Source organism: Sinohyriopsis cumingii, chromosome 2 (assembly GCF_028554795.1).
Source record: "Sinohyriopsis cumingii isolate HCF-2022 chromosome 2, ASM2855479v2, whole genome shotgun sequence".
NCBI lineage: Eukaryota > Metazoa > Mollusca > Bivalvia > Unionida > Unionidae > Sinohyriopsis > Sinohyriopsis cumingii.
Window position 1 is genome coordinate 34,759,122 of NC_142962.1, and position 144,179 is coordinate 34,903,300.

At 36.3% G+C, this 144,179-nt stretch overlaps 1 protein-coding gene across 2 annotated transcripts; it reads right to left on the bottom strand.

Annotated features, from left to right (window-relative positions):
* Nucleotides 1-2,157: 2,157 nt before the first annotated feature.
* On the bottom strand, nt 2,158-108,506 carry LOC149804607 (spastin-like). Of its 2 annotated transcripts, XM_089942368.1 has the most exons (16): nt 108,073-108,506; nt 88,144-88,227; nt 79,200-79,283; nt 74,302-74,502; nt 61,649-61,830; nt 49,164-49,299; nt 40,688-40,752; nt 35,327-35,401; nt 34,270-34,341; nt 33,728-33,803; nt 29,774-29,865; nt 28,132-28,211; nt 20,766-20,888; nt 18,812-18,882; nt 12,380-12,420; nt 2,158-11,615 (listed from the first exon to the last, which is right to left on the bottom strand). In XM_089942368.1, exons 1-16 carry the CDS (start codon nt 108,464-108,466, stop codon nt 11,493-11,495), a joined length of 1,899 nt encoding a protein of 632 aa, XP_089798494.1. In that variant the 5' UTR covers nt 108,467-108,506; the 3' UTR covers nt 2,158-11,492. The 2 variants fall into 2 exon arrangements, with proteins under 2 accessions (XP_089798494.1, XP_089798501.1); XM_089942375.1 differs by lacking the exon at nt 74,302-74,502.
* Between the last annotated feature and the right edge of the window lie 35,673 nt (nt 108,507-144,179).

Below are 144,179 nucleotides of genomic sequence, written 5' to 3' on the forward strand. Positions count from 1 at the left end.
ATACAACCAAGCAGCTGCTACATTTTGGAACCATTTACCCCCATAACACAGCTCCTATAAATCCACTATAGTTATGAATGTGTAGGTATGATGAATGTTTGAGTGAACTACGAGTATCACTTCTCAGAGACATGAAAGCAGTGGTCAAAAAGGACATACAACCCAAACCAGTTAATTTGATTGGTCAATAAAAATAAGATCTTTAAAAAAATTGTCCAAGGTTAAATACTGCCATCTTATGTTAGGCTGAAGTCTGATTTTGGTCTGTAAATCCACTGAAATAAGGGAACAGATCCACAGAAAATAAAGATGTTCATAATTATTCACATTGCAATATAACCAGTGATTTTTGTTTTTTACCCTGGTTATCTTTCACAAAATGATAATGGTGTATTGTTGTTACTGATTAATCAAAAAATCACTCTGGATTGAATAAAATCACCACTCTGGATTGAATCAAATCACCACTCTGGATTAATCAAATCACCACTCTGGATTGAATCAAATCATCACTCTGGATTGAATCAAATCACCACTAATCTTGAACATTCTCAAGACCTCCACTTTTGTGTTGGAAAGAGGGAGTAGTTCAAAACTACTCATCACTGCTGTACATCATTTTTAACTATTATGGACTGAGAGAAGAGAAGCTGATTTACATGGCTGACTTGTCTGTATTGTGTTACAGGGAAAAGCGGATTTACATGGCTGACTTGTCTGTATTGTGTTACAGGGAAAAGCGGATTTACATGGCTGACTTGTCTGTATTGTGTTACAGGGAATAGCTGATTTACATGGCTGACTTGTATGTATTGTGTTACAGGGAAAAGCTGATTTACACAGCTGACTTGTCTGTATTGTGTTACAGGGAAAAGCTGATTTACATGGCTGACTTGTCTGTATTGTGTTACAGGGAAAAGCGGATTTACATGGCTGACTTGTCTGTATTGTGTTACAGGGAAAAGCGGATTTACATGGCTGACTTGTCTGTATTGTGTTACAGGGAAAAGCGGATTTACATGGCTGACTTGTCTGTAATATGTTTCAGGGAAAACTCAGAGAAGATAAAAGTTACCAATACCCAGCAGCATTTTTGTTTGTTAAAGCTACATTAAAAATCCAAATCACATACACACCACACACCTTTCTCTATAAATACATACTGGCTCAAGCTTTGTGTCCAAATCTGGGACTTTCATTGTTTTTCAGTGGACCGATTCAGAATCTGATTTACAGTTGCATGGTTTATTTGTCTGCATTTTGTAGATATTTTAAAAAATTAAAAATTATCATCGATGACAAAAGCGATTGGTATGAAGAAGCAGTGGTTTGTCACCTTGTCTTTAAAATGAGCAATTAGGCAAAAATTTCAAACCATCTTTCAGATGTGTTTTTCAGTGCAAATGCCTTCTAAGGGTCAGTACTTGAGGATTCAGTACAATATATTTACTTAGGATGCATTAGATGCTTTAGATTTCACTTTAACACAGCACAGAGTACTAAAAAGATGGTAAAGGGAAACAATTCAATCCAAATCATGTGTTGATCTAGTCCTGAAGTGTCTGTGCAAAAGTCATCAAATTATCTACTGCCATAATTAACTTTATATATATTTATTCAAAATTTCATTTTCTTTAATGAAAATTTACAGTTTTAAGATCAATAAAGATTGTCAAGACTCAATTTATGATCAGTCATCCTAAATAAGCCAGAACAGAGCAAGTGTTGGAACTCATCTGACCCCCTCCCCCCCATGGTGTAACAGATTCTATTCATTTATTGTATTTAGTATGTTTATGCAGCTGGTGTATGCCCTATGCCAGTGGTTTGGAACACATGGGTCACAACCCAAAACTGGGTCACCATGCTGTTCTGAGTGGGTCACTGAGATCAACTTTATTAATTTGAAATTTCCTACCCCAGTGGTTTCTTAGCACTTGACAGGTCACAAGGCTAACACCAGAATCCTAGTCTGGGTTACCACCCAATAAGACTAAGTACTGTGGTCTGTACTAATATGATTAAAAATAGCCCAAGTGTAAATCTATGGCCTATCATCCTTGTGGAAATCATCAAAGATCACATGCGTGGATTGGGCATTAGTAACAGGTGTTCAAGATGACATACATGTTTTACTGTAAATTTCATAAGAAACAAAACGTTTACATGAGCTTTAATACAAACTTTCATTACAGCATTCTAATACTTCAAATGACAACCATATCTATTTAAAATAACACAATTATATCAACAACTTTTGGGAATGCTGGCATGTAAATTGGATCATATCACTGACTACTTAATATAAGAATCACAACATTTTCACATATTTTTGTTTTTACTGATGTGAGATATCTGAATGTGTCAAAATGTAACAACAGTACATAACTAGATCATCATTCTTATGCATACATGTTTTATGCTGTTGATAAATTGCAAAATTCAGTGATAATATATTACAATTTTCAGTATAGGTACATGTATTTAAAAGAAAAATCCTACCACATAAGGAAAATGTATTACTAGTTTGTATAGAACATTAATCTGTTCTGTGGTATTCTGATTTTATCACAAGGCATGACTAGAAAAAGTAGGAAGGAAAATGTTTCAAGTGTAAATGAAACGTGCTTTTCCCAACCAAGTTTATTGTTTTCTACTGTATGTACTTGTTTATAAGTCAAGTCCAACTGCAAACTATATAGACTCAGATATGCCATCGCATAATGTCCACACAGATCTGGGTCTGTGCAGTTTGTTAGGAGTAATCTATAGAACTATTCCTGATCTGCAGGTGCCTTAGACTATGGCAGATCAAGGTCTTTGTTGATTCTCTAATACTTGACTTATAAGTGAAAATACATGGTATTTTACATACAAAGGGGTCAATCTTACCCTATGAAGATGACCAAGACCAAGAACATTGACATTTTCTACTGTCTATTTGATATACAAAATAGCCAACAAAAGATGCCCTGACTCACCCTCACAAGGCCATAGCCATTCAATTGTTTGGTTTGGTAAAGTTTGATGCGGTTTGGTAAAGCTTGCTTTGGCTTGCTAAAGTTTGGTGACTTAGGGCACAGCAGCACAAGTAGGTTATTTCGTGCTGATGATGCAAGTGGAGTAAAGTCCCATGCACAAGGATATGTGATAGTAGCCGACCACTTGTCCTCAGAATCAACAGGGAGCTGCCCCTATCCTTATGTGGTCAGCCAATGAAATTTGAAACAGGAAACTTGCCTTATCATGCAAAAGGGAAAATCCCATTTTCAGCTCCAGTGCCCTTGATCTTGGACCAAGCAATACCAAAATTGTTAAACTTCTAAGAAGCCATGTGCGGTTTGAGAAATCTGACCAAAGTAAACTAAAAATATACTGCACAAACACCTCATTCAGAAACATAACACCTTGTGTATAGACTGATAGATGGTCAAATGGGCGTTGCAATCACAATATCTTTATGCACCTACAGTCTGGGAGACAAAAATGAAACAGTAACAATTAATGATCAAGGTGTATTTCTCTCTTCAATTTGCATAGTAACACCAATAAATTATGACAGTACAATTGAAAACAAATGTTTATTTAAATATTACAACTCCATTATATTACATAAAAGAAATTCCAATGTTAAAATGCTGCAGTTAATAGTGACAAATTTACAGAGGACTGCAAGCAAGAAAATTAATAGGTTTTAAAATTCAAGAACCAGACTGTAACATGCAACATGTTCATTTCAGATCCATGATGATCCCATGCAATGAACATGCTGTTGAATACTCAGCATAAAATGTCAATGACACTACTATCACAAGACCATGAAATATACTTTGCTTTGGCAAACCCTGTGCCTAAAATTGAAGGGGTTTTTACTTCTGCAAAAAAGACAGTATACATGCTAAAATCAATGACACCACATCATAGCTGTTTTTTTCTCTGTCTTAAAACTGTCTTACAATAATATTTCAAATGTTAAATGCAACAAGTGGCAATTCCCCGAAAATATGGCTACTATGTACAACTGAAATGCAGTAATTCTGTACCGACATGAATTATTACAAACTATTATTTTCATCTTAAAAACCACAATACATATACAAGTATGAAAAAGAACAAATGGATAAGCTCTTTTTTCCTTTCATTCTTTTGGTTTAAGCAAAAAGGAGATCAGATCAAATGATATGTACAAATAAAAACATCATAGTCAAAAGAACATAATTTTTCTCTCTCCATATTTATGAAAAAAATCATAATACAAATTATATAAAATGAAACTCTAGGCACTTGTATTGGGATTGGTTGAAATTTAAAGACATGATTGGTTTATCAGAACCGATCATGCATTGGTTTCAACCAGAAATATTAGGTACATTTTTTTATATAGACATTATGATTTTTGCATGTATGGTAAGCTGTAAAGTCAAATGGTTTGCCTTCATTTTTGTTGTCTGCCACTGTATGCAGTTACCATCTGTACTCATTTATATGACAAGTCAAACTGCAAAAAACAAAGTTACTAATCTTCCATAGCATAAAAAGACTGCAGATAAGGGTCTATTTCGTTTGTTCTACTGATTAATCCTATCCAACTGCACAGACCCAGATCTTCTGGTGCATAAAGCACTGGCACATCTGGGCCTGTGCAGCTTGCAGCTGGACTTGACTTATAGGTGAGTATATACGGTAAACTGTGGACCCCTGACTAAAAACAATAAAATAAATAGAAGTATGTTTTCCAATATTCATTCCACTGAATGATTCATAAAACAATTTTATTCCAATTGGGCATCTGATATTAGCCAACATTATATTCAGCTACTGTAAGATATTATATTTAAAAACAAGCAACAGGATGCCTGAAATTGCTGTCCGTCCCAACAGGATGCCTGAAATTGCTGTCCGTCCCAACAGGATGCCTGAAATTGCTGTCCGTCCCAACAGAATGTGCCTGGTCAGTCTACTGAGCTGCCCATCCATTCCACACAGATCGTATATCAATGTTTCTGAGTATACAGTGTTTAATCCCTTATAAGGCAATAAAATCTTGCCTAATGGATAACCAGGTCTTAAACTTGCTTACTTGTCTATCAAGATTAGCAAAAACAGTCCTCCAAAACAATCTGCTTGCATTAATCCACCATCAAAAAAGGAAGAGTATTTTTAATTATGTATAATTGTGTATGATGTATCAGTTATATAATGTTGCTCAGCCAAATAGGATCCAACTACTTGACTCCTGCTGTAAACTTTCTACATATGCAATGCCAGTACACCTACATTAATAGTACCTGACTTTCCAACAGTACAAGCAGAACCACTGTAAGCTATGTGGAGCAACAAGATACTCTATTTGTAGTAATGATGTCTCTACTTATTCTACATACTGCTGCTGCCAGTGAAGAACTGTAGGGGGTTCAGCTCAGCTTAAAGTCTCAATGCAACAAGGCTGTCATACAATACATTAATTTTCAAGTGAGATAGTCTCCGGAAGATCCCAATAATGTCTCATTCATCTATGCTGTCATGATGTAATTTAATTTTCTACTGTCACTAGTCTCCAGGAAATCTCCCCAAAGTCTCAATGCAAACAAGGTTGTCATACAGTAATTTGATTCTCTAGTGTCACTAGTTTCCAGGAGATCCAAATTATATTATTCAAACTTTACAAGACGTACATATGACTTTTACTTGCATCTGCCATAGTGTATATGGAATATTTGGTGCGCAGAAACAAATTAAAAGTAGTGGTGTTTTTCTGACATAATTTGGACAGAAAAAGTCTCTCAATGATTCAAGTCAGAACTATATTAGAAATAAATACTGAGAAAAAGGTGCTTTATTATCTTGTTGAGAGCCCCTAACAAGGGCATAAGGATTATTAAGAAAACAATGAAGAGTTTCAATATCTTTATTTTTATACATGCAATTATTTTATCAATTTGAGTGCAAAATGAGTATTATATGACAATATTTATGTATATAAATGGAGTTATTACCATACATACTCGTGTATAAGCTGAACAATTTAGAAAAATATAAAGGCCTGGAAGAAGGGGGTTGGATTATCCACAGGCCAATGTTTAAACATGACAATTTTTAAGTCTTTTGTTGACTAATGTATTGGCTTTACATTATGGACACGCAACAATAATTTTGTCCATGTCCTGACAAACAGGCATGTAAAAAAAAATAATTTAAACTGTTATAAAGTACTATGATTGATTTTTTAAATTATTTTGCATGTGCATATTTTCAGACTCTCCAACATGAAATTAAATAAAGGTAAATACAGACTTCATAATTTGTGGGCTGGTTGAGTTTACCAGGAGTCCATGCTGAACTATAATGTACAGTACTTACACAGTGCAAAGCCTAAATAGCATCACTTAAATCCTTATTTATTCCCAAAAATATTAGATGAAGATTTTCCTTTATTCATCGTTTCAACCAAACTGCATTCTTCCAGATAACATTTCAGCTAGTCCTTAACAAGCTTTTTTATTTACGTTGAATCACACGCTCATGAGTTACTCATTTTCAATGATATAAGTGATCCTACAAATGGAGGTAATATTTAAAAAAATTTACACAGGTTTAATTGTATAAGGCATATAACCAGCATAATTTACATGTTCACGAAGACTGGTAATAATAAAGGCTAAAATTTTCAAATAGATCAACTAAGATCAAAATCAATAAATTTTAGTTTTGTATTTTGGCTGAACAAACATAACTTTCCACACAATGTAAAGCTTGATGTTTTGGCGTCTCCTATGTTGATCTTCGGCGAATTTGTCTTTCGTTTTGCAACAGCAGTACAGGCCAGTTAATCATTAAAACCCTGAAACTGGCTTGTGTTAAGAGGGAATTCTAACAGGCAACTAAACAGTACATTGATGTGTAATTGCCTTTTATTCCATAATATTAAGCACTATTACTGTATTTTGTAAACCGAGGTGTAAGGTATACCTATGGCATTTTTAAAGCCTTGTTTTCGCTAAATATTAATTGATCTTCCTGGTCCAATATGCGTGAAAATTGCAAAAAGTTGCACTGTTTCTCCCTGTGACACACCCAATTTTCCCCCAGGACGTGCCCTATTTTCACATTCTGGTCAAACTGCACAATAGCTAAAGATTAGTCTTAAATAAACAAGCAAGAAAGCCAACACGACTAATTAAAAGTCAATCCTTATCGATGCAGCTATTTTGTGAAAACGACTGGCCATCCGTCGTAATTCAAAGAAACCATGTTCCACACTAAAGTGTGTTATACAAGCACCAGCAATTGATTGGCAAATAAAGGATTCCCAATTTTGCTGAACTAAAGTACCTAAATAGGCAGTCTCATGGTATTTTCCCCTTGTATAACCGACCTTATTCCCTTATTGTCAACTCATAAAACATATTGTTTACTATAAAACATGTATTCTGAATTAGTTTTTCGAGGACACATTTGCTGCATGCAGGGATCGTCCTGGGCTTCGCCAATGTCGCAAATTGCGATTTTTTTTCCTTATTGGCGACAAAAATATCCCATCTGGCGATTTTTTTGGCGACAGACTTTTTGGTTATTTAATTTGTACATACAATCATAGATTTGGACTGGATAAATTAAAAGGGAGAACGAAAGGAAGCCACAAACTTGACCAAGCAATGCATTGGAATCAATCTGTTACACAAACAATCCTTTGTTCGTATTGACAACCCCATCTTTACAGTGCATTGTTACATCATAATCTGCTTATGCTGACATCTGGGCTGAGTACTGTATGCTGTGATACAGTCAATCATGCTACCGAACTATACCTACAACTGACCGACTTCTGAAGACGCGAATAGAACAGATACAATTAATTGAATGTCTAAATCTTCTGTTGTTGTTGTTTTTTTGGTTTTTTTTACATATACCAGTACAATAGTTTTGCTGAACCTTCATAGAAAACTGATAACCTTTGAAGTACCGACTACTGTGTATAAATACAAAGGAAATGGAAAAATCTCAATCACAATTATGTCTGTCGCCAGTGCAGCATTTTACTCATTGATCTTTTCCTTTTGCCATCAATCCGTGTTACGGCTGCTGACACTTAAACTCCGAAACGAGAAATAGCACAAAAAAAAAACAACAACCAGTTTTGCATAATTAATAATAATTATTTATTTCTCAAAATACAAGAGTGAAAGAATCTCTAAATTGGGTGTGAATTTATGCTTATATATACGGTCCAATATTGCCAGGTGTTGACTCGTGTAAGTTTCATTCGTGGGAATGGAGATCCTATTTTGTTTGTCGAGAAAATTTATACAGCATTCAGTGATCATTCTTGGGATTTAGGAAGCAATTCACTACAAGCTTTGTGAAGCTAGCCATAAGGGGGGGGGGACTGCTGATAGACTATTGGTGTCACCTGTCAGTGCTGTGGACTGTGAACGTGGATTCAGTAAGATGAACCTCACAAAAACTGACATCAGAAATAAACTCTGCATCTCATCTCTCAAGAATTTCATGAGAATCAGCATGTACAGATGTGAAAAATTAGACTTTGAAACTGCATTCAACAAGTGGGCAGCCCTAAAATTGCGACGGATCTTCATGTAACACTTTGTAAGATTTTGTTAATGCTTGTTGTAATTAAAGAATTAACTAACCCATCTTTTGTAATTTTCATTGCCTGTTACATTAATAGACTGAATTAACACTTGGAAAAATGTACACTACTTGTTCTGGCGACACTTTTTGAAAATTGGCGACAAAATATTGAGGTTGGCGATTTTTTTGGCGACAGCTTTTTAAAAGCCAGGACCATCCCTGTGCATGGTATGTATTTTCATTCCTTCTTTTAATTTAATGATGGTAATTAACAGCGGTATATACTTTATAAAATGCCAGGTGTTCACTCATGTAAATTTCTTTCATGGGAATGGTGCTATAGCATATGGAGTTACAGTATTTGGAGTGACCATTCATGGGATTGAAATTAACTGTGGACGATTTTATTGCTGTAGCTTATTTTTTTGTTCTGGTTTATTTTTTTATTTTTGTATTGTTGTAGAGCAAAGAAATGTGTCCAAATTAAATGCTCCTAACTGTAAATTATCAATTAGAAAGGAATGTGTGTCAAAATGTAATGCTCCTAACTATAAATTATCAATAAGCAAAAGAATGTGTCAAAATGTAATGCTCCTGACTGTAAATTATCAATTAATAAAGGAATGTGTGTCAAAATGTAATGCTCCTGACTGTAAATTATCAATTAGCAAAGGAATGTGTGTCAAAATGTAATGCTCCTAACTATAAATTATCAATAAGCAAAGGAATGTGTCAAAATGTAATGCTCCTGACCAATATTTCATTAAATAGGGATTTAAGTCTGTTATTAATCTAATCATGCATCAGGACTTTTCAAGCATTGCCACTAATATATAATATTACCCATGTTAATCCATACATTAGTTTGTCAGTTAAGTTTGGATCTTCTGTCACTGCGACAGGAAAGTTCTGTTCTTTGACCTCTTTTCTAATTCCAATTAATATGAAATGCAGTAAATTTTATTGCCTTAATGACCTGAATTCCTATCTTTTAAAAATAAAGGTATATCACGTGAATCAATATATAAACATTACTTATCTCACTTTTTATAAAGTCTGTGAACTTGATTTGTGACCTTTTAAACCCCTTTTTGTTTAAGTCAACCCATCTCCTGCTAAATATGTGTGCCAAATCTGTTAACAACATATGTATGCAAGAATAAAGTATAGTCTCTTTATAAAGCTTGTACCAATCTACCCCAAAAAGCTGATCAGTTCATTGTGTGACATTAAACTTGGACCCTTGATCTGTTAACTGCAAAGATGTTCCATCTACACTAGTAAATCTAGTTCAGAATCTAATGGTTATGCTCCAGTTTTCATAAAATTTCACTTCCTCACACATCATTTGCATGAGGTTCAATCTTGGCAGTGAAAACTGCATAACACTAATACCTTTTTCATTTATTATGAACCAAAATAAAATTCTGTCTAGCTCTTGATTTTATCTTATTTTTAGCAAAAGTGAGTAAAAAATAACCAAAATTTGGTAGTTTTGACTGTATGACTGTAGTGCACATTTCTACATTAATACCATGAGACAGTGGAGATGTCAATTCCTGGGAATTTTTTTTGTAAATATATGAATGCAAACACAGATCCTTAAGTTGTTTTTCTCTAAATCCTGATTTTTTTCCTTCCGCATCCATATTTTCATTTCACTTAAGGCTGCTGGTCTGTAATCCTGATCTCAGACCGCCTTGGCTTTCAATATTATGGAATCTTCTTTTCCCTTCATGCATCTGTGGGTGAAGTCTGGTGATGATCCACACATGTATACCAGAAATATTGCCCTTAAGAGAATTTTAATAAACATGTTTGGCATCAGAAATAAAACTGGACAGGCAGATGCTGTGACAGTTATGTCCTGTCTCTTGCAATGAACTCATACTCAAGATTCTATTATAACGGAGCATTTATTTCTAGGCAAGACTAAAAAAAAACCGGGTGTTTTTTTTAAAAAACACTGAGCAAATGGCAATTTCTGAATGACTATGTACAAATAACACAAATAACTTTATGATGAAAGTAAAACCCTGGGGAAAATGTATGCTATTGTGTTTGCAACAATATTTCCATCTTCTGACAAAAGAATACGCTATCAAAGAATGGTAACAAAATTGTTGGCTTGTATCTATTTCTCTATGATATTTGGCAAAGCTCTGAAAGTAGACTACAGAAACCTAACTGCAATGGAATTTACATCTGTTATACATGTAACCAGAGCATATACATAAACAAATATACAGGTGAACTGAGATCAAACTTTTATCTTTATATAAGTACTACGGCAAACAAAAGATGGCAAGATTCTAATTCTGAGTAAAACAGCTTGTTTCAATTTCTACTGAATCATAAAACATATTTAAATATAAACTTTCACCTAATACTCCTGCAGTATCAATGAAGTTCTCCATAATGACATCACAACCATGCATTTTGTTTGTTTATATTGTAGTTGCTCCCAATCAACATTTACATTTGGACACAATGGTTGTGTCTGTTATTGCAGATTTATCTCTGGTGACCAAAAGATATAAATTTCCTTCATTCATTTATATTCATCATCCATTAATTAACACTAAATATATATCAAATTATATTTTGTAGCATAAAATTACCAATATTTTGGCTAGAGTTTCATAATAAAAAAGGCAAAATATTTCAATAAAGTACAAGTATGGCAAAAGACATTTGAATTATTACTAATTAGCTGTAAATATTAGTACAAACATAAAATCTGAAGAAGATTCAGAACATCAAATATATCAAAAATAATAATTTCACATTAATAACTTTGAATATAGAGAACTTTGCACACTGCCATGATTAAATACAATAAAATATTCAATCCAATGATCCATATTTATCTGTAAGCATTGCCCTTTTTTGTTGTAATTTCAAACAGTCATATCTCCATAGTGAGAATTCCAGGCCAAGTACTTAGCTAGGGTTTCCTGAGGCACGCTTGGTCGAATCTTGCGCAGTGAATTCAGGAAATCGGTCAATGTTATTTCCCTTACCTACACAAAATAAAGAAAAAATATTTATGTCGATCAAATAATAAAAGAAGTTGACTATTCAAATAATACACAAACACTTCAAGTTTTAATTATACTGAAGGCGAAGATAAAAAATACACTTCTGACAAATTTACATTAAATACATTTTAGAATCCTTTCATTTGCAAGTCAATTTAAATTTCATATCCTCTTCTTAATCCTCAAAGAAGCCAAGATCATATTTTATCTCTCTTTGTTAACATAATCAAATTGGTTACCATATGTATATAGTCCTTTATAGGACAAGTCTATAACAACATACATCCTGGTCTGCCATAGCATAATGCACCTGCAGATCAGGGTCTATATTATTTGTTATATTGATTACTAATAAAAAAATGCACAGACCCAGATCTGTCTGCACATTATGCAATAGTAGATCTGGGTCTGTGCAGTTTGCAGTTGGACTCATCTTGTAAGCGAGTATATATGGTAAGTTGAGACCAAGTGCAAACAACACAGACCAAGTTCTACCTTCATATAATATACCAGCAGATCAAGGTTTATATTAACTGTTGTCATGGTAATTTAAACAAACTGCATAGACCAAGATCTGCCATCACATTAGGTAACTGCAGATTATGGCCTGTGGAACTGACAAATGGATTCAACTTATACAACATTTATATGATACTTTTCTTTATGTAAGTTCATTCAACAAAATATGTTTTGAAGATTGAATCATATTTCTATCACAAAGATATAACCCAGTTTTCAAACTATACCTTGTCGGCTTCCATATGTTTCACCTGCGATATTGACAAATCTGTAGAGAAAAAAACACAAAGAGACATCAAGCTTGCTCTGAAAAAATTCAAACCCTCTGAAAACAAGCACTAGAAATATGAGAAAATTACTAATAATATAATAAGATATAAAACTAATCAAACAATGTTGACATGACTGAATTACATATTTTTGCTAAACAGAATGTTAACTAGTGCAATGTTTGTTTTTATAATGGTGATGGCTGCATAAAACAATTCAGTTAAAGATATCTGCCCAGTGACTCTTTCACAATTCACAAGTATAATTTTTTTTAAAGAAGGCGACTTTTTATCACTACTCCTTCAGAGTAGTAGTCATACTTTAGTGAATTGCCTAAATACACATTTTTATTTATCTTTTACAAAAAGCAATATTTTCAAGTAAATTGTTTCTCTGAGAATACCTAATTTTGCAAGCATTAAGGGACATAAGCCTGCAACCTTCCAAATCCAGCTCTACTAAAACAAGAAAAGTCGTCTTTTCAGTATTTGCAAATTCTGTTTGAAGGATCACAGACTGTTCCTTGACATATGACAAAAATTCATCCCCACATAAGTTAAAGTTTGTGAAGGGACAAGATCTGCCTTCTCCTAAATAGGGATTAGACCCTAGTCAAGTCATCATCTCCCAACAGAGACAGTGATCCCTCAGAATGAGCTTGTCTGAGGACATTGTGGATGGAGTCATTGAAATACTGGAGGACGGAAACCCAGAAGGACTTTAAATAAGATGCTATTACACCCATCACCCTGGAAAAGGTTCTGGAAGTGGTGCCAGGACAAACGGAAAAAAAACAACCCATAATAAAGACCATTTGTCTCAGGCTTGAGCACAGAAATTTCCCACGAGATGAAAACATGGGAATGTGAAGATAAGCATCATGAAAATCTATAGCAACCCACACCCACTGAGTTGTTTGGCCTGATGGCATTTCTGACTGTAATGGTTGTCTCAATCTTAAACTGCTCTTTTAGAAGAAATTTCTTCATAGGTTGACAATGATTTAAAACTTTCTCCTTCTGTATTAAACTAAGAAAATCTGTGAATAAAATCAAGGACTTCTGTTCTTCATCTTCCCCTTAAAAGGGTGTCCAGTTCTTCCCACAGATACCAACTGGGATTTGTGGAACAAAATGTGGTAGGTCCCTGAAGCAAAACCCATAACTCTCCTTTACTTAGGGAAAACAAAATCCATGCTTCATCCAAGAGGTCTGGCCAAGCCTATACAGAAATGCTAAGCCTGTACCTACCTGGATAAGAAGGAGGAGGAGGACTTTGCAGGAGAGACTGTGACTACACAAGGATGACTGCCTCCCTCCTTACGGTAATAGAGAGGGGGGCCTGTAGATTTTATCCACTGGTCATTGAGGGCACCTCATCATGAGGATGACAGGTGGAAAGAGCTTTTAAACTGGAACTAATTGTGAGTCTGATTGTTTCCCCACCTAAAATGCTTTAAAAGAAGAGCCATGGACCTTTCAGGATGGGGACTTTCTTCCTCATATAGCAGGGCCCAGTACTGCAGCTAGGGACTGGTCTTGCTGATACCTCAAATTTACAGAGGCCACTAATGGGAACAGCTCTCCAAAGTAGCATATCTGCATCAAAAGGGGTGGCCCACAAAAGGCTTTTGCCGTGATCCAGAAAATCTTTTGATGTCTCCAAGGCTGCATTACTACTGGCTGAGACCTGGGCCAAAGAACAGAAGAGTGAGATGACCACCCATTCCATTGCCTGGTGTCAAAGGTGTGGGACACAGCTAAATGGGAAGTTAGTGGTAAACCTCGTTTACCACTTTATCCAGATCCAAAACTCTTCCTCCTTTATCACAAGGAAGACAACTCAACAGATGAAAGGACAAGTATGATGAGTTCTTCAGGAACTCTTCTGTACCTACAAAAATGACAGTTTATCATCCTAACTTCATTCTTGGGGCAAGAATATTTTGTCTATCTCCCTCCTTGGAGAAATGAGCTTCCAGACTGAGGGTTTCTCAACCCATCTCCACTCACAGAAGACATGATAAGCCTGATGGTCCTCTCTGCCTGGAGAAAGGAAATGGTGATTTGTTCTCTATGCTGCTGGCAGTGAGTGGTGATCATCTACTTTTCTCAATAATGAGGCCAAAAGATGCAAGGAAGATATAGAGCATGCACAAACTCACAATCCATGGAGACGTAGTAAAACATCATGGTGGCATGGTTGGAAAAGAAATCCTTGCCAACATTCCAGCAGGTGGTGGGAATTCCTTAACTCTATAGGGGTTGAACTGGAACAATGAAACTGAAAGGGTATCAACCCAACCCCTTCCACCAGACTTGACCTGAAAACTCAAGCTCCATTCCCCCATTGGGATTGTTTGGCAACAGAAAGGGAAGTCACTGCATGGATCCCTTCCTCTATACCAGTGGTCAAAACTTTGTACCTCGTCTGATGCCTGGCATAAGTCAGTTGGTGCTTGACAACCAGTGTTCCGTGTTTAGTAACTGGAATTCTGTGCTCCATGACCAGTGACCCAAGACTGAAAATAGATGATTATCACCACACTACAGACCTGGTGAAGGGTGCCAAATGTTCACTGCCAGGCATCAAAGGCTTGGCAAATATCACTTGGGACTCCACCAGGTGTCTGGTCCCTAATATCCAATGCCCTGTACAATGTGACCGGCTGCATGACAACATCCTGACTTTGGACACCCCCACTGAAGCACGTGTAATGAGGGGTCCTCCAGAGAAGAAGAGGACAAGGTGGGACCTTTTCTTCCTGACCCTATAAGCCCAGCGACTTTCCGCCACGTTTCAAACCTTATTGGGCCACATGCAACAACAAATATGCAATTGTCCAAGTATACACATGCCACACATGCAAGAAAATTGGTGTTTGAATGTGCTACATTGCCTTTTTAAGGCAACATTTGCCAACACCCTGAGGCATTATTGAAGACTTGTAGGAATACATAAAAATACAACAATGAATCAGAACAAATAAAGGTAGCATATAGGCATGAAACACAAGAAGCACCTCTTTGCCAGTGATCTACTAAAACCCTCAAAATCAAAGAAAATGGACACAGATACAAGAAAATACTGGATTAAAAAAAACCAATTTTCATCACAGAATATGACATGACAGTAGAAATGCCAAAAGATGACTTAACAGACAACATGTCAAGGGCCCAAGAGACAAGTATAGCAAAAAAAAAAAAAGATGGTACTCCAACTGTTTGAAGTGGATAAAGGTATCAGAATGGGATCATATTGTTTTTTTAATTCTAGACCTCCAATTACAAGTTGGAAGAGGAAATAATGGCCTTGGACTGGGGACTAACATAAGGAAAAGATAAAGCAATGCAATAATAACAGGTAGCATATTACTGCTATTGAAGTTGCATTCCAACCTGCTTACGAGAATTCTGTGTAATGTACATTTAACCTGCTCTGCCTAGGTTTAATTTTAAAAAATTGCCAAGTCATTAGAGCAAAAAATGTTGGTCATTGTGGTTTACCTTTTCCTGTGGTGAGCTGTCCCATACAAAATTATTAAACCCATCCAGTTTCATCGTTGTACATACAAGTCAGAGAAATGAACCAAAAGCCAAGACATTGCTGAGTGTGAAAAATAGGCCACTGTAACCTACTTTTACATGCTGGTACCCTTCAAGATGCATATATGCACAAGTCTCATGATTGTACATTTAACAGTGTTAGAGAAAATAAGCTAAATGCACAAACAAAATCTTGATGTCTACCCCAACCACAACATTCATGACAAAGCATCAGGAAATGTGTTCACTATGTCTCATCTATGCTTTGCTGTCGATATAAAAATGGGTCAATATGATAAAGTGCATGAGTTTATAATAGGTGGAACATTCATGATTGCTATGGAGGACTCGCCAAAGGAAGGAAAAGGTAAGGTAACTAGAAGCCCCAGTGGGCCTGAGATTGTTTGCCTGGCTGACATCTGCCTATTAGTCAAAAAAGCAATGCCACTTGGTCATTAAATCTTTGTGAATTGGATGCTTTCTGTATAAATTTGTTCTAATGCTGTTGACTGCATGTTATGAAAATGTTTGTTTTAAGGTTTCTTTGGTTCTTGTCTCTTTATTCATATTTTTGGCGGGTTTTTTTAGAGAAAGTTGTGCAAATGTTTAGCAATGGTCACCATATCTAATGGCAGAGTGGCACCATTTGTATAAATTCTAAAGACCTTCAAGATAGGGCATTTTCTGATAACTTTTTAAAAGTTATTAAAGGTTTTAAGTTTGTCTTTTTTTTAGTAACAGAATCCATGGCTAACTGCAGACTGGAATCATTTGTACAAATAGGAAGGGGCTCTATGCCAGGTTGCTTTCTGTAAAATGAGGTAAAATTATGTTCAATGATTTCTGAAAATGTTTTCTTTATAATTGTTAATTGTTAATAATGGTAGCCATAGCTGATTGGCAACATTTTCATAATACTAGAAACCCTCCATGTCAGATTGCTGTCAAATTTGGTAAAACTCAGTTTAGTGGTTTCTAAGAAGTCATTTCCAAGTTTTTGTTTCTATTTCAGGGCTGCATTCAAGATTGGGTAAATGTGGGCCCCCCACTGAATCTCCAAAAAAGGAGGCAAATGTTAAGATAAGGAAAACCTCCCAGGGTGGTGTAAAAAAAACAACCAGTTCAGATAGCAAGTATAATGAGTGTACTAAATGCATATCATGTATTCTGTATATTGCAGTATAACATTTTTAATGCATGTGTTCTGTATATTACAGCATAACATTAAATGCACATCATGTGTTTTGTATTTTACAGTATATCATTAAATGCATATCATGTGTTCTGTATATTACAACATAACACTGAATGCATATCATGTGTTCTGTATTTTACAATATAACACTTAATGCAGAAGTGTTCTATATATTACAGTACAACACAATGTATATGTGTTCTGTATATTATAGTATAACACTTAATGCATAAGTGTTCTGTATATTACACTATAACACTTAATGCATAAGTGTTCTGTATATTATAGTATAACACTCAATGCATAAGTGTTTTGTATATTAAAGTATAATACTTAATGCATAAGTGTTCTGTATATTATAGTATAACACTTAATGCATAAGTGTTCTGTATATTATAGTAAACATTAATGCATAAGTGTTCTGTATATTACAGTGTAACACTTAATGTACAAGTGTTCTGTATAGTACAGTGTAACACTTAATGCATAAGTGTTCTGTATATTACAGTATACACTTAATGCATAAGTGTTTTGTACATTACAGTATACACATAATCCTGAAGTGTTCTGTATATTATAGTATAACACAATGCATAAGTGTTCAGTATATTACAGTATAACACTTAATGTGTAAGTGTTCTGTATATTATAGTATAACACTTAATGTGTAAGTGTTCTGTATATTATAGTATAACACTTAATGCATAAGTGTTCTGTATACTATAGCAAAACACTTAATGCACAAGTGTTCTGTATATTACAGTATACACTTAATGCATAAGTGTTTTGTATATTACAGTATACACATAATGCAGAAGTGTTCTATATATTATAGTATAACACTTAATGCATAAGTGTTTTGTATATTATAGTATACACATAATGCAGAAGTGTTCTGTATATTATAGTATAACACAATGCATAAGTGTTCTGTATATTATAGTATAACACTTAATGTATAAGTGTTCTGTATATTATAGTATAACACTTAATGTATAAGTGTTCTGTATATTATAATGCAACACTTAATGCATAAGTGTTCTGTATATTATAGTATAACACTTAATGCATAAGTGTTCTGTATATTATATTGCAACACTTAATGCATAAGTGTTTTGTATATTATAGTATACACATAATGCAGAAGTGTTCTGTATATTATAGTATAACACAATGCATAAGTGTTCTGTATATTATAGTATAACACTTAATGTATAAGTGTTCTGTATATTACAGTATAACACTTAATGTATAAGTGTTCTGTATATTATAATGCAACACTTAATGCATAAGTGTTCTTATATTATAGTATAACACTTAATGCATAAGTGTTCTGTATATTATATTGCAACACTTAATGCATAAGTGTTCTGTACATTATAGCATAACACTTAATGCATAAGTGTTCTGTATATTATAGTGCAAAACTTAATGCATAAGTGTTCTGTATATTAAATTGCAACACTTAAAGCATAAGTGTTCTGTATTATATAGCATAACACTTAATGCAGAAGTGTTCTGTATATGGAGTAAAACAATTGTACTCCCTGAAAGATACATGGCAATCATATTAATCAAGCTACATTTTCCCTCATGCAATAAGTTGTATCGAAGAGAAAAGAAAAATGCAAATAAAGCATGGCCTTTACCTCTGATTGGTCCCAGGGCAGCATCTTTTGCCAGTGCATTCAGATCACTTCCCGAGTAACCATCTGTCAACCTGGGCATAAAGGAGGAATTAAAACCTGATCCTTAAACATATACAGCCATAATTATTCTGATTTCAGAAAGTTTTCCCATTTCTTTTCAAAGTATATGGATAAAAGTCTGTAGTACATTTTAGAAGATTTCAGGTAAGAAGGAAGTGATTTATAAGAATCTGAATTGTTTGAGGTTAAAAAGTACTATACTGGAAGCTCCATTTGATTTTTCTTGCCTCCTCCATTTCAGAGACCTGGGCAGCCATTCATTTTAATCAGTAGGGTGGGGGCACATTTTCTGTAATTTTTCATTATTAATATAACTTCCACACATATTGAAATGGTTCAAATGCTCAAATGCCAGAAACTTTTAAAAAAATTGAAATCGCTGAAATGCTCATAATGCAGGAAGTCTAACACATTTTGTAAATGTTAAAATGCTCATATTCCAGAAAAAGTCTAACTGTTTACCAGGGTATTTGTCATCTACCAAGTTTTCAGGGATTGGGTGATGCTCAACAAGAAGAGGCCAAACATCTGCTGTTAATCACACATTTTATTTGTCATCTAAATATTTATCTTAGAAAGTCTGTTTTAAAACAAATTGAACTTCAATTATATTTTATATTTAATTGGTCATGACTTCACTGACCAATCAAGAGTTTTAATTACTCATCACATTACAATCAACCACATTAAAGCAAACATCTGAGCTGTCAAGAGAGCTTAGTGCACTAGTAAGTTGCCAGATGTACATATCCAACTGAAGCAAAAAAGGTTGACCGATGATGATAATGCTACTGACCATTGCTTTTGTGATTATCCCTCAAGCTTATGTTACACAAAGGGAGACTACCTCAATGGGAAGATTATCATGAGAATATCTATTTCAAGAGCGGCAGAATAAGTCGGCTTTACTTGATGAGTGGTAGCAATCCCTTTACATTCAATATAGCTATTGCTGCAGGATTTTCAATTATCAAGCTAACCCATTTGATACTACACATGAATATGAATTGGACTGACCGGTCCAGTGACCCAAGTGGTTAGAGCATTTCCCTTGGACATGGGAGGTCATGGGTTTGAACCCCAGCCAAGTCATATAAAATACTTATAAAAATGGTACTAGCAGCTGCCTTGCTTGGCGCTCAGGATTAAGAGGTTAGCTTTAGGACTAATTGGCCTAATGATAGGATAATGTGACTGGGTGAAACATGATGTTACACGTCTGTGGCATGATGCCCCAGTGAACGACATCACTATAAACTGCTAAACTGCAGACATCATAGCAATATGGCTGAAAAATTGTTAAACCTACATTAAAAATCCAAACCACACACACACACATGAATTGGACTCAACAAATATACTACCAATGACCATGTAGGCACACAAGATTTAGAGTTCAAAACACACTAGATTCGGTACTTTCAAGTTTTGATGAATTCCATTTGGGACTCCACTTTCTGAGAGTTCTTTGTGTATCTCTGATTGGGACTAAACAAAATGGCAGAAATGAAAATGGATATGTATTTATAAAGTGCAAAGTGTTTGAATGTATTTATGATATTAAACTTCATGTTAGATATCCCTATGAAGGATTTTCAAAACAGAGAGATGTGAGTGATCTGTAAAGATGAGTGCCTTAGACCACTCATTCACTTGCCCCCCCACCACCACCACCATGAGGGAGATGGTAAGACAATGTAAACATTTAGTCAGAAAAGGGTACGTATTTTAGGACTAAATTAAAGTAGAGAACACAAATTAAAGAACAAAATCAGGTGCTCTGGAATCCTACATCTAACTTGATTTGACCACAAGGCAACCGGTTTTGTAACATGGAGAACTATAAATGAAATGTGCACCATTTGATAAGACTGGGAAGTGCAAGATGACTTACTGAGCCAGGTGATTCAATTCCCTATCTGTTAGAGGGTTCTCATGCTTCGCTAGGAGATGTTTCAGAAGTTGGTTGCGTGTAGCCAACTCGGGCATTGTCACATACACTCGCTTGGCAAAGCGCCTGTAATAAAATAAAATGTTGTCTGCATCATATTTATGGCTCAGCCGTTTTTCTTTGTAGAAATTCTACGGCTGTTTAACTTGGAAAATCAATGATATTCCCTTGAAACCATTTCAAGTCTGTTGTAAGATAAACACGAGTCCCTTCATGGGACTGAAGCTCTACTGGCCAAAGAGAATTTCCATGAATCAAAGATATGATCATTTCATCTATTTAAATGCCTGGGGATGAAACCACCTTGTGGTCATTGTTGGTGTAAGAACTGTTATGTATATTTATTTTGCATAAATTACACAGCTAATTTTTGTCTCTGATTGTAGATTTTATATTAAGCTTATTATTATTTACAGGTTAACATATTTATTTGGATCTGAGTTCATGCACTGATTTTCCCCTTGGGAATTTGTGGCTTATCTGCTGTTTTACATGTTCTTTACTGACTTTCTAGTAAGAGATCTGACCTTAATTTAACTGAGAATGTCCTGGAAATGAATTTAATAGGAAAATAAACCACATGCTGGTTCTGTTTTTATGCCTTAGATTTTTATATAAAGGTAGTGATAAACAGAATTTATCATTCCTACTTTAACATCTGACTAGTAGAATCAGTCTTTGTGTTCAGGAGTTACTTATTTAAAGCATTCAATGGAATTAGAAAGTGCTCAATAATACTTTTCGACTAAATCACTATTTTGAAACTATGGTGAATTCATTTTGGATTATATCAATGTGATACATCAAAATGGTTAGCACATCAACACTACTGATATATTAGCATATTCAAGACTGAAATTAATTCAGAACACCGCTGGAATTCATTTGTAATGCTCTTGGACTTGTTATCAAACTTTTATCACTATAGGGATTTAATTCACAGTACTGTACATTCTTTTTAAATTTTCATTTTGCATTACAGGGAAATAAACCATTTGTTATATTTTACTACACTTGTTAGTTTTCACTGTTTACTGTTACTTAATTTATTTAAGACCATAAAGTCATAACATCAGTACCTTTTCATGCAGGACCAACCAGACATCATAAAAACTTCTTTGGTGAAAACGTCATGTCAATATAATCCTCCATTCAGCAGCAAAAATAAGATTTTTAACATTTCTATCATTCTGGCCATATTTTGATGTATGGTTGATACCACCTCCATTTAGGACTAACCAGATATCATCAGATGTCGTTTGGTGAAAACACCATGTCAATATGACAATTCATTCAGGATGAGAAGCAATAACAAGTTTCATGATGGCCACTAGATTGGTATTATTTTCATCTAAGACCAACACCATACAAAGTCTGCTGGTGAAAACCCCATGTCAGTATGACTTTCTATTTAGAAGCAACAATAACAAGATATTCAGTAGCTGCCATGGTGGCAAATATTGGCAATTAGATCAGTACCATTTTCATTAGGACCAACTGGACATCATAATTAAGTTTTTTTGGTGAAACCTCCATGTTGATATGTCCATCTACTCATGAGGAATAGCAACAGCAGTATTTTCAAACTGGCCACTATGGCAACTAAATTTAAAGTTAAAATGGCACCACTTTCATCAAGAATCAACTAAATATCATATGAAGTCTTTCGGTGAAAACACCATGTAGATATGACATATATAAATGGACACCAAACAAATGCTATCACATATACTAATGGTCACCAGATGAAGGCTATCACATATACTAATGGACACTAGATAAAGGCTATCACATATACTAATGGACACTAAAGGCCATCACATATACTAATGGTCACCAGATGAAGGCTATCACATATACTAATGGACACCAGACAAAGGCTATTACATAAACTAATGGACACCAAAGGCTATCACATATACTAATGGTCACCAGATGAAGGCTATCACATATACTAATGGACACCAGATGAAGGCTATCACATATAATAATGGTCACCAGATGAAGGCTATCACATATACTAATGGACACCAGATGAAGGCTATCACATATACTAATGGACACCAGATGAAGGCTATCACATAAGCTTGTGGTTTAAGACAAGCTGAGCAAACAAAATATCACCAGGCAACAGTACTGGATTTGAACAGATTTAGATTTTTTCTGATCTATCTACTTTGGGGAATTCATTACACAGAGCAGCAATGGAGAAAGCAAATGATTTTTTTAAAAGTATTTTAGTAGTTTAGGAATGGTGTATTGCAACAATCATTTGTAACTGATTTCAATTTAGGTCCTTGGTACTTCTGACTTAAAATGAAACATGCCATTCAAATATTGTGGACAAAGTTCACTCTTTACTTTGAACATTAATACTGAGTTTTGGTAGGCTAATCTTCATTCAAATTACAGCCATGTCAATTTGAGAATAGAATTCTTGTTGGTATATCAAATCATAAATTTAAGATAATTCTTGCTGCCCTTTTTTAAATTTTGTGAATTGTTTCAATATTACTATGATCCGTATTTCCCCAAATTGTGCAGTAGTAGTCCAAAAAGAGGAGGACAATGCACAGTAAAATAATTTCTGATAGCTCAGTGGGAGATAGAATTGTATCCTCTGTAAAAGATAAATTCTTGAGTTTACTACAGAACGAACATGTTTCACTTGCTTACACCAGTCTAAATTCTTACCAACATGAACTCTGAATGTTTTTCTGTGTCAACATCCTGAATTTCATTATTGGAGATATAGAGCTCAAGATCTGGATTTCTGTTCATTGATACTCTTTGCTAAGCTCCAATCAACATTGCCTTGGTTTTTAAATGTTATTCATTTACAATTAACATTTAACTTGATATTAATCTTCACCCACTTCTAAAATATGTTCAAACAAGCCAAGTAAGAAGTCAACATTATTTCCATTACTTACAAAAATATAATTTTAGGTTGTTATTTTTCACTGTGATTATGGGAACCATACATTTTCTTTCAGGAATACTTCATTCTTTCAAGTGAACCATTCTGTTATTACATATCGCAAAATATTCAGTTACTTTTGCCGATCCAAATTCAGAAAGATCTGGCATTCATACTCTGCAACATGGGTATTTGAGACTGCTGTCTCACATGCAGATCTCAGTAAAAGTGTACTTTGCAATATCGGTACTGCAGACTGCTGTCTTGCATGCAAATCTCAGTAAAAGTGTACTTTGCAACACTGGTAATGCAGACTGCTGTCTCACATGCTAATCTCAGGAAAAGTGTACTTTTCAACATTGGTACCTCAGACTGCTGTCTCACATGCTAATCTCAGTAAAAGTGTGCTTTGCAACATTGGTAATGCAGACCGCTGTCTCACATGCTAATTCCAGAAAAAGTGTACTTTTCTACATTGGTATTGCAGATTGCTGTCTCACATGCAGATCTCTGCATAATATTATCTATCCTCCATGCACTTAAGCTGTCGATCAATATTATCACATAATCCTAATTTTGACAATCTTGGCCTGATAGAAAAGTGATGCTTCATTAAATTTATCTACTTTTGTGGTAAACCGCTCCAGTTGTCTAGTGCTTAGAGAATCTGCCTCAGATGTGGGAGTTCATGGGTTTGATCCCCGGCCAAGTCATACCAAAGACTTACAAAAATGGTACAAACAGTTGCCTCGCTTGGCGCTCAGCATTAACAGGTTAGTGTTAGGACACTTTTGTGGTCATCAATTTTCTTGGTCTTGCACAAAATCAGATTTTTGTTATTTGTTAAATTTTGTGATTTGATGAAGAAATCATTCTTTCCATAGAAGAAACATTGTTTACTGGGTCTTTAAATTTCTTGGTCTGATTCTGAAATCCTTGGAAATTGGTACCCCATGAAAAATAGAAGTCTTAAGTACATCTCCCAATCCAATAAACAAGGCAAGGCAGTAAGCACACAATCTTTCTAGGTCTTTGAAATTTTCTCAAATATTGAATTGCCAGCAGTCTAACAACTTCTTGCATTCCTATGACATTTATAATAAAAAAAGACTCATTTATTAGCAGTGCATATTTCACACATATCTTAATGTATAATGCAAAAGAAAACATTAATGTATGTAAGCACCTTTCCTAATCTTAAATTATACATTAACTGCAATTCTAAAATGTAGTTTTTAAAAAGTAGTTTTACTCAACAGAGTTAATTTCTAACTGTGGAGTAATCTGTACCTTAGCTGTCATCACAAAACTACCAGAATTAATTTAATATCAACTTTTACAATGACAGACTGGCATAATTTGGATTTAAAAAAAGGCACACTTCAGGCTGAACCACAACCAGCACAGGGATTAGTTAAACTTTATTCCCTTACCTGATGCTGTGATGTTGTAGAACATGACATTCAATCTAGTTTACACTGGATCACACATCTTTGTTCGCACGATCTAAAAGTGTTGATGTATTTTAATACTGATTTTGTTTTATGTAATTCTCAGGACATTTCTATAATGATCTTCCAAGGATTACTGATTGACAAGGAGAAGAAAAACAATTGCCGTTGAAAGGGTATGTGCAATCAAATTCTCCAAAAGAGATACCTCTAGCTGGAACAGTCAATACCAAATTCCTAAACAACCTGTATAACTTGTACTCAAAAGATGTGCAGCTTTCCAAAAATAATTTCAGATTTTCATCTTTTATAATGATACTGTATTTTCATTAATTTTCATGTGATACTAACTTTTGTAAATTTCATGGTTGCAATAAACCATAAAGGACTATACTGAATAAGGGGCATTTACTGCCCCCTCTCCAAATGTCTTTATATTACGTATACTTTATATATGAGGTGGTTAACATTTATTTCTGACATCAGTTTTGTGTTCACGTGTCTGTTGCCATGATTACAGGGTGTCAAATCACTATCAAAAAAGACATGGAAAGTAGTCATCGTTTCCATTTACTTCTCATAGATACTGCTTTACCATGAGCTATTCACTCAATTTCAAGTTTGCAATATCATTTTTATTGTTTTAGGATTTATAAAGCTCTAAATATAAAGTTTAGTTTCTAAAACTATTCCAAAAATGGTCCATGGTAGACAAAAATAGAACATCGAACTTATGCGTCAACTGAAAACTGTTTCTAAAATACTCTGACAAAAAAGTAATTAATCATAAAATACAACAAAAAAATTTCCTCAATAAAATATTGTTTAATAATAATGAATGACTTTTAATATTACTGAATTATTTAACTGATTGTTTGTTATTATTGAATATGACTGTAAAGGAAGCGTTAACAAGAAGATGTACATTAGTTTTTTCGCCGAATACATGGGTTTGTTACCTTCACTGGAAATGACAAGTGTTCTTTATGTATTTATGTACTTTTATCCTTTTATTTTCTTGGCTATATAACACATGCACTACTGTATTTCTATCTTTAGAAGAAAAAGAAAAAACATTGTCTTCCACACATCCTGAGGTAGCCTATGGTCAAACTATAATCTATTTATAAACTATTTATTCATCCGTAAAGATATAATATGGACATAATTAAGAAAGAAAAAAAAACTATTGTTTCAGCACTTTTAATGAACTTCTGAAAAATGTGAAATACATTTTAGATGAATAACATACTGATACAAATGTTACCTTGCATGACATAAAAATAAAATGATTTGCAAATTTTGTTGGTTTTGAAAACTGAGCAGTTACTAATTTTATTTCAAATCTGTAAATTGACTGCTGTTAATATTACGGATATTAATTCTTAAAAAGAAAAAGATAATAGAAAGAGAAAAAAAAAGATGCATCTTCGGGGATTCGAACGTAGTGCGCCAAGATGACACAACAAATGCGACACTTTCGTTTAAGAGCTTGTATATTATGCAAATGACACATTCTGTCCAAGCAGATTTATATAACTGCAGATGACACTTTGTTGTTTGCCCAGTTATTGCTTTAGTTTAATTAATATTGTTACTATATGAAGAAAGACCCAGTTAACAAAGTTTAATGACAAAATGCGCAGGTTGTAAATGTTATTCCCATAAAAAAAACTGACAGATTCATTTAAAGATTACATGTACAGAATTGCAGTGTAATAGTGAATTAAACGTAGCAAACGGTATCGTGATGGAAATAAAGAAAACAAAACTATTATTAATATATAAAATAAATAAAATATATGTCCTTACCCTATTATTTACATCATCCTTTTGCATAAAAAAATTGGCAATGAAAAAATATATTTAATGTTTACTCCACGTAGTCTTTGTTTACATATAGTTCAAAATGCCCCTTCAGCGCCTCTTTGAAAAATCTTGTTCCCAATGCAATTTAAAAAGAATGCAGAAAGATAGAAATTGTTGGAAAACGTTTTTAAAATATCGGAATCCATATTATTCAGGGAAATTCTGTAATATAATAATGAAGGAAATAATATAACACACTCTAGGAATGCGGATCTAATTGCTCACACAGTGATACATTGGCAGTTATGGTGAAACTGGGAAAACAACGACAATGATACATAGCAAAATTCGACAATTTTAAAATTTTTAGTGATTAGTGCAAACATGAACACAAAAGTTAATATGAGAACCTAAACAATTTAATAAAAAATAATCGATCAGTGTAAATACCTTGTCTGATCAAGCCTGCGCTTATACCTTATTTCTAGTTTAAAGTTGCTCAAATGTAGCATTTTCTCTTCAATTTCCCATACCTGACCGTGTTCAAAGGTCGTGTTTAGGTATGAAAAAGAAATTTATATGCATATTTCATACAGAATAGTGTGATTTATACATCAAATAATACAATGAGACACAGAGTTGTGATATTTACAAGAATTTGTTTCCCCCATAATAATGGGGACAGAAAATGGGACTTATTCAATATAGTCCTTTAAAAGACCCAATAAACAATTATTGTTCCTTCGAAGCAATAGAACCTTTAAAAATCCATGACTTCAAGGACAGATGAAAATAATATTTTTTAAAAAGATGATAATTTACACACATGAAAATAAATGAATTCGCAATAACATACATCTGGATATCTGGCTGCTTTAAAATTGTCTTGTACTGGGAAACAGACAATCGGAATTTCAAAGGGCTGATTTAAAGATGTCTTGCACTTGTAAATGGGGAATTTGAATTTCTAATGGCTGCTTTAAAACTGTTTTGTGCTTGGAAATGGCAACTGGAATTTCAAAATGGTTTGTTTTAAATTGTCTAGCACAGGAAAATAGGCAATTGGAATTTCAAAGGACAGCTTTCAGTAGGCCTAATGAAAACTCGGTATAAATTCATCATTACATACCTTAAGACAGCATCATCAAGTTCCTGTGGTCTGTTGGTAGCTCCCATAATGAGAATTCTGTCTTCAGCACAACTAGCTACCTGTAGATATGTCATACAAGAAAACTGAGGACTGAACTTGAATGCTTGTCATATAAAATTTACAATGGTGGATTGAATGATCATGTCATATAAAATTACACAACTGAGGATTTAACCTGAATGATATGTTATATGAAACTACAACTATAACTGAGGATTTAACTTGAATACTCATGTCATATGAAACTTTACAACTGAGGATATAACTTGAATGCTCATGTCATATGAAACTATACAACTGAGGATTTAACTTGAAAGCTCATGTCATATGAAACTATACAAATGAGGATTTCACTTGAATATTCATGTCAAATGAAATTATACAACTGAGGATTTAACTTGAATACTCATGTCATATGAAACTATACAACTGAGGATTCAACTTGAATACTCATGTCAAATGAAACAGCAATGCTCATGTTATATGAAATTATACAACTATTAACTGAGGATTTAATCTGAATGGTCATAACTGCAAGATTCTCTTTAACACAAAAAGAACATTGGTTTAACAAAATGTCCATCTGTATGAAATAATAATTTTAAGTCCAGATATTAGTACAATCTATGTACTTCTGCCAGTTTCTAATGATGTTTTATTCTAACAGAATTTCATTGTCCCTAAATACTCCTTATAAACATTTTCCTCTGAATAATACATCTTTACCAAGGCTTGTTAAGAAGATCACAAAAATTCTTTTGTTTCATCTAAAAGTATGTGATCATGTTTCATGAAGTTGAAAACAGCAACTGTGAATGGATGATACAAGACAGACAGATGGTCATACATTAACCTCATTTGGCCTTGTGGCCAGGTCACCTAAAAACATATAACTATTCACCTGTGACCTTCAGCTTCAGGATCAACAGTGTAATATGTGAAATACCTCTTACTGATAATCTATAAGTATATCAAGTTTCATTCATTTTACCTCAAAACAGCTCTAAAGTTATACAGCAGAAATAAAGATTAAACAGTAAACTAACAATCTTGTCCTGTGACCTTGACCTTGAAGATAGGACTCCCAACTGACATAAAACATTCCTTCATGTGATTATATATACCAAGTTTCATTAATTTACTTCAAATGACCTGAATTTGTTGATATAGGAAATTGTGATGGTAACCAGCAACCTGGAGTCTGAAGATAGAATCTCCCATATGGTATACAAAATGACATTTAAAACTATACCATACTTCTTCCATTTATCTCAAAACAGCCGTGAAAGTTTTGAAGCACAATTAATGAAAGACGGATGAATGGAAGGATGGGCAACAACATGAATACTAGATACACTCCTTTTCACAAAAAGATGAGAGGACTATGAGGGTTCCAGGAAACAGTTCTGAACATTATGATGATGTAGCTATTTGTTTAAGCAGGTGTTGCAGAAAATCCTGGAACATCATGTTTTTGATGAATTAAAATATTACACCAAAGTTTCAGCAGAATCCAGCAAACAATGCACAAGATATAGAACTTTCAAACCCTTGAAAAACCATCAAAACAATAATTACCTATGACTCACCATTCACAAGTGAGATAATAAGTAATTCTTACCCCGTCAAACTGTACAAGAAATTCAGTCTTCAGTCGTCTGCTTGCATCATTCTCTCCCTCTTTTCTCTCACACAATATCGAATCAACCTCATCTGTAAAAGTGGAAAATATTCAATTACTCCTTGGTGTATAACAGTGTATAAAAAATAAGCAATGCATCTAAACAGGAGATTCTTATGCTGTCAGTTATTACTAGTAAACCCAACCTTTCTAGAATGACTCTATCATGAAAGTAAATAATCAAAACTATAATTAATGTTCTCATATACATAAGGGGAATGTATGTGGCCACCAGTACATGGAAACAGCAGTCACACAAATCTGAGGTTTGTTTTGGAGAATTGGGGGGTAAAAATTCATTTTTATTGTGTAATACTTAATTATATCTTTCCCTGGTGATAATACCCAGGCAAAGGAGATAATTCCCTGCTCCTATCAGTAACTGGAGGTCTGGAATTTAAAACAAAATGATTCCAATCTGATACCATAGTCAACTTAATCACCCTTCTATGACTCATATCAAGAATGAAAGGGAGGAGGGCAATGGGCAATCACAGCTTATACTGCTTAATTAAAATTAGAACCACACCCTACACTGGATTTTAATAGCAGTAAAACAAATACAGTTTGTGTTATTACTGTGTTTCTGAATTTGTCAGCCCAGCAGGAGGCTGATGGCCTAAGATAAGCTGTCACAGTGAAATACTATTGCTGTCAGTTGTTGTTGTTATAGAGTTTAACGCCATTTTTCAGCACAAGATAGGCTATACATGGCAGCCAGTATTAATGGTGGAGGAAGAACCCGGGAAAACCCTGGAAAGAACCACTGACCCATGAGAAGCTAAAGGCAAGCTTTCTCACATATCCACATTGGCCAAGCCCTAGACTTGAATCCATGCAGACAGAGGTGAGATGGCAGTGATCTGTGACGGAAAGTGCTTTAGACCACTTGGCCACTCTATTGCTGTCAGTTTAGCATACTAGTTCAGACTGCAGTAAGGCATGACAACTTGATGGGCTGATAAAATTGGGTCATGAACATAAACATCATCTCTGGTGAGACACTCATCAAAGGTAAAATGTAATGGGAAAAAAAAAAACAATGTGAGACTGCCATAAGGCAGCCATCATAACACCATCAAAAGCTAAATGATTTAAAATGGAAGATGCTGCTGCAGGGTTGTTGATTTTCATGAAAGAAAAATCTATCTCAGTGAAAGATTGATAAGCTCTCTTAATAGTCTGCTCAATCCATCTCAAAGTGGTCGATGCTAAAATATCAGAGGTACCTCAGAGATAGAAAAGAGTTATGCCCCTTTTTTTCTCTTTTGGTTTTTGCTGAATGTGAAGCTCTAACTGGGCTTAGGCGGCTATCATGATCAGGCCCAGCACAAATACAACTGTTGAAACAATACCTACCAAAGGTAGCTATTCAGAAACTCTGACAAAACCACAGTTAGCATTTACCTGTAAACAACCAATCCAAACTGACATCGCATGAATTTTACTCCTCCACACCAACCCTGACGGAAGATTATTTTAAGGGCAAGGTTCTCCTAGGACATTTTATTCAAAGGTTCATAAAGAGGTTTAAATAACAACCAAGGAAAAAATGAGAGGTTTCATTTTGGCATTATAGAGTGAAAGACTAGTCTGTGGAGCTCAAAGTACCTTGAGCGACACAACATCGCTTCCCTTTTGTCAGGAGAGAAGGACTTACTACTGGGTGCTGGCAACTTCCTGCCACTAGAAGGTGAGAAAAGAGTCCTCTATCATGGGAGCTGACTACTTCCTTCCATGTGACAGTGATCCACTATTTCATGCATGGGTGATTTCCATATCCTAGAAAGAGTCATGGACACTTCCCTTACCAAAGCTGGTGACTTGAACTAAATTAGGAAGTGTTGCAGACCCCTCCTGGTAATGGATGGGAACTTCAGTGATAAAGAGGAAGAAGCTGGTTCCTTCTTCCTGGATCTGAAGGGAAGCTGACTTTCTACCCAGTACCATACTCTAGTCAGACTAAATATAATAAATGGGACAGTTGTACATGTGTACACATGCATGCAATATATATCTAGTAGGTATACGGTTTGACCAAAGCAGAATATTTATAACTGTATTTACCCACACCTTGAAGCATATTAAATGCTGAAAGGGAATACAAGAAATCAACAATAAACCAAAACAAGAACTGGGTAGATAATACGTTCCCTAAAGCCGGTTCCTAACAGTCAGATGGATGAAAAAGCACTGCAATGCTTGCAAGGCACTCAGTCCATCAGATTCAATGGAAAGAGACAAAGGTACATCAAAATTATGTGAGAATTTGGGAGAAAATAAGAAATGAAAAAACACAAAAAGGACTGACAGTACAAATACCAAAAGATGACTGGGACAATGAAACTGTGCAGAAGAGATGTTTGAAGTCCAAGGAAAGAGTTGGACTATAATATGATTATTGGAAACATTATGCTGCATTTTAGACCTCCAATTAGTAAATGGAGGAGGGAATAACAGATGCTGCCAGGATTTTATCTCAAGGGTTGATCTCCCACCTTGTCACCAAAACAAGGGAGGAGTAGAAAAAAAAGAAGAGGAAAAACATATCTTTCTTCTGCTCCACTCTGTTAGAGCTCTACTGAAATCAAAATCTTTAAAAGAGTGGCCTTTAGTTTAAAAAGCATTAATATGTTGATTGTTCCTGAACTCACTCTGTTCCATATATAAGTATGAATACTTTTCTGTACTGAGAACCCCCTTTTACAGTCTGCTGAATGAAGGGGCATATTAATAGCTAACTTTGTCAGTTTGAACAAGTTGGGAGCAAGTTTTTTATGGTTATGTAAAATCTTCAAAGCTCATAGGTATTGTCTTACCATAAGCTCCACATAAGTTTAACTTTCTTAAATCAGTACTTTACTGATTACTATCACAGATTTCTTGTCTGTTTCATAATGCTGTATTAGGGTGTCATTACCATGCCAACGTATCCTTTTTAAGAATGCCAGAATGCTTCCTATGAAACTTGGTAAAGTTCTATAGATAATTTATTAAGAAAAATACCTTTTAAAGTTTATCTCTGTTCCAGTAATAGCAGTTATATTTCATGGAAGATCAGCATCAGCTGAATAAATCTGAAAGAGTTTCATGCCAGGATATTTTCTGTCAAATTTGATCAAAGCAGTTTTGAGTAAAAGCCATTTGAAGATTTTTTATTTTTAGTAATGGTGGTCATCTCTTAAGGTGGATTGACATCAAAGGAACAAATCTGAGGTGGCTCTGGTGGATGAGTTGTTGAAAGCGCTCGCCTTGATTGATCACTGTTATCTCACCTCTACCCAGCTGTTTTGTGTCTCTGACTCAGCCAATGTAGATATGCGAGAATGCTTGCCAGTAGCTTCGCATGTGTCATGGTTGTTATTGGAGCTTTCCCAGGTTCTTCCTCCAACAGTTATACTGGCCACCCTGTATAGCCTATCATGTGCTGATAAACAGCATTAAACCCACAACAACAAATTTGAAACAGCTACATGGCAGAATTGTTTCTTTTGAAATTCTGGTAAAAATCTGTGAAGTCTTCAGAGAAAAATGTTACATGCCAGACAATGGACTGGTGATAGACAAAGGACATTACCATAAGCACACCTGAATTTATGGTCAGGTGATCTAAAATCCTGCACATGCTGTAAAACCATCTCCTATGAAACAGTATCCTTCAGTTCATTAATTCTTTGTGGTCTATGACCAGTAATCAATTTTGTGCAAATGGATCTTAATACTTGTTTCCTGTTGTTGAAATATAGTTAAATGTGAATAAATTGTTACTTGTTCATCTGCTTGTTCATGGAGATAAACGTTTAAATCAATTAGTTTTAACACTTAAACAGCCCTAAGACACACAATTTTATTATCAAAAAAGAGTTAGTTCATAAAGTTAAGAGAACAGCTCACCCATAAATACTATAGCAGGCTGTAATTCCCTTGCAACAGCAAACATAGCACGAACCAACTTTTCTCCTTCACCGACCTATTTAGAAATGAAAAGAAAATGTACTTATGTGCAAACAAAATACAAGTTGTTTACATTCATTGAAAATGTACTATTGTGTTTTCTGCAAACTTAAAAAACAATGTGTAGACTAAAAAATGTAACAAAAAGTCATGAATGAATATGAATATATGGCAGATATCCAAATTATAATTTCAAAACTAAAAATTAATTATTAATTGATCACAACAATAAATTGGTTAATATTTTTTCAAAGGTGCTCTTTGTTATTAATATAGAGTGCAACTCATTTAAATCATTCAGTGACAGAATAAAATTCAGTCAACTGCATGCTCCACATGTCTGTTACATACATCTTTACTAATGAGGCAAATCAAAGTGAAGAAAAATGTTATTTTCATTTCACTCTTTTTATAGTCTGTGGAATTGTAAACTAATTAATAAAAGAATTAACTTATGAATAACATGTGTGAACAAAACTTACCCATTTCGAAGTTAAACTTGATGCACTGATGCTGAAAAATGTAGCTTTGGATTCATTGGCAACTGCCTTTGCCTACAATTAAGAAAATTTCTTAAATGTATCATTACCTTATTCCTTAGACTAGAATTAAATAAATTATATCACTGTGATCAAAGGAGCCCTACTTCATTGTTTTCAGCTACGAACATTTCCATGCTTAAACTTAAAAAACTTAATTTTTGACCACCAGAGCCAAGGCAACATGGGTGGCTATGGGCAGATCACATTCTCACTTTTACAATGATGGCCATCCAATCAATCTTACTGCTCCTGCCACAAATTAGGTCTCACTCCTTTAACATTTGGCACCATTTTTATTTAGCACCAATTACACACAATAACAGTCATTTAGAGACAACTAAATGTTCATAAGATCACCAATTTAGTATAAGAAGCAAAAGATTTGCAAGATGGCCACTGTGGCAACCATATTAGATATAAACTGCTTAAAAATGCTTCTGCATATTCAAGTTTACATGACCAATAGATTCACTACCAAGCTTTGACCACTTGCTACCAGTTAATCATGATTTTGAAATTCCAAGGAACAGGTGACCAATCTAACACTGCATTACAAGTGAATAACCACATAATAATACCTCTGGTGCTAACCTTGTCTATCAAGCTCTGTGGATCACTCAGAGTCTAAGCTTGTCTGACTGAAGCTTGTATCTGAAGCTTTGTCGATCACCAACAGTCTCAGCCTTCATGGTTTACTGACTGTCTCAGCTTTTCTATGAAACTATGTGGTTTAGATGATAGTCTAACACCTAGGCACTTCTGCCTATGTAACTGCAAAAATTCAAGCTGCGGTAACTTCAACACCTTTCATGAAATTTTTATGAAATTTGTTCTGTAAATTTCAAAATTATCTTTTAACATAGTGGTAAAAAGAGAAAATCGTTGATTATAAAGGAATTGATATGCTAATGAAAAGATGTGGTTATGTCCATTTTGGGAATCTACCAATTAAAGTTCTTAGGTTAAACCCCAAAGACCAAAGTTGCTTATCTCTTACCAGCATTGTCTTGCCATTCCCTGGAGGACCAAACAGAAGCAAACCTCTGGCAGGTGCCCTCAGCCCTGTGAACAACTGCAATTAAACAATATGCTGGAATTATTATTTACCATGTTTACAAGTTACTCAATCTGAAATAAGTCGAGTCTGTTTTCTACTTAAGCCGTGAGAAGTTTTCCACTTACTCTGAATCACCTGGTGCCTAGTCAACTTAGGAAAAAGCATCCTAATGACATCTTGTATACAATTCTAAGTCTAAATTAATCTCATCTCCTTCAAACCTACTATGATGAAATCAAGTCTCAGGACACTATAAATGCTAAAACTGCCACAATGTAGACATCATAGCAATATGACTGAAAATGTTTTAAAGCCTCGTTAAAAAGCGAAATCTCTCTCTCTCTCTCTCTCTCTCACTCACTCACACACACACACACACACACACATGCTAAGACTTATTTATTTTCAGAAATAACTTTTGTATGTTTTATAAAAGTTGGTATGCAAAATAAAATTTTACTCATCAAATATATGTTTTAAGACACATGAGAACATTTAGTTTCTTCTCCAACATGCCAATCAGAGTATTCTATTGATTGTAACATGAGTTCCTGACTTACTGGTTGTCATGGGACTACACCAATTACTAAATAGATGGGATTGTTGTAAGTTAGGCTGACATAAACTATTTGATCAACAGATATTTCATACTGAACTGTTTACTTCTTCATTGTATTACAAATATGTCTAATTTCACTGGATAATTACATGTGGGTAGAGCAAAGAAATCATAAACTGGTTTGGATTACGGTCACATAACAAAGGGGATTCTACTGCCTGAATATGTCCTCTTCTCTCAAGCCACTTCCAATAAAATATTTAACTGATTTGAACTGCCATCATAACACAAAAGATGTATTACTGCCGGTCAAATCTAACAGTTATAATTATAGTGAAGGGACAAAACAACAAGTGTAAGGATGCAAATTTCTGTCGATCTATGAAGAACACATTAATTTGGGCCAGAGAACAATTAATTAGATTTATGGGGACAGGTGCTTGTTAAATCGCTATACTGCAATGATTTCTTATACCTGTGTTGGGAGAGGAAGTGATTCTTAATTAAGCCTTCATTTACTTAGGTGGCGCTATACAGTTTCGCATTTTGCATAGGGTTAGGATTTTAAAGAAAAAGAATTTCCCCAGCTCTCCTCACTGGTTATACTGGCTATTTAAAAAAGACCTTGTATATCTTAGGTATAATGCAAAGAACCTTCAATTCCCTTTATTTTGGTGTATGATTGATGGGTGTACTATGGGTTATAGAGTATACAGCTTGGCCTTACTTCAAATGTGTACCTTTCAAAAAAGTGCTAGCTCTACTTGGTCATTTTCACTTCCTGAACTTCAGAGGTCAATTGTATAAAAAAGAGCTGATAACTTTTTTTACATTTTATATATTTGGTAATTCATTCATTGCACTTTCAGAAGCTGGTATTGTCTAGTCTGGCAAAATTCATTTTCCCTATTTTAATAGCTGCTGTGTATAGTGCACTTTAGACTAATTCAGACTGATTTTTTAATACAAGGGAGCAGTCATTTTAGTTAGCAGTGTACTTAAATCATGTAAAATTTCCAAAAGTACAATATCCAAAAGAAATATCATCCACATTACATTAATGTAGCATAGAGATATGCCAACATTCTCTCCACTGTGAATGTCTTAAATGCGAACTACTTCACCTTACATATGTCACTCTCTCAAAAGTACATATTATCTGGTGAGCGCCACCTTAACCGTTAGACTAGAAAAGGGAAGGTTAACTTTGATTTTATATCGGAACTGTCAGAAGATGAGTTTTTCCAGATCTGTCGTTTGGAAATCTAGAAGTCAGGCTGACTGCAATTTTGGCACCTATTTATAAAAGGCGTTAAATATATTTAATCCTGATTGGTTACACTAAACAATGAGCATGATTCCCACACAAAATTTCTTGGGGTTAAATTGCCTTCATCGAAATAATCTAGTCAGTCTGCATTTTTCCATTAAAGAGTGAAAATATATTAGACTCTGAGATTGAATTTGGAAGAAATTCTCTCATAAAACATTGGTCAAAGCGACCGGATGTCTGGAAAGTCAACGGACACAGTTCTGGTGGTAGAAGCAAACAAAGCTTGAAAACAAAAGGTATCTGCATCAATTTCAAGTTGTTCGTTGTTACCAATATAATGATTTGCTTGAATTTATTTGTTTATATTTGCATGAATTTATTTGTTTAAATCCGTAGATCAATTCTCTTGACATGAGTGTAACTGTATTTGAGTTCATCTATCTGAATTCGTACAATGATCTTCTTTATATAAGTTTGACGAATTTTTTGAATTTGTCATCTTGATTGTTATAGGAATCTAAGAATTTCATGCATTACTTTAGTTGATATGAGTTACGAGAATCCGTTTGAATTCACCGATCTTAGATGATTTCATGTATGATAAAGACCTGAATGTGTGTATTCACTGAAAATAATGTAGTTAAGCCATGTAATGAATTTCATTCATTTGTGTAACTGAGACAAGAACGAACTGTTATGTCTCATGTAATGTTAATGGGAATCAGTGATGAAATAGCCATTAATCTTATGAAACTAAGGTTCTTTATGGTCTGCCACGTTTAGCTTGACCAGAAAGTCTTTGCAATCTTTTTGAATTCCAATGGAACGATATCTGACATAATGCGAGGAGAGTAATGATCTATTCCCAGTAGGACAACTGGCAGAAGATTTAAGTTGCTTCTCTGTTTATTTTGAATGGGGAAGTGTGTGCGTGTGTGTGTGTGATTTGGATTTTTAACGTAGCTTTAAAAAAAATTCAGTCATATTGCTACGATGTCTGCAGTGTGACAGTTTATAGTGATGTCTAGCACTGAGGCATCATGCTGCAGACATGTAGCATGATGTCCCACCCAGTCACATTATCCTGACACCAGGCCGACCAGTCCTAACACTAATCTCTTAATGCTGAGCGCCAAGTGAGGCAATTGTTAGTACCATTTTTGTAAGTCTTTGGTATGACTCGGCCGGGGATCGAACCCATGACCTTCCGCTTCCGAGGCAGACGCTCTAACCACTAGGCCACCGGAACGGTCTGAATGGGGAAGTAGCTCCACGGTCATATCTACTGAAGTATCCACTGAGGTATCCACATACCTACGGATCCAAGTATCTACGTACTTACGTATCCACATACCCACATAAAGTTAGGAGGGCTGAAAGAAGCGACACAGTAGCGAGGTTGGAAAAGGGAAAAAAGCGAAAGGACCCAGAGGAACCACCACAGCGAAGTTGGAGTGGATTGGAATAAGCAGGTTATGAAGTTGTACAAGGCAATGACTTCAATCGTTCACTCGATTATATGATGAACCAATTCTATCATTTAAACAGATCGGCTATTTAGATAAATATATTTGTGTTTGAAATTCGGTGAACGATTTATTCCAAAAAGAAGTGTATCTTCCTAATGTAATGTATTATCCCAGTTGTTTATGTTACTGATTAAATTTTTGTTTTTCCATGTACGGGGGCTCATGTCATTCTGTTCTATATATCTGCTCTATTTATTCCATCTATAATTTCACACTTTATTTTAATATTTACTCGATCTGGGCAACAATACCAAGGGCAATCACCCAATAGATAATGATAACCAAATAAAGTGGACACCTTGTAAGAAGGTACAACCTCACAACACCACCATCAGTGGCACCACTACAACCAGCTTTCCAAAACTAACACTGGAATGAAAAGTGTCTTTAAATTACAGTTTGTGTCAAGCCAAAACCCCAAACCAAAATGAATCGAAATGAACTAATGTTATCTTTATTCCACATTTTAGCTTGTATTAATTCCTCAATGAATATATGACAGTTGTGTGATGAATGTTTTATACAGATTATGTCAGCAAAAATTAAAATAACAGGCATCTCTTGACATGAGACAATCCTTGTTAATAAAGTAGCAATGGACATGTGGCTTAAATGCTATCTGGAAGACTGAGCTGAGGTAAAAAAATACTGGTAAGTTAAAATCTGCTCATAATAGTTTTAAGGACTTAAGTAATGCCAAGGATTATATGTATGCCTTAAGTACATTAAATTTATTTGAAGTCACATGTTGCCATGCAGCCAATGGACTCACAATGGACTTGATAGTTTTAAATTAACGTTTTGTAAATTTTCATAATGGTAAAACCATAATGTATACTTTAAAAAGACATAAAAGCATTCATTGTTGTGTATAATGATTTACTAACTTGATAATGGAACAAGAGCTGGTCAGTGCTGGTGTGACATGTGACAATATTGCTATTTATGTCACTAAATTTGTATGTCTGCAGGTGTTGGTAGACCAAAGAATGGATTTCATCTTTGATATGCATAAAAATCTTTCAACACAAAACAGATTTATTATTTTCTGGTCCCAAAACATTTTTATTATGGTATATATTGCAGTTTCCTAGTCAGAATGTAAGGGCAAGTCCCCTACCCTTAAGGCATGACCCAGATGTACATTAGATACATGTCTGATTTTGTTTCCTTGTGTCCTTCAAACCTATTTATATAGGGTAGGGATCTCAACAGTTTAAAAGTTAATACCAATGATCAACATTCGAATTCCACAGGGCAAGACCTGATAATCCAAAAACTTGTTTATGTTATCGCCCTGATCAGCTTTAAGATCACATCAGCTTGATAGTACCAACATGTCATCATTATGATCTACATGCACAATATCTAAATCTTCTTTTGATATTTCAAATAAAAAAGAACTCTTCCTTCACCCTAGTCAACATCACCAGGAGCAATATTAAGACACCATTGTAAACACTGACAGACCACCCTGTTCATATCTCAAAGTTTCCAGAATGCATCTCCAAAAGTATAGGAGAATATATACATTACTAACAAATGGTTTGTTTTAGTATTTTTGGCACACCAAGACACAAGTAGGTTATTAAATACAAATGGAGTAAAGCACCTTGCCCAACGATGCAGCATAGTAACTGACCAGGGTTGATCCAATGGTAGGATTTGAACCCGCAAACTGTTTGGTCACAAGTCTGGCACTCAAACCACTGAACCACTGTGGCTCTTTCTTTAGCTAATTGCATTCTGTCATACTATTGGTCTTGTTACAGGTTTTTGGTCAGCCATACTGGTTACAGTCTGTAGCATAACAATGACTCAGATAACACCAGACATATGCTAATACAACTGCAACACAAAATACTGACCTTAGATCTAAAATATGGTAAACTGGAAAACCCATATTTATAAAATAAAGAAATATCAACACTGCCTTGTACCTCTGGTCGAAGAGCAGGGAGAATGACAATTTCCTGAAGAGCTTGTTTGGCAGCATCCTGTCCAGCTGAAAAAATACAAGCCCACTGAAACGTTAACATGCTAAACATTTGCAGTGATGACAACACTGAGAAGTTGTAATGGTGATGGGGGTACAAAACAATGTTCCTTGATCGTCTTATGTTATATACTGTCAAACTACCAACTGGCTAGAAATGAAGATGGATCAGATCTAAATTTATGCAACTTTATTAAGGTCTGGCAAAAGAAAAAGCATTAAAAATGTAACTAGAAAGCAAATTTTCAGTAACTTGTGTTTCTCCAAGAATACTTACCCAATCACATTATGTTAGGAATATTAGCCTGATACCTCACAAATCCAGCCCGACTAAAAGACGAAAATTGTCTTTTCCTGTCTATCTCATATAGATAAAGGACAGTAACTCTAACCCTTTACCTTTCCTTGCCACCTCCAGGTGTAGCTAGTTTTTAACTTGGCAATATACTAACAAGGATGTTCACATTGCAGGGTGGTTTGGAGGGTTTTCAAGTACAATGTGACCCTGTTATAAGCAACCAGGTCAGTTAGCTGAAGAAAATGATGCATGTAACCCTCTCCAAAAAAATGCAGCAGGGTCAGTAATAAATGTGGGCAGTAAAATACGTGCTTCATCAGCACAGTTACCATCTTAAATCAATGCATATTAAATTAGAATTACACCTGTAGTGAACACAGAGAAGGCATATATGATAGTTTACTTTATTTAGAGAACCACAAATTGGTACATATATGTGAATACTGTTTATATATACATGTCTAATGTATAGAGTATCAACACCATGTACTCACCCACAAATCTCATCATAGACATTGAATCCACAATACAAGTGATTCCATCGAAAATATGCACACACAGATTTAAAATATTCAATAATTTTGTCACAGGTCATATTGTTCTGAATTCAGTGGAAAAAATAGCACAATCAAGTAACAAATGATGAAGCACATTTACTTTTCAGTTATGTCCCTAGTTGGTAAAAGTTAGTTTGTGTTTTAAGCCGCCATTGGTAGCATTTGTCAGCATAAATTTTTTCAGTGCAAAAAGGAAACTTTCAAGGCACAGTTAACGTGTTCCAGTCACATTGGAAAATGCAAAAATCCATCAGATTCCATTACTTTTAAATTTGGTACTGACTTCCTTTGAAGAAAGTTCTTTGTTTTTATTGAGGATTGTAGTCAGTTTTCTTTGATGAAGGATATATGCGTTATTGAAGTCACCGCTAGAAGACAGCTTTTGAGAACCAAACAAATGCCCATTTCTTATTGTGGCGGCCACATCAAATAATTGTACTGCATGACTGAGACTGATTTTTCTTTCCATTTGCGGAGTACATTTTCATAACAATTGGTGCTTCAAAGGCAATCTGTTTCCTTTGAAATTTCAGGAAACAATTTTATCTGGGTACATTTTTAAAAAGGAATTGACTGTCATTTGGACTATTCTAGTTACTGTTCCTCTCCTGCCTACTGAACAAACCAATAAGTAAGTGGGTTTTTTGTTTTTGTTTTTACATTTGTGGTAGCAGCATGATGCTGCCTTCCACGCATGCATCAGAAATTTAACAAAGGGTCAACAGACAACAGAGACACAGGTGTTCTGGTCTGATGATGGATTATTATAGAAAATGTGAGTGTTCTGAAGGATTTAATTCTTAGTGAAAAGAAGAGGAATTTTACTTACCATCCATATACAAATGCCAGTCTTTGTAAATATATTAATTACTAGTGAGCGGCCACAAATCGCATGAAAGATAGATTACGATATTAATGCCTCATCCGGTTGATCTCCGTTACCAGAAATATCAACAACAAAAAGCAGATGTCTCACAATATACAGTACTCATGCTAGATGTCAAGATAAGCAAATTATGATATAACAATGCGCTGTTCTGATGGCTTGTCAATATGGACAAAGAATCTGTTTATGTAACAATAGATAAATTTCAGTGCATTTTATATCCAGTTTGCAGCTTCCTTTCATGGGGCCTAAGAATTCCTCCACTCCAAACCAATGGTTGTATATACAAGTTTAAACAGCCGACAATGTCGACAATTAAGAAAAATCGCCAGATGGTATATTTTGCCACCAATAAGGAAAAAACTCCAAGTTGGTGACATTGGCAAAGCACTACGCAATCCCAGAATAAACATTTTATAAGTTATTTTTCGTTCTTTTAAGAAGAAAAAACTATATTTTTGTGTACGAGAAAAAGGAGCCATGCCATGATCATCTTGTATTATTCATACGCAATCTCTTCCCCAAAATGATAATAAACTTTTTACGTTTATTTCGTACTTTCAACAAAGATTTTTTTCATATACGAGAAAAATACAAGTATATGACATTTCGGGAGCCAGACCACGACCGTGTTATATCCGATTTTGTGCTATAATGGAGCGTGCTATAGCGGGGTCACACTGTAATATGGTTGGATAAGTATTCTCAGGGAAACATAATTTATTGAAAAATTTGCTTTCTCATTCAAATATGTTCCCCAATCATATTATGTTAGGAAAATAGGTAATAGGAGAAGCAAATACTGTGCACACAGCTTATATCATTCTAGGGAATTATGGCTGATTCCTCATGAGAATGATAACCCATCCTCCTAATTACATAAGCAACACACGTGTCTGCGGCATGATGCCCCAGTGCTAGACATCACTATAAACTGCCACACTGCAGACATCGTAGCGATATGACTGAAAAATTGTTAAAAGCTACATTAAAAATCCTAATCACACATAATCACACACACATAAGCAACACAATCTAGGGTCACTTGACATGTGACCCTTACACAGTTAGGAAGATAAATATTATAATTTTCTTCCCTACAAAATTCCACTGGCAAATCTAGCAAAGTTGATTGGCTGTGTTCATTGTTTTAATTGGGTCTGGTGGCCATTTGTGCTGCTGCCACAGAACCTACCAGATTCAAGGTTTGCCTCTGTAAAACTAAATCTCTGAGGTAAAAACGCCACAAGGTAACGTTACATTGGAACGTAAGGCTTGCAGAGATGGTTCAAATCTCATGAGCAGAAATCTTCATTTGGTGACTCTGCTCTTGTAAGACCTCAGAGTATGTTGAGCATATAATCCATTTCAACCATGAAGCAAGGGTTTGAGGGTGATATCCTGTTTCCCAGCTTTTATCAGGAGGAAGAGGCATTTGCGTGTGCCACAATTTGTCTGTGTATTTCAGGTAGTGCTTGATTGTGAGAACAGGATCTTGCATGGCAGCTGCTCTCGATCTGTCTATCAAAGAAAGTGAAGAAACAAGTCTTTGATTACTGACAGACGGTAACCTATTTTTTTGCTACAAAGCCTTTTTGCATCAAGAGAACCAATGAACCATCCAATCTGAACTGAAGATAGTTTGGGTCAACAGAAAAAGCATACAGCTCGCTTACCCTACATGCAGAAACTAAAGCTATCAGGAAACATGCCTTGTATGATAGTTCCTTTAGCGAAGTGTTGTCTAGAGACTTGAATTTATTCAAATTGAGCCATGTTAAACCCTGGACAGATTCCATTTTGGAAACAGAGTGTGGGCTTTTGGTCGAGTGGGATCAAAACTGGAGCAGTAGCCTTTGACAGCAGTTTGAGGCTCACAGTTTCTCTGTGAAAAGTCTGAGAAAAATGTCAGCCAGATGAGGGATTAAGGCACTCAGAGGGACAATGTTATTGATAGGGCACCTGTCCCTGAAAAAAAATTTGTTGGACTCATAATCCTTCAGAGTAGATGGCCTTCTTGCTCTAGATTTTCTCCACAATCAAAGGTTTAAATTATTTGTCTCACAAGGCTGCTCTGATAAGAGCCAAGCTTGTAGGAGAAGAGGGTCTGGGCTGGGTGGGAACACTCATGACTGTAACTGCTCATTAAGATTCAGGTTGGCTGGAATCCTAGGCAGATCTATCGATACATCAAGCAGATCGGTGAACCAGGACTTGTCCCATCTGAGAGGGCTTATCAGAATCATCTTGCAATTCTGACCCCATAACTTCTGTATTGTTTTTGGTATCCGGACCGTGGGAGGATAGACAAATGCCCACAACCTCTCACACCTGACTGACAGTTTATCCATGCCCCAACCTTGGACTAGCAAGACCAAATGGGTAACTTGTGATTCCACCTTGTCACAAAACTGTCAATTGTCAGATACCCCGAAAGTGTGCAGATCCAAGCAAAGACCGCATGGTGTAAAGACCATCCCACATCAAGGACTTGATCTCTCCTGGCTAAACTGTCAGCCAAGACAATGAGTCGGCCAGGAATGTGCCTGATTTGTACATTGGTATGGTGCCCTCCCCCCCCCACACACACACACACATTTGAGATGAGTCACCACCACGGAGCTATTGGACATTATGAGGTCTATTTTGCTTGAGAGTCGATCTTTCCAGAAGTGAATGAAAACCTTCATTTCTAGAAGACTGATGTGTAGAGGCCATTCCCTGGCTTCCTTACTGCCACTGATGGTAGTTAAGTCCAGCAACAGGTAGGCACCCCAATGATATGTACTTCATTGGTACATAACGTTATTTCCACTGGGTGCTTCTCCAGCAGGATCCACCCTGTCAAGCAAGCTGGGTTGCACCACTGGTGCAGAAATGATCATATCTCAGGCATAAATATGACTGTTGGTTGAGGGGATTTGAAAATGGGCATCATTGTGCTAACAACAGTTGTATGGGACACTTAAAAAGATGGTTGAGCAGGATCAAGTTGATTGCCACATTGAATAGTCCAAGGAGTTACAAGAAGAGTTCTTGCTGTAATCTATGTCCTGTTGGAAACTGGATGAGTTTGATGATCCTGATTATGTGAGGAATTCATACCAGATTCAGGTTAGTGATAAACTCATACCCAGATGGAAAATAAGATGGGATGGATAGAGGTCAGATTTTTCACAGCTCACTAGAAAACCTTGATGATTAAAAAGTGCAAGAAGATCATTTCTGCCTTGGTGGAGAATGGAACCTACCATATGTTTCTGGAGGCTGTCGCCAAGGTATGCTGCTGTTGTTGTGGATGAAGTTGACCAGAACTGGCTGACATTGCAATCCATAACCTTAGTAAACATCCAAGGGTTGATGTTGAGATCAGACGGTAGTTGATAAAATATGTCGCAGTAAGCAAAACAAAGAAATTAACATGATGCAGGATGGACAGGGACATGATAATGTGTCAGTCAGATTAAGACTGACAGCAGACATCCTTCTGGATGGAGAGGCAGATTGATCTTGAATTACGGTGGTGCAATGAATTGGTTGAGGCAAGTCAAGATGATATTCAGTCTCAACTTACTGTTTGCAGTCTGAAAAAGAAACAGCTAAAATCCTGCTGATTGTGGCCTTTGCATAATTTCCACTACCTGCTTTTCGATGACTGACTGACTCTCTCATTGTGGACAGGCTTGCTTTTCCTGATCTGATGATGCACAGGAGAAAAAGGGAGGGGGCTGGGTAAATGAGACTCAAAGCCCATACGAAATTACTTCAATCATCCAATCGTTTTCTGAGGGAATAGGGAGATCCAGTGAGTCCAAAATTGCAAGAGTTGGCCACCCATAGATAATCTGTCTGCTGGCGGTGGGATGGAACAGATCAATGTTTATGGTTAGGAGGCTTGAAGGTGAAGAAATCTGGTATATTATTTAGACTGTTGTCTCTTGGCATTGGGTTGGGATCGATATTGGTGAACATCTGGCTGAAAAGATCCCTTGTCCTGTGGCCCCTTAACGTCCACTCAAACCGGTGGGAGCTGAGCGTTTCCAAATGTCAATGTGGGTTGATTGGTGAGTTGGAGGGGCAGTTTCTAAGCTGCCTGCCTCCAAACTTCTTCAATTCTTCCTCCAAAAGGCAATGGTGACCAAATGGTGTCATCCATAAAGCAAGGGTATGATGAGAGCTGAGCAATGTGGACCAAACATGTGTCATATTGTAACTAGTCTGTGCAGTTAATGACCCTAGAAATCCTGACCATCACCTCCCAAACATGGCTATTGTCAGATTTTTCCATATTTTGGAAGATTGCTAACAAGGCCAAATCTATCATATTTTGCGGATGTTGAGCTTTAGACCATAGAGATGAGAATGTCGCTGAGACTTGGCTTTCTGAGAAAAAAGCCCTGGAATTTCCTGGGTCACCAATTCTACATCAAAGTCAGCCACGAATCTCCTTAATTACAGCCGAATGGGGAAGGAGTTGAAAGGATGGTGTCTCTTCCTCCTCCTCAAAATCTACTAATGTTTTAATTTTTAGTCTTAAGCAGAGGTGGGGGGGGGAGTGCATTCTGAAGCTACCAACACCCTATAAATTTCCTTGACTGCATTCTTAAAACTAAATCAGTCTGTTCCATAGTCGGACCTGAATATGAATGATTTGAAGAAGCTTCATCACACTGAGTCGAGTCCCAATCTGGGTCCACTTGCAGCCCTGGATGAGTCATACCAGGTGGCATCAATGACTCAAGTCCAGCCTCTTTGAAACTGTTAAAGCCCTACCTCATGGATAAGCAGTGAACATTCAGAAGTCTGGCAATGCTGGAACTGACAACTGGTTTTCCTGGTGTATGGTCGGCCTGGATGCTGGCAGTAGAGAAGATGGTCTGGCTATCACCAGCCTGACTGGAAAGACAGATTTCTCACTGAAACCTCCAGTATAGTAAAGAGTTCTCACAGACAGTGTAGCTGGACAGATGGATCTGTCACCAACATCCCTGGCTGGACCGTTTCATTGAAAAGGTCCTCATGCTGGGATGGCTGAATGGCCGGTGACAGCTGGAAAAACAGTAATGGTGCATTACCCCCTTATATCCTGACTTACAGGCCAGAACATGTGTGGGGGTACTTATGCAAATGGGTTGCCTAAAATGGTGGTGGTGGTGGTGGGGGGCACTCCCCCAATGAGTCTGAATTGCAAGCCATAAACAAATGGCATGCTCGGACATGCGTAGTGTGGTCTTAAATAGAGGATGTCCATAAAGGTGACAAAGTCTCTCAAATTTAGCAGAAATTGTAAAAATAATGTATATAAACTGCTGGAGAATGATTGCCCCACACAATAAATCCAAAAAGAAAGTTAGACAATCCAATTTCAACACTTAAATGGCTTGAATTGTTGGAGGTTACATGTTAAATAATAGCAGTACAACTTTGCTAAAAACTAGTGACACCTGGTGGTGGCATGGGGAGGAAATGGGCAAGAGTAATTGCCCTTTGTCTATGAGATAGGAAAAGATGATTTTTGTCTTTTATTAGGAATGGATTCACGAGGCAGCAGGCTAATGTTCCTAATGTAATGAGATTGGGAATGTATTTGAAAGAGAAACGTGTTCACTGAATAAAAGTGTACAGACACCCATCTTTTGCAATAGAAGTCTGTTGTATCAAGAAAGATGCATGGATTTAGGTGCATGACCCTGCATCCAACAGTACTGAGGAAACTAATTTAAGCAAAGAATTTTAAAAAACAGTCACCAAAGTGTGAAATAAAGATGAAATGGAGTACTTCTGTTTAACTTGTCAAGAGCTTCCCTGCAGAGTTGTACAAGTTGGAAGCTAGATGTGCATGAGATTATGACCTAATAGCAAATCTTAACTGATTTTTTGTTGTTGTAGGGTTTAACACCATTTTTCAGCACATGATAGGCTATACATGGCGACCAGTATTAATGGTGGAGGAAGAACCCAGGAAAACCCCAGAAAGAATCACCGACCCACGAAAAACTACTGGCAAGCTTTCTCACATACCCACATTGGCTGAATCTGAGATTCGAAACCACAAACTTAACTGATGTATCATTGATAGACAGAAGGATGGATGAACATACGGGGAATATATGCCCCTTTCACACATGCTGCATGGCTTATAATGTTTGTATTTGTAGAAAGATCATAAGAGATTCCACTGTTTCTATGTGAGATAATTACCACAACAAGTTAATCATCACCAGAAACTTTCTGAAAAAAAATCTTTATGAAAATGGATTCCATTCCTTTATTTGATTTCAAATATGACACTTTCATACTGGTCTGATTCATCCATATGTAGAAATGATGATGCATAAATTTCATTATGATATAAAAAAGCAATCCGATAGTAATGATTTTATATCCATACTGATTCCTTTGAAGGAATACATAATTTAATTTACTTTGAAATCTTTTTTGATTTAAAAAGACAGCAAATCATGTTTAAAATTCAACCAAAAATAGTGAAAATATGCCAGAGGCAACAAAGTACACATTTATGTCAAAATACACATAGTTACACATTCTAAGTACGATGAAGTTTTGATATAATGCACTACCATTTAAAGCAGCTTATTGATTTCTCATTTCAAATTTTAATGCAAACAATTCCATGTTTAGTTCATAACTGTCACAAACAAGATGACTTTATAAATACCTATGTCCTTAAAAGTGACCGGTGCACTTGCATCCACAATTTCATTTAATATTGTCTCTGCTAACTTTTTGTCCACTCCTTTTAGCTTTAGACTGGTCAGATCTCGCATTTTTCTCCTGGTAGGAGAATTCCTACCCTGTGTATAGAGCAAAGAAGTCATTTTCTTATGTCCTCCATTAAACGGAATCCCTTAAAATTAATGGGGATTGTGTAAAAATAATTTAACTATGTTATACTCAGCTAATGTTATTATATTGCTATACCATTTACTGGTGCTAACCCCTAGCCCAAGGAGATTATTTCCTCTCAAATTAGTAATTAGTAAATGGAGGTTTAAAATATAAAACATGATACCAGTCTGTTACCTTATTCAACTTCAAACAAGACTGAAGGACATTAGAGCTGGGAGGGAGGTGAGAAATGGGCAATATTAAAATTAGTTTTAATGCCCCCCCCCCCCCAACTTCAATTTAATGGCAGTAATAAATTGCCTGTTTTTACTGCATTGCTAATTTAGCAAGCCTGCTGGGAGACTGATGGCTTAAGCAAAGCTGTCTCAATGAACATACCACTCCCATAAGAAGGTTCATCTAGTGCAGACTGGTGGATGGCTTGACAACTTGTTGGGCTGATACCCAGGGCCCTAAGCATCAATGCCCTCACTCTGGTGCAACATTGATGGAAGATAAAACAATGAAAAATTGGAGTGAGATATAGAAGGCAACTTTTATGACATCATCCAAGGAATGATTCAAAAAGAAACCAAGAAGCAGCAATAGCTATGACCTGATGGGCTGTCATTTTCATGAAACACAGATCTCTCAAACACTGATATGCTTTTTAATAGTCCAACAATCCACCAGAGATGGTGGCTGCCAAAACATCAGAGGTACTCTTTCTTTTCTCTTTGGTTTCGACACAGTACACAGCTTAATACAAGAAAATACAACTACATCTGGAACAGTAAAAGATTCTGATTTTAGAGAACAAAAAGAAAAGAAAAAATCAAATGTATTAGTGGGTTCATACAAGAAGAAAGAAGATGCTCAAGTGATAAGTATCGTGACTGCATTGAATATTTATTTAATTAAAATGAATATGTACAAAAAATGTTGTGATTTTCTGGAGCATTAACCAAATCAATTTTAAACTGCTTGCTTAATATTTTTCAGCACAATAAAATATACATCATGCTATCCTAGAAAACAAACTGTAGCTTAGTCTCAATGTAGTATTTTCACAGCAAATATACATGTACATGCCCCATATTTTCCTAATAACTGTGGAGCAAGCCATGTACATGTTTACCTTGACAATAAGAAAGGTAAACACATCTATTAATATTTTTGGCTATATGCTTTTAATGGTTTTAAAGAGGTATCTCCAGTAGAAATGCTTTATCTATTCCAAACTGGAAGTGAAAGGGGTTGTGCTTTGAGAGGTTGTAAATCCCAATTATTTTACTATTTATTGTGAACCTTTGGTAATAAATCTGGAGTTGTCACAAATATTGTAAGTGTGTTCATTTTGATTACTGCAGCAAAGCTGGCTCATTTGACTTTTAATCTATTAAATTTCTGAAGATTTTAGTTCGTTTATGATAATTATGACAAAGCTGGATTATGGAACCAAACCAAAACTAATAAGAAATAAGAAAAGTATAATAATAGAAGATTGACAACCCAATTACCTGCATAAATTTATTTGCAAATAAGAATGGATTGCTAAGCAGCAATTTACTTATTTTTTTGAATGGAAAGCGGTATCAACATTTTATTTCTAAATGTTGTCAGCAGACAAATTCCAAAATGATAATAATTTCAACACATTTATAAAATGTATCTCTCCAGTGATCAAAATCATTTTCTGAGTTAACAAAAAAAGATATGGGTTACATGTACAGAAAATTATGATGCATAGTTTTTGCCTCTCATTTTTCAGACCTGCCAAACCCAACAAGACCTTCTCAGTAAGGCAGTTGATTTTTTTCCATAGGGCCAGTTTTCAGTAAGGTGTAACAAAATAACATGTAACACTTGAAGACTGATGCAGCAATGGTAAAAACTGCGTTCAACTCAAAGTTTGTCAAGTCAACTTGAACCTTAATTACTTCCAGAAGAGTTTCACAAACTGCAGTTCCAAACCCTATAAAGCTCAACAGCTTCATGATATCTCTCAACCTGACATCAACGCATCAAATCATCGCATGATGTCCATTAAACGTAATTGTTGTCCTTCCTGCTTTACCCTAGTAATCTGAATATTCCATTTTTATTTATCTGTAGTATTGTTATTGTTGTTGTAGGGTTTAACGCCATTTTTCAGCACACGATAGTCTATACATGGCAGCTAGTATTAATGGTGGAGGAAGAACTTGGGAATTCCCCAGAAAGAACAACCGACCCTCGAGAAGCTACTGGCAAGCTTTCTCACGTACCCACATTGGCCAAATCCGAGACTCGAACCCAAGTAGACAGGTGAGATGGCAGTGATCCGTAACGGAGAGCGCTTTAGACCACTCTGCCACTCGGGGCCCCTTATCTGTAGTATTAAAACCTTTTAAGAGATTTACTGTCCGTCTCATCCTGACCTGTTGCTTACTGGATGCCATTTGTAAAATATGAAACAAATGATTGATTATTCAGAAGTTTTACATTAGAAAATATGTGCAGTTTAAAGTGTCTGAGGTACTCTAGTAAACTTAGGTTCATTTATTAATTCCATTGAACTTAATATGAAACCCATGTCCAAATCAAACAAGGACAAGCCAGTACCTTTACTTTACAGCAAACAATCCTCTTTCCATTATTTGTGCATTTATTCCTTATGTCCATATTTTAAGCGTCATTTCCTGAAGACTTACGACAAAATCATAAGGGTTGGCAGGTCTTATTTTTGCATATAATAAAAGTCATTTTATTACAAAGAAATGGAAGATGCATTGTTTAGTGTAGAAGAAATTTCGTTAAACATGTCATAGGTATGTGTTTATGCAAGTGATAGTTTTCTATTCCATGCAATGCATTAAAAGATTAATGGGGAATAACATTTTTAGATCATTTGTTTCATATCCATTATAAACCAATTTTCCATGAAAAAATCACAAATCAAACTCATCACGTTTCTCAGTTTATATTACAAGTCCAAATTCAGATCATAATGTTTCTTCAGAGACATCTGTGCTAAAGCTAAAATTACATTGAAACTTGAGAGCTTTTGAACTGTAAGCATATGTACCACCTGACTACTGTTAACCTCTATAGCGGATGACTTCAAAAGAAGAATCTCATTCCTTGGTATGTGCTTGATGATAGATTCACACAAAAAGTGAGGAAGAAAACCTTTTCAAGAAAATCATTTCAATGATGACATGAATGATACTGATAGAGCGCATTTAAAAAACTCATGCTCTCAAATATTCTGTGTCATTTTCAACATCAACAGATAAAGGTATAGAAAATGTTTATTAGCATATCTCAAATACCTTTTTGTATTTACTATTGTCAATATACTATGCCATTCACACTCAATAAACATGAAAAATAATTATGACATGCATGTCATTATAATATACCTTGTACTTCATTGTGCATGTACACTATAAACAGTACGGCATTCTTAAAATTTCTTTTATTTTCAAAAAATTATTATTGTGATGTCATTTATTCATTTTGATAATTTAATGAAGCAGTTTACTTGAGGCAAACCTGTTTCAATATGCAAAGGACAAATGCAATAAATGATAACTATCTCACATGATTGTTATATGCATTTGTAATAAGATATGGCTTTTGGGTTTTTTATCTGTAAACTGCTTTCAACATGTTTAATGGAGGCCTTGGAAATAGTATGGAAAATAAAAGAAACTATGAGACATTAATAACCAGTACAACATTTTTATGAAATATCATTTATTGAGAAAGATCACTGAAGTCTGCTGCTTGAAGCAGCACAGTTGATAAATTTCCACATGTTTATAGGCTAATAAGCACATTTACATGTAGATGATAAACAGATCTTAACATTGTTGTTAGGCAATTTTTCTGATGCAGTTTTTCTATCATGTGTAGGGGTGGAAGGATATCCAACAAAATTAAAACCTGATATTTGTTCTACATTATGTACCTTTTGTCTGAATATATTCTAAGACAGACCAGTGATAAATAACAGGAAATGTTACTACTGTACAGTTTGTTTAGGTAAAGGTTTGAAACTGACACCTGACATGGCTGGGTTTCAGGCATCTGAGTTTCCCATCTGTTTTAGTGTGATGATTTGTGGGGTGTTAACTAGTGGAGCAAATGCCAAAAAAAATAGCATGAAGGGCCATAAAACCCAATATGGCTGCAATAAAATTGAAGATGGAGTTCCATTAGATGAAGTAGATATCCACATAGGCTTGGTGCATATCCACTAGAGGAAATGGACATCAACCAGACATAGTGGACACCTTAATCACTTAACCCATGTCCACCTCCATATCAAGTGGGCAATCAGAAATATAGAAATGTAAAGCCCTAACTGGCAAAAGAGTCTCTTCTGATCATCCCCAGTGCAGATACAACTGGAAACAGGAGCTACAAAAGGTAGCTTGTTCTTGGCCAGAAAACCAAGCTGGCAGTGGGAAACAAATTACTGTTACCCATGAAGAGTAAACAACCCTTTTCCACTGACAAAGGAAGAATTACACTCCTTTTCCTCACTGATGCTAAAAAGCAAAGGAAAACTGTGGTAAGAGTAAAGTTCTCAAAGGAAGTTTCACTCAGAGGTTCATAAGAAAGTTTAGATAATGACCAAAAACCACAAAAAATCCACCTTGGCATTCAAGATTGACAGACTGAATTTAGAATTTAAAAAGTACCTGATCAGTACTTATTGATTTAGGTATAACCCAATAGTGGAGCTCAGAAAGAACTTACCGAAAATTGGAGAGGTCTGCTCTATAGCCCCTAATGGTGAATAATGAACAATGAGCAAGTTTTTTTCCTGCAGTTATAGGTGGGGGTGGGACAGACAGTTCAATGCATTCCTACTGCTCCAATTAAAGACAATTCTCCACTTGGCTTCATAAACCTTTTAAGTCAATTGCCTTCTAGCCTGAGTGATGCATTTGGCAACCTTACCCAAAAACTGATCATGGCTGACTGATAATTTTATAAAAGTCAGCCATGCAGAGGACCCGCTGTGCTACAATGGAAGATACTGCCTTAGCAGTAATTCCCTGCGATCATCAACTAAAAGATCAAGGAGATCGCTGATTGCTGGGGCCATATGGAAGATATCAAGATGAGCCATGAGTTGGAAGTCCTGACTCTATGAAGAACCCAAGGGATTATTTTGAAAGGTGGGACGTTGTAGCAAATAGTTGATTCCACCTGACTTAAGCCATTCACCACCCATACCTTATGGTCTGGTACTGAAGAGACAAAAAGGGAGCTTGTTGTTCAGTCTCTTTCTGAAAATGCCCACCATTAGCCTTCCCCAAACATGAGAAAGAGTATGTTTCAATGGTTGGTATAAAGACCATTCTGCGATGACTACTCACCCATCTAAAATATTTTGCTTGCCTCAAATGTGGTAGGCACTAGGGGTGATCTCCAAAGAAGTTGTGTAATGCAGGAGGTTACAGACTTCCAAGCAGAGAGAATGGGCATGAGTATCTTTCCTGATGTCTGTGGTAAGCTATGAATGATATGTTGTTTACAGCAACCATGATGATGCAATATCTTATGCAGTTGACACTCCCTTTAAATGCACACAAAAACAGCACATATTTTTTTATTATTTATGTGGAGGGACGAAGTAGGTCTACTCCTTCAGACACTTGGTGACTCTCCAGCCTAAATCTGAGGCATCAGTGTGAAAAAGGAATGAGGTTATCATGTATGAAATGGAACTCCAGTGAGACACCGGTCTTAATTAATCCACCAAGTCATATGGTGATGAAATCTGGATCCTGACGAGTTCACAACAGACAAGATATCCCATTGAGGTCTCTGGTTTGCTAAAAGCAAGGACTAGAGAGGTCAGATATGAAGCCTCTAATGGGTAATTAAGACTGCTGCCATGTTCAGAGCCTGCAGAAAACTGAGGCTGAGGCAAGATAATGAAGTCCTTTTTCAGTCTTGTTATGAGAACTAGTAACTGTTTGATTGTCTGGAGAAACAAGGATTGCTCCTTGACTTGTGTGAAAATTTCATCCCTACATACACAGAATTTTGAGAACTGATCAGTTCTGACTTCTTCTTGATTGGAGATTACACCTAGGAGTTATTGTCTCTCAAATGAACTAGAGATCCTTCTGAAGGGCACATCTCAGAAAGCTGTGTATCAACAAGCCACTTAAGTACTGAAAAACTGGAACCCCTGATGATGTTATTATACACATCACCACAAAGAATGCTCTAGGAGCAGAAACTAGGCCTAAAGGAAGAACCTGAAATTGGTAGATCTCTGTGTCCCAGACAAACTGAAGGAATTTCCTGTGGGCTGGGTAGATAAAGAAGTGAAGAAAGTCATGCTGGACATCAAGACTCCCCAGCTGTTTGACCTGAAGGCTTGTTGTTGTTGTTGTTGTTGTAGGGTTTAACGCCATTTTTCAGCACATGATAGGCTATACATGGTGGCCAGTATTATTGGTGGAGGAAGAACCCGGGAAATCCCTGGAAAGAACCACCGACCCTCAAGAAGCTACTGGCAAGCTTTCTCACATACCCACATTGGCCGAATCCGAGACTCGAACCCACATAGACAGAGGTGAGATGGCAGTGATCCGTAACGGAGAGCGCTTTAGACCACTTGGCCACACGGGGCCCCTGACCTGAAGGCATTCCAGACTGAAGTGGCTGCCTATATCATTAAAGACATGCAGAAAAAGAACTTATTCAATGGAAAAAGATAGATGACAAGCCAAGACAAGCCAAAACTTTACTTCCTTTTTAGGAAACTAAGAAGATCTGGGAAGAAAATCCCAGACTTTGCATGTTTATTGCAGTTTTCTACAGCAATCTTCCTTGGAAAGATTTGCAACCTTTCTTGGAAAGATGTATATCTCTTCTTATAGAAATACCAGTAGAGATTCATAAAACCAAATCTGGGTCCTTAAAAGAGGTGAAGGATACCTGAAGCAAAACCAGTTATACTCCCTTATTGTGGATAGGACCCATGTGTTATCTGTGTGGTCCAACCAGTCTGAAAAAAAGGTTCAAGCTGGTGACTACTATAATATTGTGAAGAGGGCTTGACCATTCCTTCCCTTGTTAACTCATTCAGCCCCATCACTGTTATCAGTATCTCTACTGCTATGTGCCAGAGGCACTAAGCTGTGTCTAGCTGCTTGTGCCCCATTGTTTTTACCTGTTTGTAAAATTTTGAAAACATCATGTACATGCATTCACTCTTACCTTAATTTCTCTTCTTATATCCAATTAAAATCCACGAAATTTTCACCAATTATTCCAAATGAATTTGTCTACAATGATGTACTTTTTCTTCTTCCTATTTGTCCAAGTCTTTCACAACTTATTTATACACTATTTACAAAAGTATGGGGGGGGGGACCGAGTGGCCGAGTGATCTAAAGCACTCACCATTATGGCTCACTGCCATCTCACCTCTGTCTGCATGGGTTCAAGTTTTGGGTTTGGCCAATGTGGATATGTGAGAAAGCTTGCCAGTAGCTTCTCGTGGGTCGGTGGTTCTTTCTAGGGTTTTCCCGGTTTCTTCCTCCACCATTAATACTGGCTGCCATTATGGCCTATCTTGTGCTGAAATTGGCGTTAAACCCTACAACAACAAAACTATCTGCAATGTTTATCCTCAAGAACTCTATCATCGCTGTCAGCATCCTCATCTTCAGACGATTCAATCTCAGAAACTTCTATGTCCAAATCTAAATCTTGCAAAATATCCAACTGCCGAACAAATCTTTCCTCAGCTTGCTCAATATTTTTTAGATCAAACCTGAGAAACTCCTCATTTTGCTCTCATAAAAAATCACCCTTACATCGACCATCATTTACGATTTTTCATGAAAAAAACGTGTAGTGAAACTGCTCTCAAACAGTAAACCATGGCTTCTGAACAATTCAAATTTCCACAAATGAAAGTAAAATCATTTCTGATTGGTTTAATAGTTTAGTTCTTGGGGGGGGGGAGGGAAACACATTTGTAACCAATCAGAGATGTTGTATCTAACACACATTCATCCTGACTACAGGTGGGATCGACCACTCAGGCGGGATCGGCCACTGAATGCAGAAACCGGATCACGCCTACAGATGGGATTGGGGCTGAATGAGTTAAGGAAGGGGAAGGGGTTCGTAGACTTCACTCTGACACTCTGGCCAACTCATCTTGAGAAAAATGGGTGGAAAGGAGTTTTAAGCTATAATCTGAAGGTGATGTTGCTTATCCTGTTTAAAATGCTTAGTGAGGGGAGTCATGAACAATCAAGAATGGAATTTTTTCTTTGCTGGTTAAGCTGGGCTTGGTACTGTGGCCAGGTTTTGCTGATCTTTTAACTCTTGTGAAGCTGCTGTAGATATCAGCTCTCTGAATAATGTCTCTGCAACAAGAGGGGCTGCACTTCAGCAAGCCCCTTGAATGACTCCATGGTGGCACTCCCACAGATGTGAAGGATCTCTGCAGAGTGTTAAGTACATCAAAAGCATGTCATGATATCTTGGCAATAGCCTCTAACAATCTCTGCATTACAGCCAGAAATGATGATTCATCCTTCAACAGCGTGATGGAGGCAGTCAAAAATAGACTGGCATGAAAAGCTGTGGTTACTAATGTTAGAATTTTAGTTCTATATCCTCGAGACCTTAAGAGAGAGATAATCTCAGGTCCCTGTTAAAATCCCCACCAGAAAATTACCTAAGCCCAAAGTGGAGAGCTTAAGGGACCAAGCTGGTGAATAATCCCTTAATAACAAGGACGGAGATGAAGATGATCACTGGCAGGGGTCAGCAACTTATGACACAAGTGCCACAAGTGTGGCTCAAGAGGTTTGTGTGGCATGCAAAGGGCAGCCAAAAATCTCAATTTTAACAGTGTTACTCTCTTTCTGGTGGTACATGCAAATTCATTTTGTAATTAATCCAGAAAAAAGTGGCACGCTATGTAAAATAGGTTGCCTACCCTGATCTATGGTGTGCTCAGTCTGCTGAGCCATGAAGTCACAGTGCCTGGTGATTTGCACTTTGCCTTTGTGACTGTCACTAGGGACATTACAGGGCCTATTGCCTTGTAACAGACCTTTGATGACCACTGACCACCTTTCCAAGTTATCAGTGACCCAGTGACGAATCCTCAAAGAGTATCACCAGGCTATGACTGGTCTGATGAATGTAGACCTTGCTGAAGAGTCTCTGTTCAGGAAATTCAGCTCAGGCAAATGAGATCTCTTTGATTTAAATCCACGTCTACTTGAACAATGCAATGGCTGCACTTCCCATGAGTTGGGAAGGCAGGACTCACTACTGGGTGCAGGTGATTTCCTACACCAATGAGTGCCAAGGACCTATCTCTCACAGAAGGTGATAGCTTCCTAACAAGTGTCAGTGATCCCCTCCTAACATAAGCATGCAACTTCCATACCAATGACACCTTACTTATGGAGCTGGTGACTTCCCTAAATCAGGAAGTGCTACAGACTCCTTCAGGGATCTGACAGAGTCTTCCAGCGATAAAGAAACAGGACCATTTATTCAACTGTCATGGCAACTTTATGCTAACTTATACCTTGCCAGGCCATAGACTACAAGTCTGACAACCATCTGTACATATACACAGCACATATTAAACAGATAGGGTGTGTGCCCATGAGGCCTTTTTATGACATTTACCCACACCTTGTGCATTATTAAATGCTGAAAGGAAATACAATACACTGCAACAACAGCTAAGTAGAATATACTAAGCCTAACACTGGTTACTAACAGAGGAGCACTGCATTAACAGCAAGGTACCATAATTCTCAAATTTAACAAAATGGGACACAGATACATGAAAATAAATCAAAGACTGAGGAGAAAATAAGAAATACAACACCAAAATGGAAATGGTTGACAGTATAAATGCTAAAAGATGATCTAAATGATGAAACATTAAGTCTCCAATAGACATGTGTAGAAATGCAAGAAATCCATAGAAGAAAAAAAGAATGGTATTTTGACTGTCAGACATTGACAAAGGTATTAGACTGAGATCATGTTGATTTTTCATTCTACACCTACAATATACTACTGGGAGGTGGAAATTCTTGGACTGGAGACTAGCGCCAGGAAAAGAAACACCATTGCAATAATAGGAGGTAATGTATTACTGCTACTAAAACTTCTGATCTTTTTTCATTCTAAAAATTAAAGCCCAAAGGTCTTAAATGAGTAAAGGATCACTTACTACCAGTATCTGAAGCTTTGGGGATTATCAAACATCATTATCTATCACTGTATGTAATCTATTTATTTGGCGGCCATAGTGAAATATCAGGAAGTATATATACCATTTAAGAAAACACATTAAGATCAATCCATGAAAATGGACGTAAGAAACACGCATTACAGAGAAACAAAAATTCCCAGACCAGACTTTTTATGCCACAAAAGAACCAGAATATTTGCAATGTGACAATTTACAAAAATGTAACCTTCCTCTCTCCATGCACCCAATTTACCCCCTCCCCCCCCAAAAAAAATGCACCTGTGGATCAGGATCATACTATTCATTCCACTGTTTTTATGCAAATAATACAACCCTGACCTTTTTGTCCATATATATTAATTACTTCTTCCATAAGTGGACAAGGGGGCCAGATGATAAAGTTGTCAACAAACATCCTCAGTAAATGTTAGTCCAAATTTGGTAATTACAAAAGAGGGGAGGGTCATCAGGTACATACCATATACACTCACATGTAAATCAGGTCCAACTGCAAACAACAGAGACCCTGATCTGATGTTGCATAATGCACCAGTAGATCATGGTCTATGTTGTTTGTTCTATAGTCTACTTCTAACAAACTGACAAAGAGTCAGATCTGCTGGCACATTATGCAATGGCAGACCTGGCTCTATGCAGTCTGCAGTTGGACTCTATTTATATGAGAGTATAAATGGTCTGGTATACAAAAAAAAAACAGGGTATCAGCTGCTTGCATTTCAATGTGTACTGGACTAGAAAAAATACACCTGAAAATTTTCCAGTTACATGACATATAAATAAACACATAAATATATACTGCAAAACTGCTATTTGATTTTATTTTAACTCTCACATTTTTTGTTATCATTCTTAGGAGGAAATAACAAATTTGTCTTAGTCAGTGAACATGAGAGAGGGAAAGTCCGGATGTTAATTTTCTTCCAACACTGAGCCCAAATTTGTCAATATTCTGCCAAATGAAAAATAGCTCTGAAATAATGCTTTTTCTCTTGATTTTTTTCCTAACTTTTAACAAAGATATTATGGGCAAGAAATCTTACATATTTCACTCTAGAAGTAAAAATCCATCTTCCTCATCTCAAATGAACACTTCACAAATTTTCTGTTGTAGCCTGGAAAAACATTTCTACTGCAGTTGGTGTAAAGGTCAAAGAGGCTTAATGTACAAATCAGAAAACACAATTCATCTTTTCAATACATTTTTTTTATCACACAGAGAAACAAGGGACATTGTTGCTGCTCTTGTTTGAACTCAATTTTATATATATATATATATAAAAAAATGTATAAAACACATTTTTGCCATCTGGTTCAAACAAACACCAGCTTCTTGCCCTTCTATTCTACTTGGCAAATGGCAGTTACATTTCAAAACATCAAAATCTGTGTACTGTTTACATGGCCAATGACATTACAGTGTCTGTTGATTACATAGAGGATATTTCCTTGAAACAAGTGAATAACCGATATATTTCATCGAGTGGATGAAAAACTCAGTATTTTCATGAGTGGCAAAGCCACGAGTGAAAATACTAGAGTTTTTCATCGATTCGATGAAATATATCGGTTATTCACCCGTTTCAAGCAAATATCCTCTATTTATTTTATGCTCACATAAGTTGGCTACCTAAAGTTTGTGACACAGTGAATTAGCAGATTTCTTACGGTAATGTCAGCTGTTTACCGTCCATGTTCTGCAGTGCTGTGTGTACCTGCGCACAAAATTAGTTCCACATCAGATTGATAAAAATTTAACTGTTATTTCCAGAATAACAAACTACAAGTTTCAAGAATAATAGACAGGGATTATTAATAATGACAATGACATATACATAAGGAAAAAGTAGTTCACTGACAGAAAATCAAAGGGAGGTAAGTATGTTCTGACCCCAAAAAGTAGTTCCTGTAGTGAAAAAATATTATTTTTTCACTACAGTGAAATACCAATATTATTTTAATTAGAAAATCAAGTAACTCACTGCTTAGCATAAAATAAATACTTTTTCTTTCAAACATAGCACAACACAAAATCTTACCCCAGGAGAGTTCTGTCTGACATAGCCAGGTCTCCAGGTGTTTGTCCTTGGTGAGACATTTGGCTTAGTGGCACCTGTGGTGTGGCTATCAGTGTTGGAGCTATATTTGCCCATCCTGGGCAATGTGTTGCTTTTATGAATTGCCATAGGTTCATGTTTCATCCTCGGGACTTTATTGGAAACTGGAATATGTAAAACAATCATGTGCCAAATTCGTTTAGGCATGGTTTAAAAGAAATATTAATTTTGTAGAGGATTTTTTTAAAGGCAAAAATAAAATATGGTGTAACAATTTATCAAAATAAATACATTTGTGTGCAATGACAAGCCTCCATCAACATGGATGTAGTTTAGAGGGTGTTAGGGAAGGAGCCATTTGAGCACAGGGACATGTCTCCATCAATATGGATGTTGTATGGAGGAAGCTGGGGAAGGGACTATTTGTATCACTGCATTCTTCTTGATACAAGACAATGGCCTGCGATGTTCTTTATTCTGGATCAGTGTTTCATACTAATTCCTCTAGCTGCTTCCCCTGAAGATTTCACTGCATTCTCAAAAGGATGCAGTAAGCCACAGCGGCACAGTGGTAATGGGGTTGGATTTGTGACCAAAATAAATTTTTCTATCCGTGTGTCTCTGTATTTTTTTTATTTTTTTCAGACTTTCTTAGCCCACTTAAATCAGTTTGGGAATGAGCAGAAAAGCTTGAAAACCAGAAGAAAAGCCATATTTCACCCTATCCCAGTTCTGAAATAAATTAATTTTTATACTGGTGATTTAATTACCTTTATTGTCTGCTGTAGATGAAATCTGACCGACTTAACTTTTTTAACCCTTTGTTTTCCATATGAAAATCTAAATGTATAATCTGTGCCTTCCATATGCTGATGATAATTTCATAACCTTGCTCCCCAGAAAAACAAACTGTAAGGCAAGGCAAATTCATCTTATAAAAATTATAGTATTGCATCGCCTGAATAGTTTCTAATTCAATTAAGTGTACTGGTAATTACAGAAAATGGGATGATGATCACTGGTAATCAGGTATATTGTGGTAAACATACATATTTTTTTGGAGGGGGTCTACTGATTATTTATTCTATTCATAACTTAAGCATGTTAAAACATTTATGTATTCTGCCATATAATAATTGCTTTGTGAATCTGAGAATTGCAGAAATATCAATAATGTTCTAAAATAAATTAAATTTAGAAATCATACTGACAACAATTGGCAAATAGAATAACACATCTTTCTCAAGCAAATTATCTTGAGAGTCAAACATGTGAAACTACAATTTTGGACTTCTGATAAAATTAAACATGATTTTTTATAGGTAAATACTTGAGATTAGTTACATTCATTCTAAAAGCAAAATTAATAATTAAAAGATGTTTCTGTATTTTGATTCAATATTTAGACATTATTCATTAAAAATAATTCCATCACAACATTTACATTAGACTTATGCAGAAAAATATTATCTTGATTTTTAGCAGAAATTTTAGTGATTCTTTTTCTAAATTTAATTTGAAACGAGTAATGAAACCAAATTTTAATATCAAACAATTTGTTATTCATTCAGTGTAAGTAAGTAAGTATGTATGTATGTATGTATGTATGTATCTACTATGTATGTATGTAAATCTGTATGACTACTTTGAACCTAATGCTTTGAAAGGTGTTCAAGGCATTATTTGTTCAACATAAAACTGTGAGTAATAAACTGCATAATATAAATAAACTTTCATCAGTAGTTTCAGCTTGTATACCATCTTAATGTTGGCAAGAGAATTATCTAGTACAGGACACATTTCTTTTTTTTTAAGTCTGAGAGGCTGAGAGGATCAGGGTGACCTGCAGAAAAAATCTGTCATCATCATTTTGGTGAAAGTATAGAAAATTTTTCAAACCATCTGCATCTTTAAACCCTTGATTTGAAAGAAACATGACATTCAACCAATAAAAACTATTGCCAGGGACCTGTATTTGGCCCATATAAATCAATATGCCAAAAAAGGCTGACACCTCAGATGCACTTGCATCTGTCAAGTTAGGACCAATAGTTTTATGATCATCCTGTTGTTGAGCTGCAAATGTTTGTTTCAATTAAATTTTCAACAAATCAAACTGGAAAATACAAATGGAATTACTCTATTTCTATTGCCGTTTCTTGCAAATTGTATAATGGTCACAACTGCTATATACCGTACAGGCTCACTTATAAGTCGAGTCCACTGCAAACTGCACAGACCCAGACCTGCCATTGCACAATGCACAGATCTGGGTTTGTGCAATTTGTTAGGAGTTATCAGTTCAACAAACAATTCAGACCTTGATCTGCAGGCACATTATGCTATGGCAGATCAGGTTTTTGTTGTTTGCAGTTTGACTCATTTTATAAGCAATTATTATGGTAAATGGATTAATTTCATTACTGTGCACAACTGCCAACCACTATGGCTGATCATCATCCTGTGTAACTCGAGTCTGGAGACATTTCAATGTTGATATCTGAGAACAAAATGTCAGATCCATTCTTAAAGAAGACATGATTATTACTTTAATTGGCTATTTTATCAAAACTAAACCCAAAAAAAGCATTTTTACTTCCTGACAAATGACTTTAATTAAAAGAAGAGAACCAAGCCACCACGACAAAATTAAGGGAATTCCTTATGTAAATAAAAATTTCACTTCCAGTATCATCTCTCAGTATGATTTGATTGGAACTCTGCATACTCAGTAGACTGGAAGAAATAACACAAGCATTTTTATTTTCGTCAATTTATTTAATCTGTCCCATAATTAGGATTTAGAATTTTAATATGCTATTATGCACAGCAATGTAGGGGAGAATTCCTGCAATAGCTGCTTTCTAAAACTATACATTTAAACTGAAATGAGATAATAACATTAAGAAACAATATTCCTAATAAAAATCTTATAATTAATTAATCACTTGCTTATGTTACAAAGAACATTACCATCAATCAACCACTTTTTTGGATCACACCATGAATAATAAATAGTCGGTTAAATTAGAATTAAATGCCTAATAGCAAGAAATACATCACAAAAACTTGGTCAACACAAAAAAAATTGGTCAACATGCTTACATAGATATGACTATATCATAGTTACCTCACAACGAATCAATAATGAACTGACATACATTACTGATGTTTTTATGTGCCATGTTAAGGGGGCCCCAAGTGGTTGAGTGGTTTAAAGTGCTGTCCGTTATGGATCACTGCCATCTCACCTCTGTCTGCATGGGTTCCAGTCTCGGATTCAGCCAATCTGGGTATGTGAGAAAGCTTGCCAATAGCTTCTTGTGGGTCGGTGGTTCTTTCCGGGGTTCTCCCGGGTTCTTCCTCCACCATTAATACTGGCTGCCATGTATAGCCTATCGTGTGCTGAAAAATGGCGTTAAACCCTACAACAACAACAACAACAACCATGTTAAGTGTAGAAACTTGTAGAATGTTTATTAGGTACCATGTAATGCATAGAAAGGTGTAGATATTTATTAGGTACCATGTAATGCATAGAAATGTGTTGATGTTTATTAAGTACCATGCAATGCATAGAAATGTGTAGATGTTTGTTAGGTACCATGTAATGGACAAAAATGTGTAGATGTTGATCAGGTGCCATGTAATACATAGAAATGTGTAGATGTTGTAATGCATAGAAAGGTGTACGTGTTGATTAGGTACCATGCAATGCATAGAAATGTGTAGATGTTTGTTAGGTACCATGTAATGTACAAAAATGTGTAGATGTTGATCAGGTGCCATGTAATACATAGAAATGTGTAGATGTTGTAATGCATAGAAAGGTGTACTTGTTGATTAGGTATCATGAAATGCATAGAAAAGTGTAGATGTTTGTTGAGTACATGTGATGCATAGAAATGTCTAGATTGGGAGCAAGGCTAAAGTTAAGTTCTGCTTACTGCAAATAGGGCATCTGAATTTGCTTTCTGAAACAAGACATTAATTCTGTGCACATAATTTTGCATTTGAACCCTTGGTAAACATAATGAGCTAGATACCTGTGGTATTTGTGTGTGTGTGTGTGTGTGTTTTAGATTTTTTAACATAGCTTTAACAATTTTCCAGTCATATCGCAACGATGTCTGCAGTGTGGCAATTTTAAAGTGATGTCTAGCACAGGGGCATCATGCCACAGACATGTAGCATGATGTCCCACCCAGTCACATTATCATTACACCAGGCTGACCAGTCTTAACACTAACTTCTTAATGCTGAGCACCTAGCGAGGCAGCTGTTAGTACCATTTTTAAAAGTCTTTGGTATGACTCGGCCGGGGTTCAAACCCACGACCTCCTGCATCTGGGGCAGAAGCTCTAACCACTAGCCCACCGGAGCGGTCCCTGCAGTATTTGGTACATATTGAATGCTTAAATAAAACCAATTCACGCCAATATAGGCATTCTTGAATTTTTTATGAAATAAACCTTGATTCACAAGGCAAAGGTAAGAACTCACTTCTTCTGAAGAAAAATTAGCCCAGTACAAAATACGAAACTATGGAGAAGAACCTTAAGAGCTCTTTTGGCTCATTAATTTTAATAATTGGGCATTTTTCTCTTTTTCTTAATTATTGTTTCTTTATGTAACATGAGTGTAATTATTGAGGTGTGTGTGTGTGATTTGGATTTTTAACATAGCTTTAACAATATTTCAGTCATATTGCTATGATGTCTGCAGTGTGGCAGTTTATAGTGATGTCTAGCACTGGGGCATCATGTCACAGGCATGTAGCATGATGTCCCACCCAGTCACATTATCCTGACACCAGGCCAACCAGTCCTAACACTAACCTCTTAATGCTGAGCGCCAAGCGAGGCAGCTGTTAGTACCATTTTTGTAAGTCTTTGGTATGACTCGGCTGGGGATAGAACCCACGACCTTCCGCATCCGAGGCAGCGGCTCTAATTACTAGGCCACTGGAGCAGTATTGTAATTATTGATCTTTCTCTTTATATCAGAACTTTTAATGTTTCAGTGGTACTATATAGCCATTATTGTACTGAGATGCCATGGAACCACCCACCAACCATCCCACCCACCTACATGCCTAATGACTGCGACAGGGCATAGAAGATAAAAACATACAAAGAACTTTCTATTCTCTGATATCAGAGGCCTAACATAAATTTCGTTGTAGCAAGGTCTAGTAAATGACAAAATTTACATGCCCAGCTGAATCTTCACTAATCATCCAAACAAATGCTGTCTGGCAACAACTTTACTAGCCATCAAACTAATGACATGATGAAAATTACAGGTCTGAAAGGAAACTGACAAGCATTGAGCTAGTGTACCATTACTGATTTCCAGCCCTGTATCAAAGTAGAAGTACTATAATGAGTAGATAAAAACCGCATGTTTTTGTACCAGAGATTAATGTTGTTTTGTATCATTTTTAAAATCACTGTTCTTAAAACTTGCTAGAAAAGTTGTTATCATTGCCTATCCCTAGAAGCCAAATTATACTGAGTGAAAGTTACAGGCTTTCAGTAACCTTGGAGTGACAGTCACCAGTACAACCATAGTTCCTGTATCAACAATTACCTTGATTAAACCATTATAGAAAGGCCTCACATGAAAAGCATGCAGCGTGCAGTACACTTATTTACTTCTTATAGTCAATGACATTTACAATAATATACAGGTAACAAACTGAGGATAACCTCTATTACAATAATTGATGTATAGTCATTAATATGGAAAATGTACCACGGAATAAACATACTTATTCCTTCTTCCAACTGTACTGGCAAGAAATAACCATGTGAGAAGGCTAGGATGGATACAGGAATATTATAAATGAATGTATATATGTGATTATAAATACAATTAACTCATGCTGGATAAACATAATATGCAAGGTAGGGTGACCACCATTGGTTATAAGTCGCAGGCAGTAACAGAGAAGCATAACATTACCAAGTTTCATGATATAGTATAAAGACGCAACCCAATAAATGAACTTTTAACAAAATTTCAACAAAGTCACAGAAACATGAAAAATAGGTAATAGAGACCTATTTTGCAATAAGGATGTAGAACTTATTATGATGCATCCACCCACCAAATTTTATGACTGTAGGTGTGTGTATGTGTGTGGCTTTGGATTTTTAATGTAGCTTTAAAAACATTTCAGTAATATCACTAGGATGTCTGAAGTATGGCAGTTTATAGCAACGTCTAGGACTGGGGCACCATTCACATTATCCTGACACCAGGCCAACCAGTCCTAACACTAAACCCCTTAACGCTGAGTGCCTAGCAAGGGATCTGTTAGTACTATAACATGTCCAAAACTCAAATGATCATAAACCAAATGCAATATCTTAAGCACAGCCAGCAAAAGATGATATATAGGTAAAAAACAAGCTTTTGCTGTAATGGTGTGGGATTGAATGAAATGCATATCATTATTAATTTCATGATTCTAGCACGAACAGTGTCTGAGAGATGAAAATCAAACATAAATTTAACCCAAGTCAATGAAGCATCAAATATGGGCCATAATGACACTATAAAAATAAAGGAGCAGTGCTCATCAGGATGCATGCCTGCATTAATCTCTGGTTTTTATCAACTCACTATAGTACCTGCACTTTGATACAGATCTTGAAATAGTCCACTAGCTAATTTTACAAATTGTGTTCATCAGGACCAATCACCAAGTCTCATGATTCTAGATAGGATAGGATAGTATAGTACTAAGAGAGATGTATACAATCATATAGTTTAATGATTTAGGCATGAACAATAAACATAACAAACTGAACCAAAGTCAACAAAAGCATGAAATACGGGTCACAGTTAACTATATTTAAAATTAGTGTGTAGTACTCATCAAGATGCACCCTATCAACAACTTCATGTTTCCAGGTTTAACAACTACAAACACGAGATAAAATAACGAAGCAATGGGGTCATGAAATAAACAAAAAAAACTTAACCTAAGCTTGTAATATGTGAAATGTATTTCACAATGACCTTCTTCTGTTATAAGGATGTGGTAATAATAGCTTAATGATTCTGACATCAAAAATGCATGACATTGAACAAAAGTCAGTGAAGCACCAACTAACCTATTTCACTATACAGCTGTAGTTCTCATCAAAATGCAAGGTTTAAAGTCTCCCACATTTTGATAATTATTCTTTTGACAAGACACAATATTTACCCAGTCTATTTTATGACTGCTGAATGTTTACCCAGAAAAGCCTACTACAATGTCCATGCCTCCCAAAAGCAATGTTACTGCCTGAATTGGGTAGGTCATGACATACTATGGAAATTTTCATGACAAGATAATGAAGTATTCAAACATTTAAACAATTTAAAATAGGTCATTCTAATGCTTTTGTGACTCACTCAGCTATTCATTGCCCCTAATGACCATGACCTTTAACACCCTTAAAACATGCTGACAAGAAACCGTGAAGACCACAGTGACACATACATAAATTTCAAGTAAGAATACTGTTATTTAAAGCCTCAATGCCGATGTTAACCTGAAATTTCAAAATTCTTCTAATCTAAATAAAGTTTGGAATGAAGGGAGTGATTTGTTAAAATAGCTATCTGACATAAACTGTTCTTTGAAATAATCAAGATTTCAGGTTTCAACGACGTTCAAATGTTCAGTTTAGAATTAAGAGGTAACGCCCCTTAATTTGGTCGAGAAAGTTGCTCAAAATTATGTTCTTTTTCAGTAGTGCTCCACAAGCAGTGATGTGATACATTTTTGTTTACAAATTCTGTCATGATAAATAATTAACATTCACACATGGTGCACAAACTGATTCAAGAGGGAATGAAGAGAGGCAAGCCAACTTTAAGCAGATCTGAGAACAAAAAAGTGTGAATCAGATAAAAATGAGACTGAAGAGATTACTGGTGATCATCATCAGCACTGCAATACTTGGAAGGGTTTAACTTGGGCTGAAGACAATCCGAGTATTGTGTTGGATTCTTATGTTTACAATGTTAACATCATCAGATCTTGTGTTGCAGCTTTCGACTGAAATCAGATGACCCACTGAGGTCGCCAATCAACATAGATTAATTCATACATACACATATGAGAAATGGCCTGGTTTCTCATTTCAAGGAAGAAATTGCATGGCTCATAATGTGATGAAATATTGATATCCAGTTTGAATAGAACCAAACGATGTTTAGTACAAATACCTTTCAAGATTCAGTATTATTCAAATAATCTGAAATATACAAGCTTTCGCACATAATGGTGGTATTTGGGCATTATTGTATGTTATGGTGCAAAGTGTGTCAGTTGCCTATATGAAGTGACCATCATGATATGTAATGATAATGGGACTTGTAGATTGGTGAACAACTATTTTCTTGAAAAAAATTCCAGAAGTTTTTAAAAACTATTTTAAATTTACTATAAGTTTAAAAAAGTATATGAAAAATTACTTCATGCAGGTAAAATGAATACATTCTACATTGGCCTAACATCTACAAGGTTACACTCTCATTTTCACAAAATTTCACTTTTTGACATCATGTCCACTTGAGGCTCAACCTTTGATGTGAAACCTACCAACAAGAGGCCCGTCATTCAACTTTATAGAAAACTTAACAGTGGACCATTCCTCGTTGTAGTATTGCAAAACCACTATCTATGCAAACTATATGGTTCACACAATTTTTTTTAAAAATTGGGTAATGACTTTGTAAAGACTTTATAAGAAAAAATGTCTTCAATGTAAGGACCAAACATTGTTACAACTCAGTTGATTTTGTACCTCCATGCTGAAAGAGTCACAGATTCTTTCGAGGTGTGCTGATTGGTATACTGACTTCTATTTCCTGTTTCCGGTAAGATTTTTGATTATTGTTCAATAAACAAAAAAAATCTTAGCATCTGTCACAATAAAGCTGATATTATAGATGAAGGAATTAGAAGAAAAAAAAAGACTTTTTAATTATTTTTCCATTTTTTAAAGTAAGAACTTTTTTTGGTCTTACTAAGGTTTAATAAAAAATAAGCATATTTCCAATTTGTAAGGACTAGTACGAATCACCAAACCATCTCCCAAATTTATGGTGATTTTTATCTGTTTCTCTACAGCCTGTTCAATATGAATTCCAAAAATAAAGGCATAATTAATAAAATATTTCCTGCCAAATAATCAAAGTCATCCAAGACCTGAGAAAACTTTGATTTGTGCTCTACATGGTCACATGTCTTGCATGTGAACTGAAATTATATTTCACAGGTCTGTGGGAGGTTTTAGGTCATGGGTTTCTTTGGCAATTCAATTCGGAAGAATTTTAGAAGAAAAGCATATCAGGCTATTTTAAATCAAAAACTAGAAAATAAAACATAAATTCCAATTAATCTGTGAGTAATGGCTTTGAATTAATAAAATGCCATAAAAATGAAAAGATAAGGCACAATAAATGCGACAAAATATAAATGACAAATGTTTCAGGCGCTTTGGCACAGCAATAAGCGCAACTGCCAAATTCTATTTCACTAAACAAATCAAACATGCTTCCAAATATTTAGGAATATCATATGGAGCAGGGTTTTTAGAAATAATTCTCATCAAATAATTTATTAAGAGCAGACATGGTTTTTACAGGAAATATGTTACAGGAGCAAATACATAATAGAACAAACAAAAAAATTACTTGCAAACAAATATCTAGAGAAATTCTGATCCTTAATTACAACAATGCAGACAGTTTATGCAAGCCTGCAAATGTACATTTTCTCTAATATTTCTTTTTTTTCCAGGTGTGAATTATAAATTATTCATTTTAATCCCTAAGGTAAACTATTTTACTAATGTATCAATTGTTTTATTTAAACTTACTCATTTAACATCCTAACACTTTTTTCAATTTGATATGCATACATTTTGCAATGGGATGAATTCTATGTAATCATTCTATGCAATCAAAATTTGTGATTTTCACTAACAAATATCATGGGTTAATTCCCTTGCATTCCACCTGAACAAGATAATATTTTCAATGGGAAAAAAAATGAATACACTGCATATGATTCAAGAATTATTTCTAACTGCACTGAATTTTAACAATACCACAAAATCTTGTTTATAATAAAACTCTATAGATAGCCTGATGATCTTTTTAAAAAACATTTCCCCCTTTACTCAAAATCGCATAGCAAATATAAAATGCAGTGTTGTAAAAAGCTCAACCCAATCAGATGCAAGATCACCTCATCAATATGGATGGATCTTGCTCATTACTTAACTAATAAAGAAGCTTGATGATAAAGAACGATATCTCAAGAGAGATTTAAGAGCAATTAAAATACGACTTCCAGAATGGTAACAAGATCAGCCAATAACATGCAAGATCACCTCATTAATATGCATGCATTTTGTTTATTGATGAACCTGTCAAATATCTGAATGATACGAGCAAATATTTCAAATCTGATTAAAACCGGATAAAAAATATGGACTTCTAAATGGTAACAAGCACAGCCAACTAGATGCAAAACCACTTTGTTAATATGCATTGATCTGGCCTGTTGCTAACTACAGAAATCCTAAAGGGATAAACAATATATTCGAAGTTTGATCCAAATCAGATCAGAAATACGGCCTTCAAAGTGGTAATAACCTCAGCCAATCAGATGCAAGATCACCTTAATAATATGAATGGGTCTCACAAATTATCAAACTTGTCCAAGATACCAAGTTTGATCAAACTAGGATTTGAAACAAGGACTCCAGAGTCATAACAAGCTCAGCTAATCAGATGCAATATCATCTAATTATACTGCATAGATCTCACACATTATCAAACCCATCTGAAACTGTGAAGATAAAAAAATGTATTTCAAGTCTGACCTTCATCAATTAGTAAAACCAAAATGGTAATTAAAAATAACTTACGAGATGCTCTCAACAGACTTCAAGTATGGTGCAAGGAAAACAGTATGATCATAAATACAGAAAAAATTAAAGCCCTACTAGTTACAACACAACAAAAATGAGCAAGGCTAGATAGCAACAAACTCCAAGTTCTATTTGACAATGTGAGCCTTAATATGACCTCTCAAGATATAATTCTTGGTGTATTTGTACATAACAATCTTACTTGGTCTATTCACATTAAACATGTTTCAAAAAAGGTTAATTCTCATCTCTGGCTACTGAGGAAAATCAAAACATACATTCCTCTCCAGTATAGGGTCATCTTTTATCAAAGTTATATTCAGCCATATCTGGACTACTGTAATGTGATATGGGGTAATACCTCTAATTCAAACATAGCAACAATTTTAAGACTCAAAAAGAGGGCTTGCCATTTAATTCTAGATCAGTGTATAGACAATTTTCATGATGCAATGAATAATGTAAAGGTTTTAACAATATATGAAAGAATATTTCTTAGAAAGGTCAAATTTATGTATAAAGTATCGAGAAAAGCCATTCCTGTCTATCTAAGCAATATCTTTCACCAAAGAGATTCTGACAGTACTCCAAATTTAAGGTCCATAAGAAGTAAAAATTACATTATACAAAGCCAAAGAAGGAATTGTTTAAAAAATAGTTTTCAATATACTGGTCTAATGGTATGGAACAAAATTCCCAGTGACAAAAGGCAGGCTCCTAGCATTTCTTCTTTTCATATTCAATGTCTTAAAAAGATGAAATCTTTAGAAAATTTAACAGTTATAGTACAAAAAATACCACCTGGATTTCTGTAATTTTGCATCATTTTCATTGTTGAATTTTTCAATGCAGGATGATATTTTATGTTTTTTTTTATATGTTTATGTTTTCACAGATGCCTGTGCACGTGTTCCAGCTTGATACTTTGAATTTTAAAATTCCTTAATTATTTAGTGTCAAGCCAGATTCTTCACATCATGTTGTATATACTGTATATATTGCACATAACAGACAGAAGGCCTCAAGGTAGATTAGTTCTGTAACTAACTGAGTTACCTTCTCTAAATAAAGTCTTTATTATTATTATTATTATTATTATTATTATTATTATCAGATCAGAAATATAGACTGCAGAGTGGCAAAACGTTGAGCCAATCAGATACAAGATCACCTCATTAATGTGTGTATCACACTTATCAAACCTGTCTGAAATCATGATGATCTTGAAGATATAAGCAATATATTATAAGTCTGATCAAAATCAGATCAGATTAGAATTATGACCTCCACGGTGGTAACAAATTGAGCCAATCGGATGCAGGATAACTCTTTAACATACCTGGAGCTTGTTAGACATCTTGATGATAAAAGCATATATTCAAAATTTTACCAAAATCAGAACAAAAAAATGACCTCCCCATGGTAACAAGCAAATGTTGACTTGACAGAAAGATGGATGGATGACAGACTGATGATCATGGACACAGTACCATGCCATAAGCTCACTTGGTCTTATGGAAAGGTGAGCTAATAAATGAATTCAGTATTCAAAATCCGTGTTCATCTGGAGCCAATACAACATATTCCAAACCATTTCACACTGATTCAATTATCTGATGTCCCAATATTCCACACCATTCTCAAGTTCATATAACTGGTATAGAATCTGTTAAAAAAATAAGCAAGTACCTGTTGATTGGGATCTATCTATTCGAGATCTAACTGTTGAGGGAGCAGATGGAGAGTGCTCAGTACTTTTATTGGACGGGGCAGAAGGGGTTCTTGCTCTAATGTTTGTGGGTCCCAGTTTTGGGGATGGCAAGGGCTCTGCATTTGTTTGTGATGTGGTTGCACCTTCTGTGTTGGTTGACATTTTCCTCGGCTGCTTCTCTAGTATTCACAAGAAAACAAAAGAAAACACAGATCTACGATAACAAAAGCAGCAAAAACAAACTAAGGCAAACATGTATATGACACAAGAGGAAAAACTATGACATCACAAAGTTCACCAGAGGTATGTGTGTGTGTATGTATGTATGTATATATATATATATATATATATATATATATATATATATACACACACACACACACACACACACAGTGCAACCCCGCTATAATGAACCCCTCAATAATGCGAATTCAGATATAATACAGTTGTGGCTTGACTCCCAAAATTGTATATATTCATTCGCACATGAAAAAGTATTTTTTTGTTCAGAGTACATGAAATAGTGTATAAAAAATGTATTACCATTTTGAGGAAGAGATTACGTATGAATCTGAATACAATCATGGCATGGTTCCTGAAATTTGAACTACATGTACATGTATTTTTCTCATACCCAGAAGAATTTTTTTTTTTTTAAATACAAGAAATAGTGTGTAAAACATTTTTTACATTTTGGGGAAGAGTTTGCGTATGAATTCAAATATAATATGATCGTGGCATGGCTTCTGAAATTTAACAATTTCACCAGGTTCTTAAAGTGTTATGCCAAAATAAACATTATTGGAAATGTTACTTATTACTGATCCATGAGTAAAGGTAGTAAGTCGTCTTTGTGAGTGTCTTCAATTAATTCTGTATACAATCATTGCTGAAACAATAGCCAACATGTGTTTCTTCTTTAACTGCATACACAACCAAGCAGCAGACAATGCGGTGCTTGATAAAAGATTCTCACAATTTAATAAACATAAAAAAATGAAAACCACCAACATGTTTGCTGGGCTTGGAGGTGTTATTAGACAATCAGTTGACCAGTAAATAATATCCACTTTATTAGCTGGTCAACTGATAGGGTATGAAATTGTGCATGCGTTCAGCTTTAAAAAATTTATAAAAGTGACTCGTGACCTTTGCAGGCCTACTGCACTTACTTCTCAGGTTTTACATGTGTATGGTGTTTGCTTATGAACTCATTATTAATTTCCTATTTTTTATAAAAATATTTTACCATTATGGAAAAGCAAGTTCACAAACACCAAGTATTTCTCTGCACCCTGTTCAATGATTAGTATAATAGTTTTCACACATTTCTTTCAATATTCACAAAATCTGAAGTAAAAGTTATATGCACGCTGAAAGCATATATTGATTGTTAATTATTCTTGCTGTAGTCATTCAAATGAACAGGTGTACAAATGTTAATTATTGGGAATTTACAGTGGATAAATGTACATGGAAATGCATATGAGAAAAATTTAGCAGTATAAAATTTGTACAGACACCATTCATAGACCCTGGAACGTAATGAACCTTACATGTGCTTCATCATTCTTAACCTAATTTTGCTGTTAATTTTTCCCGTTGAATTCAGACACATAACGATCTGTGACAAAATTATTGAATAGTTTAAATATGTATGCAATTTTTGCAATGGAATTACATGTATTATGGATCACAGATGCTTGATGTTGAGAGGAAAAAACAATAATCTATAAAAAAAAAATCGGGTCATGGAGGTGATCTAAGGTATTTTTGTCACGGTATGATTTTTTTCTCTTCAGATTATTGCTTTTTCTTTCTTAACATCAAGATCATGTCGAGCACATGTGTTATGGATTAACTGCAAGTACCAGCCATACGATTTCAGATGGCAAGTAAATGGTGTTAATACTGTGTTCATGTTATATATTTGATGTTGAATTCAGACACAATGATCAAGGACAAAATTATTGAATATTTTAAATCTGTATGCATTTTTTCAATGGAATTACATGCATTATGGATGAACTGCACGCCATGATAGCATGATAGTAAGCTGTGTTGAGACATGAATACACGAATATGTGCCAATGAGTTGTTTTCTGAAAAAGGAAAGTACTGTCAAGACCCCGCATTAATGCAACCCAGCTATGAACATGATCCAATTTTTTGGACCCCAATTATCACATTAAAGCAGGGTTCCACTCTGTGTGTGTGTATATATATATATATATATATATATATATATATATATATATATATATATATATATATATATATATATATATATAAAATATAGGACATAGTTCTTAAAAATAATAAAAGGTGTTCAATAAAAAAACATCACAATGAAAAAAGGGAGATTATACATGCCAAGGTTGTGTGTAACACTTACAACACTTAAAAAAGCAGCAAGAAATTAACAACAATCATTCATTAATACAGAAAAGTTAAATACATTTTAATTTTCTCACAGAGAACATTAACGGCATGTCACTTTGCAGCAAATAACAGTAGGCCATTTATCATGATGTTGTATTTAGTCACATCATATTATTTTTTTAATAATGACATCTAAGGTTTTTCGATCCAAAATACCCATATACTTCTTCTTTGGTTTTAGTATATTTATTACTCAAATGGATATTTTAATAATAATAATAATAATAATAATAATAATAATAATAAATACATTTACCCAGTCACATATTGAACTGTTTCAATTTTTGAGAAAATATTAAAATTTTAAATAAAATATATGAAATTAATTACAGGTTCATCAGAGAATGAGTAAATGCTGTTTGTTACATGCATGTTATATTTAAAAATTGATTTAAAATCATGACTGATACAGTTTGACCAGAAAGAAACAAAATCCATTTCCATCATTCAATAAATATACCAAATTTAAAGTTGATCTGAGGACAGAACAGAATTCCCACCAGTAATTTAACCAATATATATATATATATATATATATATATATATATATATATATATATATATATATATATACACACTTCAGTAACATGTAAAAATGAAAATAAGTATAAAAAGAAGCCTGGTTAATTCATGCAAATAAAAAAGGGCTCAATACACAGCATCCATGCATATACTACAATAAGCATGTGTGTGTGTTTGATTTGGATTTTCAACGTAGCTTTAACAATTTTTCACATATTGCTACGATGTCTGCAGTGTGACAGTTTATAGTGATGTCTAGCACTGAGGCATCATGCCACAGACATGTAGCATGACGTCCCACCCAGTCACATTATCCTGACACCAGGCCAACCAGTCCTAACACTAACCTCTTAATGCTGAGCGCCAAGCAAGGCAGTTGTTAGTACCATTTTTGTAAGTCTTTGGTATGACTTGGCCAGGGATCGAACCCACAGCCTCCCACTTCCGAGGTGGATGCTCTAACCACTAGGCCACCGGAGCAGTGTACAATAAGTAATATCAGCAAAGAGTTATATGCCTTTTATGGCAAGCTTCCTTCACTACAAGTATTGCTACTGGCTAAAAAAACATAAATTTTGACCATTTCTTGGCAGTAGAAGATTATTTTCTCTTTGTTTCTCAAAAGACTGTAATAAGAAATTTAAATATCATGCTTTCACATTCTATTTTTTTTTTACAAAATAAAAAATCCTGAAATTTTTTCACTGACATGCCTTATCAAACAATTATGCTACTTTTCTCCAACAAGTCTTGTAATTCCCAAATAAACAACTGCCAATATTACTCAACCTTGAAAAAATATGCAACTCTTATTTTATTTATGAGTATGGAAATTTGTATGAAAGATTAATACCCAGAGCAGAAAAAATGCCATCTTAATAAACACTGATGCTTTTAATACCATTCTTAAAGGATGCAAACTTGAATATTTTTCAAACCTTTCTGCAGTAGTACCCAAAATTTACACTAGCTTAAAATCAAGTAAATGAGAAGAAAAAAAAGATTATTTTCTTTATTTTTCAAGGGGGTGCAGCTTAGCTTAAATGTAGGCAACATATACTTCAGAATAAGGATTTAGGGTAAACATGGTTCAGTCTTTGCCATAATAGACTTAGAATTCAAATTTTTGAAGGAGAAAATTTGGCATGGGTGGGGGGGTGATTTCCAGGGACTGCTTGACCATGTGGTTGCTACTATGAATCTAGCACTTGAAATTTTTAATAGTACCTTGACCTAGTGGAAACTAGACTGTATTTTGTTAATCCAGCTGTAAAGTAGAAACTTAAGCAAGGGAGGTAACCCAATGATAAACGTGCTGCATTGATAATCTAACTTGGTTGCTAAAATACAGGAAACTGAAACGACTCTTGAATGAAAGGAAATACGAAAGATAAAAAATAATCCAATTTGTTTCATGGTATTTGTAAACTATATATTAAATAATTTAAGCATATACTTGTTTGAAAATCTGACACTGAATAACCCTGAAGAGGTTATTTTGTATTTAAAGAACAAAATATACATTTTTATTTCATCATTGATCAATTCTTGAAAATTACTTATCATGAATGTCACATTTTCAAATTTACATGATATTAATGACAACAAAATAGTCTGATTTACAATTATAGTATCATTTTAAAATTAGAGATCTTTTAAACTGAGACAGGCCTGGGTATCAAGATTCACACTAAACCATTTCAGTTGTAGATAAAATTACAATTTTCAATTTTGTTCTTGTTAAAAATAACCAAAAACAAACCAAAAGACAAATTATACTTTCATTTATTTATCAGTTATTAGTGTCAATCTGTAGCCAAGAGCTATTTTGGCTACCACAAATAAATACTGGAATATGTAGCCAGAGGAAATTGAGAGGGTATCCACTCAAGGATAAAAACCAGTAACATACCAAGAACTCCCAGTCTGTCCTGTGCCATAACTAGGTTAGCCATCATCTTGTCCTGAAGCCGCCGTGCTTTGTCCCAAGACTCACCTAGACAAATAAAAAAGAAAAGAATGAATCAAAAGGTAAACTTGACAGAACATAAATGGTAACTCTTTATTTCAATTTAATATTCAAATAAACAATATGAATGCTAATAAGTGACTTTCAACACTTGCTGTGCATTGAAAATTTTCTTCTCTGATTAGAAAATGCAAAACTGGGGATTTTTAAATGATCTTTTATTCTTTTGTTTGGATAGGGACATGTTAACATTGGCACTGTAATAAAAAATTAGCCTCACTGGCTGCTTAACATCTATATATTCTGTCTTGTGTGCTGATGCACCATTGTTTTGCTGCTGTCGTATTAACTTCCAGTCCTCATTTAGTCGAATCGTGACAAAAATTGCTCATTATACTTCTCAACAGTGATCCCCAAGGACAGAAAAATTTGTGGAAAATACTATCATCAATAGTTGTGAACTGAATCAAATATCATTTTTGTTTCATTTCTCCCATAACTTGGCTGGTCGTAGGGGCACCACTGCTGACTTTGCAACAATCTCTCTCCAATTTGCCCCGTTCCCCACTGCTCTTTGGGACTTTGTGTGAAGTTTATGCCTGTCCACTCTTTGATGTTATTTTCCCATCTCTTCTTTGTCTGTCTTATTTTCTCCTTCCTCTCATTGTAATCTTTGACAGGCCAGATGAGCATGAGACATGATCATACCATCTTAGTTTGTGTTTCATTACAGGAGTGAGCAGATATTTATATGGTCCAATTGCACCTTGGATTCTAATGTGCACCTCCTGATTAGAGACACAGTCTAAGAGATGTTCAGGATCCTTTGGTAACATCTTATCTCCAAGGCATGGATTCTTCTCTCTAGTTCTGCTGTCAGGGTCCATGTCATGCATGCATACAGGAATATGGACATGACAAGGGAGTGCATAAGCCTGATCTTGGACCCAAGCGTGATGTTGCTGTCCTTCCAAATAGGCTTTCACCTAGCCAGTGCAGATGTTATCTGTGCAATCCTGGAGATAACCTTGGGTTCTGAACCTTCGTCAGAGGTGATAACACCAAGGTACTTGAAGCTTGTCACTGTTCCCAGCTTCTGCCCATTCACTCTTATTTTCTTTTGGATGCCACTTAATTGTCATTAGCTTCGTCTTTTCAGAGCTGATCTCCATCCCATAACTTAGTGATGCTTGGTCGAGACGGTTCATTAAGGTTTCCAGTTCTTGTTCATCTCCTGCTAAGTCATTGATATCACCAGCAAAATACAGGTTGGTGATTGTTCTTCCTCCAACATTGACACTGTCCTCATGGTCTTCCAAGGCATTGGATATGATCCTTTCCAGGCAGATGTGAAAGAGTGGGTGACTCTGACCGACCCAGACTGTGGTTGTGAATCAGTCTCCTATATTGCCATTAATGAGAACTTTGCTTGTCTCCTTGTCACACAGGTTTTCTATGATGCTGATTATTTTTGCATTTATATTACATATCCACATGGTGGCCCAAAAGTCTGCATGTCATACACTGTTGGAAGCCTTCTTGAAGTCAATGAAGATATGATAAAGGTCCTGTTGATGATGCAGATACTTTTCGCATAGGATTCTAAGGCTGAAGATCTCTTCTATAGTGACATGTCATGCTCTGAAAGCAGCCTATTCTTTGGTAATGGTGTGCTCTGCATGGAGTTTCAATCGGTTGAAGATGATCTTAAGCATTACCTTGTTTGGGTGACTGATGAGGCTGATTGTTCAGTAGTTCTGGCACAGCTGCATATTCCCTTTCTAAAGGAGATCAGACAATGGGTCCATGGGGTGGGTTGTTCTCTTGTTTGCCAGATTTTGTTGCAAATTGTTGTGGGGACATCTATCAAGGATATTCCTCATGTCTGAACAAGTTCTTCTGGTATATGATCTACCCCTGCTGACTTCCCTTCCTTTAGTGCCTTTACTACAGCCTCTACTTCTTCCATGAAGATCGAGTGGTCAACCTCAGTTGTGGTCAGTGGAAAAGTTTAGTACAGCTTTGTCTCCAGGAATTTTCTGGTTGTAAAACTCAGAACAGTGTTCCATCCATCTGTTAATAATTTCTTGGTCTTCTACGAGACTCTTGCCAGCTTTGTCCTGGATTGCTGTAGATCTCGCCTGCTTCTCTGTTGTTAGGTCTTTCTCTAACTGGTATGCCTTTTTATTGTTATTCTGGTTCAGGCTTTTCTCAGTTTCCTTATACTGGTCCTGTAACCAGTTTTCCTTCACTTTTTTAAGCTGTTCTTAATCCCATCGTTAATCTCCCTGTATTTTTCTGCTCCTTCATGGTCTCCCTACTTCCTCCTCAGTTTTCTCCTCACATCACAAAGAATGTGGATATCTGCTGTGACACCAGGCTTTTACAGAGGTCTCACATATCTTTTAAAACTAGTAGTTCTGGATTCCTATTTTGGTAAAAAATAAGGAGTTCCACCAGCAGAAGCATATTGAGCATAAAGAGTGAGACTGGATTTCGTTAATCCAAACACTAAGCCAGGCATCATGCACTTTCTTATACTTGGCTACTCTACTATCCAAACTATCAGTTCCAGCAACTTTAGTAATCCTCTGAAACTCATTGCAATTTTTTGTCCACTTGCCATTTAACCCCAAAATACTTATCCAAATTTGCAAATGGCATTTTGTCTAAGTTTCAACATGTCTTGATTTTGAGGTCACATGCAGTACTTATTTGGTTACACTTGAAAACAAACAATAATGAAAGTTAAATTTGTTCATTTAATGTACTCTTATAATGTCCACATGTACATCTTTGCGTCTTTCTGCATCTGAATTCAGTCACTGTAAAAAGCAGAACATTTTCCCACTACTCAGCAGCTATTTGCTGCCCTGCTAGTGCATCATGTTCTTTTGATCTACTCTTATAAGTTCAACATGAGCATCTGGGGGTCTTTCAGCCACTAAATTCTGTCATTGTAAATATCGGCACAGCTAAACTGATCCATTGTTCAACACATTTTCCCACTCAGCAATTGGTTGAAGCGGGGCTGGCAAGTCTTTGAATTTGCCGCCCAGCTATTGCATGCATATTGAATGTCAGATTTGCACCATTTTTGTTTAGAACCAACCAGACATTATCATGAGACTTTAGTGCAAACCACAAGTTGATATGACTGACCATCCATTAAGGTGGAGTATCAGTAACAAGATTTTCAATATGGCTGCTGAGGTGACCATATTAGATATTCAGGTGGCAACATTTTCATTTAGGGCAAACTAAAACCCATAAGAAGCCTTTTGGTTTAAAACCCATGCCACTCTGACTTATTGTTCAGGAGGAGTAGCGATGAAAAGATCTTCAAGATGGCTGCCATGACAGTCATAATGAATATCATACTGGCACCGGTTTTATTCAGGATCAACTAATCATCATAAAAGTTCTGTTTGTGACAACCCCATGCCGATATAACCATCCATTCAGATGGAGTAGTGATAACAAGATTTTCAAGATGGACACTTTGGTGGCCATAATGAATGTCTCAACAAAACAATTTTCAGTTAAGGACTGAGTAGACATCGTAAGAAGCCTTCTGGTGAGAACCCCAGCTGATATGACTTTCTATTTAGGAAATGAAGCAATAACAAGATTTTGAAATGGCTGCTGTGATGGCCATAGAGGACATCAGATCAGCACCATTTTCATTTAGGACCAAGTAGACACTGTAAGAAGTCAAGTTGTGATAAGACTTGCAAGACTTGCATACTGGATGTCTGAGCAACCAAACCTTGGGATAAATGTGTGTTAAGTTTCATGCACAGAAAGAGAGAGATCATTGAAAATGTGCTGCATAAAACATGTATTGTATAGCTTAAAGCAAATTTCATTATTTTAAATTATGAGTAGGAAAAGGCATCAAATTAATCTGAGAATAAAACAGCAATGTGTGAAGGAAAAGTATTAGTGGGGGGCCTGCATGCAATCTCAATATCATGAAAACAGAATATAAGCAAAACAGATTTCATTATTTACCAAAGTCAACAGTGAATAATACAATTTAGCAAATCCCAAAATTCCTTTGAAACACAGAGACAGAATTGTACGCAAAAGAGTGCACTTATATTCACTGAAATATTTGGATAAAAGGTACATAAACCAATTCACTGGCATTCGACAAGATGTTTTTTTTTTGTTTTCTTTTGTTTGCAGAATGAAAATTACACACAATTTCAAGCTGGGATTGGACTGGCAGTCTTGACTCCCCACACCCTTTCAAAATCCACTGGGCCAGTCCAACTTTCAGTGGTTTAGTGCCATGGCAAATTCAAACTGCAGGGTCAGCTACTATGACTTTTCCTGCCTGAGTTATTTGACCAAATTGTATTATGCATTTTAGAAAAGTTCTTTAAACACTTTTATATTTTTATCAGATGGAGGCCATATTTGAATGTGCATTAGCAACATGGTAAGAACTAAAGAGACCTTCTTAACAGGATCATGTCAACCAGAAATTGCTGTAGTGGTTTTTGAGAAACTTAAAGTAGCAACTGTTGATGGATACACATTTGATGTGTGATCATAATACGAGTTCATTTGGTCTTATGGGCTGGCAAGCTATGGGCTGGTGATGTGTGTGTGTGTGTGTTGGATTTTTAACATAGCTTTAACTATTTTTCAGTCATACTGCTACGATGTCAACAGAGTGACAGTTTATTGTGATGTCTAACACTGTGGCATCATGTCCTGCCCAGTCACATTATCCTGACAGCAGGCCGACCATTCCTAACACTAAACTCTTAATGATGAACACCAAGCAAGGCAGCTGCTAGTACCATTCTGATAAGTCTTTGGCATGATTCAGCCTGGGTTCGATCCTGAGACCTCCCATATTGGAGATGGATGCTCCACCACTTAGGCCATCAGAGCGGTTGCCTGGTGAGCTAAAAATAACTGAAAAGTATTGCATGTATTCACATTTTCCTATACACTAAAGCAACCCAACATGAACACATACCATCCATTTCTTAGTGTGATTTTGACTACAAAGAAATGTCATGGTACATATGTCATCCCAACAAAAAGTTGATATTCTTAATAGTTTAATTCTTTTAACTAGTTTCAGAACAGACTGCAGTTTGAATGTGCACTGTCCCTTTAGTAGTAATGTAGTGTTTGCCTCAGTCAATCCAAATACATAGTAATATAGTGCATGCCACTCAATCCAAATATATAGCAATGTTGTGTTTGCCTCAGTCAATCCAATTATGTAGTAATATAGTGTTTGCCTCAGTCAATCCAAATACATAGTAATACAGTGTATGCCACTCAATCCAAATACAGTAGAACCGGTCTTGAAAGACCACCTCTTCTGCCAAAAAATATTGGTCTCTCAAGACAGGTGGTCTCTCATAACAGGTAATAACACTATATAATCAATAAATCCATGCATGGAGATCCTGGTCCTTCACAACAGGTGGTCTCTCATAGCAGAGGTCTCACAAGACAGGTTTTAGTGTATATAGCAATGTAGTGTTTGCCTCAGTCAATCCAAATACATAGTAATATAGTGTATGCCACTCAATCCAATTATGTAGTAATGTAGTGTTTGCCTCAGTCAATCCAATTATGTACTAATGTAGTGTTTGCCTCAGTCAATCCAATTATGTACTAATGTAGTGTTTGCCTCAGTCAATCCAAATACATAGTAATATAGTGTATGCCACTCAATCCAATTATGTAGTAATGTAGTGTTTGCCTCAGTCAATCCAATTATGTAGTAATGTAGTGTTTGCCTCAGTCAATCCAAATACATAGTAATATAGTGTATGCCACTCAATCCATTTATGTAGTAATGTAGTGTTTGCCTCAGTCAATCCAATTATGTACTAATGTAGTGTCTGCCTCAGTCAATCCAAATACATAGTAATATAGTGTATGCCACTCAATCCAATTATGTAGTAATGTAGTGTTTGCCTCAGTCAGTCCAAATACATAGTAATATAGTGTATGCCACTCAATCCAAATATATAGCAATGTAGTGTTTGCCTCAGTCAATCCAATTATGTAGTAATGTAGTGTTTGCCTCAGTCAATCCAAATACATAGTAATATAGTGTATGCCATGCAATCCAAATATATAGCAATATAGTGTTTGCCTCAGTCAATCCAAATACATAGTAATATAGTGTATGCCACTCAATCCAATTATGTAGTAATGTAGTGTTTGCCTCAGTCAATCCAAATACATAGTAATATAGTGTATGCCACGCAATCCAAATATATAGCAATGTAGTGTTTGCCTCAGTCAATCCAATTATGTAGTAATGTAGTGTTTGCCTCAGTCAATCCAAATCTGTATTTACGTGCTGTTTGCCTCTGTCAATCCAAATATGTAGTAATGTAGTGTTTTGCTTCAATGTTGTGTAAATTTAATTTGTATTATTTGTTGACTTTTTTTTAGTGATTAGATGTTATGTACATCTGTATTTTGGACATTGTCCAAAATCAAGTTAATGGTGAACCTGAACAGGGACATGTATTTTGTAAACAACATAATACATAGCTAATACTTATATCATTGTGTGTGAAATATTCAGATCATTATTATTAGTAAACATATTTACTTCAATCTGAGTTAAAGATGCATTCTTGATTCTGACCTTAGAAACTTCCACAATGGAAATTTCCTATTAGTTGACCGAGTATTTTCCAAAAGTGGTAATTATGACCTAGGTCAAGTAAAGAGTTAAATAATCTTATTTACATTAGGATTATTCATTCTTACCTTAGAATATGAATCAGAATCAGTCTTAATGCTGCTATCAGTTTTTAATTTGGATGGATTACTTTAGTCAAATTATTATTTACTGGAAAAGTGCTCAATAATATTCTTGTACTAAAACATTAATTTGGAATTATAGTGAATTCAGACAAGGACATTTTGGATTATATTATTGTGATACATCAAAAGACTTAACACATGACTAAATTCCATACAACTGGCACCTTAGTACATTCAAGACTACAAGCACATCAACATATTCCATATCAGAATTATTTTTGAATAGCACTGGAATTCAATTGTAACTTTATACATTTGGACTTGCGATATAATTTTTAGGACTATCTGGAATTTAATTCACAATACTCTTAGTTCTTTTCTTTTTTATATTTTCACTTTGAATTTGAGGGAAAAATATTAACTGTTTAATTTTACAAAACTTGTTCTCACTCTTTTCTGTTACATAGTTTACGACCATAGAATCATAACATTCATTCAGTCCAAATATGTGGTAAATGTAGTGTTTACCACGCAACCAAAATATGTAGTAGTGTTTACCTCCAATCCAAATTTATAGTAATGTAGGATTTACCTTAGCACAGCTCAGATAAATACCAGTCAATCCAAATATGTGGTACTGTAGCGTATGCCTCAGTACTGCATAGATAAATGTTACAGTCAATCCAAATCTGTAGTACTGAAGCCCCTGCCTCGGTACCGCATAGATAAATGTTAGTGAATCCAAATATGTCGTACAGTAGTGTATGCTTCAGTACCGCACACATAAATGTTAGTCTATCCAAATCTGTAGCACAGTAATGTATGCCTCAGTACCACATAGCCAGTCAATCCAAATCTGTAGTACAGTTGTGTATGCCTCATTACCGCATAGATAAATGTTACAGTCAATCCAAATCTGTAGTACAGTTGTGTATGCCTCATTACCGCATAGATAAATGTTACAGTCAATCCAAATCTGTAGTACAGTAGTGTATGCCTCAGTACCGCATAGATAAATGTTACAGTCAATCCAAATCTGAAGTACAGTAGTGTATGCCTCAGTACCGCATAGATAAATGTTACAGTCAATCCAAATCTGTAGTACAGTAGTGTATGCCTCAGTACCGCACAGATAAATGTTAGTCAGCCCAAATCTGTAGTACTTTAGTGTATGCCTCAGTACTGCATAGATAAATGTCAGTCAATCCGAATCTGTAGTACAGTAGTCTATGCCTCAGTAGTGCATAAATAAATGTTAGTCAATCCGAATAGATAAATGTTACAGTCAATCCAAATCTGTAGTACAGTAGTGTATGCCTCAGTACCACACAGATAAATGCCAGTCAATCCAAATCTGAAGTACTTTAGTGTATGCCTCAGTACCACATACATAAATTGTACAGTCAATCCAAATCTATAGTATTGTATTGTATGCCTCTGTAGTGCACAGATAAATGTTACAGTCAATCCGAATTGATAAATGTTACAGTCAATCCAAATCTGAAGTAATGAAGTGTTTACACTGAGTACAGCATAAGTAAATATTTCAGCCAATACAAAAGTGTAGAAATGTACTGTATGCCTGAGTATAACATAAATAAATACTTCAGTCAATCCAAATGTATAGAAATGTAGTGTATGTCTGAGTACAGCATTGACAAATGCTACAGTCAATCCAAATGTATAGAAATGTAGTGTATGCCTGAGTACAGCATTGACAAATGCTACAGTCTGTAGTAATGTAGCTAATGAAGATTACCATGGCATGCTTGTTTCCTTCAAGTTGCCAGACATCTGATTCATGCCATAAAACTGACCTATTTCTTTAACTGACTAACCTTAATATCTGCAATTCCTTCAACCTGCATGTAAGAACATAGTCTGGAAATTACTTGCAAAGTCTGCATGCATTTTAGCCTTTAACTGATAATGTCTCAATTTTAGGTCTGTTCTTAAATATGTAAATTCAGCAATAATGGCAATTTTTGTTTTAGAAATGAGGAAGATAAAACAAATTTCTAATAGGATCATTCACATGCACTTTGGCTTCTGTTAACCCTTACATTCTCAGATTTTAACTTATTATTATTCAAGAAATAGCACCACTGTGGCATGAATTACTTACCTTGACCTCTAATCTCCAAGGCAATTCCCTTTTCCAGCTCAACAATTCCCTTCCTGTATAGCTCCATGGCGACTTCTTTACGGCCTAAAAAAGCAAATGGAAATGTACATCAAGGCCGTGAATAAAAAGTTGACAAAGACAACATGCACCTAGCCTGCGAAGATAGAGGCATGCTTTATCACAACCTATATTTTGTTGAAAGACAAAGATTACTTCCCTGAAAAGTAAAACTGCAATTAAAGAATTTCAATATCTTGATGACAGCAGTATATGTTCCAGCTAACAGCAATAAAGATGTGTGACCCTATTGTCCCCATCCTTCTCTCTCTCTCTCTCTCTCTCTCTCTCTCTCTATATATATATATATATATATATATATATATATATATATATATATATATATATATGCACACACACATTGTGAACATTTATTTTTTATGCATAAATTTGTATGCTTTTATGAAAAATGGTATTGTTCTTGGTACATAAATTCTTGGATTAGACAAGAGATTCTGTTCATTCTACAGGAAAATAATTGTTCATTGGGACTCTGAATTTCTGGATTTTAGCAACCACAAACTACATTAGAACCGATATCAAATGAAAAAATGAGTTCACAATATAAAAGTGTATCCTAGGACAGCAATACAAGCAAGTTATACTGCTGTTCAAGTTTTCTTTAGTGATATTAAGTGCACAGCTTACATACCTTGTAGAGTTTTATATGTATGCAACACTCTACAACATGATGGTGACAAACCACATGGTACATGATAAACTGGTACATGTAACATCACTATGTAGAGAGCCTGGGGCAATTGGCTGTAGGATTTAGAGAGGCACAGAGATAAGCTTTCTCAGTTCTTATGGTATATATGATGCCTTGTAGCTATTGTATTTGAACAATCACCATAAGACAAGTTGCCAGATATGTTGTCACATAATTTGTTGATATACCTGGGTCTGTACAGTTTGTTAGGAGTATTCAGTATAACAACCAGCATAGACCCTGATATGCAGGCACATTGTGCTACAGCAAATCAGGATCTTTGTTGTTTGCAGTTTGACTCAACTTATAAGCAAGTACATTCAGTATGAACAATTATGGAAAACAAAATGACCAATTAAATGTACATGCTAATTTGGTTGTTTTGGAAGCATTGTGTGTTTGAAACATCAATTCTAGAAACATGGCACTGATATGAAATACATGACCAAAATTATAAAAATAAAAACTACAACTTGGAATTTTCAATATCCATTAGCTAAAATATTTGAGAAAACCATTCTACTTGAATTGGTCTTGCAAAAAGGGCTGGACAAATCTACTTGCCAACAGTAAGGTCGGGTTTGCAACCAAAGAGAGAGAGAGAGTTCTGTTTGTAAAGCTTTTTGTTTTGTAAGTAATGTATTACAAATACTGTATTACAATCTGTGATCTGGCCATATTACATACATCAGTACATTTATTGAATGTTTATATGTCCTGAATCTTTTGTTTTACAAATTGTAAACGCCCACAATTCTGTATATCTATCAGTCCTTTATTTTGCCTGTTACTCTGTCAAAGCCTGTCACCACTTCCATCCTGCAGTCAATGCCATGTTCAGTCTTGCATTTTCCAATGCAGATGCAAAAGTAATGTGAATGGTTATTATTTAAAGCTCTGTGGCATTGTCTAAAAGCATTACTGATGTACTGAAACATAACCACCGTGAATGGTGTTCATCTGCTTACAAAGCAATTACAAGAGACAGATACATACTTGCTATGGGACAAATAATTACAGGAAGAAAAAAATCTCAAACCATTCATGTGTGTAAGTAAATAAATCATCACAGCCACTCATTATTGTTCATATACATGCAAAAAAAATCTCAAATCATTCATGTGTGCAAATAAATAAATCATCAAAAAGCCACTCATGACTGTTATGTACCTGCAGTTCATGAGATCAGTCTATCTAGCACATAGTGTATCTTCTATCCACCTTTGCTCTTCTCTCTGTGCATTCTGTTCTCCATCTATCAGTTCAAACCCTTTTCCTTCTTATCAACAAATCTATACAAGTCTCTTTTTTAAATAACTTTAATTACTGGCAAAATTTTTAATGTACAAAAGAAGATAAGAAGTAAATAAAATAAGCTGTATAGGTATAAAATAGAACAATTTCAAGGATAAATCCCAAATTTTATTTTACTGCATTTTTAAAAACAAAATTATTATCACATCATACTGTCATATTTTCGAACATGCACAAATCATCTACACCTGACACACATACATGCATTCATTGAATTTTCAATTATTCTTGCAAGTAAACTAGTGCATTTATTCATGTGATATCTTAGATTTTACACATGCTTGAATTGTGTGGGATTAGTTAATATGGATGTATGGATATATCAGAGCATGGATATTTGAATATTTGTGTACTTTGTATGGGTTGTAATGTAAAAAAATGCATCTGATTGTTGTGATATTGTTTAGTATAATGGAATTAAGAATATGTACTGATGTGATGCAATTTATTGATGTATGTATGAAAAGTAATTGATACCATGCTTTTATTACAACACTGTTTTACTATACAAGAACATACGAGTATTTTGATGTGAATGAATGTCTGACTGAAGAAATGTAATAGCCGTTATCTGATGATAGGCTGGGTGTAGTGTGAGATGAGAGGGGTAAGGAAAATATTGTACCATTATTGTGTTTTCACAGGAACCTTTTGGGGGGTCAGAACTTCCGGTTCAGTTAAGCCCTGAGTCTCTAAGAGGGGAGACTGAAGTGAGACTAGCAGAGCAGTCGGAATCGACAAGTCTAATCAGTGGTGAGAGTCAAAAAGGAGGAGGAAAAGAAGTCGAGGAGAAAGTGGAGGAGGAGGAGAGGGATTTGGAGGAATAGGAGAGAAGATTAAACAGATGAGTAAAAAACAAGGACAGGTGGAAACCTATCTCACACTACTAATCAAATGATGCAATAGGCTATCACAGGGTTGAGTGGAAGGAGAGTACTTGGGAAATTTGAAGCACTTGACCACTGAATCATTATTAAAATGTTATTTGTTGAATTTCACTTTTTTGTATATTTAATCACTTTGCCATCGGCATTGCTGACTGGGGGCTCACAGCTTTACATCTATCTTTCACTAATTTAACTTCCAACCAAAATCGAGCCTGGGTGGGACTTCTGTAATAATTTAAATAAAATATTGGGAGCCTACCACAGTGGTGGCATAACAACCTGTCCCACCACAACATACATACATACACACAAATATAGTGAACCTCATTAATCTGGACTGTTTATTTGGTAATTTTGCTATCCAGACATAGTTCAATGGGAACAGAATTCCTACATATTAATTATTTGCTCCATTAATCCAGAAATCCATGTTCCAGATCTTGAAGTCAAAATTGGGGATCAAAGTCTAAAATTATTCGATAAAATATGCCTCGATAATCCAGAAATAATATGTCCAAAAATAAGAAAATTATAATTTGGCGGTGTGTCAATTTATCAATTTCTGATTGGTCAAATTCTAGTGGCACATTAAAGTTATAAACTGATCATGTGATCCTGTTTGTGGTATCAGTGGTATGTAGCAATAACAGTTTGTTGAAAGCTGTACGCCTAAAGTTGATTGATTTAAGCTTTCAATAGTATAGGGCTTCATTTCCGATAATTACTGGCTTATTAGCAGCTATAACTCACGTAAAATAAGAATAAAACAACTGCATTTTATTAGTTTACTATAGCATACTGAACTGCAAGATACATGTATTAGTTTGAATTCATTGTACTCTTTACATTATTTTGGCAACACCATCAAGCAAGTGTAGATGAGTAGAGATACCCGCCAGCATTTTTAAAAAAATTGCCAGCACAAAGATCACCTAGATGCTACCATCAAAGATTGTTGCAGGCATATTATATGTGACTCATCCTTTGACACTGGCAAGTGGACAATTGTGGACATCAGCCTGCCAAGGAATCTAGGCAAACAGAGGTCACAGATTTCTTGGGGGGGGGGGGGAATTGACATATGTACACATATAATTTGATGTCTGATGTGTTAATTGTTCAAACTTATGTCTATTTACAAGTGCATTTTATGATTAAGTGTAATAAACACAAGTCAATAGATGTATACATTCATTTATTTTAACCATCATTGAATAATACAGTACTTGTACAGCTAGCAAATACATGTACAAGTGAAATAAAAATGGGAATAATTCAATTATCAAGAAAACTCATTAATCTGAACATATTCATTGGCAATGAAGGTGTCCAGATTAACAAGGTTCTCCTGTACACACAACACTTTAAACAATATTTGTTTAAATCCTGGAATGCTACTAATAGTTGATAAACAGTTTGGCTTAATTCAACTGCCAAAAAAAACCAGTAAAGACTCACACTTTGAACTTTGAGAGTGACTCAGACAAGTAACCTAGACAAATACTATTCACCACAAATTGTTCCTGAAATGAGTGACCTTTTAGCAAACAATTTGCAATAACCAGTCACTCACCTCTCCAGAGCTTTGTACAAAGATATGAAGGGGTGTCTGGTATAATAAAAAGTAGATTATTTGATTGGCCTGACCTGGTTTCTATCCCAGACCAGAATAACCAGCCTATAACCATTGCAGGCAATGTGAACTTTTTAAACACTGATTGTAGCAATGTATACAAAAAGGAGCACCGCCTGTTGACCCTGGTAAACAGTGGCATTTGTATTTTGTTAAAACCCTCTTCCTGTTTAATTTCACAGTCATACAGGCTCTGTGTAATATTCAGATTTCTTTTATCCCTAACTGATGTATCCAGCTGCTTCAGAGCAGTAGGTATCACACCACTACATACAAAACTGCAACATTGAATTTGCACCAATAGCATAGGATCATTCTATACAAGATCTGAAGTTAAGGAATAGTTACTGTGCAAAGCAATAAAAAGCATCAATACACAGTATTTTCAATTTACCCGTAATAATAATAATAATAATAAAATAGTTATTATTAATAATAGTAATAATAATAACAAACTCAGCAATTCAACAAAATACAAAAATATTTGAACTCCCCCTTTCCATGAGTCTATGATAAAGCTTGCAATCTCTTCATTTAAGTTACTTAAGGTTAAGGCTAAATATGTTGATGTAAGTGTAGATGTGTGATATGGTTTTACTTTTTCTTCCACCATCATCTTTTTAAAAACCGTATCAGAAGGGGTTATTTTAAGATGTCACTTGTCACTGCTTTTATGCTGTTGGAAGTGAGTTTTACTTAAGCTGTGTACCATAAATATGTTTTTCAGCAGTGAGTGTGGATGCACAAAACGTTTTTACTAATCACTTCTCCCCAATCTCAAAATGGCAGTATTCTAAGAAGTTGAGCTTCACAGAGAAGCTTTTCATCACTTCTCTGCTTGAATGGTTTTATTTAAACCCTGGAATCTAAGTTGGTGGTGTAGATAAACAATAAGGTTTTATTTTTTTCCTCTGCCTCATTTCTGAAAATTTTTCTTGGTGTGTGACCTCAATAACGATTAAAGTTGCTACAGTATGAAAAAGAAAGTCACTGTGCTTTCTTTTGCCATAGACAGCAGTAACATATTTCAAGATTAATAAACCCATAAGGTTGATGTCAGAAACTGAACCAATTGCAAAAACTTAACATATCAATGAAACATGAAAATAAGACCTACTTTTTCATGTAGTACCCTCTAAGATGAATGTACCCATCTAGTTTCATGACTAGATATACAAATGCTTCCAAAATCATGTTCCAACATGAAATGCATTCAGGCCCCGCCCTAGAATGTGTGGGGCCCAAAGCAGCAAGGAATGAGCAGGGCCCCAAGCAAAAAAACTGCATTGTGGAAGCGGAATTGATTTCCTGAAAGTGGGGGTTTCAAGGTTGTTGCCTCGTTTGCTTTGCCCAAGGACCAGGCCTGAATGCATTCATGGTGCAAGAAAGCCCCATCATATTGCCTGAAAACTGGCTCTACTGCAAAAATTAACCAAGATGTCAAGACTGAATTTCATGGACAGCTAATGTAACGAAATATTGCCACTACTGCCATTGTTCGTTTTGTTTTTGTTGGTTTTAACGCATTGTTGTCTATATCATTCCAAGGAAATGAGAGCCAAGTTCTTTCCAAAGGATGCACCAAAGCAGCACACCCAAGTTCGTATCAAGCCCTTGATCCTTGAATCCAATTGCTCTACCATCTGAGCTACCACAAGTTGTGGTGGGTATTAAAAAAATCTTCAGCTGACCACTGTGACCCTAACATTTGACCCTTTAAGATGAGTATTAATATAGGTATTTCATAACTCATGGATATCTTTTGTGCAATTTACGAAAACAGCAGATAGAGCCAATCAATGTAAACTGTTGTTCTTTTGTGGTTTAATGCCATTTCTCAGCACAAGATAGGCTATACATGGCAGCCAGTAGAACTGGTGGAGGAAGAACTTGGGAAAAATCCACTAAGAATCACCAACCCGCTGGAAGAGACTGGCAAGCTTTCTCACACACTCACATTGGCCAAACCCGTAACTAAAACCCATGTGGACAGAGACTGGCAGTGATCTGTAAAGGCGAGTGCTTTAAACATCCTCAAAAATGAAATGATGGCCTACTTGAAACTTTTAGGCTATTAGTTTTTAAGGATGTTCAAAACCACCCAGTCCCTGCCCTCAACTCCAGTGTTGAGCTTTAAACTTTATCTTGTTCAATGCTCATAGTAAAATTAAAATTAAAGAAAACCTTTTTTCAAATGAAAAACAGCTAGATCTACATGATGCAGAATAAAGCCATGCCCAAAATTTATGAATGTTTATATATGTTATACTGTGCTAGATGAAATAGTGAATACCAGCAACATTTGGCATTGATCCCTCAGTGACAAATGAAATGAAGTACTGTTAATTGTACACTCAGGGCTAACATCAACACCTACTGCACCAGTTGATTAATATCTATGTTGATGGTTCTACTGATTAATTAATCCTAACAAACCGCACATATTCAGATCTGCCAGTACATTATACAACAGCAGGTCTGGGTCTATGTATCAATCCATCTTATATGCAGATACATGTATATACAGCATGTAAGAATACATGTACATGTAAATATTTTCTATACTACATGTACAACTGAATATTTATTGAGAACAAAGGACAATCATTTTGAATGGTGAATCATTTGAACAAGTGAGAGGTTATAATACCATCATATCTAGCAATTATGACAGTTCCAACTAAACAATTGTTAAGTTAACGAGTGTAATACATAGCAACATTTTGCTCAGTTTAAAAAGTTGGCTGTAATTCTAAAATGGGTGGGAGAAATAATTTCAGACATGAAGAAAAATGTAAACAAAGGAAAAAGCAAATTAGCAAACTTTCCTGGCTGCCAACTTTTAACAAGAGTATTGTACGGATATGATTCCGATGTAACTTTGATAACTTATTTTTAGGCTGCATCGTAATAATGCAAGACAGAATAAAACAAGTCAGACAGAAGAAGCTAGACCAGGGGTGGGGAAACTATGGCCCATGGGCCACATGTGGCCACCAAGGGTTTTCATGTGGCCTAGGAACAAGTCATCATTCACACTGACTCTGTTTATGTTACTCTGTTTATCAAATAAATGTGCTTCTTTTGAAGTTTAAGTTTTCAAATATTAACAACATATTAACCACTGAAAATTAATTAGATGTTATTTAGGAAAACCTTTTGTTTTTGCTATTTCAAATATTAATTATTTTACTTAATGAACTATGCGGGCCGTAACAAGGTGTAAATTTGTGTATGTGGCACTTGTACTGGAAAGTTTGCCCACCTCTGGGCTAGACTGTACCCATGGATAGGTGGTGTGTAGGATATATTAAGAGCCATGTGATGGACTGACACTATACTGGCCAGAACTTGAACGAATCCAATAACAATACAGATCATTTCTTCTTTAAAAAACATTTTTGCTGCTGAAATTATCTTGATATTCTTACGCAATGCCAACGGAGCATTTTAGGAACAAAAATATTTTCTTACATGTCTGAGCTAAGATGCTCATGAGAATCCTGTATAAGCAGCGTAATATTTTGTTTTATAACTTTTAACCTTTAACCTGATGTCATCATTGAGGGATAAAATATTCAAGTAACTGGTCTTAGACAATGTCAAGATATACCCACATAAGTTTAGTTACTGGTAAATCTTTAATACATATTTATTTTAGGGAAAATGCAATGCTATTTAGGTGGTATTATTCAAGGCAGTCATTGGATATATCCATAATCTGGATTTGATTAAAATCCATTAGTACTTCTTTGTGTCATGATCCTTACATGCCAGTACAGCTTACAACCCAAGTCAAGAGTGATGACCATTATTGTCTTTAAAAGCCTTTACTGTTGTTGTTGTTGTAGGGTTTAACGCTATTTTTCAGCACACGATAGGCTATACATGGTGGCCAGTATTAATAGTGGAGGAAGAACCCGGGAAAACCCCGGAAAGAACCAATGACCCACGAGAAGCTACTGACAAGCTTTCTCACATACCCACATTGGCCGAATCCAAGACTCGAACCCACGAAGACTGAGGTGAGATGACAGTGATCCGTAACGGAAAGCGCTTCAGACCACTCGGGGCCCTGACCTGCTGGCTGAGTAACTGACTTTTCATTTTAACTGCCTGGCAGGCAAGTTAAACAAATTCAGATTTTTCAAGTCCAGATGGTCATTCTTTGGAGTCCAATAAGCCTTCTGAATGATCAAGAATATAATTAAATATGGAGATGACTTAATATGACTACATCTTGTCTTTGTGCTTGGTCAAGATCATGGGTACCTCGGCTACTGGCTGACTTTAGAGTGAAAAAATTATGATCAATGTTTCTCTTAGAGCAGCCTGATGTAGACATATAAATGCAGTAATAATTAAAATATCTCCAGCATGCACAATCAGCGATCATAATTTTTGCATCCAGTGATGAAAGCAAAATAATTCGAAAATTTGGGGCTATTTTTAAACCACCAGTTTGTTAGATCATCATTATCACTTTCCTTGAAGCAACCACTGTGTATGTAATTTTAGCAAAGTTAAGAGCAACAAAATACATCATTATGAACTTATTAATGAAAAAATATCATATAATCAAAGGCCAGAAAAACCAATTTTTAAAATGGTGCTGTTGTTTTTGTTGTTGTATGGTTTAACGCCATTTTTTCAGCACAAGATAGGCTATACATGGCAGCCAGTATTAATGGTGGAGGAAGAACCCAGGAAATCCCCGGAAAGAACCACTGACCCTCGAGAAGCTACTGGCAAGCTTTCTCACATACCCACATTGGCCGAATCCGAGACTCGAACCTACGCAGACAGAGGTGAGATGGCAGTGATCCGTAACAGAGAGCGCTTTAGACCACTCAGCCACTCGGGGCCCCTAAAATGTTGCAAACTTTAAGACCCAGAAATATTAGTCATACATATAACTCATGGCCACCAAATCCTGCACTATTCATTGTTTTGTGCAACTAAAACAAAGAGACCTGGAAGAAAATAATAGCCCACAGATAATACAACATGCTAAAACTAAAAACCTTTTTAAAACACACAGATACAGCTTGTAATAACGGTTCATATTTTGAAACTACAAACTACAAGTCTTAATTTACATATACTGAATACCGAGACCACAATATTATCTGCGGAATCCATTGGCTCATTTGGTGACCTTGTATTGTGGCACTTCATTAGTTCTCTAAACATCACAACTGCAGCACATGAAACTAACTTACATCATTAAAACATGCACAGATATAGCCATTTGACTACAAGCACTTAACACATTTTGTGTCCGCATATGAATTCAGAAATAATCATGCATGTTATATGATTCATGTATTATAAGGATGTCATAAAATATTTCGGATTTTGAATACAGTTGTTTTGTATGTACAGGTAATAAAATTCATGTATAAATCTTCATGCATTTCTCTTGACACAAATTATAACGAGTCAATAATGTCTTCAATGATTTGTATCATTTATGCTGAAGATGATCTTTTTCTGTTTGAAAATGTATGTAAATGAATCGCTAATTAACAAAGTAACATATGATAAGGACTGAAGTGTAATTCATGTGTAAGTAAGCCGTGAATTCTCTTCAACTGATTATCATGTAACATGTGCCGACTGGCAAAGCTCTGATGGTATTTTATAGCCACAGCTGGTTGTGATGGTTTATCTAAAGCTAGAAAGACAAATTCAAGTTAATAAGAGTTGTGAGTGAATATTGGGTATGAAATGACCAAAGCTAGTTCTGTTGGATTTCAATAGATGATACCTAATGCAAACAGTGGGAATATTTTTTATCACAAAAGATAAAACCTGACATGTATTTAGGTTGGGAACTATATTTTATTTTGAAGGAAAGAAAATATTTCCACACACCTGTATTGCACAGTGGAAAGGGCAGTCTGCAATAAAGAGGCTGATGACCCAGAGAGGATAAAGAAAAGAAAGAGAATGCTGACCTATTACCAGAAGTGTTTGGGAAAAGACTAGAAGCACCAGGTGATGATGTCATGCTGGGAATCTGAGTTTGATCAGTCTCGATCAGATGAGGAAGTTTGTTCTATCAATACAGTATAACAGAATGACTAACTGAATTTCATATAATTTTATAACTCTATTTCAGAGAGAAAGTGATTAATTCACATATCATGTATGATTTCATTTTTTATGTAACTGATTAAATGTTATATTTTATATATGGGGGCTCGTGATATTCTATTTGATATCTCTGCTGAGATCTCTGTTATTCCATCTCTTAATTTCATGTTTCATTTTATTGTTTACTTGATCCAGGCAATAACACAATCGTTGATCATCTCCTAGAAAACGATAACCAAAAACAATAAGAGTGGAGATCACACATCACCACCACCTCCTGACAATCGAACACATCATAGATTTTTAAAATAAAACTCTTATTCACAGTTTAATCAAATTTAGATCAGAAATATGGATTCCAGAATGGCAGCAAGCAACTGTTGATAGACACTGACTAGACAACTTACTATCGACACTGAGTCATACCACACCATACAATTTGCAAATCTCTTACACATAGTTACATATAAATATTTTGTGAACATTTAGCTTTATGAATAAATTGACTTTTTCTGTGTTCCTGGTACAGTACTTCTAAAGCTTTTCTGTGCTTTTTTTTATCAAACACCCCCCATAACAATTCTGCACAAAATGCCATATTCTCAAGTCATAAACAAGTTGAAATTAAATTTTACTCTTAAAATGGAATGTTTTCTGCTTAATCTGAGTGCACAGGATTAAAAAATGAACCAATCTTTATATCTTTTGAAATAAATTTACAGAAAGCATTCAAATACATGCACTGTCCACCATGTTTTATATTGGTCTTTGATCACTGTTTGCAAATTCTTGACCTAACGTTATTTCATGCTGAAATTTGCTTATATGTTACTGATGGTTACATAGAAATGTTTTGTGAACATTTTGCCTTAGAAATAAATTGACTTTGTCTATGTTCCATGTACTTCAAAAGCCTTTTCTGCGACTTTTAAATAAGGTGCACCCAAACATTTTTATATGAAATACCATTATCTTCATTTGCATCCTTGTACATATATACATGTACACTGATCTGAAATCGGCATTTAGTAAACTGTCATTTTAAAATAATAAGAATAAGAAACTTTTTGGAAAATTTCATATCTTTAAAATATAATCAATGACCACAAAAGTAATTCTGTCCATGATTTTGAGCAATATTACTTAGTTATACAGCAGAGACAATTTTTAAAACGTGGAAATGGAAAAAGAAGTAACTGGCATAGAGTTGGTTCAAGAAATATTTATGATTAGGTTTTCTACAAAGAGAAATGCTACAGAAAAATTATCATCGATCTGGTTTTCTTTTCTTTCAAATTCTGCAAATATTTTAAATTCGACCTCTTATTCACCTATACAAAATATGAAAATTGTAATCTGAATACCAGTGTTTGTTGAATAAATGGCCTGACAATGATAATATAGTCATTATCAACATAAGTATGTGGAGTCTCAAGTCCAAAAATAAATTACGTAACAAAAGTTGTACAAAAATGTTGTAATAAATTTAGTATAATGACTAACATTACATTTGTATAATTTGATTCTTTGGTATAAATGTCTACTTTTTCATAAACTGTAGTTTTTGTGTTTGTTTTTTTAAAACCCAGTTTATGATGTACTGTTGTCAACTTGTCGTTTGCATTTTTAAGCAGCCATGTGCCTGGCAGAATTCTGCTACTTGCTTGTCATTGGTGACTTTTAAAAAAGAAAATGCTTTATTTTTATGCAAATATTTGCCCACATTGTACTATTTATTATTCTGTAAAAAGACCTAAATAGTATTTAAAAAGCACGCGCAGATGAGAGTATATGTTTGTTTTATGAATTTGTCCTTATCTTCAAAAATTACATGTATATTGTTGATTTCTACCGAATACATTGTGAAAAAGCCCATATGTCATATATATGCCAAATATAGACAGTTAACCTATCAACTATGAATACATTTGGATGTAAATAATGTCAACTTGTGACAAATGAAAGAGGAGAAAAAGGTACTCTTGGTTACAATTACTACATTATTTAGAACAGAAATAGAACACCTGTTACCTAGTCGACAGCATATGCATAGGACTGCCTGTGAACTGTTAAGCAATGAAGTGTATGTCACGTTTAACAGCAGTTTTAACCATTTTACAATTTTGGTACACATCTATTATACGTGGAAAAATTTAAGAGTAAAGTCCGATTGTTATAGCTGTGTAATTATTTTTCATGGAAGAATTTTTTATGTGTTTTAAAATCTTGAGAGAACTCATTCACCGTCATGTCAGTGAGGCCGCGTGACCAACCGTAGCTGCCATTTCCGATCCTCGATATTTACAAGGTTTTCGTGTGCGTCTACATCACTAAGTCATCTCAATTTGATAATTTTAAAAACTAATTGCTGCCTACATCATTATCAGAGCCTTTACCTAAGTTATTGAATCTTTCATGGTTGTGATTCTAATCGTGAAAACTTAGTACGTACTGAATGAAATCCACAACCACCATTTTGGAGAGTGGAGATTACGACCTAGTTACTTTAAATAGCAGATATCGACCAGTGCATAAATAGCGACCACGTGATCTGACGTAATTGTCATTCACAGAAATGAATGTAGCATTTAATAGTGGGGTTTTCCCTGAAGGTGGCGCTACAAAAACCAGCTCAAAATGGCTGATGTTTACAGCAGGCATTAAAAGGCGCTTCCATGCAAATGGAGTAGAGGCGTCCAAAGACGCCTGCATGAGGTAAAGGGTTAAAGCTGCAAAAATGTGCAGAAAATTTTGACTGCTCACATCGGTGTACATTTTATACACTTACCGTTATTTCTCACAGTTTTGGATCTACAGTTGGCTAAAGGGTTCTTCTGGTGACGTACATTATATTTCCAGAGCAAATCCTATGTTTGGTGTCTTGTAAATCTGTGTGAAATTGCACAACCATCTGTCCTGTGGCCATTTTGAACTTTAAGCTACACATGGCTGCAAGATTTGGTCGTTACCAATTACTGGTATGTGTCTAAAGTGTATGCAGGTTTGTTCCAGAAAGATCTGCATGCAGCAAAATTGTACGTTTTAATGAACAGATGATATCAGACCCACATATCATCCATCAATATCAACAGATTTAGGGGGTTGATTTATCTGACTTTATGATAATTAGGCAGTCGTGTTCTGACAATATAGAACTGAGATTAATATTCATGCAAATTATAAGCATGTTCATACTTATTATGAAAATAACTGATGCAGTTTTCAGAGACACCCAGCTTCTAGCAATTGTGTGGTACTACTAGAGGAAAGTGGTATATTTTTTGCAATCTGCACATGCAGGAAGAATGGACTTGTACTTGTCTAAATGAATAATATATTTTCAAAATTAACTGTAATGTTGAGGTAGAATGGTTACAAAAAGTACCTTCTTATGCAGGAATATATTTCAAGTTTTCTATGTTGATATGTCTCCTCCTTATGTGCTTGAAACATCAATTCCAGAAATAACATGGCACTGATATGAACCATACGACCAAAATACAAAAATAAAAACTATACAAATTTGGTCAATATCCATTACCCAAAATATCTGAGAAAACCCTTTTTCTGGCACTGGTCCATCAAGCAGGGCTGGAAAAATCCACTTGCCAACAGTAAGCGCAGGTTTGCAACAAAAAAAAGAGAGAGAGAGAGAGCAAAATCAAGCGATGAATTTGTAATATGTACACAAGTTTGTTATTTTTAAAACTTGTATGATTTTTGGGGGGAGGGGTGCTGCATCACCACACATACAAGATTCTACTAATATTGGCTTTTTGCTAAAATCAATTCAATTTTCATGAAAACTGGTCTTAATTTATATACTACATACTAGACTAATTAAAATGATTTATCAATATACCATCGCACAGAACTAATTTTATAATTTGTGAATATTTTACGAATGTGAGAAAAATATGCCTCAGCCTCAAAATCAAGAATGGATCAAAAAGTATATTTATTGTCATGGCTCTACTTTTCAACCATTGGAAGTTGTTTTTCCTATCCAATCACAAGTTTCTACACAAGAAAATGTAGAAGTGTGTCTGTTATTTACGCATAAATAATGCCCTGAAAAATAGCACCTATATTTGCTAGTGAAAGTAGTTGCCCCCTACTGGTTATTGCTACAAAATTATTGTATCAATGTGACTTTCTCATCAGAAATTTCCTCTCTGCGGATGTTGCATGCATAATTTTGTGTAAAAATCCACATGCGTAAATTATATATCATGTTGAAGGCATTGATGAATTATTTTGAAAAAAGCTTCCCTTTTCTATCAGTGTCAATATTAACTGAATACCGGTAAATAAGAATGAACAAAAAAAAGATATTATGAAGTAAAGATATTAATCAAAATAACCCTGTCTGTTAGTGAAAGTGTGTCCTGCATCTGATCAATGGAGCAGACTTAAATGGCCTAATATGTTAAATAAAAACAACTGACGGGTAGTCTGTATGAAAGTATTTTTGTTATCTAGTCATGGATGAGAAAGCATATAAATTGATGCAAAGTATACATGTCTGTTTTTATTCTGCATACTGGAAATACAGCCAGAAAATCACAAAGGGCACTCACTACAACTCACAGATTTCTAAAGATGGAAAGAACTTCAAGTTCATATATAAATCAGTAATGTAAAATATTGTAGCTTGTGTAACACGAATCATATTGATATACAGCACAGGTGTATTGTTTCACCCCAAACAGTTTAAAATCAGATCTCATCTGTCCTACGTGAAGATCTGGTGATGATCGCTTAAGGGTGATGTTCTGGTGACCTTTGAATTAGCCGCTGGAAATGCAGTTTCAAAAATCTGAAAATCAAATTGTTTGGTACACATTCATGCTCTTCATCCACACTGCTCAGTCTCCAAATGCAAAGATATAAAACTTCATCTGATTGGTTGATAAAATTAACAATTATAATAATAACATAGGTTACCAGAACATGACCCTTAAGCTGTCGCTGTCAGATCTTCATGTATAACAGTGGAGATCTGATTTTAATCAGATTGTGTTTCACCCCAACATTTCAGTTGACTGGAATGCAATGGAAGCCGTAGATGCCAAAATTGGATAAAAGGATGATGAGCATCTTGAATGAAACATGACTAGCTAAAAACTTTCTTCAACAATAGTATATTTTTATTCATTCCATTATGCTTCAACTTAACCTGATTTTGGCATTCCTGGCTTCAATCACATTGCAGCCAATTGAAACAGACATCAGCAGTAAGATGTTCATTTGCTTGTGTAAGAATTTGATGGGTGCAAAGTATTAATAATTTACTAGTGTCTATCAAGAACTTAAAAAAAAAAAAATACTGCATTTAATCATGGACATTTCAGGCAAATTGTATAAAGGTTCATTTGGGACAAGCGCAACAGGCAAATCATGTATGATATGGGAGAAGCCTGATCTAATTTAGAGTGGTTCTGGGCATTAGGCTATCTGAGTTACAGTAGCTTCAGTGAATATTGCCCACCTAAAACTGCCACAATTTCTCTATAAATTTGACAAATGTTCATACCTTGATCATTATAGAGGGATAAATACACAAAATGTTCCCCATACAGCTCATCCCAATTGAAATATATGTCATACTCAGAGATCTTGGAAACGCTTAATTACAAGTGTTTGGATGCCAATTTTTTATCTGGGACGCAGAAAATCTATGAGGCAGGAGTCCTCCGTACGCATGTAATAGGTGTGCGGCAAAATTCAAAGACTTGCCAGTCCTGCTTCAGCCACCTGCTTTGTGGGAAAATGTGTTGATCAATTAGCTGTGCCGATATTTACAATGACAGAATTCAATGACTGAAAGACCCCTTGATGTACATACATGTTGCCATTATAAGAGTACATAAAAAAGAACATGATACAATAGCTGGGCGGCAAATTCAAAGGCTTTGACTGGCATCCGGATGCGAAAATGTACTGATATTTACAGTGATTGAATTCAGTCAGAAAGGCCCAGAGATGTACATGTGGTCATTTATAAAAGTACATCAAATAAACAACTTTAGCTTTCGTCATTGTGTTCATTTCCGAATGTATCGGAATAAGTAGTGCACAAGAATCAAGACATGTTGAGACTTAAGACAAAATGCCATTTGTAAATTTGGATAAGTATTTTGAGGTTAAACGGCAAACATATGAAGATTGTAACAAGATTCAGAAGAGTGCTAAAGCTGCAAGAATTGATAGTTCGGATAGGACAGTAGCCAAGTGTCTGATGCCTAGCTTAGTGTTTGGAATAAGTCATTACTTGGGTTGACAAACTTTAGTATCACTGATGGACGAACAAGAGCTATTTAAGAGGTACATTGACTGACCATACTTTTTTAAATGCCCCTCGCCTTAGCCCGGTTAGTTCTAGTGTTGTAGCAAAACGTATTCATCAATACATCAGTAGCTAGGCCTAGTTTTGATATCAATTACGTTGACAAACAAACTCTTGCCCATTCACAAGCATATGTTTTGACAGCTGATTGACCATTAACCCTTTTCCGAGTAAGGTAGCAGCTATCAATTTCCTGCATGATATCCTTTGATGATAAAACAAACAAACATGTGTTTTAAGATCAGAATTGGTGATCTGGATATATATTAACTGCCTCTAGTACACTATTTTGTCATAAAATTAGTTTGAAACTGTAAGTGAACCAGTAGGCCTAACGGGAAATAATGGCGGACTTCGCTAAGTCTGGGATGTACCAGTTTATTAGATTGTGTTTTCATAAATCATCGGGCAAATAGTTTCAGAAAAATATACAAATCATTGAAAGCAAAGACAAGGTATTATTTTATTAAAGATTTAACTTTAAACTGCAAATTATGTAGGTCAGGAACATATAGGACAATGTTATGTTGTGGAATTCGCAAGATGCGCTTTAAGGTCAAAGCTGTTTTCCGACTTGACACATATTTACGAAAATACGGGGGAAAAACAGCAAATCAGATAGTATTTAACCATTGCTTAAAATTACAAGAAGGACGTAGACAAATAAATAAACCATAAATTTGCAATCCTGTCAATGGACTGTTGTAATGAAGATATATTAAAGTGAGTGATTACATTACGTAAACCTCTCCATCTAAAACTAGATGCACCCACGTCTGTGTTGATTCTGTAGGAAAGAAGGGACTGCAACTTTTGATGGTAGGACTCCTATTAGTGTTTGGAATAAGTCATTACTTGGGCTGGACTCCTAGTTTTAAAATCCTAGCAAGATCTCTGATACTGAAGGTTAAGCATGAGGGTATTGTTACGACTCCATGGTCATACACTAGGTAACAGAAAGAAGCTAAACCAACAAGATTTGTAGAACTTAAATAATTTAATTATCAAAGTTATAAATGAAAATGTGAAAGAATTTAATAGTATTACGAAGTGAATCCAAAATAATCCTGAAAAAGTTCTATCAAAGTCCAGAAGAAAGAAAAGTTCCACATTTATTTCAAAACCAGAAATGTTCTGGTCCACTCTGAATCATGACGTCAAGATGCTGTTGTCCAAAACTCCTGTAAATAATTCACAATAGTTTCAGAATAATATTATAGTCCGAATAATGAGTGCTTTCTACTTCCAATGAACAGTCCAAACAAATTTTTTCCCTCTTAATAATATCTAAGTACATACACGTCTGCAGACTTACAACAGGAATACAAAATATGAGAATGACTACAAAAATAAGAATGAATCTGACCGCTCAGTTCTCTTCTTATATACACTGTCTATTAAGACTATATCTCACAACATGTGACAGATCTTACTATTCAATTTATCTTGAAATTGCCTATTCATGTGATCTAGCCCAACTAATGAAAAGCTACTTAATTCTTCCAGAACCCTCCAATGACCATAAGCCAATAAGAAATTAACCCAAAGTCATCAAGTCTTATTATTAAGATTATTGCTGGTAACTGTCAACACAACCGTAAGTATCTATTTATAGATCCTATGTAATTTTACACTATTAGACAAAATCATGTACCAGGAGTTACGAAAAAGGATAAGATATACAAAACAGTATAAGATCCCACCAATTTATTCTTTCACAGATCTCCATTTTTTTAGTGCATCCATTTACAAAAACATACTGTGATTAAGTGTAGTTTAGATGTTCTGACCATGAATTTATAATTGCAAATACAGGTCACAGTAGTGATAAATATGTATCAAACCTATCGGGTGATGAACTACACAAAACAATCAGTAAATAGTACAAAATCTTGATGTCATAAAATATATTATGTTTGTACAAAAATGTATGCATTTCCTGATACAGTAAATAAAGTTTAAAAGCTAGTGCTTCTCTCTCTTACAGTCAACTATAGAGAGGTAACACTGATATATATTTAAGTAGATTATAAGACAAATTAAGTAAAACAAAATTAGAGTTTAGAAACAAAATGTTGAGCACATTCCCACAAAAAGTGTCATGATTAAATGCCAATATAATGTCCACCTGTTCAGTAAGAGAGGAATTACTATGAAAGCATGTACATCTGAAATCATGCAGAGGTCCTCAGAACAAAATAAATTTTCAAATTATTCTTCACAATGATTAGATGTAACAATCATGCTCTGTCTCTCTCTCTCTCTCTCTCTCTCTCTCTCTCATACATACATACACACAATGAAAAGCTCGAAATTTCAACCAAAATTGTTGGCCCGAACATGTGCATTAGCTAAAACAAGATGTTCCGCATGCACATTTGGTTATATGCTTCCCGATTATTATGTTTTACAGGGCAGTATAGTAAACTTAAGTGATTGCATTAGTGTTAGGCCATGTTATAAATATTCCATTTTCATATATTCGTAACTCAGAGAAATCATCCCCATATTGCTACAATAAGGAAAAACAGAAGAATTATGCGCGGACAAAAATGAAAGCACATAATAACTTATTATATAACTAATATTAAATGTCACAGATATGAATTATACATTACAACCAATATACACTATGGTATATACGATATAACTTAAGTGCGTTCCGATATTTTTATTGTGCTCCGGCGTTTCGGTGCGTTCCGGCGTTTCTGAGTTTCTATGCACCCCAACTTTTCGATAGGGAATGGACTATGACCCTACACCCCAACATAAAAGTCCATATATACAAAACGGGGTGGCAATGGTCAGAGTAAACTCAAACTAATCAAAATGAAATAAAATAGAAAGAAAAGAAATAAATACAACACCGTTGACTTACCAGCATCTTCTTCGTCTATTTTAAGGGCCTTTGAAATGTACTCAAATGCCTTCCGATGATGGTGCTTCTGGGTGGCAAGCACAGGATCCCCGGGCCCGGGCCTGTGGTCTGACTTCCCGGGGCTACTCATGCCTGATTCAGCATCCTTGTTGCCCCTTGCTGGGGCTCGGCTTCGAGAATAAGCTGCGAGACTGTGGCCTCGACAAATCAGAATCCCTAACACGACCCAAAGCTGAAATGCGATGGTCCTGAGAACAGCAAATAAATACAGCAATGGCGCGGCAAATATTCTAAAATTGCGTCTGTGAAAAGAGACTTGGTCTCTAGGTGTTGGTTTACCCTTTCCTTCGTTTCTTCTACGACCCCAAAGTCGTCCCGTTCCCCTCCGATTCATTGTTTTTCATCACCGCCATGTTCAAATTATGTACAATATATTTTGCGGGAATTGTGGGAATGTAAAATATTTGATCTGAACGATTATTGGTAACGTTAATATCAAAAGTAATCCGAACAGAAGGGAAAATACCAAGACGTCATAAGGGATTCCCTGGAGATGAACCGCGATTGGCAACAATAAAGCGTGACACTACAATACACACAGCGACTATAAATCTCTGTAGAGCGATGTTAACCTAGCAGTAGGGTGAGCGTGACAGCTGGTTAAGGGAATGTACAGTTATGGCGGGAAAGGAAAACAAAGCAGATTTATATACACTATCGATATTAACGGATTATGTTCCAAATTCACTTAAACTGGTAAAATCACTGCAAGATATGTGTCGCTCAGCAATTTTATCGAGGCTTACACTCCAGCGCATGCAGCAAGTTGCTGATTTACCATTGCCTACAATTATTAAGCAGTTTTTGTGTCATTTTCGTATTCCTGATGATTTTAACCTGGATGGCACGTTTATTGATTATAATTTCAATTTCCCCAATCACGTTCATCACAAAACTCACCAGATTCACCCTGGGAGATGCCTGCTGGACAATCGAGAAGTGCTAATCAAATCGGAACACCTCAACGAGCCATGTGCATTATGCAATACAATCGGCAATCATACCATGGTATTTGAAGAAGAGCGCGAAAAGTGGCGAATACTGCGACACCGTAACTTAATGAATTGCTATGTTGGAATGGTGGACTATTCTTCTGAAATCGAGTGTTTCGTTCTGGATTTTCCAAAAATTAATCTGCAGGATTTATCTTTCCGATTGTACCTATCTCAGATAAGGTCACCAGAGTTCTTGGCTTGGCAATTGCTTTTTAAGTTGTCAGATGTGCTACTGTATCTTCAGGAGAATGGCTTGACCCCTTGGGAACTATGTCAGCCTCAGCACGTGGTTATCAGCAGCGACGGTGAAATCAAACTGGAGAACATGCTGCTGTATTTGCCACTTAAATCGGGTCGCCATTTCTCAACGGAAATGATTTCTAGAAACGTTTGCCTTTTCCATTCACCGGAGCAGACGCAAGGTCTATCCCATGGTCCCGAGACGTTGGCCTGGGGTCTAGGGTGTATATTGTATGAAATCATTGCTCCCTTACCGTCCACAGTGGCTCAGAGTAAATTCTGCTACTCTTTCCCACCTTTGATTCTTCACAGGCAGATTAAGTCCGAATATTCAGACGACCTTCAGAAAGTTGTCAGAGAATGTCTTCGTGTAAACTTGGACAGCAGACCAACTTTGCTCGAGTTGAAATCCATGTCAGAAAATAAAGTGCAGTTATTAGGGAAGTCATACACAGGACCAGATTCTTTACTAAACCTTCTTCCAAAGTGCGAAAGTTTCGAATTCATGGAGACTTCATGAAGTCCGAATAATTGCACACAATTGGAATACAGCCTGGTGGCATTGGATGTTCTGATAATAGCTTTCACTCGCTTGGTAGCAAAGGCAAAAATGCATGTATGTATGTAATGTATATGCAAAAGTTAAGTTAAATGTAGTTAATGATGTTGGATGACGAAAGTATTCAAGAATATTGTCTTCCTATAAAGTTTTGTTTTCGCTTTTTTCTGTTTATTTTATGTAGTTTTAAAATGTTTTTGGAAGTGAATGTATATAAATATTTACATGATATTGAATTAATCAAAATAACCATGCCAATATATTGCCTTAAAACTTAATTATAACCTTTACAAGCACGTGTGTGTACAATATCTACATCTTTTTTATTTTAAAATGTTTAAACATTTTGTAAAACATGTTCGCGTTGTATTTTAATATATTACATTTTCAATTTACACGTCTTTGCAGGTAAACTATGGTTTGGTCATTACAGAATTTTTCATTATGTAAAATGTTGAAGCATTAGCCAGGTCATTGTTTTTATTCTGTCGAGTTTCTCCGCGTTGAACATAATCATTGTCTGAAATGAATAGGTGTCAAATCTCAAATACATATTGAATAGATTATATTAATTCCAGACGACTGCCTTCTTTTATGTTAGCAAAATCATAGGGCTCATGTACCGCTAGATAGGCATTACATTCCTTTAGTGCCTGTTGAGAGGCAGGTGCACCCTACTAGGCGTCTGGTTTGACGCAGAGGCCATGTAAATTAGATTTTAATTCGCGACACGAAGGTATTGAGGCCCGCAGGGTACATTCCCAGTGCTTTCACAAGCACTTTTTACTCCATAATAAAGTTTTGTGATTATATTTATATGTAATTAAGCAGTTTTCATTATAACATTTATGAAAATCTTTTTTTAGATAAAGCAGATATTGTTGTTTGCCGTCGTAAAATAAAGCGCACCACAAGAAAGGCCCCTAATGAACCCCATGGAAGGTCGTGGGAACGTTAACAGTTAGTCATTGTTCAGAGCGGCGCGGAAGGAAAACGCATAATTTTTGTTTCTCTCAAATTTCAAGGCAGTCCAAGCGTTAGAAAGTTAAACCACGACGATTGAGGGATAAACAGGCCCCCACTTTAGAGCGGGAATGTGCTGTTAATAAGATTTTTTTTCTTCGCATGCTTGATTACCTCGGGAAAATAAATTTCGTAGAAAAACGTTTACCGTCAGTTCACTGAAAACGTACTGCTCGCAACCGCAAACATTATCTCTAGAACGTCGAGATATATGGCTGCTCCAGTATTACTGCATCTGATTTAATGTCATGTGACATTGTTTTCCATTTTGGTTAGTGACTATTGCCCAAAATTTTTATTTCCGAGAAAGGGGGGTGGGATGCAGTATCTCAGTCGGTAGAGCGTCAGATTTGTTATTCAAGGGTCACGGTTTCTATACAGTGCAGGCCACATTTGTCTGCAGCATCGGTGTCCTTGGGGAGAAGCACTTGGCTTCCATTTCCTCGGCAGGAAATATCCAGTATTGTGAACATCGGCAACAAAAAAAAAATCACTTACATAGCATTTCGAGTTGGTATAATTAATCGTGACGCTGAAAAGTTCAGATCCCGAACTGTGTTGCCGCTTTGAGCTAGACTATGTAGGTAAGCTTGTAATTGTCAGCAATAATCGTAACAATGACAGAGACATCCATTCATATAAGATACAATCAGACACCTTGCGGCATTTACATTCGTGGATTTTCAATCAAACCAAGATGCGTGTCGTAGCATTAGTATAAACATGTATATAGTGAACAATGCCCATCCATGCAAGACCAACATTCAAATCTCGTGCTATTATTATTAACCACAGCGTCTTTATTTTCATTTTCGTCTTTTATTGTTTATTCATAAAGACGCACAACTTTATTATTGTTCCCTCCATATGTCAGTTTTCAGCACATTCTACACGCTTTGCAAGAGGACATGGTAATATTGTTATTCAAGCTAACTCCATATCTTCCAGTATTGTAATATAAAGTCGTGATTTTTTAAGTTTAGACCATATATGATATCCAGGTTTGATTTTTTGCTAGTCGAGTATTGCGAGTGTATTACACCCAGAAATGTTGTTGGTTATATATGTGCAACTTGCACCACCGATTCAAACAGCTTGCTCGCCTGTTCTATCGCAGGTTGGTGATAGTCGGTTTGGCCTTAAATTGCACACGTGTAAGAACGTGGTGCTGTGATTCATACTTGAACGTTTCTACCGTCAGTTTACAGACTCACCGAAAGTTGTAGATTCCATGCTTGCTTCTCTGCGGATAATGAACAAACCGTATTGCATAAGGATGAAAATTTTTAAAGTATATGAAAGTTGCAAAAAGGACAATATTCATGTTTTGAATGTAAAAGTGTCATTGGTCCGCTATCATGTGTGTTGCGTTGTACCTGACTATCACCACACTTGCGCTACTGTGATGCTGCGAATGTTTTGGGCTTTTTAATAGATCAAATTTTATGTAGTTTTGAAAGTATGCCTGCAGAAATTGTTTCTAAACTGTGATTAAAAATAGTGTTGGCAAGTGAGAAAAATATTGAATAGCCAAAAGTAGAACGCGTGAAATCTATATTATACCATCCATTTGTATAATAAAAAAAATCATTAAGTTTTGTTTGACTTAACTAGGCTTTAAACCAAGTAGGTTTCGAAAATGGGTTTAGCGTCGACCTACATGTATATCATACAAGTTATTGGGTTTATTCTATATATAAAAAAACGGCATAGAATGAGAAAACCCCATTTTCCTGTCTTCCGCCTGGCAACACCACATAAGCTTTTAAAACATTTTAGTTACTATACAAGTCTACGAGAATTATGTCAGTTTGATCTTACATACGGCATTGACTACGTTTTTATATTGCTGTACGAATCCATAACATTTGAACAGTTCTTTTTTAATGCAGTCTTTTAAACTATTCGTGCACGAAAAGTTATGTAGCCAGGTAAATGTTTCGTTAGAACGTTTGAAAAAAAAATATTTTATTATGTGTAATTTTTTTTTTGTTCTTCTTATCACTGCCTTTTAATAATTTCCTAACACGTACGTTTTGTTTCATATACATATATTTTCACAATCATTGTCTTGAAGCTATCAAACGGAAGTACCAAAGACGACATTTCGCCTGTATAACGATTCTTATAACACACGAAAATGGCTGGTTTCAAAAGTATGACCTGTATTGGGGTCTGCTCGCGTATTATGTATTGCTCGTCATTCAGAACATTTTCTACTTTTTTCCATGGAGACGCCAATGTATCTTTGTTCTAGCAGTTGACGGCTAAGGCCTATGACGTGCCAAAATATGTCCTAAGTTCATAATCTGTAAAGTTGGACCACATGGCCAGTAAATCTCCATAACCAAACTCGTCACAATGGACGTTTTCCGAGACTACGTATACATTTAAAAAAAGAAAATCTTCGGGGCTTAAATTTTAGAAGTGATTTTGCGGGTGAAATTGGATTTATATATATCCCCACCGTTTTTCATTATTCTATTGTGTATTTCCTTTGGCACTTATATTCGTTGGTTTTCGAATTGTAAAGCCCAGTATATGCTGTTGGGAATCAAACGTTGGTACATTAGGTCAGACACCAAACAATGACTTTTACGTGGTTGTGTTGTGCGTGTTAAGTCTTGACGCCAGAGGTCCATATATGTGTGTTATGATAATCTTCACTAACGTTTGCTGTTGATCGCAAAGACACGAACGTGCCTTTTGCGCTTTTTCCTCAGAATACATTTGTATATTGTGTATTGTTGCTAATTTCGTAATCTGTGAAATTTGAAGGCTTCTTGGTATACATGACGTTTAAATGCACCTTCACACACAGAGACATGTGTACATGTTTATACGCTGTAAATAAATCTGCATGAGGTTTATGCCAAGAATTTACCGAAATTTCTCTTTCCAAGGCTTTATATTTTATTTATATTTTTTTATTATTATTATTTTGTCTTAGAAGCTTGTCAGAAGTTAAGTAGGCATTTATTTTTAGTTTAAAAAAAATGAAGAAACTAATGATAGATTTAAAGGATATTCGGCTTAGACAGTTATTTGTCTTAAATGTAATGGTGTATCATAACATATCAGGATAAGAAAAAAATTTGGTGAAAAGTTTGCCATTTCTTTCAGCGTGGGGGCGGCAGGTCCGCTCACACGCTCAGCTATTGCGTAATGCAAGCGTTTCCGCGTGTAACGAAAAAAAAGGTTTAGTTTCAGTTTATCGTATTCAGAGATCATCTATAGTGAGTACAAATTTCACAACAATGAAATAAGATGAGAACGTGTAGTTATCTGATAAAGCAGGTTGACACTACGCTTTCGTTATTCACCGAAAATATAAATACATTTTTCAGTGCATCCCAATAATGCTAACACACGAACTCGCACGTTCACGTGCAATGTGCCACAGTTTGACACATCGCCATGAAGCCTTACAATATCAGCCTTGTCACATATAACAGGAAATTGGTGATTTTTCTCCTTTTTGTATGCAAATGTTGCTTTGGAGCAATCTTTGACATTTGAAAATGTCAGCGCAGACATCACAATAGTATGCCGCACGTGCGTGTCTACGTGACTTAAGTATTACTATCAGCTTCTTGGTGTTTAATTTTATCTGCTTTTATATAAAATTATCATCGTTGATTATGCCCATATTTGGAATATATATTCCTGAAGTATAACCTGCTAATAGAACCAAATTTTTCCTTTCACGGCTTGCTTGAGCTTAAGGCGTGGTTTTGTTAAATATAACGAGGGAATTTTGTTATTATAGTCCCAGCTAGAATTTCACGAAAAACACAGTTATTCAATTTTTCCTTGGTATTAAGACGGAATATTAATTATGCCGAGAAAATGTCTTGCTGATGTCTTAAGCCCTTGTCCTTGCTAAAGAGTCTGGTCAGCACCACCACGAATCAATACAAAATAATTATTTAATTCTGTTTTCCAAATTATGTAGTCCTTGTGCTCATCGAGTCTCTTTTTTTATTTTGTATGTGCATGCATCTTTTAGATCTAATCTTCGGCAGATCCATGACGGCGGATCGTCTGCTTCAGGCACCATTAAAACGTTGGTTACAGCATGTTTATGACGGTACGGTCAACGTTACACGTTTTTCAGAATACACCATGTACTTAATCATGTTTTTATCTCATCATTTATTGTTCTTTTTATGTCGTGTTTTAAAACAATTTGAATGCTTTAGAAGTTCTACCCTAGAAAACATTTTTTTTCTTTTTTTTTCTTTGTAATTTTATCGAAGAGATAGCATATCCGTATGTGCACTCGCACAACTCGGACTTTTCTCAGAACCGTTTTAACCATTCTTTTTTGTTCGATTCGGATTAGTTGAGCACGTACCCTGTATGTAACAATTAAACTATACATCGGTTGTTGTTACGATAATGTATCTACACGTTTCTCTTTCCAAATTGTGCGTTGACTGACAACACTGGTATTATAGAATTTCAGAAAACCTTGATTTGGTGTTTTCGTGACAAATCATTATCTTGTTGAAACAGCTGTAAAATCTTCAGTTTTTTTACTTATTTTGAAATATCTATAAGATTTTGTCTTCTGCATTGGAGGCAACCAGGCATTTGTTAATGTACGGGCATTATCCAGATAATGGCAGTTAATTACTTACAGATAAATCTGTAATATAGGGAGATTTTACCATGGCGGTTCCAAAACTGTCATATCATACACATACATGTGCGCATATATATTCAAAAACCTTCGTACCTGAAACTTAACGTAATCGCTCGACACATCCAAGGCACTCTTAATTGAACTTATTCGGACTTATTTTCCCCCTCTTTTTTATGATTCAGGCTATTTATGTGAGAAAAACTCTAATACGAAAATTATATTGAAAGAAACTCTAGCTAGAGCAAGCTTTAAATATCGAAAGTCCTAAACGTACCACGAAAAAATAATGTATGGAAAGGGATTTCTCTTTTTTTTTCAGACTAGCATGATGTAGGTTGTTATAGTGTTAGATGTTCATACCAAGTGATTGTTTGTTTATATTACAAACATCATTATTTATAAATACAGTCTAAATCGTGTGTATAAATGTACTTCCATGGAATTCCTGCACAAATTATAAGTTGCAATTTTAGGCAAAATTTGTATGTCCTGGAGACGCATATTTATACAAATGTAATTATTTGTATGCACGCGATTATTTTCGTAATAAATAGTTATGATGCATTGTAGGTCATCAGGTTCTAAGAAAGAGTATGGATTTATTTTGTTATATTTTTGTTGAGAATATATTTTTTATATACGGTCTCTCCACTTATTAACAACTTTACACTTATCATGTTTTGTTTATTTATTTTGCATATTTTTTATTAGCTGGTTTGCATGTTTTTACCTTTCAGTTTATTTTGCTACAAATATTTTTTTATTTACCTTTTAAGTAAACATATAATTTTATTCCTGATTTGAATAAAATTTTAATATCATTTCAAATTTTGATTTGTTTCGTTTTACGTCTTTACTTTTGTTCTCTGCTGTTTTGCTTTGGAACGTTTTTCTTTACTAATACTTATTCTTTAGGTTTGTATATAATGTTTACTAGCATTGTATTTTAGGTTTGTATATAATTTTTACTAACACGTTACCTAAATTTTAGTATTTGAAACGTATAAGTACACCTATGATGACGCATTAAATTAACGAGATGTGAAGTTAATACATAATCAACTCAGGCCATGTCCATATGAAATTATTACCATGCTTCTATTTTTTACATTGAACTTTTTATGGTTTTGTTTTGAATTTCACCTGAGCTTTTGTTTAGAATTTGGATATGGTTTATGTGGTTATTATTATAGCTAGCTCACCTGGCCGTAACAACCAAGTGAGCTTATAGTGTGGTTCTTTGTGCCACGTCCTGCTTCATACGTTCGCTGAGCGTCGGTCAACGATTGCTACTATATTTTTGTTATTTTTTTCAAGATTCGTTAGACCTATTTTAGCAGACCACGCACAAAAAATCCTGGCGTAATGACATTTCACCTGTATACAAATGATGTAGATCCATTATCACCGTTACAAAAAAAATCTTTTTCAACTTCTCCAAAATCGCTGAACAGTATTTATCCAGGTGTTCAGAATGTAACATGGCATGAAGCCATTTCAAATTTATGCAAATGATGCAGATCAGCCATAATTATGGTCGTCGTTACCGAAACTCTAGAAAACCTGTGCGTTGGCCGCTAACAGTTGCTAAAAGATCAACTTGTCGAAAACCGCCAAAAAAGTTTCTGCAAAACCCTGCACGCAACCTACTGATATGAAGGCATTTCAAAGTTTATATAAATGATGCAGAAATCGAAAAACCTTTATACGACTTCGCAATATCTGCCGAATAGAATTTGACAGCAAACACCCTGGCATAATGGCCTTTCATCTTCATACAAACTCTGCCGATGCGCTACTGTATGTACCCGCCGTTGCTAAAAATGAACAAATGTTAACAACGTCATCTTCTCCGAAATTTACGAACATGATTTTTTATACCTTTTTAAACAGTGTTGGTCAAATATGACTGAAATATGACTGCCGTTGCTAAACACGGTAAAACGTTTAAAACGACTTTTCCCAAACTACTGAATATAATTTGACAGAAAGCGCCCTGGCATGAAGACCTTTGAAACGGTTAGATATGATGCCAATCCGCCGTCAAACATAATTATTGCTACTAAAATAGAATAACCTTTAATGGATGAAGATGTAGAAACTCGAGAAACCTTATATCACGACTCTATGGTCTTGAAATAACTAATAGAAAAGAGCGACAACCAACAAGTTTTGTAAAATTTAACAAATTATTTGTTTCCTTTGCGTACAAATGAAAATGTAAAAATAACTTACGGTATTGCGAATTAAATCCCAAATAATCATAGCATTACCAACATAATGAATACAGTTTTAAACAAACTTTTGTGGTATACGAAACATCCACAACGCTGAAGGTGTTGATGCTCCTGTGCTGGTCTGTGTAATAGCGATGTGCCAACAGATTTTTCTTGAATCACAAAAATATAATCATAGAGTATATCCTTATTTTAATTTCGCTTTAAGAATCCAAGAATATAATCGAGAACTTTGTATTTCCACAGAATAATAATAATTTCAGACAAATCAGAATCTGAATGCAACAATTTAAATCATTTCTGCCCACATGTTATCGCAGGAATAAATAATTTTTCCAGTAAACAAGAGTTTATACTCATCTATCTGACCTAGGTCAAAATTATCACTTTAAAAAAATATTTACCTAATAGAAAGTTACTTTCTAGAAGAATTCAAATGTTTACAAAATAAAATCTGTTACAAAAATTATAATATAAAATGTAAACATCAGGTAGACCCGGCATTTCATGGTGAAATTCCGATGTTCTTGGCTCAGTGAGATAAACATGTTTACAAAACCAGAACAATTATTCAGGTCAGGTAGAACATGAATTTGATTTTGGACAAGATCAGCTATAAAATACAATTTTACATAACCCTTAGCAAATAATAAATAATATTTTAAGAAAAACATAATAAACAATGCAAATTAAATATGTATAACACTTCAAAATTGTTTTCCAAACATATGTAGTGGTGAGTTTTAAGTTTATTATTATTATTATTATTATTATTATTAACTCATCAAGGCATGGACCAGAAGAGCTAATGGGATGGTCGGTTAATCGTCCGTTAACACAAGTTTGTTATCGCAATTCTTCCCTGGCTGCATGGAAGATTACCATGAAATTTTACACACTCATTGATCCTATTGTCTAGTTCGTCTTAAATGAAAATGGTTCCGCTCGGACATCTAATAAGGTCGCCACATTGGCCATATTGAAAGTTTTGTTATCGCTTCTCTTATGAACATGGGCGTTTCACTAAAAGATTTGTTACGATGTATTGTTAGTCCGAAATGAAAATGCTATCTGATATCCAGTATTTTCACAAAGAAGACTTCTTATTATGTCTAGTTAGTCCGAAATAAAAATGATGCAGATCATATGTCTTGTATGGCCGCAGCAGGGGCCATCTTAAAGATCTTGATTTCGCGAATCATCCATATTGCAATAGTAGTAATGTCATGGCATTTTCACCAGAAAGACTTTTTATGATGTCTTGTATGGCCCTAAATAAAAATGGGGCCGATCTGATGTCCGATATGGTTGCAAGAGTGAGCACCTTGAAAAACTTGCTATTACCAATGGTATTACAATGAGGTTTACACTTGAAGAGTTCTTATTATCGATAGTTCTTTCAGCCTAAAATTGGGGTCGGTCTGATGTTCATTATGGCCACAACAGCGGAAGTCATGAAAATAGTGTTATCACTACTCCTGAATGGATGGTCGATCGTATCAACATTGGTGTTTTACTAAACAACTTGTTACGATGTCTGGTTGGTCCTAATGGTGCCATTCAGAAATTCAATATGCCTAGTACAGTGGGCATCTAGAAAATCTTGTTGTCACTATTTCTCTTGAATGAATGGTGATATCAGTATGTGTTTTTTTACTGAAATGTTTCTTATGATGTCCCGTTGGTGGCGATATAAAATGGTGCCTTTCGCACTTTTAGCATGACTGCCACAATGGCCATCTGGAAAATCTAACCACTAAATCTTCGAGATGACTGTCATATCGGCATTGCGCTTTCACTAAAGTACTCTTTTGATATCTATTTGATACTCAATAGAAATGGTTCTAGTCTGAAATCGAATGTAGCCACCATAGTATCCATCTTGAAAATCTTATCGTTGCTCCTCGCAAAATATAAAGACATATCAACATGGGGTTTGTACCTGAATTCTTATGATGCCTTGTTCATCATAAATGAAATGGTGGCAAGTTGACATCCGATATGTCCACCATAGCAACTAATTTGAAAATCTTGTTGTCTTCTAAGGTTATCAAAGGTGGTATCAACACTTCGCGATTCAAAGAGCAGAAATAGTATTATCTATTACTGTATCTGTCTCTTCGATGGACTCCTGTTACATTTATTAAGGTCAAGGGAGATATGAGTATTACACTTCGTCCGTTGAGCATAGAGTCGTACGTCAGCATTGTACAGTTGTTGCATTTCTTTCGGTTTAACATTCACAACTGACCAATCGCCACAACTGTATCAAATTAACCACACAATTCTTAAAGGATTCGAGGTACTATTTCAGTTCCCAAAGTAAACCTATGCAAACACCATGATTTTAAAAATTCAATAACTTTAATATCTAAGAGCTCATGATCAAACCTATATTTATCAGTATAGATGCATCCTGAATGAAAGCTTCTTTATGGAGCAAACCATATGAGCCGCGGTATTTTCTGGATTTATATGCGTTTAAAATATGTGCTTTCAATTTCGCACCAAAGAGAATGGTGTTAATTTCAGTAATGGGTGTTCAAAATTCACATCTGTTAAAGGATTGAAATTCCATCAAGAAAAAAATCTCTATTTTTTTCAGTTACGACTAGGATAAGCTCCCAAAAGATTCGTTTTTACTAAAATCCAACTTTCATTATCAGCCAATCCTGTCCAGCCAAACCAATATATTCTATATTTTATCTTACTCATTTCTAGACCGATCGCTATTGTTTGAGACCCTGTTCGATATTTCATTTGGCGGTCACCACTAAACTTTGTTAAACAGCGACTTTTCTATTTAAAAAAAGTACGCTCTTCCACTTTGTACTAAATAACAGAGAGCATCTTAATAAAAGACCTTGAAACTAGGTACAAAGAGTGCCTACCTATCATCAAATATGGCCACTATTACAACAAGAAAAGCATCCAAACAACTTCACAAAAACAGAATTAGGACACTTTTTAACCAAATCTGGTGGATATCATTTGGTTAGGAAGTCTTTCATCCCAGTACATCGGCCTAAGAGCTATTACATTTGGTTTTAGGCAAAGTTGATCCAGGGGAGCGATATCAGGCCTAGTAGTAGTAGTAGTAGTAACATTAATATGGTTTTAGCTTTACGGGCTACCGTTGTAATAGTCCTGTTTAAAAGATTATTTTTCCGCCTTGTCGTTCTTGTAAAAAAAATTATTGATCACATTCACTGGAGTCTAAATGTTATCCTACTATACATCTTTTTTAACTTTTTTTTTCTCACTTTATCTTGTGGACACGACATTTTCATTGGCATGCACTTAAGAAAAATAAACATTTATGCAAGTATTTAAGCGTCAAAATAAGTCTGATTTGATTATGAAACGGTTCGCAACAAAATAGTATTAGTATGAAGATACGCCAAGAAAACAAATAATACGTATAAGAACTCGTACGTGTTAACATTAAAAATAAAACAACTGATACCCACAAAAACTCGCACGTGTTAACATTAACAATAAAATAACTGATACCCACAAAAACACGTACTCGTTAATATTGAATAATAAAACAACTGAACCAACAAAAACACGTACGTGTTAACATTAGCATTTAACAAGGAAACAACTGATACTTATAAGAACAGGTACGTGTTAACATTAAACGATAAAACGACTGATACCCACAAGAACAAGTACGTGTTAACACTAAAGAAAACAACTGATGCCCACAAGAACACGTACGGGTTAACATTAAACGATGTACCTGTTAACAATGAGCAATAAAACAACTGACACCCACGAGAACACGTAAGTAGTGTAGTGGGGCGATACAGCGTCAAGGGGACTTTAATGTTAAAATAGGGTCCGGGCCCTTTGGCGACAATGGGAAATTAACATGGGGAAATTTTTTATGGTTTATGGCGACAAGAGGAATTTAACTTGGGAATATATTGTGGGCCTGTATAGCGACAAAGGGAATTTAACATGGAAATATATTTTGGGTCTGTATAGCGTCAAAGGAAATTGAACATGGGAGATGGATAGAACACAGACAATAGACAACAGACATTTTTAAAAAAGAAAAAGAAATTAGGCATGAAAGTCAATTTCTTTTCGAGGCATATGAATGGCCCTGAAAAGGGCCTTTGGGTTTATGTTAACATACCAAACTGTTAACGAAGAGGGCATCACTTAGGTCTCCTTCTTTTCCTTAAACTTTTTCTCACTTCTGGTCCGTAAATCAAAACTCTCTTTAAACAGCCTTGTCTTTCTACGTAGATTCTTCTTTTCCACACACATGTATCCGTCATCTTGACAATGGTCCACGATTATAGGACATACATGGGTAAGTCCGTTCTAAACACCACTGAAGAGACGAAATTAGAGGATTGTAATTCGGTAAACATCTTGTGACGAGAACAGGTGAAGGAATGCAGCGAACTGCGGTTATTTATAGGGAAAGGGAGGATCGAAACGGATTTAGTTCATTGACCAATCCAAACACGCGTTACAAAGTTCAATCACCATTCTTCCAATCCGATGAGAGCACTATGTGACGTCACATTCCCTATATAGAGGTACTAGCGTTTGTGCGCAGTCAATCCATACGACAGTTTTCAATCATGGCGGAAACTTTGAAGACGATGAATTGGGGTGCACCAGCGGTGGAAACCAAAAACGATGGAATAGCATCGATGACCCAAGGGAACCCCGACTTACTTCAGAAGAGGTGAATTTAAATTGGGATTTTGTCAACTTCCTTTCACAAGAATTTGTTCCAGAACCAGTACCTTCGCCACCTTCTCCTTCTTTATCACACGTGGAGAATTTTAAACAGACACAGAAAGAAGAATTGGAGAAATTTATACAACAGCAAAAGAAAGCAGAACAAGCTTTTCTCGTACAACAGCAAGAAGAGGAGGTAAGAAGGAAACAACAAGAAGAAGCAGCAAAGAAACAAGAGTGTGAAAGTCAAACGGTCACGATACTGTTAGACATTTTAGCGAAGTTAAGAAGTCTGAAACAAATGTATCAGACTTCTTTATTACGACCGAAGAGAAAAAGACCTTCCCGAGCTAAACAGCACAACCCTGTGACAACACCTACCATACCACCCTTAGTGATTTCTACCAAATCATCATCGACAGTACGCAGTCCAGAAGTAGGCCTTGGCCGTGGCAAAGGCTTAAGGCAGTTAAAGTTGATTGCTTCCTAAGTTTGTTGTTTTAACCAACAAATACCCAAAAGGCCCTTTTTAGGGCCACCCATTTCTCTCGAAAAGAGTATTTCAATTGCCAACACCAATTAAAACTCAGAAAAGCCCTTTTTTGCCCTTATGGTACGTGTAAATGTGTGAGTGCTTGAGTGTAGATTCTTATTCTAAAAACCAAAACCAAGAGACACTTACTTTTTGTAGACTATCTATTCTCTTACTAATTTTTTACAATTCAATTCACAACGTAACACCTTAAAAAGTTCATAGGCTTCTTCTGTCTCTGTTTTCATTCTCTATGTTTTTTAAATTTTTTCACTTTCACAGTTTTTTCTTCCATTTCTTCCTCACTTTCTCCCCTTCTTTTCTTCTCCTGTTTCTCTTTCTGCACATGTCTAAGTTCTTCCTCTTCATAACTCCTCTCCTCTTCCTCTTGCTCCTGTTTTTTCTTAGGGCAATTTGGAGACCAATGTCCTTTTTCTCGACAATGATAACAGGTATCTTGACTTTTGTCTCTTCTAGTCCCTGTTATACTTTTTTGACGGTCTAGACACTCTGAAGACCAATGCCCTTTATTCTTACAGATATAGCAAGTATCTTGACTTTTATCTCGAAAGGAGAGTAGTAGTCCGTCGACGTGTCTGAAGAAAATTTTCAGATGACCCCTCGCAAAGCTCTGATGAAAAGTTCAATCTGTGTAGGTTCTTCCATCGTTCTGCTCAGTTTGATAGTGAAATGAATAGTGGAAGGCAAGTCACACACCCTTATGTACGCTGGTTTGTCATGGATATAAAGTGACCCATGGTGTTTCACATGTAGTCATTTGACTTTTTGCAGTCAAGATGAAACGATCGAATCCATTCGAGAAGAAAGTAAGAGGCAGAAACGTGATCTATCGCCTCGTACCATTGCTGAAGTCTTGGCACAGATTCATGCCAGTGATTTTGAAGATGACATGAGTGAACCAGAATCCAGACCCAGAGAGTCTTCATCTAACCAAAGTTTACCACCGTTAGTCAACCCTGAAAAGTACTATCACATTCCAGAGACAGAAAAGCGCTCCTCTAGAAAATTTAGAACCACGGCTTACACGTACAGGGTGAAGTTTAAAGATTTCAAGTCCGACATACCGTTAGAGAAAGCAGAGGGCTTCATCACCGAGATGTGGGATTCTTTGCTCACCACACTGAAACAACAATGTCAAGCCAAAGAACACGATCGCTTGAGACTTTCCATACAACACGACGGCTTGAAATCCCCTGTTTGGATCGAGTTTAGCATTCCCGCAGAATTGACCCCTTCCAAAGTCACCGACAAGATTCAACACGTGCAACAACCCAATGACCAGTTTGACATCACCGATGGAAAAGCCACACTGGACATGACCCACGTCTCTCCTCCTCAAGGGACCGGACAACGCAATAAGGTGTTACTGGTGAACGACCTTCGCAGCACCAAAAAGAGTCTCGTCCAAATTCACAATTCTCAAGACCAGATGTGTTTAGCCCGTGCCATCGTGGTGGGACGAACCTATGCCAACAAGATCGACACGGCAGATTGGAAAACAGCCTGGAAAACTATTCAAAAATCGGACTGAGCCAAACAACGAAATGAAGCAGAACTCCTGTTACAACAAGCCGGCCTGTCCAAAGACACACCCTGTGGCATTCCTGAAATGCAAAAATTGCAAGATGTCCTAGCTCCAGGCTACACCTTGAAAGTGCACCCTCAAGAAGTGCGCGGACCTCTGTTGTTTCGAGGAAAAGACTTTAAGGACGGAAAATACATTCACGTCTATCATCACGATGAACATTTCGATACCATTGCCAGTATCACCGCATTTCTGGGATACAGTTATTACTGTGAGAAATGTGACTATGGTTATAACAATCGAGAGCAACACAAACATTGTGGCTCAAAATGCTCAGGATGTTTGGCCTCTCAACCCTGTCTGGACCAAGGACAAGAATGAATACATTGTCCAGGTTGTCAGCTCACTTTTGTCAGCCCTGCCTGTTACCAACAGCATCTAAAGACACAAGGTTCACAGAAGAAATGTGCTTGTCAACTGCTGAGATTGTGCCCTACGTGTGGACAAGGCATACTTACCAATAATGCCAAGGCACACGTATGTCGAGGAAAGATAAAATGTCACATTTGTCACCAAATCGTGGACTTGGAACACGAATGCTACATGCAAAAATACCAACCCCAACGCGAGAAAGATAATGACCACAAGAAGAAAGGCAATTTCATCTTTTTCGATTTCGAATGCATGCAAGAGACCGGCATTCACATTCCTAATTTCTGCGTGGCTCGTCGAGCGTGTGAAATGTGCATTCAAGAACCTATCTTTAGCCATTGCCCCTCACTGCAACAATATTTCTGGGGGACATGAAAAAATCTTTCGAGGACCGAACACGTTAGCCGAATTATCCCGATGGGTCTTAGACCCCATCGACAAGACGTGGAGCCAAAAGGACATTGAACATTACGGAGATTGTCATTGCCATGCCACGGTCATGGCCCACAATTTCTCGGGATACGATGGACAGTTTCTTTTGAGATACTATACGGAACAAGGCACCGAATGTACTAAAGTGACTTTGAACGGAACCAAAAATCATTTCAATGCAAGTGGGATAAGTACAGTTTAAAGATTCGATGAGCTATTTGGCCATGCCTTTGAGTCGAATGCCTAAAACGTTTGGAATGACAGAAATGGCTAAAGGGTACTTTCCTCACTTTTTCAATACCGAAGCCAATCAACATGCCGTTCTACCCCATTTGCCTGAGGCTCACTATTACGACCCCGACAACATGCGTACCAAACAACGAAAAGCTTTCTACGCTTGGTACCAGGCCTATGCCTCGGACCCATTCGACTTTCAGGAAGAAATGTTAAAGTATTGTCGCACCGACGTGGACATTTTACGGTGTTGCTGTGGAAAATTTCGAGAACTTTTCATGGAACACGGAGGGGTCGATCCTTTGAAAGAAGCTTACACTATTGCCAAAGCGTGCTCCTTAGTGTACCGCCAACGATTCATGCCTGAAAACACCGTGGCTGTCATCAGTCCTCAAACGACCAACTATGTCAAACGTCAATACTCGGTCAAAGCCCCACGTTGGTTACATTACTTGTGCGACAAAGAAGACAAATGGATTCAGCATGCCCGCAACGGAGAGGGCGTAAAGACCATCGGAACGTATTCGGTAGATGGCTGGGACTTAGAAAACCCCAAGATCGTGTACGAGTTCAACGGATGCTTATTTCACGGATGTCCCGTCTGCTACCCTGACCGTGGCACTAAAAATCAGTTTTTACAACGAACCATGGAAAACTTGTACCAGGTCACTTGTCAGCGACGCCTAAAGTTAGAACAGCAAGGATACCAAGTGGTGGCAATGTGGGAACACGAGTACGATCACCGTTTGAAAACTGATCCCGAGTATAAACGTATCGTAGAAAGTTACCAGTGGGTGGACCCCCTGAACCCGAGGGACAGTTTGTACGGAGGACGGACCAATGCCACCTGTTTGCTGTACAAAGCCGACGAAGAAAAAGGAGAAGAAATCAAATACTTGGGCGTGTGTTCACTGTATTCTTACGTGTGCAAATATTATCACTTTCCTGCAGGGCATCCACAATTGCTGACGGAACACATCGACCTGAAAAACATTCGACAATACGAAGGTTTGATCATGTGCAAAGTCTTGCCTCCCACAGACTTGTACCATCCCGTGTTACCTCACCATTGCCAAGGCAAACTGATGTTTCCCTTGTGCCGTACTTGTGCCGAAACGTGCAACCAAGACCAGTCTTGTCAGCACACCCAGGAAGAACGTGCCTTGACGGGGACATGGGTTAGCGTGGAATTGTTCAAAGCTCTGGACATGGGATACCAACTGTTAGAAGTGTACGAAATGTGCCACTTTCCCAAGACACAACAATACCACAAGGGTGACCCAAGTCAGAAAGGCATTTTTGCAGACTACGTGGATGCCTTTTTGAAACTGAAGCAAGAAGCCAGTGGCTATCCTTCCTGGTGTCACACGCTCGAAGACCAAAAGACATTCAAAGACAAATACTGGGAGCAGGAAGGATCACTTTAGACCACATCGAGAAAAACAAAGGTAGGCGATCGTTTGCCAAAGTGATGTTAAATTACTTGTGGGCCAAAATGGCACAACGACCGTGTTTACCCAAGACGGAGTATTTGACAGAACCTTCTCGCTACTTTCAGATGATTCACGACAAAACCAAATACATGAAACACGTGGACTTCATTCGCGAGGATTTGATCTTGGTCAATTACAAAGAAGATCTGGACGTTGTAGAAGCCGACGAATTTGAAAATATCATCATTGCGGCTTAAGTGACGGCTCATGCTCGCTTAAAATTGTACGAAGCTTTAGAACTGTTAGGGGAACACGTCCTGTACTTTGACACAGACAGTTGCATCTACATCGATCGCACGGGTCAACATCACCCTGACATTGAAGGAGACCGTTTAGGTGCCTGGACAGACGAGCACCCCGACGAAAAAATTTTAAGTTTCGCGAGTGGTGGTCCTAAAAATTACGGCTACGAATACCGGGACAAACAAGGAGAAGTGCACACGGAGTGTAAAGTGAAAGGATTGACTCTGAATTATCGTACCAGTCGAGTGGTGAACTTTGGCGTATTGAAAGAAGCCTTGCAGTCTGGAGAAGATGAAAACTTTAAAGTGAACACCTATCAGCCAAACAAGATTGTACGTTTATCCACTCACCAAATCGTCAGTCGACCCTTGGAAATAGTCTATCAAATTGTGTGCCAGAAGCGAGTGCGACTTCCCAATCACTTTACTTTGATGTATGGGCATGTCGGTATTGGTCTGTATATAAAAAGGGACAATGTCCAAAATCAATAGTTCATTGTGACTACCAAGACCAAGCGAACAAGATGAATCATTTGAAAGAGACATCATTCAAGTTTGGGAATTGTAAAAATGTTTTACCTTCCCATAGTGTGACTAATATTGGATGGATGAGACCCATGCATTGCGACGGAAAATGTCCGGAAGGAAACTGTAACTGTACATGCGGTTACCATTGTAATTGCGTAACGTAGTTTGCAGACGAGTGCGATTGTGAGCCTTGCGATTTGAGCGATGCTGTACGCTGTGACCTTAGTGATGCCGTAAAGCATCACGGGAACTTTGTTCTCACTACTACTACTACTACCCCTATCATGGAAAGTGATGCTGTGCGTGTCAAACCTGATGGATGCGAAAGCGATGCTACTCCTCATCTTGGACACTTTACTGGGTTTCATGGTAAATGTGGATGTCAACCTTCACGTCTACTACTTTACGGATGTCATTCAGCCCTGAGCAAACTCCTATCGATGTCACCCTACCCTCACCGAAAACGTGTGAAAGACGAATATTCGTTCCCTGTACGTTTGCCTGAATACTCCAACTTTGAAAATCGTTTTCAATCGTTCAAAGGAAAATGGCCTAAGTATCTGGGAGGACCAACCCCTGAAGAATTAGCCAGAGCCGGATTTTTCTACTTGGGCGAAGGGGACAAAGTCAAGTGCTTCATTTGCGGTGTGTCACTACACCAGTGGGAACAACAAGATGTGGGCTACCTGGAACATGCTCGATGGTCACCGAATTGTCATTACTTGCCTTTAGTGGGACCGAGACATTGAAGTAACCTACCATGTCGTTGAAGAAACCAGATTGGTTAGGAGTCAAATGTTGGACTCACCGAGACCAGTATTTAAACTGCATTTTAAAAAATGATATTGAATCATTACCTAAAGAACTGCAAGAGAACATCTGCAAGGAAGTTTGGCAGGGCCTTGCCAGAGTGAAATCTCAATGGGTAACTGTAGAACTTTTGTGTCGAGAAATTCACAAGAAGAAAGTGAAAAAAGTCAACCAATGTGTTAGATTTCTCTGGATCAAGTAGCGTTCATCCTATTATACCGCTTTAGACCATTTACATTACAAGATTTCAGTGACATTCTTGGACGTTACCCTGAATGACAGTGGCCAGAAATTACTCATTATGTGGATTACTTTTGCTCTAGAAGAAGATTGTAAATTCAGTCGTACTGACTGACCTATTCATGGATACTTTACAAGAGAACATTCGTGGCTTACCTGTGGAGTTGAGAGAACGCATTTACCGAGAACTGGTTAAAATACAAGTCAAATGTAAACTCAAAATCATTTCTCCATTTTTAAATTATGCTCTTTTCCAAAGTAAAAGAAGACTGATTATGAGTGGATATTACTTCAGTCACAAAGGTAAGCGAGGCTATTGGCCACCACTCAGTGATTCCAAAAAAAAAGTGTATATACTTATGGATACTTTACAAGAGAATATTTTGGGCTTGCCTGAGGTGTTGAGAGAACGGATTTACCGAGAACTGGTCAAAATACAAGTTAAACATAAAGAACAATTGCATCCGTTATGTCACCGGTGTTTGAAGCACTGGTACCTGAATGCTATAAGAGGACAGATTCAGTTGAAAGTGTTTCATTGGACAGACCTTCATCAACTATCCCGTCGTTGAAAGGATTGTCTTGTTAATTATGATTCTATTTGCTACCAGGTAGACGTACTGCAACGAATTCCAGGAGAAGAGTTATAGGAATACGAACATCTTTTACAGAATGTCACCTTAGTGAAAGAGGAAACTTTTGAACGAACAGTAAAGTGCAAGTTAGTGACTGAACGATTTGGATTTGCTACTGGAGTAAAATCATCTATTGCTTCTGAAAAAAGACAGTATAAAAACATACTTCCATGCCACGAATTTTATCACAAGTGATTGAACAGATCCCGTGGAAGGAACTCAATGACAATATTCAAACCGTAGACCACTACCATCAATTATTACAAGAACTGTTTTCGTTCAATTTGGGTCGACAAGTGGTGTGTGTCTTAGTGACTTGTTTTCTAGGATTTCGTTTACCAGCCGATTCCTTGTGGACTCTTTACGAACAGTACCTACCACCCGAATGGCCTAAAATGTTCACGGGAGACTCATTTTGCTCAAAGCCTTGCGTTTTCATCTGAATACCTCTCGTCCTCTACGGGAAAAACGGTTCGACAACTTTTAGCTATCGAAGACGTGTATGACGATGTGTGTCTAGCTTGTGACTTACACCCCCATTGGACAGATGTACGTGCCTGGAAAAAATGGGGTTTTGAGGCTTGGACACAAGAAGTGGCCTAGTATGCTCGAGAGTTGTGATACCTCCTTTCAACGTCCACTTCACTTTTCAACCTCTGTTAGTGACAGTACCAGAAGAAGAACCCGTCACTCAAGACAGGACTGTCATGGACATTCCTGAAAGACCCTTTCGGGAGGACACTTGTGTGACTTTACCCCCTGTTGAACTTGTCAGAACATTACCAAAAACATGTTATACAGAAACTTGTTTCTATTCCACTTTGATCGTTTTCATGTGCATTTTCTCGTTGTACTTAAGCCTTTGGCTTTTATGTATTTTACTCTTTCGTGTTCATTTTTAAAACGTCAATAAACATGTCCTGAAAAAAGTATAAAAAACTCTTGTCTTATCTGTTTTCGTGTACAAGTGACATTCCTGACACTGTGGCTACCTCTGCTGTCTCTGCTCCCTCTTCCTCCACTTTCAAAGTCATCGACGAACACTTAGATCGTGCCAGTTGCGAGGCTTTTTATCTTCACCATCCCTTTAACATGCTCATTGCTGGACCTAGTGGTTCAGGCAAAACCGAATTTGTCAAATGTTTGATCGAATATAAACATCATTTGATCGATCGTCCACCTCAACGCATCGTGTGGTGTTACAAAGAGTGGCAATCGGCGTACAGCCTCTTGCGAGAAAGTCAAGGTGATTCCATCGTGTTTGTGGAAGGCATTCCTAACGAAGACGACGGAATCGTGTCTGACTCCGTCAAATCGATTTGGTCATTTTCGACGACATGTTAGGAGAAAACGAAGAAGAAATTAAACTGTGGTTTACGCGCAAAGGGCATCATCGTAATGACAGTCTCATTTACATCACTCAAAATTTGTTTCAACAAAGTAAAGCTAATCACACCATCAGTCTCAATGCTCATTACGTGGTCTTATTTAAAAGTCCTCGAGATAAATCGCAAGGGCAAGTCTTAGCCAAACAATTAGGAACACCTTCGCTCACTCAGGCGTACGAAGATGCCACTCAAACTCCACACGCCTATTTACTCGTCGATTTGAAACCCACTACCCCCGATTATTTGCGATTTCGTACCCATTTGTTTCGCCACTGGTGTCAAGACGGAGGGCCTGTCCTGTACACGTCTCCGTCCTCGACCTAACCCCAAAAAATCCATAAAAACCTTAGACAGTTTTCGTCTGTCTCAAACACCGTCAACATAACGTCCCTTCAGTCTCATCTTCCCGTCAAATTGATTCGTGCCTTGTATGGCATCAGTCGTGAAACAAATCCACAAATACGTGCTCGTGTCTCAGAAGCCAGTCTCAAAGAAGTCTTACGATGGTTCACGGTGACAGCACGTCAATTACTGCAAGGTATCATTCAGATTCCTCATCAAACCAAACGCTTTTTTTATCGAAACAAAGTAGCTTTGACCCAACTGGCCGATCCGATCCCCGCATCGACACTCAAACCAAAAAACAAATCATTTTCAAACCTGGGGGAAGTGGTACTCTAGGAGGTGTCATCATTCGCTCCCTCTTAAGATGGGATCCTAATGCTCCCAAAGTTCTTCCCAAGAAAAAAGTCAAACGAAGCCCCAAGAAGAAAAAGAGCAACGGTATCAAGAACAGGTCACAACACCAGAAAAAGAAAAGCCAACAGAAAAAGAAACAGAAAAGTCCTCCGAAAAAGAAAAGCTCACAGAAAACTAGTCGCAAGAGAGGCATTTCAGCCAGGACGCAACCTTACATTCGCAAACCACGGCCTGCAACGACGGTGATTGCGTCTCCGGTAGCCTCAGGTTCATCCGCGTCTCCGTCCAAGGAGACCCGTGTCTCCAATAACTTCTCCAGTGGCGGACCCTCCTCTTTAGTGGCAGTGGCAGCTACTCACAAAGTACCTGGTCCCAAAATCAAAATCCAAGAGAGATCGAGCATGTTACAGAGTTTACTGGATTTGTCCAGGCAAGAACTGGTTCGATTTAGTCCGTTGCGAACCCCTGCACGACGTGTGTTGCCTGTCCTCAAGTTGATACGACGTAAAGACAATCAGTGGCGACGCATTCCAGTATAAAAAAGGCCTGCGACAAAAGCACGGGTATCAGTGAACTCCCAAAAGATGTCACCTCAAAGAAGTGCACGCCGTCACTATCGTCAAAAAAGAAAGATACACAGACAGGCTCGTCATCCGGCAAAGCTCATAGCCAAGCATCGACGTTACCCTAAGAAAAGACATAGTCGCCAAAGGGGAGGATTCCTTGGCAATTTTTGGAAAACACATTGTCACCTTTATGACAAAGCGATAGTCCAAGAAAAGATAAAAGGGCGTGTGCTTAGACATCGACGATAGTGTATTTTTGGTGAATGACACAGAACCAACAAGCAAAGATGTCACCCTCCAGAAAACATCCCTCTTCTAAACACAAAGGAAAGAAAAGGAAAGGACTGCCTCCTCGTTTAGTCAAATATGGGGACATGTTACCTGTCCTATCCAAAGCTTCCCCACCCCTGCGAAAAAAACTCATTTAAACGGCCTCCAAACGAAGTCATCGTCTGCGAATGTTGTTTGAACGTTTTGAAAGGCACGGTCCCTTTATCCAAGCATCAGAAACAATGCTTAGGCAAACATCGTCACGTTCTTCGTCAATTGGTTCAAAAGAAATTCCCATTCGCAAAAAGAAGAAGATGTTGGTCCAACGTGGAGGAATTTTGCCCCTCTTGTTAGGCCCATGACTGAAAGGAGTCTTGGGAACCATGTTGGGAGGACTCGTGGGAGCAAGATGAAAAGAACCTCTGAAGTCCCAAGATCTCAGACGTAACCCTTGACATTGAATGGAAGGACGAAAGCTAGCTTTAGTGCCTTACAAACGATGGATGGAATACCATAGATGGCAAGAACAGCGGACCCCGCATTTACCTCCCAATCCCAATTTGAGCGAGATGTCCTAGTTACAACACGAATTACAGTCCTTGATGAATCGCCAAGATTTGTCCGAAACAGAAAAATTGCAAAAGTACGGTCAACTCTTGCAACGACTGCAGCTGCCAAAACTCGACTGAAAAGTCTCCGTTTACCTCAAGTGCAACGATGGTTACAAGAACAAGCTACCTACACTTTACAGAAACCCATTCGACGCAAGTTTTCCAGACGTCGCACCCAAGTGGAAGGCATCGATCATCGATGGCAAGCAGATTTAGCCGATGTCTCTCATTTGGCCAGCTACAATCGCGCTTACAAATATTTGTTTTGTGTCATCGACGTCTTTTCCAAAATTGCCTGGGTCGTGCCTTTGACTTCCAAATCGAGCAACGAGTTAGTGCGAGCCTTGCAACGGGTGTTGAAACAAAGTGGCCGTCACCCTCTTCGATAGCAAACGGACAAAGGTACCGAATTTCTGAACCAAGCTCTCCAAAAAGAATTAAAGAAACGTGACATTCATTTTTTTACTACCGTGAATCCCGAAACCAAAGTCAGCATCGTGGAACGTTTTCAACGCACTTTGAAAGAACGCATGTGGAAATATTTTACGCATCACCACACTCTGAAGTACATCGACATCTTACCGCACCTGGTGCAAGCGTACAACCAATCTTACCATCGAAGCATTGGACGTGCCTCGCATTAGGTGACTCCCGACAACGAAGTGCTGGTTTCTGATCGTCTGTTTGGTACGTCCCCGACGGGGGCTGGCCCCAAGAAAAGTGGAGTGTTGGCCGTAGGAGATTGGGTGCGCATTGGCAAAACCAAACGCACTTTCGACAAAGGTTACTTACCTACAACCGAATTGTTTCGTGTCACTGGACGAGTGCATGGCCGTCTATAAATTGGAAGACATGAACGGAGTAGTGTTACAAGGAACGTTTTATTTGCCCGAGAGTTACAACGTGTCACCGAAAAAGAAGACGACGTGAACGACATCGAAAGCATTCTCTAAACCCAGAACCCGTAAAGTGGACAAACGACGTGTCAAAGAAGTCAAAGTACGTTGGAAAGGATATCCACCCAGTTTTGATTCTTGATCGGCGCTTCGCAAGTCATCGACTATAAAAAGAAGTGACCATCATGCTCTTTCACACAGACTCAGCTACTGCGACTACTTCTTCACCCGGTTCTTCTCTGCAAGATTTACAGAAACAACCCTTGTGTGTGTGTGGTATGGAGAACGTGTTCCTAAAACGCAAATCGTCTTTTTCTGCCAAATCTTTGTGGTGTATTGTGTCATCGGTGCAGCTATTGCCAATTTAAGTTTGCAACAAGGAGACAAACAATTGTGGACCATTTTATTGAGCAGTTGCATCGGTTACCTGCTTCCCAATCCCTCCCTGAAATTCACCTCAAACGGGAACAACGGGAACCTTGTGTCCAGTGCCAGTGCCAGTCACCACGCCAACAACAACAACCCCATTTTGGGCGGAGACACTCCTCTGACGTCCAGTAACCCCTCGGACAGTCACAGAACTCTGGAATTATGAACAATAAGAACCAATTTTACTTAACCTTACCCAGTGACAGTTCCATGGAGGTGTTTCCCAACAACACTTTGTGCTGTTACACGGCCAAATTACCCCAGGCCACACAATTAGATCACGAAGCCCAATGGGAAGTGGCTTTGGTAGAAATCATTCACCCGACCCAAGTCCTTAATGTCCTTCCCAATCAAAAATTTTTTCAGTGGAAGCTCATGACGAGCAAATGCAACAGTACTTGGATACCAATGTAAAATATGATAAGAAAACACCTAGCACAAAAATCAAAAGTCGACCACCTATCACTTGTTCATTCCTCCAAGTGATTATTTTAGCGGACAACATTTGGTGAGCACCAATGCCTCCATGTTTAATGTCGTGCTTCTTAAAGCTCTGGAGAGTGTCAGAAAAAGTGTCACCCTTGAGTACCATAAAGTAGCTTGTCGCCTCCTGATGAAATTTCCTGAGGTGGGTAAAATAATGTCCATTTTATTTTGTCCTGAATTGTTTGACATGTTGGGCGGGGACATGGAAATGAGGAAGAAAGTAGAACAAAAAGGCGAATCACCAGTCATTTCCGACAACGATTCTTTTGCCAAGTTTTTTCGTGCCCCGGTAGAATTGAACCAAGGACTGAATTTGACCTTTGTGTACTCCGATGTGGTGGAGTACAATGTGGTGGGACACACCTCCGTACCGTTACTGCGTGTCATTCCTTTTAAAGTGGATTCTGTCACGAACACTGACGAGGAAGGTGGAAACACTTATCACGTTCACCGCGAATTTGTACATCCTCATTATTTGCCTGTCAGCAAGTCTTATTTGGACACTGTCAACATTGCCATAAAAAGAGATCTGGGACAAAATAATCCATTCACCAAAGGAAAAGTCACGGTGAAACTCCATTTTCGAAAACGGTTCTCTAACGACTCGTAAGTCATGTATCCAGTGTACCGAGGTGTTGCTCGACAGCGAGGACACGGTTTAGGAAATATGTTAAAATCGGCCTTTCGTTCAGTGGCTCCCGTGTTGAAACCGATGGTGACACGCGAATTGTACGCCTTGAAAGATGCTGCACTGACACAAGGCAAAGAATTTCTCCAAAATGTCATCATCGACAAACCCTAAAGAAGCCTTCTTGAGAGCAGGCAAAAACGTCTTGTTGCAAACGGGTAAAGACCTTTTGCGTCGACGAGAAACACCTATAAATGCCCTGAGCGCTAGCGAGTCAGTCATTCCTACTTACCTGACGACACAGCAAGGACAAGGTAGAAAAAGACGAAGAAGAAAACACCCTTTCACCAGACTTCACACTTCTCAAGCTAGAAAGACAAAGAAAAGAAGAACTGCTCGAGACTTAGACGTTTTCGATTATTAAAGTATTGAGAAACAGAAAAATGATGCACAGAGAGTCTTGCGCCTGTTCCAGGTCGGAACTGGATCTGTTTGCCATGCCCTCCACTATGATGACGATGCAAGAATCCCAATGGGTCGAATTTCATCCCGTTTCCTCTTTGACGGATTCCTCTTCCATCGAGTTTGAAATCAAAGGGCAGCCCAAAGATTACATCGATCTGAATAGCAGTTACTTGTACTTAAAAGTCAAAGTAACCGAAGCGGACGTGACCCTCTAACTGATATGTCCAGAGTAGCTCCCGTCAACAATTTCATGCATTCCTTGTTCAGCTCAGTGGACTTGTATTTGAAAAACAAATTGGTCAGCAGCAGCAGCATGGATACTTACCCTTACCGAGCGTACCTGGAAAATCTCTTGACGCCCGGAAAAGAGGCCAAGGACACCCATCTGGATGCTTGCGTGGTATGGAAGCCTGACGCATTAGGTGCAAAGTTCGACAGCACTACGATTAATGGGGATACTCAACATTTATCGGGATTTATAGAACGAAGAAAGAAAATTGCACTAAGCCGTAGTTTCGAACTGATCGATCGTTTGCATTTGGACATGTGGTTGCAAGAGAAGTATTTGCTGAACGGAGTGGATGTCAGCTTGAGACTGAATCGTAGCAGTACCACTTTCCATCTGTTGTGTAATCTTATCGATTACAAAACTGTCATCCAAGAAGCCAGACTTTACGTGCGGCGCGTGGAAGTGTTACCTAAAGTGAGAAACGACATCAGTCACACTTTGAGCAGAACGACCGCCAAGTATCCACTACGTCGCGTGGAAGTGAAAACCTTCACCATTCCGAAGGTGCAGCGATCCCTGATCGAAGATCGTCTGTTCCAAGGACAGTTACCCAAATATTTAATCCTTGCTATCGTCGAGAATACAGCCTTCAACGGAGACTTCACTGAAAATCCTTTCAACTTTCGACGCTTTGGCGTGTCAAAGATCGAAGTCAGTCGCGATGGCAAGAACTTGTGTACCCGACCCTTTGAGCCTAACTTTGACAAGAAGAATTAATTGAGATCGTACTTGTCCCTGTACGAAGCCACCGGACAGTTAGAAACCAACACCAGACACGGCATTACGTACAACGATTATGCAGGAGGCTATGCTTTGTGGGCTTTTGATTTCACTCCAGACCATGGCAGCGATGAGGGACATTTCCACCCTATAAAATCAGTCCAGATTCGAGTGGAAATTCAGTTTGCAAACCGAGAACCTGATGAAACGGTGAACGTCATCCTGTATGCAGAATTTGACAATACGATAGAAATCAACATTTTAAGAGAAGTCATTCTAGACTATTAGAAGCCATGGAAGACTGTTATCCCTCTTTACCTAGTGGAGAAACTTTGGACATTGAATGTGAGGAGACAGTGGAAGGAGAATCCCAAGACAAAGACGAAGAAGTCATCATGATGAAGTCCCGATGGCCAGAACAAGAAGCCCGTTTAGTCTCCTGTTTTGTTACAGTCCTGGGAGATACAGTTAAGGAACTGATCAAGAAAGATTGCTATGGATGTCAAAACGATCATCCCAGTCAAATTCAACACGATAAATATCTGATGCTGAATCAAGAAGAAAAATTGGACGAGTATATGGAAAAAGCTTGGAGTCTCATCGAGATAGAAGACGTGTTTCATCAGTGGTATAAAGGCTTGCGTGAATATTCTTGTCCTCCATTAACGCCTCTGGAGATCCGTCGCATAGAAACTCTCGTGAACCTTGGTCCGAAGTCGGAGCTCGTACCCCTTTACTTGTCAGACATTTTCGAAGAGAAAATCAGGATCGAATTGATTACTTATCATTACCTGTGAAGAAAAAAACAAAACAAGCGTGGATACCTGGGAACTTTATTATCTTTTAAACCACAGTTCGTATACTGCTTCTCGGAATCCTGTCGTCTGTGCTAAAGATGAACTCCCTCATCGCAAACCTCAAGACCATCAAGCTTATGTGATCAACACGGACGACAGTCATCTCCCAGGAACCCACTGGGTAGCCGTCTACTTTCCTCATGAAGGATGTGTGGAGTATTTTTATTCGTATGGATTGCCCCCTTTGAAAGACGATATCATTGTCTTTATGAGAAGAAATGCTCAGACCACACGATTCAATAATGTGAAATTACAAGGCACAGATTCCTTGGTGTGAGGACAATATTGTGTGTATTTTCTGCTTCTTCGCAGTCTGGGATATTCTTTAGAACATTTAGTGACTTATTTTGATCGTCATTCTTCTTCTAGAAACGATGTGAAAGTAGATCATTGGTTCTGTGCCCATTATGCACATCTTTTGTCTTTAGCTAGGAAACGTAGTGTCCATCAATGGCCCAATGACTTCCAACAGTGGAAATCACAATTTCATTCACAACGTTGCCAGCCCTGTCCAAAAAATCGTTAGTGAGTTGAAAAAATGTTTGTTATTTGAAAAAATGTTTAATGTTATATTGAATGGTTATTGTAAAAAATTTGTTGGTTGTTAGTGTTAAGTGATTTTGAATGAAAAATGTTGTGTTTTGAAGAAAAAATGACTTTGTGGATTGTTTTGCTATGGGTATCATGATTCATGTTCATTGACTTCTCTCTATCCCTCACATCACACTATTTGAACGTTCCGACTCGAAAAGCGTGTATGGATGTTTTCCTTCACGTCCGCGCTTTGACCATAAAAACGGGGTAATATCCAGTGTGATCATCTATTGTCGACTCATCCTCCTACGAAGATGTGCTCAAGATTAGCTAAGCTGAACGAAGCCTACGTGAATTTGCATCGTGTCAGACAAAGTCAGATACCGAAGCCTGAAGAGATAGAGAATATTAGAATGTTAAAAGTCAATGAAGACCTGATAGAAGAGCTCTTCAGAGAAGAAATTAACAGAGAGAAAGAAGAATGGACAAAGAAGTACAGACTTAAGAAACAGCAGAGAGGACAGAGAGAGCAGCAACAACAAAGGCAGCAGCAGCAACCTGAACCTGACAGAGGTTTTGTCAACTGTCGTGTCGACACCAAAGAGTTCTTCTTCTCTTTCCGAAGAAACAGACCTTATCCTGTGAGAAAGCCTGTCGTCAGAGGCGGTCGCAATCTTAGATCCTGAAAGATTGCCATGGCTTCAAGTTTACACAGAAAAACAGCCCGTTTCAGGGCTACCCCTTACTCTAGAAAAGAAATAACATCCCATTGCCTATGATAGGTTAGAAAAAAATGAGAAGTGCGTTTATAAGCACATGAATTCTTTATCTTGGCTAGAAAGTGTGTGTATAAGCATTTTCTTTAAGTGGTTAATGAATTTTTTTAAAAATAGTGATGGGTAGTAAAAATGTGAGTGTTTATTTTAGGTCCGCGCGTTTTTCGGTAATGATCTAGGTAATATAAGTTTTGGGTCTTAGGGGGTGTTTTCCTTCACGTCCGTGCTTTTCATATAAATACGAAACCGCTCGGCTGTCTAGCTACCCTTGTTGATTGATGAAGAAGGAAAAAATGAGCAGCAGACTTCAGAAAGTAATGGAACTCCAGATGCATCTGGAATATGCCAGACGCTTGCTGGACGAACTGGCTATGGAGGCTGTAGAAGAGGAAGCCCGGATAGAGGAAGAGGAGGAGAAGAAGAAAAAGAAAGAGGAGGAAAAGAAAAGAGAGATCAGGCCTCACCCAATGATGAGACCTAAGTATGAGGTCAAACCCATGGTGAGGACACCTCCCCAGCCAGTAGCTGCACCACAGCCACAGACACAGCCTCTTCCGCCAGTACAAAGACCAGTAGAAGTGCGTGTGGAAAATAGGAGACCACAACAACATCCACGGCTCTGGCACAGACAGAGGGAAGTCTTCAGGGTCCCAGAGAGTGAAGACTGGGATTCTGAAGCCAATCATCCCCCTTCTGCGATTCCAGTCACAAGGGTGAATTGGGCGAATGATTGGAGTAGGAGATGCGTGTGCGGTGCCAGGCCAGAGAGGTGTCACCACTAACAGATGCCTCTGGAGTTCCCGAAAAAACAGTCCTTTTCAGGGCTAACCAAAACTCTAGAAAAGAAATAGTAATTAATTTGCCAATGTGTGAATATGGAGTAGTGTGAATATAAACACTCACTCCTTTCCTAGTGTGATTGTATGTGTTTATGTGTGTGTGATTGTAAGCGCTCTCGTGCGTCTGTGTGGATAGTAGATTATGGGTTTGATTTTGCTGCTTTGCGTGTGTGGATAGTATATTTTTGTTGTTTGTTTGTTTGTTTGTTTTTTTTGCTGCTGCTTTGCATGTATGGATAGTATATTTTGGGTTTGTTTTTTGCTGCTTTGCATGTGTGGATAGTATATTTTGGTTTTGTTTTTTGCTGCTTCCCGTGTGTGGATAGTAGATTATGGTTATGTTTTTGTATAGTCATTACTGTGTGAGTAGTAGATAATATGAGAAGAGAAAAGTAGGGGATGTTTTCCTTCACGTCCGTGCTTTTCATATAAGAACGCATAGCGTTCGTCGTTCGCGCCATTCTATGGAATAAGTAGAGAAGATGGAAGTGTCAGCGCTGTTTAACGATTTAAGAAATGTTTACTTTTGGATGATGGATGGAGAATATGCTATTGAAAGGATAGAAAGAGAATGGAGGTTAAGAAAAAGTCTTGACTATGTCAATGAACTAAAATTAGCCAGGAAGATGATAGAGGAGACGATAGAGGAAGAAGTTAAGAGATTGAGAGGACTGATTCAACCAGAGTATGTCAGACTGGGGATAATAAAACAGTCTATGGACAAGGTAAAAGAAGTGAGATGCTATTTGGAAGAGCTAGAGAAATTGTCAGAGTGGCAGTTTGTGAAAAGGGGTGGTGAACAACTAAAGAAAGCGGAAGAACAGACGAGAAAGGTAATAGATGAAGAAGTGCAGAAAATCAAGGACAGGTGGAGAAACGATAGGAAAGAACAAGAGAATAGAAAGAAAAAGGAAGAGTTTGAGAGGCTGAACAATAACTGGATAAAGATCCAACAGAAGTTTAGAGCCATGGGCCACCCTGACTGGATACCGGAAAATGAAAAGAGGAAAAAGAAAGGAATTTTGGGAAAGATAAGGGGATGGATGAAGAAGTGGAGGAAATAGAAGAAGAAGAAGAAACCAAAGGCCCTTTTCAGGGCCATTCATATGCCTCGAAAAGAAATTCATGCCTAATTTCTTTTCTTTTTTTAAATGTCTGTTGTCTATTGTCTGTGTTCTATCCATCTCCCATGTTCAATTTCCCTTGACGCTATACAGACCCAAAATATATTCCCATGTTAAATTCCTCTTGTCGCCATAAACCATAAAAAATTTCCCCATGTTAATTTCCCGTTGTCGCCAAAGGGCCGGGACCCTATTTTAACATTAAAGTCCCGTTGTCGCTGTATCGCCCCACTACACTACTCACGTACGTGTTAACATTAAACAATAAAGCAACTGGTACCAATCAGAACATGGATGTGTTAACATTAAACAGTAAAATAACTGATACCCACAAGAACAGGTACGTGTGAACATTAAACAAGAAAAGAACATACCTTTAAAAAAAAGCATATGTTACTATAAAACGAGAAAACAACTGTTACCAATAAGAACACATGCAGGCGAAAATTAAGCTGGAAAACAAATTACACCCTTAAGAGCACGTACGTTTTAACATTAAGCAAGAATACAACTTAAACTTATAAAACACGCACATGTTAACATCCAACAAGAAAACTATTGATACGCATAAGAACACATGCATGTTAACATTCAACAAGAACACCCGACAAAAGACATGAGCATACAAAATAAAGTATATAAGGATGCAATATTAATTATTTCAAAGCTGATTGCCACAATTTCAATATAAATAAAAACAAATCGTTGAAATATTTTTTATAGATATTCTCTTTAGAAGGTTTAAATCTATGTCCTTTTCTTCACGATCAGTCTACATGTCTACATGGTTACATTTAACTAGGCAGGAGTTGGCGAATGATATACTTGAAGATTACTTTTGTTGTTTGCCCTTGTTATTTTACTTCTACACCTGTCAGAGGAAACAAAAAAATTTAAAGTAATCAAAAGCCAAATCATTAAAGATTTTACAATTTCACAAAAGTTGTATAGAAATATTACTAGTGTTATCTTAAAGGAATCCACTTAAGTCTATTAAAACTATTTCTGGTTGATTTTGAGTTAAACTCTTAAAGCATTGCACATTTGTTTAAATAGCTGTTGGAATTATAAATTTATAGAGTCATCCTAAACTGAACAGCATTAAACAAAATTTAGAAAGAAAAAAAAAAAACACAACGAATTATCAACAGTTACGTTCATTTGATCACAAATACTATTTCTTTAGTCATATTTCCAGCCTATTTACAACGTTAGGTCCTATTTCCTTTAATTATTTTATTTATTTTGTTTCTGCAGCAGTGTACAATTAAATATAACTCCCAACAGTTTAGATTTATTGACAGATTCAGTCATTTGTGTCAATAGAAATACACAAAACTCTACGTTCTGAGAGATTTTAGCTGCTAAAAGCAGCGGGCACTGTCTTCTTCACATCTTTGTCTGCAATCTATTTCATGACATTTTATGGAATCTTTAGTCATTTTCAAGAACATTTATGACTTAATTCGTGCATTGCTTTCTCAAGAATATATACATAAAATTTAACTTTCCAATGTTTATGCTAATCCGAAAGCCATTTTTATTCATGTACATAGTAGGGAACCTCAGAAGTTCAACTGTTGGAGAATCAGACTCGTAATACATAAGTTGTTTGTTCGACACCCATCACGGTCAGCCCGCGTCGACTGCCTTAGCTCTCCTTCTCTTGGCACGATACAACCAAAAATGTGTTAAAATTATCGTTAGAGCGAATAACAAACAAATACTTGCACGTAGCGAAAGTTGTGTATAGGCCTATGAAGTACACTAGTTATGTATTTCATTATCTCTATACTGCCGATAATCACCAAGAAATGTCTCTTTGTCTCTCAGAAATACCTCTTTATTTTATGCCTGGATTTCTAGCATGCATCTAGCCATTTTGACATAATAACTACTCTTTATGGTGGCAAAGCTAAGCATGCATGCTTTAATTATATCAGATATTTTTTTTCTTCTTTTACGAGAGAGAATACACTCACTTGTTTTTAGTGAAATTATAGACGAAGCTTTAACACTGATTTGCGTTAATGTGTAATACAGGATTGTCCTAATCATACACGAAGATTGTGTCACGTATCGAAGACCTGCTAATATATGCTGTCTAGCACGCAAATAAACCATTTTCTGTCACGGGAAACGCGAGCACAAACATGTACAGGGGTGGGTGGGGTGGGTCAAAGATGTATTCAGGAATAAGTTCTGTTCTGCACTTTATTGTTGTTTTTGTTGTGTGGATTTTTAAACCCTGCGGGTGCATCAATATATGCCACTGCCTGCGATTATTTTGTATGAAGATTATTCATTTATTTCTATTACGGATGAGCCACCAACATTGTTTTGAACGTTTATTGGTAAAATGCATTTTCACGAGGTAGATATGTGTTCCATTTGTTGCTGAAGAATGATTTTCCATATTAAAATGCTCCTTACTAGCATCGACAAACTGTTTTTATTTATTGCCGTATTTTCACAGAGCAATACAATCACGCTTAAGTTCTTAATGCGTGACATTGGGCTTAGAGAGATTAAATTCGAGATCTATTTATCAATAAGTACATCTGACAGGCACTCATAAGAGCATATGTTCTGTTGATGTTTGTTTCACCAATCACATTACAGCTTTCATACTGCTTAAAATGAAATCCATCATTCGGAACATATGAAATAGAACACAATTAATTTTACTATATATTCTCTACATTTGTTTCTCAGTACTGACCTTTCCACTGTGTGACAATCAATATAAATCATATGTTAATCTAAAATACCTTCATAGATGGCTTCACGGTGAGGTTCTTGTCAAAGGTTGACCTGCATTGTTTTGAGAGGCTGGATTGTAAACAAAACATCATGTAAACAGAACACAGATTTCACTTCAGGATCATCACCAAGGCCTTACTACTCACTGTGCACTGTCGCCGAAATACATATGGA

Coding starts and splice junctions, on each gene's coding strand:
- LOC149804607 (XM_089942368.1), bottom strand. CDS start 108,466: ATGAATCGGAGGGGAACGGGACGACTTTGGGGTCGTAGAAGAAACGAA. Junction 28,212..29,773: donor TTCTTGTACAGTTTGACGGG/GTAAGAATTACT, acceptor ACATATCTACAG/GTAGCTAGTTGTGCTGAAGA. Junction 11,616..12,379: donor AACATATGGAAGCCGACAAG/GTATAGTTTGAA, acceptor TATTTTGTGTAG/GTAAGGGAAATAACATTGAC.